The 144,179-nt window shown below is 33.2% G+C and overlaps 1 protein-coding gene, 2 long non-coding RNA genes and 1 pseudogene across 6 annotated transcripts; 1 reads left to right on the plus strand and 3 right to left on the minus strand.

Moving 5' to 3' along the window:
- Window positions 1–25,848: 25,848 nt before the first annotated feature.
- Window positions 25,849–83,149, minus strand: LOC143075566 (beta-1,3-galactosyltransferase brn-like). 4 transcript variants are annotated; one of them, XM_076251036.1, is made up of 2 exons: window positions 83,050–83,149; window positions 25,849–29,153 (listed from the first exon to the last, which is right to left on the minus strand). In XM_076251036.1, the coding sequence occupies exon 2, from the start codon at window positions 29,092–29,094 to the stop codon at window positions 27,796–27,798; it is 1,299 nt and encodes a 432-aa protein (XP_076107151.1). In that variant the 5' UTR covers window positions 29,095–29,153; window positions 83,050–83,149; the 3' UTR covers window positions 25,849–27,795. The 4 variants fall into 4 exon arrangements, with proteins under 4 accessions (XP_076107151.1, XP_076107150.1, XP_076107148.1 ...); XM_076251035.1 differs by lacking the exon at window positions 83,050–83,149 and adding an exon at window positions 45,270–45,291; XM_076251033.1 differs by lacking the exon at window positions 83,050–83,149 and adding an exon at window positions 41,619–41,967.
- Window positions 83,150–98,170: 15,021 nt separating this feature from the next.
- LOC143075567 (uncharacterized) lies at window positions 98,171–103,099 on the minus strand. Its single transcript, XR_012978348.1, has 3 exons — window positions 102,779–103,099; window positions 99,571–99,658; window positions 98,171–98,889 (listed from the first exon to the last, which is right to left on the minus strand). It is a non-coding gene; the product is annotated as an uncharacterized LOC143075567 (long non-coding RNA).
- Window positions 103,100–108,898: 5,799 nt separating this feature from the next.
- Window positions 108,899–114,956, plus strand: LOC143075568 (uncharacterized). Its single transcript, XR_012978349.1, has 3 exons — window positions 108,899–109,124; window positions 111,884–112,082; window positions 114,557–114,956. It is a non-coding gene; the product is annotated as an uncharacterized LOC143075568 (long non-coding RNA).
- Window positions 114,957–131,909: 16,953 nt separating this feature from the next.
- On the minus strand, window positions 131,910–134,897 carry LOC143075569 (G protein-activated inward rectifier potassium channel 3 pseudogene; annotated as a pseudogene).
- Window positions 134,898–144,179: the final 9,282 nt, after the last annotated feature.

Raw genomic sequence — 144,179 nt, forward strand, 5'->3', positions numbered from 1 at the left:
AAGATGTAATGGATATATCTCCCTCTCCTTCCACCATTTTCGTTCTGCAATATCAATCATTTTCTTGTTTACATTGATTTATCTTTGTATTCATATTTTTCGTTTTACTTAAACATGTTAAAGGAGCACAACCTACATGTACATGTACGAGATATATAATAAATCTAAAGTATATTTTTTTTATTTGTTCAATCATTATAATGAAAGTCAAAAAGTGAAATAATAATTCGTTTTAGTAGCCACTGTGGTTCAATCTTGTCAAAATAAGGTAAGAAAAAATGATGATGCATTATTCACTTGCTAGTGAAAATTCCGAATTATTCACTTGCAAGTGAATAATCCGACCTCATTGAATTCGTCTCATGTGAAATTTCATTTTACCCCTTATCTAGGGATGGGTAACGTATGCATAGTGCGTGTTTCATTATTTAAAGGAAAAGAATGTCAACATTGGAAGTAAAACTAACGTAAATCATTTGATTTACTGATTCGATCCACTATAAAAATCATTTTTATACAGGTAAAAACGATATGATTTACATATATTTTAATATATAACATGAAATTAAACCGACCTAGAAAAATCCTACTGCACGATTTCTCTTTCTCTTTCTATTTATTTTATTTTTATATCGCCTTAATGACCATCAGAGGACTTCAGAGGTCAACTCGATAGTTAATTAGATGGCGTCAAGACTGCAATACACACAAAACGAAGCTACATATTATCGAACCAATGTCCTGTAAATTGTTAGTTTTAGACTTTTTTAAATTTGGATAAATTTTTTACATGGTTATAATAAAAAAAAAGAATTCTTGTCAAATCGATGAATTTGGCAGATAGTGTTCCTCTAATGATTTGTTTTTATTTGTGTAACTTTACTCCTATCGAAGCAGATCAAAGTTTGTATGTTGTAGTTGTCCTAATAACATGTTTATATTTACCTGTATTTCTGTATCAACTCTCTATAGCTAGTGGCGGATCCAGAAATCTTCATAAGACTGCCTTAGATATGACACTCTCCAGCCATGCTTCAGTTATTCCCTATATATATAATCAATCAAATATTTCCGACAAGAAGGGGGACCTGACCCCTATCCTCTAAATCCTCTTATGATAACAATTTACTCGCGGATACATAATGTTACTCACAAAATCGATTACTTTTGATCCCGACTTATCTAAGTTCGACTGTTTGATAAACTCAGTAAATTTTTATGATACATTTTAACCAAATTAATGTTCGGTTTGTCTAGCATATTGTCCTTCTGGTATCTTTCGCCCCTCTTTTATTGGGTGACTAATTCTCCTTTAAATGAAGTTGTCTGTTTAGGCCTAAATTAAAATATTGTTTGTTTGCTGTCAGCCGACCGACCCAAAAAAATCGCCGCGACCCAAATAATTTTATTGCCGTTTTTGAAAACATTTTTTTTTTATTCCGAAATTTTGCCGGTTGCGGTTTAGAATCGAGTGCTGATTTCCGGGTTACATCATTCGGCAATCCTCGGTAGAATTCGCTACTCTCCTTCTATCTATTAGATGAGGGTACGGAATCGGCCGAGTTGAGACAAATGGGGTTGCATGCAGTTTTGATTTCCGATAGTACATTGAAATGTTTCGAAGGTATACAGTTTAATATTGATTTACAAATAGAACAACACGACACGGAGGTCGAGGCATGGAAATTGCATTATGTGCCAGTGTGGAGAGGAAAGAAATGGCACTTACTCAAAAACATTTATAAAAAACAAAATAATCAAATCATCAGTAGAACAGACATGGAAGGACGTCATGTGATAGGAACCACAGAAATTAGCGAAGAAGTTGATACCGCCATAGAAACGGGACATTTGACGCTCAAACTTCATTCAAATACAGGAACAGAAACATTTGAAGCCAACCCTGACGATTTTGTAGGGACTGCCTACGAGTTTGACAAAAACTTAAAATATGTTAAATTTATCGTTGATGTAACTGAATCTAGTACATCTTCATCTTGTGTCCAAGAGTCAGATCGTTCTTCAATTGCAGGCTCTAGTGCATTTGACAGGTTGACGAATAGAAGCACCAAGCAGCCACAGAAAAAAATCCAGAGTGTTTGAGATTTACAAGTATTAAAATTTAATATATTTTTTCACAATGGAGTATGTTCCGTTAGGATAAGGGGAGCTGTCCAGCTTCATTGTTTCTATAAACCAGGTTGTAGTCTCCCTAAGTTGAATCACTTTATATACCAATGCTTCCACTTTCTATTGCATTTTATAGTGACAAAGGTGCCAGTAACATACAATGATTTGTTTGGACGAGCCCCGAGTATGTATATTTTTAAAAGGATACATACTTAGGGATCGGTCCAAGAAAACGTTGTATGTTAATACCAGGCCCTGTGCATCTAGTCGCTTAATTCACATTTCCCTTCCCATAGTATGTTGGCAAGAAAGCAATTTTTGGCTATAAACAAATACTTAGTCTAGTTCTCGTGAAGATTGCAAAAAATAAATTGTCTGACACCTTATATATTTTTTAATACACGTATGTATTCTATCAGTCCATTCAATAGCAAGTCTCGTAAAAGAAGACGTGTGTGTTCATGTTTTTCTACAATGTTCATAAAAAGTTATTCAATATTTAATGTGCAATTATACTAACTGGGAACCCCCAGTTTCTCTGGTGCTAAGAGTGACTGGTTAATGATCCATATGCATTCAATACACCAAGCACTCACCATGCAGTTGTATTACTAAGCCAGAAAGCACACTACAGAGGGTGATTAAGGATTAAAAGGTGCATATATAATAGCAGTTAATATATCTAGCAGAACACAATAAAGAAAAAAAGAGCAGGTATACACATATAAAAGAATATATACATATATGTAAGAGGTGAAGGTTATAGCAAGTGACACATAAATGCATGCATATGCAGAGATAAAAGATGTACGAGGCTCCCTACATTCATACTATTATATATCCAAAATATTTTTCCCGAAAAAAAAAAAATAATAATTTACCTACCTACCTAACCACAAAAAAAATTCTGGGTAAGAGAATGGCAAACAAACAATATTTTAATTTAGGCCTTAGGTAACTTGAAAGGGAAAATTGTCAATTGACATATGTTTGACAAAAATAACCAATTATATACAATGTATAATACTCAATTGCAATACAACTTCCAGTCAGTGCAACGATGATAAAATGCTCGCGGGTGCATATGCAACTCACAACATCGATTACCTTTGATCTTGACTTATCCTAGTTTGACTGTATGTTAAATTCTGTAAATTGGTACATTTTTACCAAATGTTTTGGCTAGAAGACTATTGTGTGATTATGGAAATGTTTGCTTATGTCTATTACAAATACATGTAACCACACACCTCATGAATTATTTTTCTTCTTCTTCAAAAAGTGCAATCGTTCACACCAGAGACATATAATAATTAAAAGCTTTCACCTGTTTACAAAAAATGATAAATTAGAGTATACTGCACTTTATTATTAAAAAAAAATATATTTTAATGTGTGCACCGTCATTTAATATCGATGAAATGAACTGCATCAGACAATAACAGTTTACGCAGATTATTACGGAAGCGTATTAGCGCCACACATTATATTTTTTTTATTTTTCTTCCTATGTTTGCGTTATAACGCAAAAGGTTTGCGTTAAACGCAAAGGTTTGCGTTATATCGCAAAGGTTTGCGTTATAACGCAAGGGTTTGCGTTATAACGCAAACATAGGAAGAAAAATAAAAAAAAAAATGTGTGGCGCTAATACGCTTCCGTAGATTATAAATGCTTGAGAATAATTTTAAATTTTAAATGAAATGAATTATCGGTATTTTGATAGATTACAGGTATAACGACGTCACAGTTGTTTATCATCTTAATTGCGTGTTGTAGTGTTATTTTTTATTGCGTGTTGTAGTGTTCTTTTTATTGCATGTTGTAGTGTTATTTTTTATTTATCTACCATGACTGTACATTATGTCATTTTTAACCTTTATTGTATTGTACGAATTAATAGTTCGTGTTCACGACACAGAAACTCATGACCACGGATTGATAAATCGTGGATCTGAATTAGAAAATCGTGGCCACGACTTAATAATCCGGGACCACGACCAAGTAACTCTTGTCACGAATAAGTAACTCGTAGCCACGACTTATATTTTTTTCTAGAGCATAGAATAACCCAAATAAGTTTTCATATTTTTGTTATATCTTTTTGGTGCTGCTCAGTAATTATTCATCCCACCATTGTGGTATTTTGCTCTGATTTTTGGTATTCTTGTTTTTCGTTTTTGCCTATGTACTTTGTCTAAAGAGTGTCCATATGCCATTTTGTTTTTCTTTGTTTACATAGTTGTTTGTTTTATATTGATTAAATTATGGCACAATGTTGACTGCTGTACCCCAATCTGACAATTTTACCTATTATGTCTTGTTGTCTTACCTACACATCGTTGTCAATATAATGGAATTCTATACGACTTTCAACCAAGGGAGAGGTTTTTCTAGCAATTATACCAGGTTTAATCCACCCTTTTCTACAGAATGTAATGCATATATGTACCAAGTCAGGAATACGAAAGTTGTTTTCCATTCGACAGGTGTTGTTGAGCTATTGCTTCTGTCAATTGATAAGGGACTCTCCGTTTTGAATTCTCATTGGAGTTTTTTTCCCCTATTTTTTCAATATGATATTTAATCCAATTGAATTCTGTCAGCAGAACTGTTTTTCGTTTATACATATACAAAAGCCTGTTAGTAGGACCAGCGTTTTTTTTTTTTTTATTCTGTAGTAGCAATTCTGAGTCAAGTTATTAATTCCTGAACATCTTGAAGAGGCTTATTTTTTTTAGGTTATGGAGCTCCTTTTAAAGATATTTGATTTAATTCAAATGACAGGAAATGGCTGACTCCGACTTTTATCTTATATTCGCATTGGTATTATTTAAGTCTAAAATCGAAAGAAGAGAAATATAGGATATGCTTAAATTATCATAAATGACCTTTTATGATCTATTGAAGTCTTCTATGGAAAGAAAAATTGGTGTAATAGGTCAAAATAGTTTATCCTGTATTAAAAGAAAAACAAAGAGTCTGAACATCTGACAATAATTCCTAACCCTGAACTAAGTGCACCCTTAAGGAATAAAATGTACAGACCTTTCCTAAGTCAGGAATCTGATGTTCAGTAGTTGTCGTTTATTGATGTGGTTTGTCAGTGTTTCTCGTTTATTGTTTTTCATATAGATTAGACCTTTAGTTTTCCCGTAATTTTTGAGGCCCTTTAAAGCTTGCTGTTCGGTGTGAGTCAAGGCTCCGTTTTGAAGACCGTACATTGATATATAATAGTTTACTTTTATATATTGTGACTTGGATGGAGAGTTGTCTCATTGGCACTCATACCACATCTTCGTATATGTATCAGGATGCTCTTCGGGTTTACATTCTATATGCAGTCTTGGACAGAAATAATAGGAATTCTATCTAGAATCATTATATTCAAAGGATACATGCGTTTTCTCTTAAAAATCAATCGCATGGTATAATTATACAATTACCGTTTTTTTCAAAAGTTCGTGTCAGATCTACTGGAGATTCATTAATTAGCGTGTTAAACAAATAACGATGTTTTCAACCTTGAGAGTGTCTCTTATGTACGAAAGCCGAGGAGGACCATTCAAATTTCAAAATTCAAAATTCAAAATTCAAAATTCATAATTCAAAACTCAAAATTCTCACATCAAGAACTCCGATTCCCGCGCCGTTTCTTTGTCACGTGGTCTCTGCGCCTCAACTGACCTCGGTAAAGGATGGCTGCTGGTTTAGATGTAAGTATTATTATAATGTTAATAAATGTATACTAATTTATAAATTGAAGTAATGAATAATAATTAGAAAAGGCTTAACAAAATTAGCTAACAATTTTGTTGTAATTACAAAAAAAAAAAAAGGATGAACAGGACTCTTTGAAAAACGGTTTCCACTCAACAACTACTTTGATAAGTTTAAATAAAAAAAGAAAGATTGGTAATAATGGAGCATTTTTGGCAATATATAAATAACCTATACTTTTTTAATATTGAAATATTTTTTTAATTACCTCTAGTTCATTAGCTTTATAACTGTTTATTTGTGTACAGAGAAAATTAATGACGCAAGGCTTATTTCACAAATGGCTAGTTTTATTATCTGCAGTTAAAGTTGAACTGTCAGACTAATTAAGACAAGTAACGATGTCTTGGGGTGTAGGGTAATAAAAATTAGTTATGCCTATTTGTTTTGTCTAGCGAGAAAGTAATTAAACTCTATGATAAAGGTCAGTTGGTCAAGATACTAGATCTGTGGTACTGTCACGACTGTAAGGATTTTTCTTGAATGTTTTAATCAGTAAAGATACTGAAGGACTTGGTTTTTAAAGTTTATATGTTTAAACTATGCAGCTAATTTTGTCAATGCATCTGAAGTAATGTACATTTGTGAATAAACTTGTAAATAGATAACGAATTATTTAGTTTTTGGGAATTACCATAGGATTCATTGTCGTATTGTCGTGCCGTAGTATGGTTATGTCCGTCCATCTGTGTCAGTGTCGTTCCTCCCCTCGATCACGTTACAATATTGAATGTAATTCCTCTATGCATTGGAAAAGTTTTATCTCGGTTTCAATAAGTTATTGCAAGGTCATTTCTCATGAAATCTCCTTTCTGTTACAGCATTTCTTTCCTATAAATTTGTCATACCGGACCTATTTCTTTTTAGATTGTATGTTAAATTGATTCACCTCTCAAGCATGTTTGTTGCCGACGTAATAAAATATGCATACATGCATTTTCAAGCGTATTGAGGTCAACGGTCAACCTGGCGTAGAGTTCAATATTGATTGCATTTAGTTTAAGCTAGGTTCACACTGCCGACCAGATCAACTCGATGAACCCGATTGTCCAAATTTCCACGACCAAGCTCAATCAAATTCTTGATCGGGCCTGTTTACGACTTCTACCCGACCGCCATCCGACTGTACACGACCTTAACTCGACCATTCACGACTCCTTAATGACTCTATCACGACTCCATCCCGACAACAAAATGAATACTTATTCGATAATTCCGATCAATTCACGATCTTTACACGATCTTTACTCGACTATCTAGACCAAATAAACTATTCACGATCTCAGCCTGATCTCGACCAGACCAGATCGACCTGATCGTATATGGATCGTAGGGAAAATTGGGAATTGGTCGGGCGTGCACAATTTTAGTATAAAAACGCGTCCGATTCTTTTATTCCCCGCCGCTTCGGAGTGGGCATTAAGTGTTACCCTTGTCCGTCCGTAGGTACATGCGTACGTCCCAACAATATTAGTTTCCGTTTTCTAATTTTATTTTTCCTCAACCAAATTTTGTGAAACGCCTAATACACAATGCTTATTACCATAAAACACAGTTCATATGCGCATTTGGGTGGCCGTTCTTGAGTAATGACCCTTTATAATGTTATATATGCTAGCTCTGGCATTATCCGAATATTTTGTTATATTCAGTAGAAGGTTCGAGTAAAATCAAACATTTAAAATATCTACATAGAAATAAAGCAATTGGATCTGTGAGCAAGATTATAAGAGCTGCTTGTGTCATATATGTGCATAAGTATGTAATAAGTAGTTTCATAGATTTGATATCCGGTAGTTGAATGGTTAAAGATATTTATTTTCGTTTTGCAGTATGGCAACAACCTGCATGTATTTGCTAAGATATATTGCAAAAAGAGGGCAAATATGTCACATATTTCCCTAAAATTTGACCCTAAGTAGAATTGCAATCCCCTGGAGTGATACTTTTTCTGAAACTGTTTACAACTTTACATATATCTATCAAGTGATAGAGGTGCATTTCTTTCTAACAAAAGTTTGGTAAACGTTGAATGCGTGCCATTTGTTATAGTTTGTTAAACGTTACAGAAGTAGAAACAAATGCATCGTTTAACCAGAGTTTGCTGACCCTGTTTGAACTGCCAGACACGCATGCACATTTTGTTGTTATTTAAACTTATTACGCGGGGAAAAAGCCTCCGTAGAAGATGTTTTAGACATAGAGGACATAATTATGCAAACTTTACAAAAGTATGTTAGAAACAAATGATTAAAACGTGTGCTCGCTAAACAGTTTGTATTGTTAGTGTTAGAAAGACATTCGCTCTAAATAAAAAAAATATCTGTAGATTCGTCTTTTCTCTCCTTTTTGTGTGAAACTACGTCAAAAAGTTCAAATGAAAAACACATTAACTGTAAGGTGACTTACAGTTGTTATTAATAATTTCTGTGTCCTTTTGTGTTCTGTGAGAAGATGTCTAATTGGCAATTGTACCACATATTCTTATTTTATACTACAAACATTTCTGGACAAACGGAAAATACGGACAGACAAAACAGAAAATAACCCATAAAACAAGTAAAATATAATCTTAATGTTCATATAAACCAACTTTGAAAGATAACTTAGTCATTAGCAGTCTAATAATGAATGTTATTGCACAATTACTTTCATATTTGAAAATTGCAGAATTTTCTTCCCTTCCGAAACACCTGAGTTCATCCCAGGTATTGTTAGGTTAGTACGTTTTGCTAAATTTTTAGGTCCCTATGTTATTGGGACTGCTGTTTGTCTTCTCGTCGGTTTTCGTTTTTTGCTATGACTGTGTCGGTTTGTTTCTTACCTTTGAGTTTGATTGTGCTTTTGGTGTCCTTTGCCTCTCTTTTAAAATGTTACCTCTCTTTGCAAGAGTAAAGACACGAACTGTTCATGGAGGAATATTTGTACAGTTAAAAATAATATTGCCAATATACTTTTGCGGAAGCAGAGTTATGAGAGTTTATCAGATATGCACACATTTTTAGAGAATCGTGTAGCAGTCATGTGTTCTCGTGTATGGACGAGTAGAGATCGAAGAGTGGTCGAATGAGGTCGCGAAGGGATCGGGTATTGGTCGAATTGGTCTGGGATAAAATAAATATAGAAGTCGCAGTGATCTGGAAGCGATTGGGCATTAGTCGAGTTAATCTGGAAATGATCGGACATTAGTCGAGCAAAGGTCGAAATGATCGAGTACCGATCGGTATTTTTTTTGTATTTCGACCAAACTCGATCTCTACACGATCCTTTCCCGATCATTTAGACCGCTACTCAACGAATTCTCGATCTCGTCTCGAGTGACTTGCTTCTCGATCCTTACTCGAATGTTTTTGACATGTCAAAAAATCTCGGGTAGAAAGTCAGATCGAACATTCTTGTCGATTGAGTCAGACCAGTCTCCCGATCACGTAATTTGTCTTGATCGGGCTTGGTCGAGTTGATCTGATCGGCAGTGTGAACCTAGCTTTAAGAACAACTTGTTCTTGTGAATCTAATCTAAGAACTAATTTTGAAAAGGTCAAGGTCAAGTGAGCTTTTCTCATCATTTGAATCTGTCGTCGTCGTCTGTTAACTTGTACAAAAAATTTCTCCTCCGAAACTACTCGGCCAATTTAAAACAATCATCATTGGGGTATCTAGTTTAAAAAATTTGTCCGACGACCCCGCCTGCCAACCAACATGGCCGCCATTGCTAAAAATATAACATAGGGGTAAATGCAGTTTTTTGGCTTATATCTTTGAAACTAAAGCATTTAGAGTAAATTTTACAGGGTAAAAATGTTCATAAGGTTTAGATAGATAGAGATAAACTGTAAGCAGCAATAATGTTAAGAAAACTACGATCTACAAATAAGTCAAATGACCAAAATTGTCAATAGACCCCTAATGCCCTAGTCACACCAGTCTGTCAGACCACGAGTGCACCACGCTCACCACGATCTAAAATATATTCAGATCGTGGTGAGGTCGCGGTATGAGCGGCATGAAAATGTGAATTTTTGTTGTTTCCATGATGCTACTATGTTTTCATTACGCTTCTACAACTATCCCGCTACGATTAAACCACGTTCTCACCATTCTTATTCTGCGACCTCACCACGATAATCGCGATCTTACAACGCTCATCAAGTTCTCACTGCGACATACCACGATTTATCTTATTGCAACACGATCTTACCACGCATCTTCTGTGATTATATCACACTCTAAATAGTCTTATGAAGATCATTATACGATCTTATAACGTTCATACCGCGATCTAATTCCGCTCTCACCAATAACGTTAACATCATGTTCCATATTAATACTGTTCCATTCCTTCCAATTGTCATTAATGCATTAGTATGATGTAGTCAGGTCGTAAGAAGAGCGTGATGAGGACGGCATGTGCGTGCTAGAATCGTATTATGATCTTCAACAGCGTGGTGTAAACGTGTTATAGTCGTAGTGGAAGCGTAGTTGGGTTGCAGTGAGAACGTGCTGGTCGTAGTGATCATGAGGTCGTAATAACATCGCTGGGAGATCGTAGCGCAGTCTCTCCGAATCGAATCATGCTTTTACTACTCTCTCGCTACGATAGTACAACGACCTTTGCGATCTTAGCACGACCTTCTTACGCTCTCACTACACTTCTACGATGACCTGATTTCACCACTACACCCTGATTGTTTTGAACATATTCAAAGTTGGCCACGCTACGCTAATCACGATCTTGAAGACCTCACCACGCCGTGATACGACCTTACTGTGATCTACACGATCGCACTACGATCGTCAAAATTTGCATTTTTTTCACAGATCGTAGTGCGATCGTGGTCTAGTGGGACTGCGGTATTATAGTCAATTTTTGGTAATTTGTTTTATTCTTTTACAAAAAGTTTTCCTGTGAAACGACTGAGACAAATTAAACAAATTTTGACCACAATCATCATTAGGGTATCTAGTTTTAAAAATATATCTGATCACTTCACCAACTAACCAACATGGCCACCATGGCTAAAATAATAGTTTGATTTTTTGCTTAACGTCCAGTGGCAAATATTTCATGCATGTTCAGGACAAAAATATAACATAGGGATTTACTGTATAGAAGTACGTGGGGAAATGTTTAACAGACAATTTCAAATGGTCAAAATGTAAACACTTATTTGAATAATGACAAGTGCTTTTCGGTAACTAAATGTAAGATTTTCACCTTCTTTTACATGATTTCCAAAACCACATTAGACACAGGTGAGCGACACATTCACTTCAGAGTCTCTAGTTTTATTCATATTCTGCTTTGTGAAGAATGTATTTTACTGCATTAAAATTCTTAGTTCTCTGGGACCCTTTTGCCATATTCAGGCACCTTTTTCTACAAGAAACAAAACAAACATCCTGCAACTGTCTCTTTTTTGAAAGTTACACTCATGCGTAGGAACTATTTTGTGTTAAATATGTACTACTTTCTGGTATGTGCTTTCTGGCCGGGCCTGAATTAGTGGTGTTACACCTATAACAGAACCAAACTTGCTATATTGACTTGAACATTACTTTATTTCATTCTATGATCTATTTCAAGCAATAAAAAACATATTAAGCTGTAGTCCAAATACTATTTTACTAATTTAAAGCTCAAATTGGACTGGTAGTAACATATGGGTTATTGAAAGAAAACTGCATATGGATATTACCAATGGCCAATATACTTTATTTATTCTCAATATCATTGTTTTATTTATTAATTTCTAGTAGGAAATCTATGTGCTTACCAATAGTCATATTTGTATCAGAGGTTCTTCATCAATAAAAATACATTAGTCCAAACTTAAGACATAAATGAGAAAATTGTGCCCCCTTTTTTCTTGAAATTGGAAAAGGGCTTTTTTTTTGTATAAACCGTAATTCTGTGGTAAAACATAGATTATTAAGAGCAATTTATATATCCCTCAGCTAGATAACTTGCTAAACTGGTTCAAAACTGCATGTACAGTGAGATTTTAGAATTCTTATATGAGTTTATACCATTTGCCTAGATTGTAAAAGGTTACCATAAGAAACACAATAAAACTTGAAAAATCATAGGATTATTTTGACCAAGAGCTATTTTGTACCATATACAAGTCATAAAATACATGTTTTATTGATTTCAATCACAAAAAATGCATAAATAAGAACTTGGAGTCAAGTCACTGTCTTAACTGCATGCATGTTGTATGACCATAAAAGGCTAAAATACTTGAGTATGCCAATTTAAGAGCTTAAATTTCCCATAAACAGGATGGTTCACCAAAAAAAGATGAATAAACACGATTACTAACATCAAATTTGACTTATTTTCATTGGAATAGGTACAGCTTCTAAAAATTGGATTTCTGATGATTCTCTGTAACAGGAAGTACACCACTAATTCATGGTCCCATTGCTTTCTATGTTAAATTCCTCCGTTTCAAGCAGGCACACCTCTTTTGTTTTAAGTTCAAATAAAGTGGCAATCATTGCATTTCAAAGCAACACTTTATGGTGTCTTGTACTGAAAAGATAAACATACCTTTAATTGCATATAGGAAAGAACTGGTTTCCGGAACTTCGGTTGTACCAAAACAGGTACTTCAGATCTGACAAACAGACAAAATGTACCCTCTTTTTAAAATTTGGTGCAGTTTTTTTAATTTTCAAAATAAAAAGTCCAAAAGTGTTCTACAATGATCACCAGTCCTTCAGCTTTCATTTGATACCAAAAATATCTAAATATTGTACATATTTTGAAAGTTACACTCATGCGTAGGAACTATTTTGTGTTAAATATGTACTACTTTCTGGTATGTGCTTTCTGGCCGGGCCTGAATTAGTGGTGTTACACCAAAACGAGCGTGATGAAGACGGTATGGGCGTGCTAGAATCGTACTATAGTCGTAAACAGCGTGGTGTAAACGTGGTAAAGTCGTAGTGGAAGCGTAGTTGGGTTGCGGTGAGAACTTGATGGTTGTAGTGAGGTCGTAATGACGTCGCTGTGAGATCGTAGCGCAGTCTCTCCGATTAGAATCACGCTTTCTCTACGCTCTCGTTACGATGATACAGCGACCTTTGCGATCTTACCACGACCTCAGTGCGCTCTCACTACGCTTCTACACGGCCGACACTCGGCTAACCGAGAGATTGGTCGGTTAATCTATATTGAGTATGCGGCTATATCGGCGGTTGGTCTGTTAATCGGGTTGGCTAAAGTCTGTTAATCAGGTGTTATCGAGAAAATCATTGAAAGTTCAGCATGTTTCATTGTATTACTTTTTAAATATATTGTTATCATAAAAATTATTCATGTCTAACAAAACAATTCAATGTACTGAATGCAGTGGTGTAATTATTATTTTTCTAGCTTCAATGTACGATCTACAAAATGAAAAGGCGGGTTACTCATCAATAACTTTATACACATTTTACACACACATTAAGTACACAAAATGACACGTTGGTTGAATTTACTTGCATGCAAGAATTTGAACATCGAAAAAAGACCGGCATTATGTTTGTTAACCATATTGATATCATTGTGTGAAAAATCTACACGAAAATCTATATTTTTGTAACATAAATCAATCTTTATTTAAAACCTGGTCTGTTAATGGGTCGGATGTATAAATTTAAACCCGGTCTGTTAATTGGTCTGTTAAGAGTAATGAATGGCAATAAAGTATAATTTTATTGCATATTGGTTGTGATCGAATCAAATGGGTAGGCTCAAGACGAGCGACTAAAATATACGGAAACAGCTTATGGGCAATGAAACATAAAATATACGGAAACAACACATGAACAATTTAGACAATGGAAAATGAAAATTGATAAAAATGGTTTCAAAAAGTGTAATATTGTAGTAATATTAATTTCATCCAAGAATGGTCGCATATATCATGTGGATTCTGTTTAATTGTCATGAATGCCACCAATTTGTCATCTACATTGGTAACCAGTATATAAATCAGAGATAAACGTCGTAATGTAACTCAACATCAGTAAGTAAAATATATTGTGATGCTAAAATATAAAGAATAGAGAAAGAATAATGAGTAAGATAAATAAAATTGAAAGAAAAGTGACATAACAATTTAAATAGCACAGAAATAAACAACACCCCGATCTGGACCCTCGTGGTATACACGAGAATCTGGATGGAGACGTAGACTATAGAATAATAGATAAGAACAGTAGAAACTAATGCATTGCTAAAAAAGAGTGAACAAATAATATTTTTTTAAGAATACAGACATGAAACCCCTGAGTTTTGAAACAGTAACGGATTGCGATGTACTCATATTGGTGACAAATGCTAGAAGTTTACATGTGTAGTTCTCCTCTGCACTTATGTAGAAAGGAACTAGAAATGAAATGAAATGAGTTAAAACTTAAGATAACCTTATGTACATGTAGCTGCATTCGCTCCTTTCCATTTACTTCTTTAGAATGATTTGTAAACAAGATATGATTAAGTAATAGAAGAAAAGAATCAATTGGATGATTCTGACGAATTAGAATTTACGTCCAGTGACAAACATTATGTGCATATGAGAACGACAACACGTTATATGTACCCTGTTCTGTATTAGAAAGACACTTTCAGTCGGATTTGAGAACGTGCTACTCTGAACGCACACACAAAAAAAAGCTGATTGAAAACGTTAATAATAAATGCATGCATAATATATTACAGCGGCCAATCCATAGACACATCCTTCCATAAAATCCACAGAAAGTCAAAATAAAAATGCTCTTACTAGAAGGATACTGTTGCACCGTATTCATTGTCATTTTTTTTTTACTCAAGAACATCTCATTCCTAACTTTTTCAATGGGAAAATATAAAGGTAGCAAAACTATCATCGTGGCTAAATAACTCTTAACTGACATAATTTCAATTGTCCAACCCATTAACAGACTTTATTCCCATAATTTTCACTAAAACGTGGTATCATTCACGTTATATTACAATTATGAAATATTTACTAATGTCAATATATTTTTTAGAACCAAAGTACTATTTTGTGTCCTTAAAATGATATCTAAAATTGTTTATTTCTCCTTTCATTAAAAAAATTGCTATGCGTATCAGCATAAATAAAACATACTTGCGCGACGCCTTTTAGTTTTACTGAAAACTGTGCAGACTATGAAATGTTTTTACAGGTGGAAAATGTTCTATGATAGATATCATTTTGTCAGACACTTTTCTTTTTTTGATTTGGTTCTTATAATATGCCAAAATTTTGTATATTAAATAGAGTTTAACATTAAATTGTGCGTTTTACTCTCAACAGACGTATAACCAACCCGATTAACTGTTACAGACCAATCGCCCATATAGCCACATACTCAATATAGATTAACCGACCAATCTCTCGGTTAGCCGAGCGTCGGCCGTGTTCTACTACGACCTATCTTGCCACGACCGCTCCACGATTGTTTTGAACATGTTTAAAGTTGACCACGCTCATCACGATCTTGAAGACCTCACTACGACCGTGATACGACCTTACTACGAGCTACGAGATCGCACTACGATCGTCAAAATTTGCATTTTTTTCACAGATCGTAGTGCGATCGTGGCCCAGTGGGACTGCGGTATTATGGAATGACGGAATGGCAGAATGACGGGATGAAGGACAAGTGTGAAACTATATATATGGCCTCGACCTAAGTCAACGAGACTATAGAAATATTTGCCTACATGTACATGTATTAGATATATATATGTCTTTTCATATTTGAGTGACGTCATTCACGAAGCCGACAAAATCTGATTTACATAGCGAAAATAAAAAGTAATATTTTTATATTTTTCTCTTATTCTTGGAAGAGCAATTTGTTTTGATAAAATAGGAGTTATAGTGTCATAATCTCTTATGCACCCAGTCAACCTTGTGTAAAGAATACCCAGACACAGTAACCCAGCTAACACATAATATTTTCATGATATTATTGACTGGTTATATGTATGTTTGTCAAAAATATTTACCAAAAAATATTTTATAGACATTTTTTTTAAATCAGAAATTATGCATGAATGATATTTAATAATAATATTTCATTCCAATGTTTGATTGCTAATATAAAAACATGTTTTGTAAATATTTTTTTTTATAATAAATAAATAAATATTCTTTGCTGATGTTTTTAAAACGTTAAATAGACAGTTTTCTAAATGAGAACAATTGTATGTCGAGGAGATATTTCTTTGCAATATTCAAACAATATCTGATGGACATTTTTATATTACATTTAATATATATATTTATTAGATGTATAAAAGAAATGTTTACAAAACATTTTTGATTAATATCTATGTAAAGCATAGGTTTGATGTATGATAAAATATCTTTTTGATTTAACATCAATATAATTTTCTTGTCTTAATTAAAAATATAAAAATGGTAATATCTAATGAATATTTCAATAACATCATAACACTATATTTTTTCGATTTTATTTAGAAAATATTAGTTAAAGACTGTTTCATAATCGTTTTAAGATAATATGTTTAATAGATATTTGTAAGATGTATGATAGAAATGTTTTCCAAATGTTTGTTAGTGATATTTGAGTGAAGCACATGTTTGATATGAAAAAAGAAATATTTTATAAACATTTTTACATAATATTTCTAATTGATATTTGTAAGATGTACGACAAATGTTTTTCTAATGTTTGTAAGTGATATTTGTGTGAAGCCCATGTTTGATATGAAAAAGGAAATATTTTCTATATAATTTTTTAATCAGATTAACATGAATGTCTTCTCATTTTTGATAGAAAAGTTTTAACAAATCTAATCTAACTTGGATGAAAATTCCAATCAAGTCAAAAGTAAAATTATCTAGCGAATAACGATTGTGTTTGAAGAGCATTGAGGACTCAATAAAAAATCAAATGATAAAGTCATACCAAATAGGACTACGATGATCTGTGCCTAGAACTAGAAAATTCAAAGTTTTTAAAACAGTGTTTATAAAATAAATATCATTGATATTTCTTGCCAATAAAGAAATATAAGCCAACATTGTGCCAACAACATGCCAACGTGTTAGGTACTTATCTCCCCCCTTTATACCACATAATTGAAAATTTATGTTTTATATTATTCCAACGTTCTAACAAAAAAAAATGTGCTCTTCATTCTCTTTATCTAACATTTTCAAATCTGTGTAGTCATTTAAATGTATTTACCTAAATGATTAAATATTTTTATGCACAAATAAAAAATAGTTAAAACCAGCCCAAAACAACAAATACAATTTGAATATAGTTTCATGTTACTCATTGTAATTGAAATTATGAGATGTTTGACACGAGAAAAATTATTGCTCTCCAATTGATAGTTGTGAAACGTCTGAATTTTAAGAGAGGACTTATAATCTTTTATACTAAAGCATTTCATATTAAATCATAAACTTTTTATTAAAATGGGTACATGGTTGACAGACTGTATATAAAAACATTTGGTAGACATCCATAAAACTTATCCTAGACATAAGAAGAATATTTTTTGTCCAGATGTTTGAAAGATGTTGTCTGGATATTTTCAATTGACACTGAATTATATCAAAATTATGTTAATTCAATATATAATCAAGATATTTAAAAATAATGCTCTTTAAACATTCAGAACAAATATTTCCATAAAATATGCTATGAGTAAAGCAAGACATATCACATCAAAACATGTTTTTGGATGATATTTTGATTACATTTTGCAAGATATTTTAAAAATATCAATAAAATGTTTTTGTACTACCTGGGAAATTATGTCGCCTGTTTATCTAATTCTTAATGATAATATATCATAGTTTTAATTTTTCTATAATGTTAACTTTAGCAAAATTACATTTAAAATCTGAGTCTTCTAGCAATATAAATCAAAGAAAATCACAAAAAACTAATAGTTTTTAAAATATGCATTGTGAAAAAGCCGAAATTATTTTATTATTTTTTTCCATTATTTTCCACTAATTTTATAAATAGTATATCTGACCTCTTTTGTAAGATGGATAAGTTTGTAAACATTTTACAGGAATATATAATGTCATGTGTAAATTATTTGACAATTGCCAGATTCCGTAACACTTTCAGCAGATTATATTTATTCACAGTGATCCATAGTTATGGATTTAGAATTTTATTTTCTCTGTCATCGAATTGGTACACCTTATCACTACTTTTGTATTGTAATATGAATTGTTATTATATCTTGTCTTTTTTTAATTAATCGCCAAAACAGGAACTTTAGCTGATGAATGTAAATTTTCAAATCTTTACTTAAAAATTATAATTGTTTTAAAATGCTTACAGGTTGCTTCCTTGGCGCCATTTTGCATATTCTGTGGTATCATACCGGAAACACGTGTTATGTTTTCGCAATATTTTTTTTTAAGTTATGAATTATGAATTATGAATTTTGAATTTTGAATTCTGAATTTTGAATTTTGAATGATCCTTCTCGGCTTTCGTACTTATGCTCTTTTTAGGAATAGGAATGTCTTTTTAAAAATAAAATTATCAGAAAGTTATTGATTGGAGAAAGATAAACGACGCAAATCTATCAGTGCTAACTATCTGGTAATGTAGAGGTATGATACGGCAAATTTGATTCTGAAACTTCTTTCAGTTGCAAAAGTCCAGACTAAAAGTTGGAGAGGTCAAATGAATTAAAGACTCAAGCGTATAAAATGATAAATAAATCTCTCAGGATATCATTGCAAGAAAGAGTTCCAACATTATTCGTGATATACCTATTGTTTTAATTTGTTAACTGTGATATTTGAGAATCAATCAAAATGTATCATCCAAGATGGGTGTTACTTGCTGCATGGTATTATTCTTACTGTAAGCAAGTATACATTTATTTATGACTGTTATATAATTCAAGCAATTTCACCTTTAAGATACCAATGAACTACTGTCACTTTTACAGCCGATTTCAATGAGAATGTAGATAAAGATATTATATTTGGTAAGCTTGCTTGCTAGCTGAACCCTGAAGTCATTATAACTTGGGTAAACTACCCTCCTATAGGAGTAGACTAGTCCGACAGATAACCAATCTATTTGTCTGTAGGGCTAAGCTACTTCGAAAAGAGTGTATTATACGTTATTAAATTACATAATAATGACTTCACGGTTCAGCTATCAAGAGAGCTAACCAAAGATATAACTTTTATCTACATACTCATTGAAATCGGCTGTAATTTTTTTTAATCGTTGATTTTGCAAGAATGCTCGTTTTAATGCTTGTCTGCATATGCACCGATTACTCATTAACGGATTAATTTACTGCATACACGCGAATATAGTGAGAAATAAGTCGGCAAATATCTTCTAGATGGCCTAGTCAGGTTCCACTTTGATGTTTAAGGGAGCAATATTTAATAAATGTGAGTTAATTTTTCCAAATCTGCAAACGTCGGCCTAACTCAGAAGGCTGTTAATTTTGGGCGTTGAAAACCGTTCCTAAAATGATCACACGTTGCTAAGGGTAGTCGGGGCCTATGAAAGGTAAGTAAAACGCCACGTATCGAATGAAATGAATACCATTGGATAATATAAGAAACTTTACATAAGGTATAATTGTCACACATTATTTTGGTACTAAATTTTATATTTCAAACTGTCTAATTATATTGATTTCTATTATGTACATTTCGTATACAGCATGCATATTTAATTTATTCAATACTAAGAATGATCTCGAAAGTCGCTATGAATTTACATGTCCGAAATATTTGTTTACATCTGTAACATGTAAGATTATAAATTTCTATTTGTCAATAACCTTTTAAACTCTAAGCTAATGTAAATATTTTACAAGTTCGTTATGCAACTTTTATACGGTCATATCAAATACCCACATAATTTAATTCACCGATAGATTGGTCACCTATCGTAACTCTCTTTCATAAACGTAATCAATCTGTTATCTAATTTCTTTTAACGAAATGACCATTACAAACTTTGTTGTTAGTAACACTATTTGGTATTTAAAGAAAGATAAATTAATTATATTAGAGGACTCCGTTTGGATATGCCAACGAGAGCACATGAACTGCGTTCGGATTTTCCATCGCATTCATATACATTGTTTTTGGTTTAAATTAACTAAATTGTAACACTGATACTTTATATTTGGACTTTATTAAATGAATTTGGACTTTACCAATTTGTTTATGTTTACTGATTGAACTGCCGACTTGTGTGTGAATAAAGAGCTAGTACAACCGCATTGTGAATCGTTCCCAAAGACGGAATCCCACTCGAAGCCGTTCTGGCAATATTTATCTAGAAAGATACAAAATCTTTCTTCATAATTTGGTGGAGTATCGAATCGATCTAAGGAACCTCTTGCAAATACAACAAGCGAGTGGCAAAGTAGGTTCGGGCGCCTACTCTTTGCAACAATGGATTTAGTATATCAAACGAAAATATCAAGACATTCACACAAGATACATGAGTCGGCATGCAACTGGATGCCTATTCCTTGGCAACAACACTACCAGGGAATTCACAACCGAATACCTTCGGAATATAGTGTAAACTATATCAATCAAGTTACATTGAACCGTTCAGCTAGAGTAAGGAGACACAATCTCAAATACGATTACACTCCGGAAAAAGACATATTATCTATACGCAAACGACGGAAACGAGAACTTAAATCGAGTTCTACAAAGCGGAGAGACATGCAACGACTTCATCGCTTTAAAGAGAGAAAACATTTTGTGTCAGTTTTACCTTTCAACGAAATTAGTAACAATGAGCTTAGAAACGTTTATCCCTCGAAATTTTACCAGACCTTGGAAATTCAAAGAATCAAACAAGAAAATATCAACCTAAAACAACTAATTCAAGACAAGAAAAAGGATTCAGACATGCAAGACTTGGAAGTAAAACGAATCACTAATGAGCTACAGCAGCATAAAGAAATCGTGAATCAATACAAAGTTTATGCTTCGGACATGGACAAATTTACTTCCAGCTTACAGGAACAAAATCAAAAACTATTTTTATCTTCGGAACATTCTCCATACCTAAACCATCAGATTCAAAATGAACTAGAAACTTTAAAAATTGAACTTAATGATTCAAATCGTATGAAAAACTATTGGGAAGATCAAACACACATAAATTTTAGGGAATGCAATGAAAAGTACGCTGAAATAGATGGATTAGAACAACAAATTAAACAATTGCAGAGTGATAATTTTGAATTGGTCAATACTATAAGGGAAATCGAAAACAACCAAAACCAGATGGTATTACAACAGCAAAGACACACCAATCACAGAACTTTTTACACAAGAAACAGACAATCTCGGCGATATTGAACATTTTTTATTAATTGTTGTTTGACTTTCAATTCAATGCTGTCGTGTTTTTTTAAATTCGGGACGAATTTTCTTAAAAAAGGGAATAGTTGTCACACATTATTTTGGTACTAAATTTTATATTTCAAACTGTCTAATTATATTGATTTCTATTATGTACATTTCGTATACAGCATGCATATTTAATTTATTCAATACTAAGAATGATCTCGAAAGTCGCTATGAATTTACATGTCCGAAATATTTGTTTACATCTGTAACATGTAAGATTATAAATTTCTATTTGTCAATAACCTTTTAAACTCTAAGCTAATGTAAATATTTTACAAGTTCGTTATGCAACTTTTATACGGTCATATCAAATACCCACATAATTTAATTCACCGATAGATTGATCACCTATCGTAACTCTCTTTCATAAACGTAATCAATCTGTTATCTAATTTCTTTTAACGAAATGACCATTACAAACTTTGTTGTTAGTAACGCTATTTGGTATTTAAAGAAAGATAAATTAATTATATTAGAGGACTCCGTTTGGATATGCCAACGAGAGCACATGAACTGCGTTCGGATTTTCCATCGCATTCATATACATTGTTTTTGGTTTAAATTAACTAAATTGTAACACTGATACTTTATATTTGGACTTTATTAAATGAATTTGGACTTTACCAATTTGTTTATGTTTACTGATTGAACTGCCGACTTGTGTGTGAATAAAGAGCTAGTACAACCGCATTGTGAATCGTTCCCAAAGACGGAATCCCACTCGAAGCCGTTCTGGCAATATTTATCTAGAAAGATACAAAATCTTTCTTCATATAATAATACCTAAAAAAAACACTATACATTTCGACAATACACCTAACTAAAGTGCATATACTGCGCCGTCACGTGTGATAGTATAAGGTAAATGTATCTCTTTCAAAGGCGTTTTAAACATACATTCAAACATTTTTTTCTGTTGGGTTTTGTGTTACGTAAGATTTTATTGTGTTATATGTACATACTTAATTTCAATAGATACTATATTTCTTGCAATTGAAACCATTTGATATGGTTTATCATCAGTTTTTTCCATTACTTTGTATGTCATGCATATATATTTGGAGGGTTGAGAAGGAGTCCCTGATTCTCGCTTACCTACCCCAAACTCCTGCTTCCCTTCACTACTTCCAATTCCCTAACCCTTACTGCCAGACAATTAATTTATTTTTGTACAGCAAATCCAAATTTGTTCTCCCTTTCTTCTCCGGTTCCTGTCTCTTTCTGCCGTTTCCCTCTCGCCGACTCCCATGCTCCCTTACCACTGCCCATTCCCTTATAGTTATGTCAGACGAGAACAGAACAAGTTTTGTATTCCGGGACAATAAACATACATGTATCAACAAAAGGTAACCTTGGAACAAAAATCTTTTTCACATTAATTAAGAATTTAATTTGCTTTAACTGTTCTCATGACCTTCATTGGAAATTGCAGAATAAATTATCACCATGAAAATGAATAAGTATATTCAATTTGATAAAAAAAGCAGTGTTCAAAAGGAATCTTTTTACATATATTCCTCAAAGAATTGTATTTGTCATACTTTGTTCTTAAGTGGCGGCCATCTTAAATTTCGGATTGAGATTAAAAGGACAAAATAACAAAGTTATACATACATGTAGCAACGTAAATCTGTTAAAAAAAGAACAATATAAACTGTTCAAACTGTTCACCTTGATCGTTTATATTGTTCTTTTTTAAACAGATTTACGTTGCTATGTAAAATTTTGTTATTTTGTCCTTTTAATCTCAATCCGAAATTTAAGATGGCAGCGACTTAAGAACAAAGTATGACAAATACAATTCTTTGAGGAATAGGTGAACAGTTTGAACAGTCCTTATGATGTAACATTCATAGTTTATGCATTATAGACTATTTACAAGTCCCATTCATTACGTTGTTTTGTTGGCCACTCTCCCTATTAAAATCTGTGTATATGAGGAAAATATAATGCAGATAAACTTGAAGAACAGAAAAGGAGTATGCGACCATGTCTGTTGAAAATTATCACAAAAGTAAAAAAAAAGAAGTGAAAAAGACATTGCACCAAAACATTCTACCAAGTTTAGTTATTCCGTATAAAAATTGTCATATAGAATATCAAAGTTAAAAATTTAACAAGTCGATCACAGACGCCAAGTGATTACAATAGCTCACTTGGTTTCCTACCAACTGAGCTTAAACAAAGGAAAAATTCGACAGAATGAAAATACAAAGCAGATAACGTCATTAACATTTCGCAATAAAGAAAGACCAAAGAAGACAGAGAATACAATAAATATTTAAAAGAACAAAATATCGCCTATCTTTGTGAATGAAACGAGGATTTGATTTCTATTTACAACAGCGACAAAGAATCTGCATGGTGGGAATAGCTATTTAATTTGTTTGACCTACCATCACGACATTAAGCTAAATTAATTTATTCCGGTTATCAAATATTTATACCACTGGGTACATCTAGTCTTAGTTGATGACATTAACTAGAATCAGCATTTATTTCGTTCATCAAATATTTATATCATCGGGTAGCAAGTCCATTGCTTATATTGATTTGTGTAAGTGTTCGTTTTATTTGTTACAATTTATACAGTATTCGGTTTCTATCACTTTGCACAAATATACTGACGAACTTTAAAAACACAACATACATTTTGGTTAGATTTATTTTTACCAAATCATGATGATTGATCCTCACATAACTACTATTCATGATTACCATACCTCTGTCTGTTTAGAAATTCAATACCTACTTTCCTGTGATTATTGAACATATCCCGAATTAATGAAGTCCCACAAATTTCTTAAAGCAAGATCTAAAACCCATGGCCATGAATAATTTTTTTGAAGGTATATTTTCTTGAAACAATTCTTTTAACATGTTTAATCAATACCCGCACTTAAATCAGTTACAATAAAAATTGCATTGCCATATTGCTGAAACTGAGCAAAGAACTTCTTACAGAAGCAGGAACGTGACGTAAACGTGCTGTTGCCAGATATTTCACGTCAGAAATTCGTCTTGCTGTCCTTACAACAGTATCGGCAGACAGGATTTGTACAATGTAGATGTTAACATGCAGTGACAACGTCACTTCAATAAAATTCATTTGCTTAATGCAACGGCAAGACGTGTTTACGGCCGCAACGCCAACCAAGTTGCCAAATGACATGGCAGACAAATTCACGACATTAATGTTTCTCGTATACCAAAATGCCAAATAATCGACTTAACAAAAACATTTGAAGTCCTAAAGTTTAAACCGCATAATTGCCAAAACACATTGTAACCGGTAGGACAATGGCAGATTCAGAAGTCGTAAAAAATAGAAATCAAAGTATGCCTAACGGAATTGGTTGACCTTTCTGACAATCATTTTGGCGTTGGTTACAGGCAGTCAATTATCCCAACTGTGACATATTCATTGAAAAGGGGGAAACCAGGCTTCAGTGCATATCACATGATTTCAACGTGACATTATCCAATCCAACTTCCGAATTGCAAACTTAAAGACAGAAATTGCTTATTTGAAAAGGAAAATAAATAGAATAATCTAGTTTAGTGTTTTCTTAGTCCGTCAGTATATAATTATCGAATTATTTATTCTGGATATATGTAGGTTTTTTTCCAGGTCACAAAAAATTGTTAACGGTGACGATCAAATCAATTGTAACATTAAAAAATAAAAGTTAAAAGACAAGCAATCGTGAAACCAAAATGATAAAAAAAAAAATAGAAACAATTATTTAATTTATATTAATCTTAGAGAAAATGCATTTAATTCAATGGTAGTCGTTTGGTGCTGAATATCGTATTTGTTTTTCGTTCATCATTAGAACATTGCTATTGATAATTGACATTGCCTATGCTGTATGGGCTTTGCCTCATTGTTGAATGCCGTACATTGACCTATAGTTGTTAATTCCTGTGTCATTTGGTCTGTTGTGGACAGTTTTCTCATTGACAATCATAATACATCTTCTTTTTTTATATTTATTAAACTTATAAAAAAAAGTGCATCATTGTTACAGACCCCCTCCCCCCCCCCCCCCCCCAAGATAGATGTATCTGTCTTCGTCTCTCGCATCTGATGAATGCATTGGATTATGGCTACTAGTTTTTGTTAAAAGCAGCCATATGCACATCATGAGAATTTAAACACAGAGGGTCCTGCTTTCGTCAGTTTAAATTACAGTAAATACATGTAGGATATTTGCAAATTACACAAGGACAATAAAATGCTTGTATTGTGCATCACGTGTCTTGTTTTCCCGATGGTGTATTTGGATTTCTTTTCAAAAGGAATACTTAGTGTTTTTCAATTGAATAAAGCGTCCAATGACTGGTTTTGAGGATTCAGAGCAAGTTTCCATGCCTTCGTCTCGGGCAAAAGCTATGACCGATAACGAACGTGCTTTTGCCATAACAACCAATCAAAAGTACATTTTCTTGTCACCATTATGAAAATACAACTATGAAATTCAATGTACATATTACAGAAATGATATCAAAACGTCTTAAACATATAATTTTATTTAATTAAGGCAATTGAGCAAACATAAAACAAATCAAAAAATATAACTAATGGAATAAAAAACCCGTAACATTTAACAAAACAAAATAAAATGTGAGAGATTGTTTTCTATTGTTTGTAAAACTTATATTCTTTAGGAGTCTATGTTGTTTGAATTTTAAATTTATAGCGTCTTCAAAAATTCGAAAAATGACAGATTTCCGGAAATAACATTGTATCAAAAGACGTTTATAAAATATCTGGACTTGTCCAATGCCAATTTTTCGAAAGCAAGTCAGAAAAAGGGTGTGGTGTCGTTCTCACAATATATCGTCTCAGCTATTTCGTTATCACGACTTATAAAAATCGTTGCAATGACTGTATCACTCGTCAAAAGTTATCGAGTTACCAAAACGAATTGCTTAGTAGTGCGGATAACGAGATAGCTAAATCGTAATGAAGGCTTGCTGTGTCGTGATAACATGTTCTCTTAGTCTTTCATTTGTTTTACCTTGACAACGGATTTCCGTATAATTTACCCAATGTCAGGTACATGTATGATACAAAAAAGAGTGAAAACCAATAGAATCAGATTAATAGGCGATGTATTGCAAAATTAATATTTTATCGTTATCTCCATCTTCTAGAATCGTTTCCTGATTATCCCAAGATAGTCATAATACATGATAAATGTTCTAACTTTATAATAAATTAGGAACTTAATCTTTATTTTCAATGACAGCAAAACAAAACACAACCTGAGCATTAAAAATCACTTTAGGATATGTCTTTTCTTAAATGAAAGTCTTAAGATACAATTTCGATGTCCCCTGGGATCTTGCTGTTGTTAATCAAATTTAAATTAATTTATTTTTTTAACTGTTTGAACATCTAGATTAACAAGAAAAAAAACATCAGAAATCTTCAACAGCTGATATTTGAGCAAGTATATTGCATGATGTTTTACAAGGTAACAAAAAACTTCACAATGTAAAATCTGATCCGATATTATGCTAATAACATTTTTTACATGTACATGTATGTAATGAACAACGGCCCATAATGCTTGCATCCATATTTATAATTTACATATAAACGTAATTAATAGTAACAGACAATTAACTAAGATTTTCAACAAATCAATCTTAAAACAATCAATACCAAAACCTATCTGCAGTAACTTTTTAACATGATAAAGTATTTGTAAATATTGCAAGAAATAATATAAAAAACTTTCTACTAACACATGCTAGTCTTCGCCCTTCAACCCTAAAGAGTGGCCTTTTGAGTTTCATTTCCTAGTCATTACATAAAGTATTTTGTGTGATTCCAGTTATACTAATTCGATGTTACAAAATCGTAGAGGTTTAGTTGAGGGCTATTTCAATGCCAATTAGGCCACTATATACATATAGTGTTAAAAATGCATTGGCCAATTTCAAATGTTACCGACCAAAGAATTGAACTGATTATGCAGTTGTTTTAAATACTTGATGGCCAAACTGGCCACTATCGTTTAAATTTTTGAAAAAGTTAGTCCACATTGACCAACGTTCAGTAGACAAGCTTGCCAATGAGCCCTGTTATTTATAGTAATAATTGCTATGGATGCTGTTGAAGTTCTATGCTAATAAAATTATAACCCAGAAGAAATTAAATTCTAAAAGAATACAAATGTATAGTACTTTGTAGGTACATATCCTTATAATGAGAACTGCCCTAACAATGCTTTTTAAAGGTATCTACTAAATCAATTAAATTTCAAAAAAAGAAAGGTGAATAAATGCATATGGATGCCATATATAACATAATCCTTTGATTCTATTGTGTATGTTTACGTGTATTATAAACAACATCAATGAGCATCACAGACGAAAAATGATTTGGCACCTGAACAACTTCGATAATGGCAATGAAGTTCCGTTGCACAAGTTCGTAAATGAAAATCGTTATACTTTAACAATTCTTTGAGGCACTTTGATCTGTTGCACCATCTTTGGTGGTTTAATATTCACTTTAAACTGTCTCATGTAAGTCAATGCCTTTTCCACGTCCTCTTTTTTATCATACCCATGACAAGCGATGTACCTTCTAAGTGATTGTACTTTCACTTTACGATACCCAATATCTCTATTTTGCAACGGTCTTACATCAAGCTTTTTCGCAACAATGCCTAAATAAACGTCGTCTATATGCATTGGTTTGACAAACGGAAATGCTAAATTGAATTTCCGGGCTAACGGAAGTGATACAAAATAAGCGCCACCTGCTAAATATGGCGGCCATCTGTCATAAGGATAGTCTTCCCACGATATGTACCATTTTGATCCGTTTACTCTGTAGGGCACAGATCGCCCGAGAAACGTTCCACTAAACAACATTTTGTTATCCTTTACTTTCTTAATATATGCTTGAAGATTGTCAATGTTTACAAAATAATCATCATCAACAAAGAAAAGATAATCGGATGTATTACAGAACGACACGGCCCATCTATAAGCCATCATCATTTTTACCGTATTATTCCAATAGTTATCTATAAAATTTTCTTGGACTATATCCCCATATAATGTACTTTCCTTTCTAATTGCTAAATTCCCGTTTGATGGGAGTCCTAAAAGAAAGACTAGACGCATATTTTTTTCTAGATATTTTCCCCATGTACTTCGTATCACATTCCTTCTCTCGAAGTTTTTCACCGATGATTTGACTAGAATTACAATTTTAGAAAGTGTCGAATTGTCTTGTTCGAATAGACATGAATTGGTAGGAGTATATAGGAAATGATAATTATGTTCGTTGATTGGTTGAACAGATGATTTGTCACCGGATTCCAATTTTTGGACTAGTTGTTTCAGATTAATATCCAGAGGATATTTAAATTCCCTGTCGTAGGACTTTTTCAAGGCAATACCTCCTGGCATTTTGTTTACTTGTGTTTGTTTTTTATTCTCATTTTCTTTTACCAGCTGTTTTTGTTTCAGTTTTTCATCTTCTAACTTATTTTTTTCCGTTATTGGTTTTAAATTTATTTGCATTTCTTTTTGAATATTCAATATATCCGTAGTCTTTCGGATATGCAAATCAATTGGCTTGACTTCATCACGTGACATCTCTGACAACGAAATATTTTCTTCCATCGCAATATACTGCATAAAATACATATAAATATAGCCGAATGCCATCATATATATGAAAAGGGCAACACCCGCTTTTCTTTTGAGTTTTGAACGTCGACAAATGCTCATTGTACTATTTATACTGCATAATTATTCCCCTATACGCTCACCACTATACCACAATGAATCTGAAAAAAAAATGTGTATACAATAGAATTATGAAATATTATATAATATGAGCTAAAACGTAAATATGTGTAGCTGCATGTTTGTAGTCGATGAAAGTCTTATGGCTATGACATTTTCAGTTATTTGAAATCCCGTACTTCAGAGCTAATTTTACCGACGTACTAAATGCATGAATTACAGAACCGCTTCAAATAACAAGCTCTAGCGTTTTTTAAGCGTATACCTGTTCGCTACACGCACGTAATACATACGTTACAAGCGCGTTGGAAACGGTTAGAGCACGCCCCAAAATCGTTCGATATTTACTTGGGACTTTACCTTGGACGTAGGCGGTGCGTGTTTGTAACATACTCCTGGTGTAGTTTCAGCGCTCCGTTAACGTAAAAAAACGCACCCGTGGCGTATCAAGTACCGTTTGTACTGGTTCCGCTTCGGCAGTAAACAAGTTAATTTGCGACCATCAAATCACCAATAAGTGCATTTGGAGCTTAATACGCGTTTGTACTGTTTCCGCTTTGGCAGTAAACAAGTTAATTTGCGACCATCAAATCACCAATTGGTGCATTTGGAGCTTAATACCGGTATACAATAGTTATCTTCTAAACAAATCACAATTTTTTGGTGTACGCTTTGGAAAAGATAACACAGAAATTAAATCTGAAACGGACTACATTATTTGGTCTCTTGTGGCGTGTTGTCTCATTTGCTGTCATACCACACCTTCTTATTTTTTATATACAGTAACTATTAACAAGAATATCGTGGCAGTGAGAATGGGAATGAATGACCTCGAGTAGAAAAAATATTTTGAAATGCTTGTCAATGGAAATAATTTCTAAATGCAGTGTTGATTGATTTTTTTATGAATGTCATGTTAAGAGTTTGGAGACAGAGAAGATGCACAGACACCGATTTGGAAGAAAAAGTTGACTGTTCAAAAACCAACAAAACATGGTCCAGAAAACCTGACTTCGTACGTGAATTTGGCTTGATAAGAACCAGTTTTAAGACATGCAAAGAGCTAATGTTTTGGTCCTATTTGTCTTTAAAGGTCATACGTATTTTTTGTTCATAGCTAAATATATAGTCTAATAAGATCTGTTATCTGTATTACATGAAGTGTTTTTTTTTTCTTCTTTTTTTTTTTTAATCTTCTATACATTTTAAAGTCAGTAATGTCGTATATAATTCTACGTCGTATAATGTAGATCTATATAATAATTATTTTAAAAACACGAGAGGGGAGATCTTTTATTAGCATTTTAATCAAATAAGCAAAATGTGTACTGTCTAAATCAAATTTACGGACGTCTTATGCCAATGTTTTCCGACTATAATTTTCATTTTATCCCCATGATTAAGTCCCGACTTTGGAATTTAACCGTGAAAGACATTTTCAATATAATTTAGCCCGAAGAAAATCTTATTATGTTAGAAGCCTCTAATCAAATTGCAAGTTTTATTTCTTTTTCTAATACTATTATGCAAAATAAAAAATTTCGCTTCACAAATTTCTAATGTAAACAGTTCTGCAAATCGACTTTTTAAAATATCTTGTGGGATAAAAAGATACTTGGCTTATTTTTATTATTTTTTTCATTTGCGTAATTTTTTTATCTATTGGATGAATGTTTTTTTTTTTTTTTTTTTTTGTGAGACACTAAGGGAGCTACCATTTGGTTTTTATGAAACAGGACGACTAATTATGTAAAAAAAAGTGAAGATAAACTAATAAAAAAGGCAGGACCGAATAGAGTGAAAAATGAAAAGTAAGGACAGAGATTACAAATAAAACAAGAGGCTCGCAAGAGCCTGAATCGCTCACCTTGATTTTTTTTGCATTTATCTTTCGTTTAAGAGTTTAAGTGTCCAATTTCATCGTAGTTTGTTTTTAAAACAAATTGTGTAAAATTGTCCTTGAAGGGCAATAACTCTTTAAGAGGTCAATTGACAATTTTGGTCATATTGAACTTATTTGTAGATCTTACTTTGCTGAACATATTTGCTGTTTACAGATTATCTTTATCATTAATACTATTCAAGATAATAATCAAAAACTGCAAAATTTCTTTAAAATTACCAATTTAGAGGCAGCAACCCAACAATGGGTAATTAGATTCATCTGAAAATTTCAGGGCTGATAGAACTTTACCTTGTGAACACTTTTACCCTTTGTCAGATTTGCTCTAACTGCTTTGGTTTTTGAAATATAAGTGACAAACTGCATTTTACCCCTATGTTATATCTTTAGCCATGGCGGCCATTTTTTTTTTTTTTAAGAAACAGAAAAGAAAACACAAACTTTATTCTAGACACCTTAAAGATCATTCAGCTTAAGTTTGGTTGGAATTGATTCATTGGTTTCAGAAAAAGAAGATTTTTTAAAAGTTCGAAAACATGATCAACAAATTGTGTAAAATTGTCCTTAGAGGACAAAAAAACTTTAAGGGGTCAATTGGCAATTTAGGTCATGTGAACTTAGTTGTAGATCTTAATTTGCCGAACATATTTGCTGTTTACAGCTTATCTTTGTCATTAATACTATTCAAGATAATAACCAAAAGCTACAAAATGTCCTTAAAATTACCAATTTAGTGGCAGCAACCCAACAATGGGTTATTAGATTCATCTGAAAATTTCAGGGCAGATAGAACGTTTTATCATGAACACTTTTGTCCAGTCAGATTTGCTCTAACTGCTTTTTTTTTTTTTTGGACATAAGCCAAACACTGCATTTTACCCCTATGTTCTATTTTTAGCCATGGCGACCAATTTTTTTGACGAAACAGAAAATAAAACACAAACTTTATTCTAGAGACCGTAAAGATCGTTCAGCTTAAGTTTGGTTGGAATTGGTTCAGTGCTTTCAGAAAAGAAATTTTTTTAAAGTAAGAAAACATGATAAACAAATTGTGTAAAATTGTCCTTAAAGAGCAATGACTTTTTAAGGGTTCAATTGACAATTTATGTCAGATGAACTTATTTGTAGATCTTAATTTGCTGAACATTTTTGCTGTTTACAGTTTATATTTATCATTAATACTATTCAAGATAATAACCAAAAAACTGCAAAATTTCCTTAAAATTGCCAATTTAGTGGCAGCAACCATACAATGGGTCATTAGATTCATCTTAAAATTTCAGGGCTGAATGAACGATACATTATGAACACTATTACCCCATGTCAACTTTGCTCTAACTGCTTTGGTTTTTGAGATATAAGCCAAAAACTGCATTTTACCCCTATGTTCTATTTTTAGCCATGGCGGCCAGTTTTTTTGTTGAAACAAAAAATAAAACATAAACTTTGTTCTAGATACCCTAAGGATCATTCAGCTTTAGTTTGGTAAGAATTGGTTCAGTAGTTTCAGAGGAGATGTTTGAAATAGTTTACACCAGACGGAAGACGACGGACGCCAAGTGATGGCTAAAGCTCACAGATCCTTTGGAACGGTGAGCTAAAAATATACAGGACAAAATTTTTCATTCAAGCTGTAGTAAACTGTAAAAATACATGTAAGGCAACAACTCCACTTACTAATTTTACTCCAGTATCATTATTGATTAAAAGGATCTAAAAAAATATTTTTATAACCATATGTAATAAAATAATAGTACGGAGTTTCGGTAATTTTTTTTATGGCTCAACATTACATCTAGTATCCCAATCCATGAATCCATTGAAGATCCAAATCTCGAGCAGGAATTATTTCGAAAAAGGTTTATTGCGATGTTTAAGTAAAATTTGGGTCCTATTCCCAAAGAGGTTAAGTGGGAATCGGATCCACATTTTCCTTCCACACCATTATAAACATTCATTAATTGCTCCTCGGTGTTCTGATTTTTTTCGGATTCTGACTAGAATACACAGTTTGATCCGGATAAAACAAGAGGATTTCGAATATGACATAAGTAGAAAAAGATCAGCGAACATCCAAAAGATTTAAATGAAATATGTTGATCAGAGGAGGACTATTTGTGACTTCATAAATAAAACACAGGAACGTAAATTTTCAACAAAAAGGTTAATTTCCTATCTTGTCGCTGTATTAGCTATCATGATTCGTTGTGATATTGGTCAATAAAATCTTTTTTGAAATATAAGCTAAAAAGGGGGGCCATTTCAAGGCCTTACCGAACTACTCCTTTGGTTTATCATATAGGTTATTCGTGAGGTATAACTGGAGCGGGCCAACCTCTTAGGCAGTCAGTGGGTCCCTTTATTATAGTTTCTGGATCCGCCATCGTTGATTTACAACCGAAACTTTTTTGATAGAGGGAATTGATTAAAACCACGGTCATGTATCACAGTTTCACTTAAACAGTGCTTTAAATGTTTTCAATGACTTTTATATACCGAGGAACAATATTGGTATAACACGTCCGTATATTTATTTTAAAATGAAAACCCGCTTTTCTGATTTTATTAAATATTTAGTAGATCTCTACTCTAGGGTATTTAAAATAATGATTATATTTATTTTTCGTCGTAGATACTATGTATGTAGTACATCACTATATAAAGGTGTTAATGTACTATTTGTTGCTATTTGAGCACCAACAATTCATTTTATTTGTTTGCCTCGAGCTGTTTAATTATCAGTTTCAAATCAATTTTCTGAACAATTTGCAGTTAAATGAATTATTGAACAGTTATTAGAATCACTATCATAAAATATATTTTCTTCAATTATTAAAAAGGCAATAGGTCCATGTCATATATTTATGAATACAAGAAAATAAAGTACACATGGATGCAATCTGAGTAACTAGATAGAAATAGATGTAACCTTATCGTTCACACATACCTTAGCCAAGAGAAGATATAAAAAAGAAGATGTGGTATGATTGCCAATGAGACAACTATCCACAAAAGACCAAAATGACACAGACATTAACAACTATAGGTCACCGTACGGCCTTCACATTGAACAAAGCCCATACCGCATAGTCAGCTATAAAAGGCATCGATAAGACAATGTAAAACAATTCAAACGAGAAAACTAACGGCCTCATTTATGTAAAAAATGAACGAAAAACAAATATGTAACACATAAACAAACGACAACCACTGAATTACAAGCTCCTGACTTGGGACAGGCACATACATAAATAATGTGACGGGGTTAAACATGTTAGCGGGATCCCCACCCCCTCCCCCCCCCCCCCCCGCTAACCTGGGACAGTGGTATAACAGTACAAAATAAGAACGAACTATAAAAATCAGTTGAAAAAGGCTTAACTCATCAGATGGGCAAAAATACAAGTGGACGTGGCCCGGTACTTATACACCCAGACACAAAAAGACACAATGAACAGATCTGAGAGTACTCGCAGTTATCTGACAGCTAGTTCAAAGCCTTATTATGTTAGAAGCCTCAAACCAAATTGCAAGTTTTATTTCTTTTTTTTTAATACTTTTATGCAAAATAAAAAAAATCCGCTTCACAAATTTCTAATGTAAACAGTTCTGCAATTCGACTTTTTAAAATATCTTGTGGGATAAAAAAATACTTGGTTTATTTTTTTTTTTTTTTTTTTTTTTTGCGTAATTTTTTTTATCTATTGGATGAATGTTTTTTTTTTAGTGAGACACTAAGGGAGCTACCATTTGGTTTTTATGAACCAGGACGACAAATTATGTAAAAAAAAAGTGAAGATAAACTAATAAAAAAGGCAGGACCGAATAGAGTGAAAAATGAAAAGTATAAGGACAGAGATTACAAATAAAACAAGAGGCTCGCAAGAGCCTGAATCGCTCACCTTGATCTTTTTGCATTTATCTTTCGTTTAAGAGTTTAAGTGTCCAATTTCATCGTAGTTTGTTTTTTAAACAAATTGTGTAAAATTGTCCTTAAAGGGCATAACTCTTTAAGAGGTCAATTGACAATTTAGGTCATGTGAACTTAGTTGTAGATCTTAATTTGCTGAACATATTTGCTTTTTACAGTTTATCTTTATCATTAATACTATTCAAGATAATAACCAAAAACTGCAAAATTTCCTTAAAATTACCAATTTAGTGGCAGCAACCCAACAATAGGTTATTAGATTCATCTGAAAATTTCAAGGCGGATAGAACGTTTTATTATGAACACTTTTGTCCAGTCAGATTTGCTCTAACTTTTTTTTTTAGGATATAAGCCAAAAACTGCATTTTACCCCTATGTTCTATTTTTAGTCATGACGGCCAATCTTTTTTGACGAAACAGAAAATAAAACACAAACTTCAATTCATTCTAGTGACCGTAAGGATCTTTCAGCTTTAAGTTTGGTTGAAATTGGTTCAGTGCTTTCAGAAAAGAAAATTTTTTAAAGTAAGAAAACATGATAAACAAATTGTGTAAAATTGTCCTTAAAGGGCAATAACTCTTTAAGTGTTCAATTGACAATTTATATCAGATGAACTTATTTGTAGATCTTAATTTGCTGAACATATTTGCTGTTTACAGTTTATATTTATCATTAATACTATTCAAGATAATAACCAAAAACTGCAAAATTTCTTTAAAATTACCAATTTAGTGGCAGCAACCCAACAATGGGTTATTAGATTCATCTGAAAATTTCAAAGCGGATAGAACGTTTTATTATGAACACTTTTGTCCAGTCAGATTTGCTCTAACTTTTTTTTTTAGGATATAAGCCAAAAACTGCATTTTACCCCTATGTTCTATTTTTAGTCATGACGGCCAATCTTTTTTGACGAAACAGAAAATAAAAACACAAACTTCAATTCATTCTAGTGACCGTAAGGATCTTTCAGCTTAAGTTTGGTTGAAATTGGTTCAGTGCTTTCAGAAAAGAAAATTTTTTAAAGTAAGAAAACATGATAAACAAATTGTGTAAAATTGTCCTTAAAGGGCAATAACTCTTTAAGTGTTCAATTGACAATTTATATCAGATGAACTTATTTGTAGATCTTAATTTGCTGAACATATTTGCTGTTTACAGTTTATATTTATCATTAATACTATTCAAGATAATAACCAAAAACTGCAAAATTTCCTTAAAATTACCAATTTAGTGGCAGCAACCCAACAATGGGTTATTAGATTCATCTGAAAATTCCAAAGCGGATAGAACGTTTTATTATGAACACTTTTGTCCAGTCAGATTTGCTCTAACTTTTTTTTTTAGGATATAAGCCAAAAACTGCATTTTACCCCTATGTTCTATTTTTAGTCATGGTGGCCAATCTTTTTTGACGAAACAGAAAATAAAAACACAAACTTCATTCTAGTGACCGTAAGGATCTTTCAGCTTAAGTTTGGTTGGAATTGGTTCAGTGCTTTCAGAAAAGAAATTTTTTTAAAGTAAGAAAACATGATAAACAAATTGTGTAAAATTGTCCTTAAAGGGCAATAACTCTTTAAGTGTTCAATTGACAATTTATGTCAGATGAACTTATTTGTAGATCTTAATTTGCTGAACATATTTGCTGTTTACAGTTTATATTTATCATTAATACTATTCAAAATAATAACCAAAAACTGCAAAATTTCCTTAAAATAACCAATTTAGTGGCAGCAACCATACAATGGGTCATTAGAATAGATTCATCTAAAAATTGCAGGGCTGATTGAACGAAACATTATGAACACTTTAGCCCCATGTCAGATTTGCTCTAACTGCTTTGGTTTTTGAGATATATGCCAAAAACTGCATTTTACCCCCTATGTTCTATTTTTAGCGATGGCTGCCCTGTTTTTTGACGAAACAGAAAATAAAACATAAACTTTGATCTAGAGACCCTAAGGATCATTCAGCTTTAGTTTGGTAAGAATTGGTTCAGTAGTTTCAGAGGAGAAGATGTTTGAAATAGTTTACACCAGACGGACGACGACGGACGCCAAGTGATGGCTAAAGCTCACAGTTCATTTGGAACGGTGAGCTAAAAATATACAGGACAAAATTGTTCATTCAAGCTGTAGTAAACTGTAAAAATACATGTAAGGCAACAACTCCACTTACTAATTTTACTCCAGTATCATTTAAAGTAGAAAAAGATCAGCGAACATCCAAAAGATTTAAATGAAATATGTTGATCAGAGGAGGACTATTTGTGACGTCATAAATAAAAACACAGGAACGTAAATTTTCAACAAAAAGGTTAATTTCCTATCTTGTCGCTGTATTAGCTATGATTCGTTGTGATATTGGTCAATAAAATCTTTTTTGAAATATAAGCTAAAAAGGGGGGCCATTTCAAGGCCTTACGGAACTACTCCTTTGGTTTATCATATAGTTTATTCGTGAGGTATAACTGGAGCAGGCCAACCTCTTAGGCAGTCAGTGGGTCCCTTTATTGTAGTTTCTGGATCCGCCATCGTTGATTTACAACCGAAACTTTTTTGATAGAGGGAATTGATTAAAACCACGGTCATGTATCACAGTTTCACTTAAACAGTGCTTTAAATGTTTTCAATGACTTTTATATACCGAGGAACAATATTGGTATAACACGTCCGTATATTTATTTTAAAATGAAAACCCGCTTTTCTGATTTTATTAAATATTTAGTAGATCTCTACTCTAGGGTATTTAACATAATGATTATATTTATTTTTCGTCGTAGATACTATGTATGTAGTACATCACTAAAGGTGTTAATGTACTATTTGTTGCTATTTGAGCACCAACAATTCATTTTATTTGTTTGCCTCGAGCTGTTTAATTATAAGTTTCATTTCAATTTTCTGAACAATTTGCAGTTAAAGTTATTGAACAGTTATTAGAATTACTATCATAAAATATATTTTCTTCAATTATTAAAAAGGCAATAGGTCCATGTCATATATTTATGAATACAAGAAAATAAAGTACACATGGATGCAATCTGAGTAACTGGATAGAAATAGATGTAACCTTATCGTTCACACAGCCAGAGAAAATCATGACCTTGTGCAATGCTAACTTGAAGGGATAACAACGTACAACTTCTGAATTTTCGTCTTGAAAAAATTTTTAAAAATCAACCATAATTCTTATTTTCGTTGAACATTGTAATTTGTAAGTGCGAAACCCTGTCTTTTCAATCTAAAGCATAAAATAATGTGACAAGTTTGTAGTATTTGGGAGAGCTGCACGTTGGACAGATTTCTTGCTCATTTTGATTCATTTACTATAAAATGACCTTAATGAAGATTCAATAGATATAAGAAGATTAGGTACGAGTGCCAATGAGAAAACTCTCAATCCAATTAATAATTTGCAAAAGTAACCTATTAAGTCGGTGTAAAGTTTACAATTTAACAAACGATCCAACAAGGATATAAACCAGAGGCGGATCCAGAATTTTTTGTAAGGGCTGACTGACCTAAGTCCAGTCAAGCTTCAGTGATTCCCTATATAAGCAACCAATGTTTTTCCACCAAAGGAGGGCCCGGCCCCCAGCCCCCCTGGATCCGCCTATGTAAACGATGTTACAATATAGAGTCAGGTGCTGACGATTGGAGTATCTTTCCAAAAGTGAATATTTATTAATTATTTGTGACAGTTATGGACAATTATATAAAACAGAATAAAAAAGAAATACATGTAACTATGGATTAAAAAAATAGTGTCAATTGTTCAGATAATCTGCTAAAAACTGTCTTTGACAAGACAAGAAAAGACAAGCCAAATACTTTATTAAAGTCTTACCACTTGTAATATATAAAATATACAACAGTTACTTATTAAAACACAAGTTAACAACAAGAGCCACTCTATGAAGAGTTATGAGGGACTATAAAACCTTATATAGTCTTGCGAAGTTACGGATATCATTATGTCATGGTTTTATCATGAGTACTTTTCATAAGTATGTTAAAAAATATCCAAAGCATATGTTTTTGTTTAGACAATGAAAAATAATGCCCCCCCCCTTTTTTTTAAATAAAATATTGTGACAGTCAATACTTACGATTTTCCTAGTTTAATGAAATAAAACTTTCATTTTAAAAAGTTGTACGTTTATTATTCTATAAAAAATATCATATGCACTTATATATTCCTATTCATGTTAGGTCCATGAAAATACCCCACTCCATTTCAATGAAATACGATTTTGCCAGTCTCCTTGATACAGATCCGTCTCATAAAACTCCTGAACACTTTTAGTTATATATGATCATTGAAGAATAATATTAAGCCATACAAAAACAAACACAGAGCAATGTACGAGCCTCACATAATGGACGTTATGATGACATATATATATACGTATACAATGTCATAAGTTACAGTAGTTAGTTCATTGAGAAAAATATTTATCTTCTTTAAATGTAATAAATTTTATACAAAACTACATTTAAAAAGAGATTATTAAAAAGCACTAAACATTTATCCACTTAAAAGCCTTCCTGGACATTCGTATTACTTCAGTGATTTTCAATTGTTTATTCAGGACAAATCGCCTGGTTGGTAAATATTTACTTTTGATTTTACCAATACGTCAAAGTAGTGAATTTCAGTATCAATTAAAAAGACAGATCTCGAATATTTCGTAGTAAACAAACACCCGCCCTTTTCATAATATTCCAATTTTCAAATATTACTGAAATCGATTTAAATATTAAGTAAATGTTGAAATAACACACACAATATTGATCTCGCGAGAATTCTGTAATAACGGAAAAAATCACCAGGGTGTTGTAGAGTTGAATTGGGTAGAATCATTCAGATCGATGTTACTTCTATTTTGATAAACTACAATATAATATTTTAAGCTTAATCAGCAGGATATCCGTGTTATAAAAATTTAAATTATTGAGTTTATAATCTGTTGGCATACGTACAATTAACTTTTAAAACTTTAAAGTTTTATGAAATCCTGTTATTTTATTTATTTTACAAAATAAGCTTATATCATCTTGAGGATGTATTGATCAATCGTTGTTTTCTATTCGTCCAGCGGCAAATATTTCCTTCACACGCGGGACAAGAACAAATTAAAAATTAGAAAAAAATGTGTTAGATGTGAAAGCTAGGAAGACCGTGATGCACTACGGTTAAGGATTATGTACCCTTGTGTTGATTCAATGCTAAACATATGGAAATTTTATAGAAAATCCAATGCCTTAATCCTTGTACTCTCATATTTGGCAATTTGATGACTGATAGATATAGGATTATTACATGCAGTGTTAGCATTGATATCCTTAAAACAAGTATATTATTATACTTATTGGTTAAAACAAATAAAAATATGGAACAAATCAGGTACACCTTGTAGGGTGCGTTCGACTTTAGTGACTCAGCACGAGGTATTTTGGAATTTACAGGTTGGTTAGAACTTTTTGTAAAAAATAAACACAGCACATCATAGAAAAGCAAGCGAGTAATCTATGTATCAAATTTTATAACAAAAATCTCTGTAATAAAGGCTGTGGATTTTCTATAAAAATCTTGGTTTATTTGCCACAACGTACTCTTTTTCTATTAAATGCAATGAAACAGTTATTTATAATGCTTTGCATCAAGTTTCCCCTCGGTATTTGTACAAAATGGCCTATCTCTCTTATTTATTATATCTGTAGTTTTGATACAATTGAAGTTTGAAAATTTCGTACAAAAATGGCTACAGAAGGGGTCATAAACCTTAATAGGAATGCTATTGAGGATTTGAATGTTGTTGGAAAGGGACAGACAATTTTCTCAAAGCAGATCACATGAACGGAACCTCAGAGCGTAATTGCAATGAGCCTTACACGTGTGCATAGACCATGGCATCACGCTTCAAAAAATTGACTGCGAGAAATTGGTTGACCTTAATAATAATGTTTTTATAATAAAAAAAAAATGAAACAATGTGCTCTGATTGCCAATGAGAAAACTATCCAATATAAAAGTTTAAACGAAGTGGATTTATGCAATTATATGCCATCGTAAAGGTTACAGACTTCAATAATGAGAAAACTCATACCATATAGTATATATATCGGCTGTAAATGGCCTTTACGTAAAAAAAAACATGAAACAATTAAAACGAGAAAACCAACGGCCTAATTTATAACAAAACAAATAATGGAAAAAAAATTATAGCAGACATGAACCAACTGCCACCACTATACTATATGCTCCAGCTGACTTAGGACCTAAATAAAGTCGCAGAGTTCAGTAAAATTATGTTTGTGACCGCAAATGTAATGGTAATGCCCGAAATGTAATGCACTGCAGCATATACAGTTAATATCATCAATAAAATGAAAAAAATATTGTGATAATCTGTGTAACAAAAAAATACGAAGATGTTCAAAATAATAAAGATTTGTCAAATTCGATATCTATGAAAAATTTGAAGTCAAGTCAGTTTTTAATTGAAGAGCATGACAACATTAAACCTTCAAGTTGATTAACATTTGCATGTAAATGATTTATATTTGTATATTCGCATCTGAGGTAATTTGACAATGATTATTTGTATTCAAAATAATTCAACCAAATCTAGGTAAAAAATGTATCAAATTGTTTTTACATACCTTATAAGATTGAATACATTTTCTTGATTCACGTGCATCACTGAAATTCGGTAGGCCTGTTCACAAATCAAAACAGCTGACACGTGTAAATAAAAACATCAATTATAATGCTGCCTGAGTGTCACCTTTCGTACGATGTATAGTTATCATCTGTTTTATCAAAAGTCACAGTTTGAATTTTTTTACAATTTAAATATTTTAAATTAATCTCCTATGCTTCGAAGTGCTTCATTGTTACACAGTACATCTTCCATTTAAAAACCGTGAAATGATGTCTTCATGTTTTACTAAATTGATTTTATGACCATTTCTTGTGATCAATTGTAATCTACTATGAAATTGACTCATGGAAGTAATTTGTATCCTTAAATAATTAATGAGATTTAAGTGAACAACATAAAAGCGGAATATTTAATTTGTTTATACATGTATATGTATATATCAAATTATACATGTCTTTCAATTAACCAAACAATGTTAAAAATTATGTAACCACTGTGTCAGGACCTGCTCCGAGCCTCAAGACACGAATATAATTGGTTAATTATACCTAATAATGTTATTATTACAATTTAGTTTAATCAAAATCCGTTTTAAATATAATGTAAATTCAGATTCAGTAAGTTATAATTAAGGTATCTGGTGATTCATCATTATCAATTATACATTTTGTACTAGCATGCTGTATACATGTAATAACTATTTGATCGTATGCACTTGACTAACGGGTAACCGAAGGTTAGGGCGAAGGTTAGGGACTCGTTTAGGCTTTTGATTAAAAATAATACCAAATGTGGTTTGATTGTTTAGCATGATGATGACCTCAACCGGAATTACATTGCCGTCAAATTATGTTATTGTCTAAATAGATGAACACACTCAAGTACACAAGCAATATGACTCAAGATAATTTCCGATTATTGAAACATTAGGTAAAAATGTATATGGTTTGTATCTTTATTCTCATAAACCAAAATCCGTGATACAGTGATATTATAAACATAAATAGTATAACATATAGTCAGAATTTATACAAAGGTATGATCTACAACTAGAAAAAAATCCAGCTATTCTTGTAATGTAAAAACACATTATGCCGGTATGTATAAAATATGATATAAAAGTTATTAAACAATTTTCCACTAGTGAGTCCAGCTGTTTATTAATCAGTCTGGTAAATTTGCACAAATGATTCAGCATACTGATGTTTCTAGTATTCATTAAATCGTGAAATTTAAATATGATTGGTCTATGTAGATAATAAGGTTTCATTTTTTTCTCTTTCATAACTAAATTTCAAACATTTATGAATTGAAAGCCTCTTTTTTGTAACTACATTGGCGTGTAAAAGCGTTGACCGAAGTACATTTTTTCTAAAAATGTGCGCACGGTCAACGCTTTTACACCCCTTTGAAGTTGCAAAAAGAAAATTTCAATACTTATAATTACATTTTTAGCTAGGATCATGAAAACACGAATTTTATCATTTTTTTATTTAATTTACTTACATGTGCACTTTATTGTGGGACCTCGTGAATGCGATTGCTTAAAAAATAACACGTGATGTGTAGTTAGCCAATCAGAATAACGTATTATAGTGAAACATACATGTTGGCATAACACGGGTTATGTTCTTCTCATATATATATGTTATGATGGTATGATACTAAACCCCTAACGGGAAGGATTGTGCCTGATGTTCATATGATGAAATCATAATCTTTCAGTCAGTTTAATTGAAGTCTGGAGCTGGCATGTCAGTTAACTGCTAGTAGTCTGTTAATTGTTATTTATGTATTATTGTCATTTTGTTTATTTTCTTTGGTTACATCTTCTGACATCAGACTCGGACTTCTCTTGAACTGAATTTTAATGTGCGTATTGTTATGCGTTTACTTTTCTACATTGGTTAGAGGTATAGGGGGAGGGTTGAGATCTCACAAACATGTTTAACCCCGCCGCATTTTTGCGCCTGTCCCAAGTCAGGAGCCTCTGGCCTTTGTTAGTCTTGTATTATTTTAATTTTAGTTTCTTGTGTACAATTTGGAAATTAGTATGGCGTTCATTATCACTGGACTAGTATATATTTGTTCAGGGGCCAGCTGAAGGACGCCTCCGGGTGCGGGAATTTCTCGCTACATTGAGACCTGTTGGTGACCCTCTGCTGTTGTTTTTTATTTGGTCGGGTTGTTGTCTCTTTGACACATTCCCCATTTCCATTCTCAATTTTATCTAATGTAATTATTTAAAAATATAGTGGAATTCATTCCCAATATCTCCTGAATTACATAGTTTACAATGACGATTTTCTCTAGGTACATTTTCCCAACTTCCATTTGGCCATTCCAGTTAATATCTGCTAAAGGGGGATGGATGGTCCTTTCTGAGGGGCGTAAAATTTATACATCTTGGGGGTGAAATTTTGGGTTTTTTCATCTGACACGTACACTTATACGCAAAAATTTCTGAGGGTCTTGCAGCAGTAAATTATAAAAATTAATCACATCTTAGGGGTTACAAAAAATACCTATTTCAGATCTTAGGGGTGCTTTGGAATGTAGACAGTTTCGTATCATGCATTATCTGGTATTGTATTTAAAATTCTGATGGGTACAATCATTGCAGTAAAACATTCTGATAGGTCATTTTTTCCCATGAAAGCCCATCCACCCAATATGAACAGAAACTCTACATCTGATAGGTCTTAATTTATAGATCTGATAGGTAGTTTTTCATGATGTTTTTTTCTGATATGTATGAAAAAAATCTCCCCATGATGGCATCCATCCCCACCTGTCAGAAATTAACTGGAATGGCCCATTGATGTATTGTGCCATTCGTAGCAATTCGATCCACTGTGAACGAAAGTTCGACCATACATGAAATAGATATAAAACAACCTTCTCTTTATCTACATTTTTAGTTAACAACTAAATTTATAGGCTGCCCCTCTGAAGATATAAACAGTTGTCGATAGTGAAAGCTCAATGACATGATCGGAGACTGGTCCTGAATATGAATATCGATAGATGCGGCACCGTATCTCTAGGGTCCTAATACTATTTTTTTTACTATCTGTGGACCGTGTTATGATATTTTTTTACTATCTGAGGACCAGCTAGTAATTTCGTGTGATAAAATGGATAGGTGCTTGAGGACAGGACATGTGTTGAGTCCCAATGCCAAGGTCTTTCCCTTTTTTGCATAAATCCCAAATTTGCCAATGTATATATCAGTTATTTTAAAGTAATTACCATTTAATATGCCATATTTTACACTGAATATGCCTGTTTATCGTCAACGGTATACCACTCAACAATAATTTTAGTAGCCCTTTGAGATATAAAAAATTAATAAGTGAATCTAGACGTCATCTGGACTTTCGTCATAGGCGGAGCTGGAGGGCCCGGCACCCCCCCCCCCCCCCCTTTCGTGGGAAAAATTTGGTTGATTATATAGGGAATCATTGAAGCATGACTGGAGCGGGCCCCCCTTAGGTCAGTCAGAGGGCCCCCCTTAGGAAAAGTTCTGGATCCGCCACTGTTCGTTGCGTGTAATTTTAATGCAGTTTGAAAATAAGTCATTTAAATCGCAATAGTCAGAAATTAATTTAAGAAAGGTGAATGTGGTTTATAGATCAAAAAGACTTACTTGGAGTTGTTAGCAGACGAAATATAAAAATGCCGGAACTTCAATGCAATAAATAATTTAGGAAACATAATACGGTTTTAAGTCGGTTCACTTTCCGGAAATATTTACACGACTTTGTTTAGTCGCTGACAGCACCATCCCTCTAGATTGTGAGCACTTATATATTTGATTGCGAAAAGGTATGAATTGCACAAGTCAAAATCACAAATAGTGTGTTGACCTGCCCCACAAAGGCCTGATCTGCTTATCAATTTGGAAAAAACTTTCACTACACAACCAAACAAGTCGTGCAAATGGGAATAATTTTGGAATTGGTTGTTCGCAAGAGGCCACGAAGCACTAAACCTTCCACCCAGCCAGGATTGTAAGGCAGAGGGAAAAGGATCAAAGCTGAAAAATATTTTTGTAAGCAAGTAGATTAAATAAAACTACTTTATTTTTAGAATGTGATACATTTTAGCAACAATATTATTAACTGAGCCTTTCCCTAAAAGGTCCTCAAACAATAATTCTAAAATAAATTATATATGATATTAATGTACAAATCTGTACTATAATATAATTATGATCATGAATGTTTTGTTTATTATAATTTAGTTAAATGTTTCAATGATTTTCGTGCTTATAAATACATTAATATATTATTTAGTACCCAGTTTACATTATTTCCATTTTCCAGTTAATAGTAGTTTGTATTTTCAAAAGTTTTCCCGCCAATGTTGAAGTGCGGCCGATTCTTTATACCTGTCAACGAGTCGATTCGCGTGTTCATGATGTTTACATATACCATACTGAATAAATAGACACGAATTTGTATACGTCCCTGCATAATGCCATTGTAAATCACTTACAATTCTTAAAGTGTAATGCAAATATAACTTATTAAACTGTTGTTGAGGAAGTGTTTTCTGATAATGTTGTATGATTTACTTTATTTTTGGATACCTATTTAAAATTAAATTCTATCCTAGACTAATATTTTACAGCAGTCTCAGATTCTATCTTTTACATCTTTGAAATAACAACATTGCAATCGTATAAAAAATTCAGTAATAGATTCAATTAAGAGATTTTACCCGGAGTTCTAATTACTGAGATATCGACTCGAATTAAATTAACTTCCGGAATAATAATTGTCGTACACGTATACATGGTATATATATAGTCAGAAACGTATGTAAACATTATGTATGATATGTCTCTATTTGAGATGAAAATAATTTGAGCCTGCAAAAATAGATTTGAAAAAAAATTAGAAAAAATCTACTGAAAGGGCGAATTCCTCGGGATTTGGATCCCTCTGGCGGATTTCGGATAGTTTAGATACCTGGTGTTTTTATCCGTTATAAACACCAGGCTCAAGCGAGCAGCCACTCGCTAGCAGCCAATACGCTAGCAGCCAGTTTTAGGATATGTCTATGAACCCAAAAGTTGCATAAGATTCAAACGTACTCAAAATGTTATTGATATATAACCAATATATCATCAGTTTTGAATATATAATAAAGCAGTCGGAGAACTATTCGATGATTTAAAAAAGTATCAAGTCCTGTTCATCAATTTAAGACAATAGTAATCGATGTCAATATACCAAACAGCGTGCTCCCGGCTTTTAATTTTAACAGCCAATAGTTTTGAGTGAACATAGAATCGTAAATATGTAATAAAATTATTGAAATGCTTACAAAATTGCTTGTAACAGGGAATTGACATTGAAATCATAAATTATAGATTTTGTGATATTGTGTCAAATAGCTTTCCATTTTCTCTCCTGAAAAGTTATTATTGTTCTGCATGACAAGAAAAGAAAGATGCACTCGTGCATTAATCTTTTTAAAATGAGTAAACTCTGTTTTAACAAAACATTCTATTTCTGAAGCAGTGGATATCGCTTTCTTTTGATTAGACGAAAGGTTTATATTTTGTACACAAAGTATGGTGGGCAAGGAAATATTTATTTTCTATATTAAAAAAAAAATCAACAAAATCCATGTTATACACAGACGTGAAAGCCTGGTCAACCTAGTATGAGTAAAAGTATTACCGTAGACCCCCAACTTCCCATTGCGCCTAGTGGCGAAAAAAGTATTGCCGTAGAACATTTTTTATTAACATTTCCGTAAGGGTAGGATAGGGTGTCCGACCCCAACTTTGGATCAAATTTAAAAAAACAACTAAGCCGAACCACACCCTGGATTTTTTCTCAAGTAGACCTTGGGTATTCACATTCCCATTGCACCTAGTGGCGAAAAAAGTATTGCCGCAACACATTTTTTATTAACATTTCCGTAAGGGGTGGGGTAGGGTATCCGACCCCAACTTTGGACCAAATTAAAAAAAAAAACTAAGCCGAACCACACCCTGGATATATTCTCAAGTAGACCTTTGGTTTTCAGCTTCCCATTGCACCTAGTGGCGAAAAAGGTATTGCCGTAGAACATTTTTTATTAACATTTCCGTAAGGGTGGGGTAGGGTGTCCGACCACAACTTTGGACCAAATTGAAAAAAAACTAAGCCGAACCACACCCTGGAATTTTTCTCGAGTAAACCTTGGGTATTCACATTCCCATTGCACCTAGTGGCGAAAAAAATATTGCCGTAGAACATTTTTTTTAACATTTCCGTAAGGGTGGGGTAGGGTGTCCGACCCCAAATTCGGACCATATTTAAAACAAAACTAAGCCGAACCACACCATGCATTTTTTCTCAAGTAGATCTTGGGTATTCAACTTCCCATTCCACCTAGTGGCGAAAAAAGTATCGCCGTAGAACATTTTTTATTAACATTTCCGTAAGGGTGGGGTAGGGTGTCCGACCCCAACTTTGGACCAAATTTTATAACAAACTTAGCGGAACCACACCCTTGATTTTTTCTCAAGTAGATCTTGGGTATTCAGCTTCTCATTGAACGTAGTGGCGAAAAAAGTATTGCCGTAGAACATTTTTTATTAACATTTCCGTAAGGGTGGGGTAGGGTGTCCGACCCCAACTTTGGGCCAAATTTAAAAGAAAACTAGGCCGAACCACACCCTGGAATTTTTCTCAAGTAGACCTTGGGTAGTCAGCTTACCATTGCACCTAGTGACGAAAAAAGTATTGCAGTAGAACTTTTTTTATTAACATTTCCGTAAGGGTAGGGTAGGTTGACCGACCCCAACTTTGGACCAAATTTAAAACAAAACTAAGCCGAACCACAACCTGGATTTTTCTCAAGTAGACCTTAGCTATTCAGCTTGACATTGCACCTACTGGCGAAAAAAGTATTGCCGTAGAACATTTTTTATTAACATTGTCGTAAGGGTGGGGTAGGGTGTCCGACCCCAACTTTGGACCAAATTTACAAAAAAAAAAACTAAGCCGAACGACACCCTGGATTTTTTCTCAAGTAGACCTTAGCTATTCAGCTTGACATTGCACCTAGTGGCGAAAAAAGTTTTGCCGTAGAACATTTTTTATTAACATTTCCGTAAGGGTGGGGTAGGGTGTCCAACCGAAACTTTGGACCTGATTAAAAAAAAAGTAAGCCGAACGACACCCTAATTTTTTCTCAAGTAGACCTTAGCTATTCAGCTTGACATTAGACCTAGTGGCGAAAAAAGTATTGCCGTAGAACATCTTTTAATAACATTTCTGTAAGGGTTTGTTGGGGTGTCCAACCCCAATTTTGGACCTGATTATAAGAAAAGTAAGCCGAACAACACTCTGGACTTTTTTTTCAAGTAGACCTTAGCTATTCAGCTTGACCTTGCACCTAGAGGCGAAAAAAGTATTGCCATAGAACATTATTTGTTAACATTTCCGTAAGGGTGGGGTAGAATGTCCAAACCCAACTTTGGACTTGATTAAAAAAAAAGTAAGCCGAACGACATCCTGGATTTTTTCTGAAGTAGACCTTAGTTATTCAGCTTGACATTGCACCTAGTGGCGAAAAAAAGTATTGCCGTAGAACCTTTTTTATTAACATTTCCGTAAGGGTGGGGTAGGGTGTCAGACCCCAACTTTGGACCAAATTAAAAAAAAAACTAAGCCGAACCACATCCTGGATTTTTTCTGAAGTAGACCTTAGTTATTCAGCTTGACATTGCACCTAGTGGCGAAAAAAAGTATTGCCGTAGAACATTTTTTATCAACATTTCCGTAAGGGTGGGGTAGGGTGTCCGACCCCAACTTTGGACCAAATTTAAAAAAAAACTAAGCCGAACAACACCCTGGATTTTTTGTCAAGTAGACCTTGGGTATTCAGCGTCCCATTGCACCTAGTGCCGAAAAAGGTATTGCCGTAGACATTTTTTTATTAACATTTCTGTAAGGGTAGGGTAGGGTGTCAGACCCCAACTTTGGACCAAATTTAAAAAAAAAACTAAGCCGAACCACACCCTGGATTTTTTCTCAAGTATACCTTAGCTATTCAGCTTGACATTGCACCTAGTGGCGAAAAAAGTATTGCCGTAGAACATTGTTTGTTAACATTTCCGTAAGGGTGGGGTAGGATGTCCAACCCCAACTTTGGACTTGATTAAAAAAAAGTAAGCCGAACGACATCCTAGATTTTTTCTGAAGTAGACCTTAGCTATTCAGCTTGACATTGCACCTAGTGGCGAAAAAGGTATTGCCGTAGAACATTTTTTATCAACATTTCCATAAGGGTGGGCTAGGGTGTCCGACCCAAACTTTGGACCAAATTTAAAAAAAAACTAAGCCGAATAACACCCTGGATTTTTTGTCAAGTAGACCTTGGGTATTCAGCTTGACATTGCACCTAGTGGCGAAAAAAGTATGCCGTAGAACATTATTTATTAACATTTCCGTAAGGGTGGGGTAGGATGTCCAACCCCAACTTTGGACTTGATTAAAAAAAAGTAAGCCAAACGACACCCTGGATTTTTTCTCAAGTAGACATTAGGTATTCAGCTTGACATTGCACCTAGTGGCGAAAAAGTATTGCCGTAGAATATTTTTTATTAACATTTCCGTAAGGGTGGGGTAGGGTGTCGAACCCCAACTTTGGACCAAATTTATAAAAAAAAAACTTAGTCGAACAACAACCGGGATTTTTTCTCAATTAGACCTTAGCTATTCAGTTTGACTTTGCACCTAGTGGCGAAAAAAGTATTGGCGTAGAACATTATTTATTAACATTTCCGTAAGGGTGGGGTAGGATGTCCAACCCCAACTTTGGACTTGATTAAAAAAAAGTAAGCCAAACGACACCCTGGATTTTTTCTCAAGTAGACATTAGGTATTCAGCTTGACATTGCACCTAGTGGCGAAAAAGTATTGCCGTAGAATATTTTTTATTAACATTTCCGTAAGGGTGGGGTAGGGTGTCGAACCCCAACTTTGGACCAAATTTATAAAAAAAAAAAACTTAGCCGAACAACAACCGGGATTTTTTCTCAATTAGACCTTAGCTATTCAGTTTGACTTTGCACCTAGTGGCGAAAAAAAGTATTGCCGTAGAACATTTTTTATTAGCATTTCTGTAAGGGTGGGGTGGGGTGTCCGACCCCAACTTTGGACCAAATTTAAAAAAAAAAAACTAAGCTGAACCACACCCCGGATTTTTTCTCAAGTAGACCTTAGTTATTCAGCTTGACATTGCACCTAGTGGCGAAAAAAGTATTGCCGTAGAACATTGTGTGTTAACATTTCCGTAAGGGTGGGGTAGGATGTCCAACCCCAACTTTGGACTTGATTAAAAAAAAAAGTAAGCCGAACGAAACCCTGGATTTTTTCTCAAGTAGACCTTAGCTATTCAGCTTGACATTGCACCTATTGGCGAAAAAGTTTTGCCGTAGAACATTTTTTATTAACATTTCCGTAAGGGTGGGGTAGGGTGTCCAACCGAAACTTTAGACCTGATTAAAAAAAAAGTAAGCCGAACGACACCCTAGTTTTTTCTCAAGTAGACCTTAGTTATTCAGCTTGACATTAGACCTAGTGGCGAAAAAAGTATTGCCGTAGAACATCTTTTAATAACATTTCTGTAAGGGTTTGTTGGGGTGTCCAACCCCAATTTTGGACCTGATTATAAGAAAAGTAAGCCGAACAACACTCTGGACTTTTTTTCAAGTAGACCTTAGCTATTCAGCTTGACCTTGCACCTAGAGGCGAAAAAAGTATTGCCATAGAACATTATTTATTAACATTTCCGTAAGGGTGGGGTAGGATGTCCAACCCCAACTTTGGACTTGATTAAAAAAAAAGTAAGCCGAACGACATCCTTGATTTTTTCTGAAGTAGACCTTAGTTATTCAGCTTGACATTGCACCTAGCGGCGAAAAAAGTATTGGCGTAGAACATTTTTTATTAACATTTCCATAAGGATGGGGTAGAGTGTCTAACCCCAACTTTGGACCTGATTATAAGAAAAGTAAGCCGAACCACACCCTGGATATTTTCTCTAGTAGACCTTAGCTATTCAGCTTGACATTGCACCTAGTGCATAGAACATTATTTATTAACATTTCCGTAAGGGTGGGGTAGGATGTCCAACCCCAACTTTGGACTTGATTTAAAAAAAAAGTAAGCCGAACGACATCCTGGATTTTTCTGAAGTAGACCTTAGTTATTCAGTTTGACATTGCACCTAGTGGCGAAAAAAAGAATTGCCGTAGAACCTTTTTTATTAACATTTCCGTAAGGGTGGGGTAGGGTGTCCGACCCCAACTTTGGACCTGATTGAAAAAAAGTAAGCCGAACAACACCCGGGATTTTTTCTCAAGTAGACCTTAGCTATTCAGCTTGACATTGCACCTAGTGGCGAAAAAGGTATTGCCGTAGAACATTTTTTATCAACATTTCCGTAAGGGTGGGGTAGGGTGTCCGACCTCAACTTTAGACCAAATTTTAAAAAAAACTAAGCCGAACAACACCCTGGATTTTTTGTCAAGTAGACCTTGGGTATTCAGCTTCCCATTGCATCTAGTGCCGAAAAAAGTATTGCCGTAGAAATTTTTTTATTAACATTTTTGTAAGGGTAGGGTAGGGTGTCCAACCGAAACTTTGGACCTGATTAAAAAAAAAGTAAGCCGAACGACACCCTAGTTTTTTCTCAAGTAGACCTTGGCTATTCAGCTTGACATTAGACCTAGTGGCGAAAAAAGTATTGCCGTAGAACATCTTTTAATAACATTTCTGTAAGGGTTTGTTGGGGTGTCCAACCCAAATTTTGGACCTGATTATAAGAAAAGTAAGCCGAACAACACTCTGGACTTTTTTTCAAGTAGACCTTAGCTATTCAGCTTGACCTTGCACCTAGAGGCGAAAAAAGTATTGCCATAGAACATTATTTATTAACATTTCCGTAAGGGTGGGGTAGGATGTCCAACCCCAACTTTGGACTTGATTAAAAAAAAAGTAAGCCGAACGACATCCTTGATTTTTTCTGAAGTAGAACTTAGTTATTCAGCTTGACATTGCACCTAGCGGCGAAAAAAGTATTGGCGTAGAACATTTTTTATTAACATTTCCATAAGGATGGGGTAGAGTGTCTAACCCCAACTTTGGACCTGATTATAAGAAAAGTAAGCCGAACCACACCCTGGATATTTTCTCTAGTAGACCTTAGCTATTCAGCTTGACATTGCACCTAGTGCATAGAACATTATTTATTAACATTTCCGTAAGGGTGGGGTAGGATGTCCAACCCCAACTTTGGACTTGATTTAAAAAAAAAAGTAAGCCGAACGACATCCTGGATTTTTCTGAAGTAGACCTTAGTTATTCAGTTTGACATTGCACCTAGTGGCGAAAAAAAGAATTGCCGTAGAACCTTTTTTATTAACATTTCCGTAAGGGTGGGGTAGGGTGTCCGACCCCAACTTTGGACCTGATTGAAAAAAAGTAAGCCGAACAACACCCGGGATTTTTTCTCAAGTAGACCTTGGGTATTCAGCTTCCCATTGCATCTAGTGCCGAAAAAAGTATTGCCGTAGAAATTTTTTTATTAACATTTTTGTAAGGGTAGGGTAGGGTGTCAGACCCCAACTTTGGACCAAATGTAAAAAAAAAACTAAGCCGAACCACACCCTGGATTTTTTCTCAAGTAGACCTTAGTTATTCAGCTTGACATTGCACCTAGTGGCGAAAAAAGTATTGCCGTAGAATATTTTTTATTAACATTTCCGTAAGGGTGGGGTAGGGTGTCTAACCCCAACTTTGGACCTGATTATAAGAAAAGTAAGCCGAACCACACCTTGGATTTTTTCTCCAGTATACCTTAGCTATTCAGCTTAACATTGCACCTAGTGGCGAAAAAAATATTCCGTAGAACATTTTTTTTAACGTTTCCGTAAGGGTGGGGTAGGGTGTCCGACCTCTACTTTGGACCAAATTTTCTAAAAAATCTAAGCCGCACAACACCCTGGATTTTTTCTCAAGTAGACCTTAGCTATTCAGCTTGACATTGCACCTAGTGGCGAAAAAAGTATTGCCGTAGACAATTTTTATTTACATTTCCGTAAGGGTGGGGTAGGGTGTCCAACCCCAACTGTGGACCTGATTTAAAAAAAAACAGTAAACCGAACAACACCCTGGATTCTTTTTTTGTCAAGTAGACCTTAGCTTCCTAGTTTTTCTTTTCAACTATTAGTAGAACGGATAAAAGTATTATCGTTTATAAACGATTTTTTTTTACGTTTTACTCTGACGTAAGGTCCGGGTATGGTGTTCGACCCAATTTTTTGACTTACAAAAACAGACTGGTGTAGTCTTTTTATACGACCGCAAAAATTTTAATTTTTCGTCGTATATTGCTATCACGTTGGCGTCGTCGTCTGCGTCGTCGTCGTCGTCCGAATACTTTTAGTTTTCGCACTCTAACTTTAGTAAAAGTGACTAGAAATCTATGAAATTTTAACACAAGGTTTATGACCACAAAAGGAAGGTTGGGATTGATTTTGGGAGTTTTGATCCCAATATTTTAGGAATTAGGGGCCAAAAAGAGCCCAAATAAGCATTTTCTTGGTTTTCGCACAATAACTTAAGTTTAAGTAAATAGAAATTTATGAAATTTTGAAACAAGGTTTATGACCACAAAAGGAAGGTTGGGGTTGATTTTGGGAGTTTTGGTTCTAACAGTTTAGGAATTAGGGGCCAAAAAAGGGTCCAAATAAGCATTATTCTTGGTTTTCGCACAATAACTTTAGTTTAAGTTAATAGAAATCATTAAAATTTAAACACAAGGTTTATGACCATAAAAGGAAGGTTGGTATTGATTTTGGGAGTTGAGGTCTGAACAGTTTAGGAATTAGGGGCCAAAAAGGGGCCCAAGTAAGCATTATTCTTGGTTTTCGCACCATAACTTTAGTTTAAGTAAATAGAAATCTATGAAATTTAAACACAAGGTTTAGGACCACTAAAGGAAGGTTGGGTTTGATTTTGGGAGTTTTGGTCCCAACAGTTTAGGAATAAGGGGCCCAAAGGGTCCAAAATTGAACTTCGTTTGATTTCATCAAAAATTGAATAATTGGGGTCCTTTGATATGCCGAATCTAACTGTGTATGTAGATTCTTAATTTTTGGTCCCGTTTTCAAATTGGTCTACATTAAGGTCCAAAGGGTCCAAAATTAAACTTAGTTTGATTTTGACAAAAATTGAATCCTTGGGGTTCTTTGATATGCTGAATCTAAAAATGTACTTAGATTTTTTATTATTGGCCCAGTTTTCAAGTTGGTCCAAATCGGGTCCAAATTAAACTTTGTTTGATCAAAAATTGAATAATTGGGGTTCTTTGATATGCCAAATCTTACTGTGTATGTAGATTCTTAATTTTTAGTCCCGTTTTCAAATTGGTCTACATTAAGGTCCAAAGGGTCCAAAATTAAACTTAGTTTGATTTTGACAAAAATTGAATCTTTGGGGTTCTTTGATATGCTGAATCTAAACATGTACTTAGATTTTTGATTATGGGCCCAGTTTTCAAGTTGGTTCAAATCAGAATCCAAAATTATTATATTAAGTATTGTGCAATAGCAAGAAATTTTCAATTGCACAGTATTCAGCAATAGCAAGAAATCTTCAATTGCACAGTATTGTGCAATAGCAAGAAATTTTCAATTGCACAGTATTGCGCAATAGCAAGAAATCTTCAATTGCACAGTATTGTGCAATAGCAAATATTTTCAATTGCACAGTATTGCGCAATAGCAAGAAACATCTAATTGCACAATATTGTGCAATAGCAAGAAATTTTCAATTGATTGGAGTTATCTTTTTTTGTCCAGAATAGTAGTTGAATCAACTTAAATCATTGTTTTATACAATATACAATGTATATTCACTTTTACTACCAACTGATAAATTAAAACAATCTTTACCATTCAGTGATAACAAGCACCTTTTGTTACATTTTAATGTTTTGTGATGTATTTAAATGAGTAGTTATTGTTGCAAACTCCATTAGAAATTTGAATTGAGATCAGTTTTGGAAAAAGGGAAAGGGGGATGTGAAAAAAAAATGGGGAGGGGGGTTAAATTTTTCTCATTTCAGATTTCATAAATAAAAAGAAAATTTCTTCAAACATTTTTTTGAGAGGATTATTATTCAACAGCATAGTGAATTGCTCAAAGGAAAAAAAAGTATTTTAAGTTCATTAGACCACATTCATTATGTGTCAGAAACCTATGCTGTGTCAACTATTTAATCACAATCCAAATTTAGAGCTGAATCCAGCTTAAATGTTGTGTCCATACTTGCCCCAACCGTTCAGGGTTCAACCTCTGCGGTCGTATAAAGCTGCGCCCTGCGGAGCATCTGGTTTTACTCTAGTAAACCTTAGCTACCAAGTTTTCTTCTTTCGCAATTAGACATAAAATCCTTTACCTCTGTTTTCAACTGGTAAGTAATAAAGGACTTAGATGTGTTAGCCTCTATTTTGTTATCTTCGGTTTTGGAAAGCCGTCAACTCCTGTGCGATCAGGTAAAACAGTTACTGAAGAATCAGAATATAAACTTGCTTTTTCTTCAAGTCATTAATAACAATAGTTAATGATGATCTGTTCTTACACAAAAAGGCATTTCTTATGTCGCACATCCTCGACATATACCGATCAGTTTTACCAATAACATGTCGTCTAAACATACCAATTTGCCAAACGTTAGAAAAAAATAATTAGTTATTATGGCAGCTCAATTACAATTCTGACACAGCGGGGACAATGGATGTCAAAAAGAGTGTTTAGCTCTGACCTTACTATAGGGGAAGCCATATCTGCTGCAGGAAAGTTAGAGCCTATTTTAAACTTCAAGAATTACATCAAGATGTGTCTGCAGATTAAAGATACATTAAATGAGGACCAATTCCTTCACTCTGCCGCTACCGGTTTAAGGCGTGATATCAAAAACCTCACTATTTACTTTGATGACTATCATAGTGCCAATGAAGCCTTGCTAAGGTCATTTGTTGGTTGATTGATGAAAAATCAAACACAGTCGCTTCTGAACCGTATGTTGTCCCTAAAGATAAATTTCGTAAATGTATGGCTATTACAGAATCTATCGTTTCTGTACCAAAATCAGCATTCATCCCATTCCATTTTGCCTGACCGTGCAGTTATATCATGAGAATGGGTCACGAACATTTATAGAAACTTTGTATTGGCATGACTTTTGTGCTTCCTATGCAGAGGGAAGACGATATCTGACAACCTTTGCCATGCATGAGGTTGACCTATTTAAGACGGTACTTATATTCATGACGGCATTGTTTCAAAACATCAAAGGGGTGCTTGATACAAGAAGGTGCCGACAATATAGACCTCAACACGAAGACAATTGATTGTAGGGACACGTTTCATTCAATGGCACGAGCCGTCTTTCAGGTTTGTAAGTCCACAATTGTTTCGGATTTGCGTCAGATTAAGGTAAAAAGAGGTCCAGTCAGAACGTTTCAGTTGACTGACAGTGCATGATTATCTTTGACGGTTGTTCTACCTTTTATTAAACCAAAGATAAGAGGAGTTCCTGTTCGTGTTCCGAATACTTTCAACAGCATTTCGAAATGTGCTGAAAAAATCGGAAACACATCTGAGATTCATTGCGTTTTTTTTGCGCTCTAAGTCAAGAGATATTAGTAACATTCCTGTTCAGTAAGAAAAGTTTGACCACCAAGTTATTCCATTTTAGACCGGATATATTAACACTCTTTCTGAACTCAGACCTAAATTTTCTGTGGACCGGTGTCTTATGCTCCGAAAGTACACGCAAAACAAGTAATATGCCAACAATTTATACGACTATGAAACGATGTTAACGTTTCAGATATGACAAAGTCAATCAGCTATTCGATTCAAACATTCGACTGACAGCTGTAGTTGGAATAGGCAATGTGAGAAACATTTAAATCGCACATTCTTTGTTTATGTGGCTTTCATACTCTTTCGTGCATCATTGCGTCTATTGGGAAACTTTAGGGGGAAGGCGGTCTGTAGGATTAATTAGTTGACTCTTCTGTTTATGCAGCAGGGCCCGTTGATCATATGATGTGTGGGAAACAGTTCAACCGTGTTGTAATAGCAATGAATGTTGTGTATGGGGGATTGGTTGCTTTGTGTTTTTCCGCATTCTTTAACTGGTGCAGAGACAATGATTTAATGGCTTCGTTTCGTGATAAATTATTGTCATTACTGTCTGAGGTAGTCTGAAACGTTCAAAATGTTTCAAACGTGACCGGACAATTGCAAATCTGTAAACGAAGCTCTGGTTGTCGTTATTCTGAAGTCGTGACGACTTCAGACAGTGGGGATGTCAATCAAGTATTGGGATATGGTCTACGCTTTACACGCGAGAAGACGTTACTTAGTCGAAAAACTTGTGTCTAATCTATTCGTCTTTTTTGAACAATAAAGTATATTTAAATTAGTCATCACCAACATTCAAGTATTGGGATATGTGTTTACGCGCTGTAGAAATCATGATTCAGAACGTCAGGGCGGAACGACAGAGTTCGGGGATATGCATTTTACCTCGATTGCTTCAATAATACCATACATGTTTGTTGCAAACAGAGTAAGTTCGAGATGGTTACCTGTATATATTTTAGATATGCTTAACTTAATATCAACCGATATTTTCATCTGGACAGTTTGCCATTCGCCAGAAGCCAGTCAAATTTAATGGGGCATGGAGCGGCATGGTGACAGTAATTAAAGATTTAAAAGGCCATGGTGGTATAGCTGGGATTTCAAGACAAAAGTCTGCATTCATTCGCTGGTCCCTCATCCGTCACGTGCTCGCAGAGTTAAGTGAAATAATATTAATGAGATCCTGATCTGAATGTTTTTGCTCCCGAAGAACCCTCTCCATCATGCGAACACTGGCCCAACAGCATAATGGCGAGACAAAGAGCTGGCAAACTTGTTATAGAACATGTTTAGCACCGAATTACAAATCCTTTTGTTTTTAAACCTCATCCTAAAGCACTCATTAACATCTCAACTGGCATGCATGCGCCTAAGGAAATTGAATCATTACTGTCAAAAGCATTTGATGATGATATGAAAATGGTAAAATCGTTTGTCAATGGTGCGTTGGCAGCAGAAGGTAACAACAGTTACTTCTATGGTCAAATACCTAGATCGAAAATTAAAACCTTTGAAGACTTAACGAAAAAGTCTAAAATCAACTGTAGGTCAGGAAAAGTTCTTAGTGTACCTAGAAGTCAAGAATTAGTAGTCAGTCGTGTTCTAGTTCTTTCGGGGTGTCGTGAAGACATAACAAGGTTCTATCCCTCCTAATCGGACTTGCTCCTACATGTACCTCTCTTTTCAACGAAGACGTCACTATACGACAAACATGTGAGTCTGATCTTTGCCATCAAATAGAATCAGAAGCTGCAACAAAGCATCAGTTGGCACCATACGATCGATCTTCTACCGTACTTATCAGGGACGGAATGGCCTTAGTCCAGTCATTGTATGTTAAGACATTGAGAAAATTCGGTGACTTGCTCTGCGTGTCATTCAAAGTCAGGAATCATGCCTTACCAATGCTGCTACAGTCTTTGATATATACGACATCAAACATTCAATAGAATATGCAGAAAGAGACCGACGAACTGGAGTAAATTCTTGCCAAAAGTTTTTTTCAGTTAAAAGATCCATAACAGACTGGAAGGAATTCTTGAACGTCAACACAAATAAACAAGCCCTACAAATCAAGAAGGGTCAAATTATTATAAAGTCTCCAGGTACAGATATTATATTTCTTAGTGTGCATTTCTTTTCATCTATGGAAAACACCCAGGAACTGTTGTTTCAAATAGAAACAATTACCAGCAATAAAGATGGTCGTAGATTCCTTCCTGTACATGAATCGTGCTGAACCCTGTCATGGGTAAGTTTTACCTGCTGTTCATGCTTTGACCGGTTGTGATCCCACTTCACATTGTAAGGAATCGTGAGAAAAAAATGTTTACAAATTTTAATGGACAATATTCGAGACTTTGTAGATTTTGACCATCTTTCAAGCGGTCGCATTGATAAATCTGTTGATGTCAGCCGGACATGTGTTGCAAGGCTCTATGACCAGAAAACAGAAAGCTAAATTTGACCACAGTGATTTAATTAAATTCCGTGTAAAGAAAGCTAAACAAAATTTGCTAGTTTAGCCGAACTGCCCCATGCAAATCAACTATCCTTCAAAATGACCTGTGAGCTTCACTTCAGACCACTATTTGGACTTCTTCAAATATTGCACAGTCACCAAAGCAGTCTCCTTTAGACTCCGGTTAGGAAGACACAAATGGATTAATTCTAATATGTTTAAAGAGAAAAATGTCATCTGATTACCTACAAGATTTACTTTGTACCTGCAATTATAAATCTGTGTGCTCAAAAAACTGTTTGCTTTGAACAAAATCTGTCACGGATCGTACGTTGTCCGTGTGAAGGAAGTTAAGCGTGCTGTTATGCTAAGCGTATTGAATCCGGTCCGATGACGGAGAGATTGACCCTTACTTACGATTCTTGTAAACACGTTCCGACAGTACTTTTTACATGTAGTTTATCCCTTTTTTTTTTTTTTATTAAAACCAAATTTTTTGAATGTAGCTTTGGAAAGACAAGTTATATATGGTTTAATCTATCATTATTATCTTCCATTTTCCTAAACAATAGTCTACACATTATCAGGATAATCAAAATAAGACAATGGTCATGCATTTAATTATTTTGTTTTACTCTAAACCAAACACTTAATAAATGCAAGTCACCTGGTCACACCTATGATGTTTCTTAAACTTCGTTCGCCTCGGTTAACCATGATTTTTGTTTAACTTATCTGTCCGACTTTGTAAATACACAATATTTATTCTATAGCCAGATACTTATTTTCCAAAAATAAGAAACCTAAAAAATTATAAACAATGTTTCAGCGATGGAATTGTTTTTTCTACTTTACTATATATAAAAATATTAATTTTCGCGAAACCGATTAGAAAATACAAATTTTACCACGAGTAAGGAATGTTTTACAAATAATGTGAAAACACAGAACCTCGATCTAATTTATCTTTTGCTAAAGGTGTTCATCATTTTCTGTTTTGTATCTACTAACAAGATTACAATTTTCTATAATTCCTATTTAAGTGTTCACCAAACTGCTTTAAAAATAGACATAAACCCCGCCGCATTTTTGCGCCTGTCCCAAGTCAGGAGCCTCTGGCCTTTGTTAGTCTTGTATTATTTTAATTTTAGTTTCTTGTGTACAATTTGGAAATTAGTATGGCGTTCATTATCACTGGACTAGTATATATTTGTTTAGGGGCCAGCTGAAGGACGCCTCCGGGTGCGGGAATATCTCGCTACATTGAAGACCTGTTGGTGACCCTCTGCTGTTGTTTTTTATTTGGTCGGGTTGTTGTCTCTTTGACACATTCCCCATTTCCATTCTCAATTTTATTCCCAATTCGACGATTGGTGGAACTACTGAGGTGATCCATAAAATTCACAAACCTAAATAAACATGCCCCGATTAATTGAACTAGTGTGGCGTCGATGTAAAGCAACACAAGCTTGTATGTAAAGCACACGCTTCCCAAGAATAAGGAGAGTTGTACAAATAATGTGAATACACAGACCCCCGATCCAATTTATCTTTTGCTAAATTTTATCAAGTGTTCATCATTTTCTGTTTTGTATCTACTAACAGAATTCTATTTTTTTTTATAATTTCGATTTCCATATGTCAAAACCTGCTGTTAAAATAGATGTATATCATATGTATGCCAAAACTAAACATTCCCCAATTGGTTGAAAAACTGTAGCCTCGATGATGTAAAGCAACGCAAAAATTTCCGCTAATTTCAAAGAAAGAAAAAATATAGCAATACTCAGGTGTATTTCAGTGTAGAAAATAGTTCTGTTATATGCTGTAGTAAGATAAGCAATATGAGGGTCGATGAATGTGAAAAGGTCAAGGCAGCTTCTGCATATGCTATGTCATAAATGCGGAAAATTTAGAAGGTTCAAGATAAATGCCATTTTGTAATATTAGCAGCCCTTTATAGACGAAGTCAAATTTGTCGTTTTGACATCCTTTGAAGCATATGCTTGCGATTTAATCGAATTTATAGATAACGAATATATATTAGAAAATTTGGCGTTTTTATCTCATGGTTGAATTAATAATATGTTCAGGCTTGATCACTGGCTTCAATTTCACAAAAAGTGGAAAACATTGTGAGGATTGCTTAGTCTTGGGTTTTCTATGCAGTGTCTTGAGTAATATTATTTGTCTTTTGTCTTTTTCTCTTTTTTTTATCCACTTTTTTAATGGCATTGCCAGTTTATTTTCGATCTATGAGTGTGAATGTGCGTTTGGTACCTTTCGCCCGTCTTTTGGCAGAGAAAAAAAAAACAATTCAAGACTTTGTAAACAATCAGAAAAAAAAGCTGCTGGTGCCAATGATTGACTGCAAACCAGACACCAAACCCTATCGAAACAAACATCGTCCTTTTTCCAATTATTCCATTAATTAATGTGACGACAGGGTCTTCACTATATATTAGTTTGTTATTCAACATGTACAATTTAGGAAAAAGAGGGATGATGTGGCTGCGAATCATCTGCATAAACTGAAAGAAGATTTTTAAAAAATAATACTTATGTCCAGGGAGATGTCGAAAGAGACTCAAGAAGCGTGTGAGCAAGCAATAATGTAACGGAGATGTTGAAATCAGCTAGGAGATGACAAAGTGAGAGATAACTGTCAACATACCGGGGATTACATAGGCACAACTCACAATTGTCATAACAATCACAATACATATATGTCTATCAGTTTTTAAATCACCAGTGTCAGTGTGTGTCAGTTCCAATGGAAGAGTCTTGATTAAAATACCACACTACATTTCCTATGGTTCATACGGTAATTTATTCCTAAACTTGACCTATCTGACTTGTGTGGTTTTTTTTATTCTTTCTTCCACTTTTCGATTCCTACATCATAACTTAAGTTTTGGGAAGTAAAATATTAAATATACTTTTCCCACTTATTTAACTTATACGCTATTTCATTGAGGTGTCTTGTAGTTGTATGCTCATATATCCACACACACACACACACACACACACATATATATATTAAAGAACATCAGTTGTTCGACCTGTTAGTCAAATGCGTTTTGTTTAAATATACTTTTTCACTTTTTTGGTCTTTTGGAAAGTGTTGTTTGTGCTGTTTTTAGACCCTTCTACAACGAAATTTGTTTTACGTGCACACGTATAACAATTGCGGTTTTTATCCAGCGCAATCATAGGTTTGAACGTAGTTTTCAATTTAGACTCGTTTATATTTTTTCGTTTGGGCTTGTATCATATTTTCCCTCCGGTTTATATGATCCGTTCATCCTATATTGACTCTTAAAATTCAAGAGTTTATCTAAAAATGAGGGTACTTTTTATATGGCCTTCCAAATACCGTTTCGATCCCTAACATCACTGAAGAGACATTTATTGTCGAAATCCGGATCTGGTGTACTAAAAAATTATTGACACCGTATGTTTGTGGCATAACATCGTGGCCACAAGTTAATTTTTTTTCTGTTTAGTATTGAATTTATATTAAGATCCATTTTGTTACATCTTGTGATCAATTTTATTTGGCAATCGCCAATGGCAGTCAGCAGGGTTAAAGAACATCAGTTGTTCGACCTGTTAGTCAAATGCGTTTTGTTTAAATATACTTTTTCACTTTTTTGGTCTTTTGGAAAATGTTGTTTGTGCTGTTTTTAGACCCTTCTACAACGAAATTTGTTTTACATGCACACGTATAAAAATTGCGGTTTTTATCCAACGCAATCATAGGTTTGAACGTAGTTTTCAATTTAGACTCGTTATATATATATATATATATATATATATATATATATATATATATATATATATATATATATATATATATATATTCATATCTATAAAGTTTGTGAAAAATTTGCACTGCCATACAATCCAGGTGATTCTTACTCAAATAACACAGCAGTTCCTTGAAGAAGTAAATAGTAATACATGCATGTTGAAGGTTCCATCTATTCGCAGTGTACGTAGTTATCAAAGGTACCGGGATTATAATTTAATACTTCAGACTCGCGTTTCGTCTACATAAGACTCATCAGCGGGGCTCAGATCAAAATAATTATAAAGCCAAAGAAGTTAGTTGAAGAGCATTGAGAACCCAAAATTCCAAAATGTTGTACCAAATACGACTAAGGTAATCTATTCTTGGGACCTTGAGCTCAGTTTCAAGGTCATAAACCAAGGACCTACAATCAAAAGACTCTAGGCCTCTACTTTATATTGTTATTAAGTTATATTTCCATACGACTAATATTAGATATAAAAGGGGGCGGAAACTTGCATCAAATGTCTAAGTACCCTTACATCTAAAATTTATGTGTTACGAGATGTCGCAACTAACAATTGTGTGAAAATATCTTGTCAATATCTTACATGATTTCTGATAATAAGAGATAACAAGCAGAAATCTAAATTTGAACATGACCTTCACCTTTGACCTAGACATCATTTTCATTTTTTTGGACCAAGAACCTCAAATCTAAAGACCCTAGGCCTCTATCACTTATGGTTTTCCAGTTAAAATTACATTTCAAAATATCAAATACAAAAGGGGAAATAATTCTCATATGTCTCATATTCCAAATATCTAAGCAACATCTTGCAAACAAAAAATCAGTAAAGAAAAAAAATTTGGCGGAAGAAAAAAAAAAATAAGAAGAAAACCAATAGGTCTTTCCATAGAAAAGTGGAAAGACCTAATTAATAAACAGCTGCGTCATGAGCACATGATACGCCCGTCGTCTTGTGTGAAAGTTTTATGCTGCTAATCATAAATAGTTCCTGAGAAAGTTTTAAGCAATAACCATATATTGTTTTTGAGATACGGAGGGACATATGAAACCCCCCTCTTTTTTTCTTCAAAAACCAAAAAGTATACAGACCTTTAGAATATAACAAAGAAGTGTGTAAAGTTTTAATCAATAATCATAAATAGTTTTTGAGATACGGCGCGACATGTAAAAAAACCTTCCCCCTTTTTTTACAAAATACTAAATAACTGAAAAATAAAATTTTGAATCATCACCAAAAAGTATATAGATGTTTAGATTAATATAACAAAGAAGTGTATCAAGTTTTAAGCAATAATCATACATCGTTGTTGAGATACGGCGCGACATGTAAAAACTCCTCCCCCTTTTTTACAAAATTCTCAATAACTCAAAAATGAAATTTTGAATCATCACCAAAAAGTATACAGATCTTTAGATTAATATAACTAAGAATTGTGTAAAGTTTTAAGCAATAATCAAAAATCGGTTTTCATATACGGTGCGACATGTGAAAAAAACACCCCCCTGTTTTAGTTACAAAGTGCCGTACCTCAAAAAGTTTTAATCTTATTTTCACCAAAAAGTATATAGATCATTTGACCATCATAAGAAACAACTATAATAAGTTTCATGAAATTTGGATAAGTCGTTCTTAAGTAACGGTGCGACATGTTTACGCCGGACAGACGGACAGACGTATAGACGGACAGACGGACGGACACCGGACATTTGTATAACATAATACGTCCCGTCAAAATTTTGACGGGCGTATAAAAACCATTTTACAAAATGCCTCATGCGATTTTATTTTGAAAACACCTTAACTTGAAGTTCAAAACGACAAAGGAGATGTTTTGTTAAAAATTTTCACAATTTGAAAATTGGTTTTTTTAATATTAATAATTCAAACAAACTTTTCTATTTCATTGACGAGATCTCTAACAGATATGTCGTATGCTCTTTTGCAAATCATCGTGTTAAATGATATGATATTCCCAGAAGCACTACGACTCATTTATTCATGAAACATTTGGTTTTTATAATAACCCACATTTTTTAATAAAGTAATGTTAGCTTGCAATTTGTTAATACAGAGACTTTTTGAATAATTCTAAATCAATATATTCCTGTATGTCTAGATAATTTGTTTCCGTTCAAGGAATTATTACATATACATCAAAATGTTTTCCATGGTGTACTAACTACATTTTGGTCGAAATATAAAACGTGCCGTCATGATATATTATTTACAAACTACATACATGTCGTCATTACTTGGTCCTCATCATTGATTTCAACATCAATTAATTAATAATTTATCAGTTAAATTAAATATTCCAGTTTTAATTATCTTTAAAATACATCATGTACATGGTATATATAATATATGATGAAATATATGATGAAAATTATCATTAAGTGATAATGCAAATATATTATTTATAAACTATTTCATCAACTGTAACAACTTCAAACGACCTAACATACATCTCGTCATTACTTGGTCCTTATAATTGATTTCAACATTTTATTAGTTAAATTAAATATTCCAATAAAGTATTATCTTTAAAATACATGGTATAATATATGCTAAAAAAATCATTCAGTGCAAACTATAGGTGTAATATAAAGAGCTAGTGTGTAAAAAAGTATAAAAGACTACATATACCATTAAGTATTATAGATATAATAAATTCGCCTATAATCAAACGTAACTTTTTGGATTATTACAGTATAAACATAAAAATAAAAATAATTAAATTGAGACAGGCATCTTTAATCTTTTTTACATTTTTTTTTCAAATCAACTTGGATTTTCATCAAACTATGCAGCTATCTTAGATATATATTAAGCTTAATGAATCCCCGGTCATTATGTAGTTTGGTGTATTGCTGTCAAATTTAAGAATTAAATTAATTGGAATTTCGGACAAATAAAAGCAACAGTAGTATACCGCTGTTCAAAACTCATAAATCAATGGATAAAAAACAAAATCGGGGTAACAAACTAAAACTTAGGGAAACGCTTTAAATATAAGAGGAGAACAAAGACACAACATTAAAATGTAACACACACAGAAGCGGACTAAGCATGAGACAAAATCCTATGAAAATAACAAATATAACATCAAAATCAAATACATGAATTTGGGATAGATAAGTACCATGACACGTCTTATAGTAATGTGAATTCACACTAAAAAAAAAGAGTAAAACAAACGACACAACGGAAACATAACGTTAAAATGTAACACACACAGAAACGAACTATAATATAACAATGGTCATATTCCTGACTTGGTACAGGACATTTTGTCAAAATAGAGATAGTACAATTTTATTTTGATTTTGTCAAAATAGAGATAGTACAATTTTTTTTTTTTTTTTTGGTCAAAATAGAGATAGTACAATTTAAATTTTTAAATAACTTTTTCAAATCAACTTGGATTTATGCAGCTGTCTTAGATACATATGAAACTTACTTCATATCCGGTCATTATGTAGTTTGGTATATCGCTGTCAAATTTAAGAATTAAATTAATCTAGGTAAAAAAAGCTAGGATTTGCAATTTCGGACAAAATAGAGATAGTACACTTTAATTTTTTTAATAGTTTTTTCAAATCAACTTGGATTTTCATCAAACTAAGCAGCTATCTTAGATATATACTAAGCTTACTGAATCCCCGGTCATTATTTAGTTTGGTGTATTACTATCAAATTTAAGATTTAAATTAATCTACGTAAAAAAGCTAAGATTTGCAAATATGGACAAAATTCAGATAGTACACTATAAATTTTTTAATAATTTTTTCAAATCAACTTCATCAAACTATACAGCTAATTTATTGATATATTAATCTTATTGAATCACAGGTTGTTATAAGTTTGATTTATTGCTATCAAATTTAAGAATAAAATTAATCTAGGTAAAAAGAACTAGAATTTGTAGTTTGGACTATATTCAGATAGTAAATTTTTTTTAATAACTTTTTTAAATCAACTTGGATTTTCATCAAACTATACAGCTTAGTAACCTTAGTGATGCATTAATTTGACTGAATCCCAGGTTGTTATTTAGTGTAGTGTATTGCCGTCAAATTTAAGGATTCAATTAATCTAGGTAAAACAGCTACGATATTAGAAATATATCTTTCCTTATAATTTGGGAAAAAGTATGTTTAAAATCAAAAACCAATTGTTCAGAGAACAATTGAAGGTCTTTTCACTAGTAAAGATCTATTTTGATATTAAAATATAAAAAAATCAGTTTAAAATGTTAGTTTCTATGGCTTTATGATGTATTAATATGAATTTGAAGCAAAGGTCAAAATATAGAAAAACCTATGACCTTGACCTCAATTTCAAGGTCACAAACCAAGGACCTTAAATCAAAACACCCTAGGTCTTTGATATGTTTGGTTAATGAGTAATATCACTTTACGCATAATTCTAAATAAAGGATGGGTGAAAATTCCCATTAATTGTCTACGTACACATTCAACCAAAATATACAAGTAACGACATGTCGCAACGTACAATTTAGTAAAATTAATTTGTCGATATGTTATACAGTGTTTGAAAATAAGCCAAAATAAGCCAAAATCTAAAATATGACCTTGACCTTTGACCTTGACCTGATTTTCATTTTTTTAGACCAAGGATGTCAAATCAAAAGACCCTTGGTCTTTATCACTTATGGTTTACCAGTTAGAAATGCAAATCACTTATATCAAATACATAAGGGGAAATAATTCTCATATGGAGTCTCCGGATAGCTTGGTTAAAATTAAAATCCTAATCCTGAAGATGAAGCGAGCAATTTAGTAAAATAAATTTGTCGTCATCTTTTACGGTTGTGCAGGAGTAGTGGCCACAAGAAAAACAGTGTTTGGGGAGATAACTCTTACAAGGTAAAGTATTTTGTTACGCAGTTGTCAATATTTAAAGCGTATAAACTATACGATATCATATTCCAAATATTTAAGCGACATCTTTTGAAACAACAAAACTACGCAAAAAAAAAAATTTAGGCGGAAGAAGAAAAATGATAATAATCAGAACAAAATCAAAAGGTCTTTCTATGGAAAGGTGGAAAGACCTAATTACTCCACCGTCGTATTTCCGAACACACAGAAAGTGAGAGCAATTGTCTTAAAATAGTCTTTTGGTTATATGCTATAGTTATTCTAAATAGTGTAATATTGTAACATTGAATTGTGTTGCCTGTTTTGTAAACTTTTGTAATTTAATTTGTTAACATAATATGTTGTTCATTGAATCTCTTGATAGAGGAAATAAAGAAATGAATGAATGAATAAATGAATGAATGAAAGAAATAGAAGACAGGCGTGTACAATGTGAATCATCTGGATGATTGTCAACTTAAGGCCCGATTGATCAAAAGAGAGTTGAAGTAAACACCAATATTAAATTTAATGCGCGATTACCAAGCCAGTACGTAAGTTGTTACTTTAGTGGAACCGTTTTTGAGGATATTAGACTGCGGTAAATCTCTGATTTCAAGATACGAAATAGACACACTTTGCGAAGACTACATGTATGAGACTGACACAAGGAATAGTCACCCGACGTTATAGGCCAGATGATAAATATTAATGAACCAAATAATGTATATACATTCAACATAAATTTTTCAAGCTATTTCAGCAGATGTGGTACATAACTAGGTACTGTATATATGTGAACTTAAAGAGGTATCTGACTCAGAAGTTGAAACTTATGAATATACACAAAGCTATCATATAAAACCATGGCCTGAAACCTGACATGAACACAAATCAAACTCCAAGCCAAATCTAAAGTAATAACAAGTATAACTTGAAAACAAGCAATTAGCCTTAATTTCCCGAAACAGAATATATTTAACGATGTTATGGCTGAAATCCACCGGACATGAAACAAGTTGGGATTTGAGAAACCAATCCTCATAGATTTTGCGATATTGGTCTAGTCGAAAGAAAGCATGGATAACTGACTTTATAAGAGACTAACCCCAATAAGAACCGTGAGATACGATCTGCTACATACGCAACACTGAAAGTCCTGTTTTCTATAATCAAATTACACTCACTTACAAATGCATTTAGAAAAAATGTATATCAATTATACGAAATGTACAAATACCCGACTGACCATATCATACACTCCAAGTCAAGACTAGTGTAAACAAGAACTCGTATCTGTTTCACGATCGAGAATGCTGGAATACCAATGTTTTCAGGTGTCGGTCTAAGACGTTATGCCATGAAAACATTTAGGTATGCAATCAGGAGAGTTAAAGGTACAACAAATTGTGATCACGAATGAAATTGCTTACAGCGACTTCAAACAATATCTGAACTCAGCCTATGATTCAATGAAAACGATTCTGAGCTAATGATCCCATCTACATAGTACAACACAAAACAAGAAATCTTTTTCAGCAGACGAAAATAGGCAGGCATTATCGATTGGACAGAAACACTACAAAGTTGTAGACACAATACAGAGATTCAACTCGTAGATTGTAGATCATGATGATGAACTTATTAATATCATGTATGAGGAGGATTTTTAAAGATTAATTTCTTACTTATGACCTTCCACATGTGTTGCAAACTGATCAGGAAAGGTTTCCAGGCGACCAATAGCACTAAATAAAAAGAGAGGTGAAAGATTCAAAAGGTAGTGCTTGTTAGTCGCGCATTTATTTTGTTTGGTACTTTTTCTGCTTTAATTCCTTCCATTTTTAAACTGGAAATCAGCCAAATGATTCACAGTTTTCTCATACTTTCGAGTGTCAACAAGTAATCTGTGTTCCACTCACTCCAATGGTTGTTATGATGGCAATGTATGTCGTACCGGCCTGTTTATAGCAGTCACCTGCATTAATTTGGGTATCTTGTTTTATAAGATTCATTTGTGCACTGCGCCATGAGTCCCCGGTATATTGACAATTATGTCTTACTGTGTCATCGCCTATTGTTTCAATAGATCCGTTAAATCGTTTTCTATTGTAACATTTTTTATACTCTCCGACATCTTCTTGAACATTGAATAATTTTTTTTCTGGTATATTTTCAAGTTATTACAAATATCTTGTTCATATCGTCCCTTTCGTTCTGCAGTGTACATGTTGTAGAGCAAATTGGTTCTATAAATTACACCCTGTCGTCATAGGACTAAATGCTATAGAAAATTTCGGACGATGTGTGCTTCTGGTAGGGTTTGCATTTATCCATTCGGGACCAGCGATTTATGATTTCTTTAGCTTGGATCTTATTCTGTTCCTTGGTTTGTTTTTGAATTGGATTTGTTTTCAATACAATCCATGACAATGTTTACGACTTCATGTCATCAGTAAAGCACTCCATAAATTGTTTTATCTTGTTTTAAATCTTTGTAGGCTTTTTGATCTAGCATCGTAACATGGCAGTTATCTTGTTTTCTGTTCTCTTTTTTCGGGGATAGTGTCTGCTTTCTTTGGGTGTGATTAGAAGAGTAGCGATAGAAACCAAAACAATAGTTTCACGTCAATCCTTCCATCTCAATCTCCAATAAGGTCTCTTTCCATTCTCTTTTGTTAGTGTCAGATATCCTGAGTAGTTTGATCTTTTCTTTCCTAAACCATAAACCCTGGTTGATATGTTTGAATTGTTTTCTCAAACTTGTCATTGTTTTTTTAGATTTACTGTGAAATCAATCTCTTCAAACGTACAACCCTTCTACCCATCGACGGTACTGGTCATCACTTTAATGTTCTACCCATTCTTAATGAATTGACACCAAAACCCCCGGATAAAACATTGCACGTCCTGATTCTTCACATCAGTGATGACTTTCTTGTCTGCCAGCCACTTAGGTAAGACCAAATATTGAGATGCAACAACAATTGAACTATTATTGTCGATATCAAGTTTTATTATAATCTCATCAGTCATCGTTTTTATTTCTCTCCGAATTTATTGTAATTTTTTAAAGTTGATCGTCAATGAAAGTAACAGGAGTGTGGAAATGCTATGCCCGACTCGCCCGACTCGTACATTTGAACAACCGTACAAGTAATTATTTTTGTCTTGGTTGCCCGTGGACAAGTAAAACAATATACAAGACAAAGTTTCAAATCCAACAAAAACATAAAATTAATTTCATAATATATAAAGATGTTTAATTTATGTAAAATAAACCAATGTTCAGCAAGTGAAAACATCAATGTTCATGACGATAAATATTACATGATACCGGAAATAAATCGATTACCAAAATAAATAAAAATAAGTATGCGAACCAGAGTCGCGTAACATTGCATTGGCTTTGTCCATTGACCCGGGAGGCGGGATGGTCGATTAAGTTTCATCCATCATTTACTGGAAGTGTCATTTCTTTAAATTTTATATCGAGATTCAGATTGACAAATACTTAATAAAAAGCTGGGCAAGCAATGCAAAAAGAATCATGAGTCGAGTAGAAAACCTTAAATGCAAACGGAGGACACAGAGTATTTAAAAAAAAACGGAAGCGAGAATTTCAGACATCGTGGATATCAGATTGCCCCTGGATATCTATAGATGGAAATTCGGAAAGTAAAAGTTTTTGTCTTATTTATAGATGAAAGGTGAACATAATATATATGTTTTCAAACTGGTAAATAGAAGGGACGCTTTAATTGCACATCAAGACAATAATAAATAATCAAGAAAAAACAAGTGTGTCAGTTGAGAGAAACACCACAAAATCAATAGTTAATCTATTATTTAGTTTACATTTCTTCAATCACTGTCCTCAAATTTAGTATAATTATTATGTACCTACTGGCTACAATTTTTATTCCAAAACTGCCGCAAAATTGTCCTTTACATGTCATTTCATTGGTTGTTTGCTGTTAGGTTTCTGTCCCAATGATGTTAACCCATTTCCTACTTTTCTTAATTTTTGACACATATAAACAAATGGATTTCATGTGTTTGTGATGCACAATAGTGCTAAGTAAGAATCATATATTAGCTAACAAGAAATACTTCAATATTTATTGGGATCATCAGGGCAAGTAAAAAATTTTCCGGACAAGTTAAATTTTTAGTTTTACTTGCCCAGGGACAAGTGCTCACAACAAATATTTCCACACCCCTGCAGTAATATTTTGTTCTTCCTTCTTATCACCAACCATCTGTTGTCAAACATACAATTTAAAATCATATATACCTTTGCCAATTTTTCGTTGTACCTCCATTTATAATTTCCTGGGTTTTTTTTTAAACAGGTGGTATTCTGAAATGTCTCTTATCCATCTAGACTTTGGGATTGATGGTCCTTGTGTTAAATTATCTATCAAAGTTCCGTAAATGTCTATACATTTCGCAAGTGTTACGTCAGTTTTAGGTTAAATTGGTTCAGTTGCATGAGCTTTCGCTATATCTTTATTTTTTAGGCAGTTGATTCATAGGAAAAGCTTTCAACGTTTTTTTGTTTGTTTCAACAGCAAACACCATTGTATTTGTTATGATTTTGTCGATCCTCCCTCTTAATTATTTTTATTTTTTAATTTTCTTTACAGTTTTTAAACCAAAACTGATACTATTTACTGATCAAAATGCAGGTTCTAATGTAAACCGTTACTTTTGACACAAGATTCCACTAATATAGTTTTTTTTTTGTAGTAAAATGTAAGCTGATACTTTATTGAATTCATTTTTTTTGTCTATTTCTAATAATTAATATTTTACTATTTCAAAATTTTCTATTCACTTCTGTAATTTCTGTGATACGACATTTCCTACGAGTCCTTTGTATTCAGATCATGTGTATATATACAATCTTCCTTACTTTAAACTTTTCATGTTGATGTCATTTCTTTATCTATTTTTTTTTTATTTAATCATTATCCTATCAGGTCAATTGTTCTTTCGTACTGGACTATTGTTTGTAATGGTTTATGGTCAGGGTTACGGGTTTATATTCTAAAAACCGGTGCTTTGTTTTTGTGCGGTCGAACTGTCAAGTCTACACTACAGGCTTAATGTGTTCTTGACCAAAAGACATGGGGAAAATCTAAGATAAATCTCATTACAGATCCAATATCGAGGTATAAATAAAAAGCAGACCTCCTTCCTATGGCCTAAATTTAAATCTAAAATATCCCAAATGACAGGACGGGTAATCGGACTACGTGCATATGAAAGGTAAGCTATAACGTTTTATCGACAAAAAGATCCAGGTGGGAAAAAACAGAAGATCTACATCTCATATGATACAAATCGGGGCCTGAGGTTACCAACCCCTTACCATCACTTATTTTAAAAGTTTCCTTGTACAACATTTTGATCCTTATATAATGTAAATTAAACACACTGACATCGGGTCTCCTGAACCAAACAATGCAGGTGGAAGGACTACGTAAGTTATACACTATACGTTAAATATTAGGATTTGATATAGCTGAATCCGTATCAATTCTTTTTAAATCCATCCGTCAATGCTTTTGTTTCCCCTTTTAAAAAATCAAACCTATGTCGGTTTTTTTACTCAAAATGCAGAGTTTATGACTACTCTTCAAAAGGTCTACACCACATTTTCAATATTGGTATCTGACATTACTTCTCTCTGTGTTTAAATGATTTATAATTGATATGGTCCTCATTACAAATCAACTGTTATAACAGTTACTTTAAATTTTTTCGAAAGACGTCATAAACAGAAAGAGAAAAACATGACCTTGTGCAATGCCAAGATACAGGTATCGACAGAGTGTATTACTAAATCCATGAAAGTGTATATGTATACAACAATTATATTTAGTTAGCTTTTATTTACTGATAACAAATATAAACAAAATCTATCTTAATACCATTAAAAACACTATTCAATGATCGAAACACAGTGTTCAATTGAAAACCTTTAAGAATTAGAATCAATAAGTTTACCAGGATCATTTCTAAATTTCTGGGCTCAGTAGACACCATTACCATAAAAATGAAAATGTGTTATCTCGTCTGAAATAAGTTTTCTACAGGTAAATCCAAACTCCAAAAGTAAATTAATATCTATGGAAGAATTTAGTAAATACTTAATAATTTACCAGTAATACATAGATTACATACGTTAAATTGTAAAACGTCACAACATACACGGGCATAGCGAACAAGTTGTCACATATACATACTTTAAGATGGTGCCAGAAGAACCTCACCATCTAACAAGGGAAAATAAACAATACCGAACGAATAATTGTCACTTTTGTCGTATTTTTTAGTGTGGAATTTCCCGTGTACAACCGAAATGTATTAATCTAGGAAAGGAAAAATAGTATCGTTTAACCTGGTTTGATTTATTTTCATTTTGGTCGTATATTAAGATAATTCTTCATTAAACACTAAACGAAAAAATATCATCAACATCACGGTAAGTTATTAAAAAGAAATTGAGAGAAAAAAGTTGGGGTAGGACACTCTACCCCACCCTTACGAAAATGTTAATAAAAAATGTTCTACGGCAACACTTTTTTTCGCCACTAGGTGCAATGGGAAGCTAAATACCCAAGGCCTACTCCAGAAAAATTCCAGGGTGTGGTTCGGCTTAGTTTTTTTTTAAAATTGGTCCAAAGTTGGGGTCGGACACCCTACCCCACCCTTACGGAAATGTTAATAAAAAATGTTCTAAGGCAATACTTTTTTCGCCACTAGGTGCAATGGGAAGCTGAATACCCAAGGTCTACTTGAGAAAAATCCAGGGTGTGGTTCGGCTTAGTTTTTTTTAAATTTGGTCCAAAGTTGGGATCGGACACCCTAGCCCACCCTTACGGAAATGTTAATAAAAAATGTTCTACGGCAATACTTTTTTCGCCACTAGGTGCAATGGGAAGCTGAATACCCAAGGTCTACTTGAGAAACAATCCAGGGTGTGGTTCGGTTTAGATTTTTTTTTTAAATTTGGTCCAAAGTTGGGGTCGGACACTCTACCCCACCCTTACTGAAATGTTAATAAAAAATGTTCTACGGCAATACTTTTTTCGGCACTAGGTGCAATGGGAAGCTGAATACCCAAAGTCTACTTGAGGAAAAATCCAGGGTGTGGTTCGGCTTAGTTTTTTTTTTAAATTTGGTCCAAAGTTGGGGTCGGACACCCTACCCCACCCTTACGGAAATGTTAATAAAAAACGTTCTACGGCAATACTTTTTTCGCCACTAGGTGCATTGGGAAGCTGAATACCCAAGGTCTACTTGAGAAAAAATTCAGGATGTAGTTCGGCTTAGTTTTTTTAAAATTTGGTCCAAAGATGGGGTCGGACACCCTAGCCCACCCTTACGGAAATGTTAATAAAAAATGTTCTACGGCAAAACTTTTTTCGCCACTAGGTGCAATGGGAAGCTGAATACCCAAGGTCTACTTGAGAAACAATGCAGGGTGTGGTTCGGCTTAGTTTTTTTTAAAATTTGGTCCAAAGTTGGGGTCGGACACCCTACCACACCCTTACTGAAATGTTTATAAAAAATGTTCTACGGATATACTTTTTTCGCCACTAGGTGCAATGGGAAGCTGAATACCCAAGGTCTACTAGAGGAAAAATCCAGGGTGTGGTTCGGCTTAGGTTTTTTTTTAAATTTGGTTCAAAGTTGGGGTCGGACACCCTACCCCATCCTTACTGAAATGTTAATAAAAAATGTTCTACGGCAATACTATTTTCGCCACTAGGTGCAATGGGAAGCTGAATACCCAAGGTCTACTTGAGAAAAAATCCAGGGTGTGGTTCCGCTTAGTTTTTTTAAATTTGGTCCAAAGTTGGGGTCGGACACCCTACCCCACCCTTACTGAAATGTTAATAAAAAATGTTCTACGAGCAATACTTTTTTCGCCATTAGGTGCAATGGGAAGCTGAATACCCAAGGTCTACTTGAGAAAAAATCCAGGGTGTGGTTCGGCTTAGTTATTTTTTAAATTTGTTCCAAAGTGGGGTCGGACACCCTACCCCACCCTTACGGAAATAATAATAAAATATGTTCTACGGCAAAACTTTTTTCGCCACTAGGTGCAATGGGAAGCTGAATACCCAAGGTCTACTTGAGAAAAAATCCAGGGTGTGGCTCGGCTTATTTTTTTTAAAAATGTGGTCCAAAGTTGGGGTCTAGAATTCTAAGTTGGGACCGGTATAGCATATAGTTTTGTTTTTGAATAGAGAATAAATAATTTCCTTGCCCACCATACTTTGTGTACAAAAAATAAAGCTTTCGGCTAATCAAAAGTAAGCGGTAAACTCTGCTATAGAAAAAGAAATTTCGTTGAAACAGATTTGTCTGAGTAAATAAATATTAAAGCACGAGCGCAACTTTCTATTCTTGTAATGCAGAAGAATTGTAACTTTATAGGAACTATTTGACAGGATGACGAGAATATGGAAAGCTATTTAGCACAATAACACAAAAAAAAAATCTGATGACAGAGTCTGACAAGCAATTGTACAAGCATTTCAATAATTTTATAACTATTTTCAATTATATATACACTCAAAGCTGTTGACTATTTAAAGTAAAAGCGTGCAGCATCCTGTTTGGTATATATTGACAGCGATTATTATTGTCTTTAAATTATTGAACAGGACTAGAATTTTCTTTTAAATTCATTGAATAGTGACTTCGATTGCTTAATATAATTGTGTATTAAAAACTGATCATATAGTGTTTATATATTAATAAAAACATTTTGAGTACGTTTGATTCTTATGCAACTTTTGGGTTCATAGACATATTCGAAAAGTGGCTGCTAGCGTAGTGGCTGCTGGCGAGTGGCTGCTAGCTTGAGCCTAGTGTTATGAACTGGGTGCATATGCATACCAATTAAATTTTAAAGATACCCCGGCCCGAATACCTGAAAATCCCATGACTTAGTCTAGTCACATATTAGGACAATTATAAATGCATTATTTTATAATACATGTACATAAACTATAGGTTTACAGCCGACATGTGTCATTGTAATGATACCAAAACCAAAGTACTTCCGAATAACGTATTGGATAATTATTATAGTTGTAACTTGTTACTCTCGGGTTGATATCAAAACCAAACTACGTGCGAATGGGATACTGAGCAATAACTGTTAGTCTCCAGGTCCGAAGTTGTTGACTTGATCTTACAGTAAAATGTTTTATGACTAAATACTTTTATTTTTTTTTTTTTAAGTGCGAGCGACATGAACTAGATAAAGAGAGAAAGTTATGAAAGTTTAAAAGTGTCCTGCTGGCTGTTAAATACGTATTTCAAAATAAATGTATACACATCAAAGACAGTTATCGAGTATTTATTGTTTTATAATATTGACAAAATATTTTCCTCAGAATCAACTTCTTTATACCACTTAAAACTTTAATGCATATATAAACTTAAATTTCTATTAGCTGAGTAAACTATTTCTTACGTCATGATATTAGAAAATGTAAGAAAAACATTTGGTTAAGAGAGAATATCAATTTTACAGCATAATATTCCATAATACGGTCCGCCTTTATTTTGTACAATTTAAAGTACTTCATTGTTTTCATTCGCGTAAAACCATTGTCATAAGAAAAATAAAATAAAAAATCTATATAGCTTTCCTATATGCGAATTCGTGTATCTATAATGGGACAAAGGTGAACAATGGTGCGTTGCGGAGTTCTTGTTTCTGATTATCTGAAATAAACTGTCAGAATGTACTTTAGAAAATAAGACAATTTTAATAAAAGAACGGGGAAAATTGAATTGATTTTTCGTAATTTCCGGATTTTACCGCAATTACAAAAATCTTTTTCTTCATGGCAGTTGATTTTCTAGTCAATAAATTTATAACACTGGTGATTGTTCTACGCCACATCAGCACAAAAAGGTTATTACTTGGCAAGTCTGGTAAATTATATATAAATATACTAAATAAATAAATGATTTGGAAAATACGTTGAAGGTATAAAAAGTCATGAGATTTTTTTCAGTAAAAAAAACAATGTGAATTATTTTTTTTCATCCTACTATGAACTTTTGAAGTCGTCTCTTATTTAAGTCAGTATTGTTCTTACTAGAAGTTTAGAAAAAAAATCAAATTATGTATGACATGTCGTTCAATTGACAACTTGCATATATTTTTGATTGAACATTTATTTTCAATCTCGACTGAATTTTATTTGATTTGCTTGTAATAATGTTTAAAACAGTTGAAATAATGTCAGATTTTCTAGAAATACATGTGCAGTAAATGTAACTTATCGTTCAACTTCTGTCCAAATAGAATGTTAAGACATATAAAAGAGAAAATGATAAACAATTGATGTTTGTAAGTTGAACTAAAACTGATAAGCTATAAAATAGATTTGTAGACATTCCTTGTGAAGGGGACGCATAATTATGGCTTTATTTGCCCCAAAAAAAGAAATCAAAATTGTGTGTTGGTTGATGTCAATGCTGGTGGAGTTTAAACCTTTGGTATCACCAATAGTCAGAATATTTTGTTTTGCGTACGTCCACACAAATGGTTTTCGTTCTCCTAACTTTAGTTTGCCTCAACATAATGTTAAAAAAACTTATTACCACAAAACACTGTGTGACACATCACGAACGATGTTGTTTGGCATCACTATTACTGCATGTTCATGAGTTATTAGAGATGTTAAAATATGCGGTATGAGTGGCAATGAGACAAATCTCCATCTAAGCCAGAAGTGACTACTATACAATCATGTAGTTTTAATCTAAGTACGACTCTAAACACGGAGCCTTAAAAAGGAAAATTGTCCAATCTGCCGTTTCCGTTCTCTAACTTTAGTTGCCTCAACCAAATGGTATGAAACGTATACACACAGGGCCAACATTAAAAAATATCTTTGTTTCCCCTCACCCGACTGAGGTTGTTAGGGTATGGGTAGGTAGGTGGGCAAATTATTTTATTTTATTCCTTGATATGGTTTTCTATATTGAATTTTTATAAAAAAAATTTATAAAATTCAACAGGTAAGGCTCAAGTCAAGAAAAGTGGGGTATTCCCTGTATTCTAATTCAATGTACACCCCAGTTTTCTGGTGTTAAAAAAAAACAGTATACAGGGACCTCCTTATTTTCCTATTCATTTAATGTAATGAAATCTACAAATGCGCACATTCTACTTGTGATAACAATGTTTAATAATAGCAAGTGTTTTTTTAGTTAATAAATCAAGCTTATTTCAAGTCTAATTTGCTGCATAACTCACAACAAAACAATTCCTTTGTTCACCAATTCATACCTTGATCATCAATTATGAGATGACAAAAAGATACATGTATGTTAATCACTTGGGAATTAAAATTCAATGAATAAAAATTTTCAATAGAAGTGAACATAATTTAGTTATGTTCAGTTCATCTGGATCAATTGATTCCTAAACAAAGATTTGTATGTTTTTTCGAGTTCTAGAAGAAACAAGGCTTCACTTTATATTCATGTTTTGTATTTCCTAAAATACTTTTAATAAGTATTTACGAATTCTACTGATGCAGTTATAACATTAAAACGTGCCCTTTTGTAATTTTCATGCCATAAATTGAAAAAGGAAATCCCATTTAAACTGGTTTTTTTTACACCAGAAAACAGGGACGTTCCCTGAAAGCAGGGAATACATGTATCCCACATTTCCTGACTTGTGCCCAACCTGTTCAAAGACAAAGTAGATAGATTTTAAAGTCATAAAAAACCTCAAATTAAAAAAAAAATAATGCATATGTTTTTTATAACTCAATGGATAGTTTTTATTATAAAACTTATGTACATATACTTTTTTCTGAAGAAAATTCTTTAATTTGTTCATATCAATATCATGAAGAAGTTTACTTTATTCTAATTGCTAGCTTCAGGTTTTTTTTTTTATTTTTAAAAAACATCACCCTTGCACACAAACAAATCGTGCATGTGGCAAAGCATTTTGTTTGTTTCCTTGATTCCGAATCATGTAGGCGCTTCCTTGCAAAAATGCCTTGATTTAAAACGCTCGTTGACTACAGCATCGGTAAGGTATCACCAAAAACCAACGCTCGTTGACTACAGCATCGGAAAGATAACACCAATAACCAACATAGCAAAAAAAAAAAATAGTGGACAAGAATGGCCAATAAAATTTTTCGGGTCGCGGTGATTTTACCGGGTCGGTCGTGTGAGGGGAAACAAACAATATTTTATTTTTGGCCCAGCTTATAATCACAAAAATGTCTTAAATACGTAAATCCTGCATCTATATGTGGAAGTTGACTCAGTGGCTCCTAGACACATTATTCATTTATTCAAATGATTGTTTTTTTCCTCTCAATTATAAAAGAACTAATTTGCAAACTTTTTTCGGGATCTTAATGCTTTTGGTAACAGACAGTGATTATCAAGTTACATGTGACCAGTATAACAAAGTTCCGGTATATCAATAGATTGAACTCTGTGTCTAAATGTATTTTTAAGGTTCTTTGCATTGAGTTCAGTTTATTGTTATGCATATACCTTCTGTATGGAGTTTTAACATATAAAAATAGACCATCCATATCTGCATGTGCATGAAATGAACATTAGGTAAAATTATTGAATCAATGTATATTATCTATATCACAACTGTCAGCACGTTGTACTCCTGAAGCAATGAATGATTTACATTAATTGTTCACAAAGATTAATGGATAAACATTCTTAAAAATTGAGAATGGAAATGGGGAATGTGTCAAAGAGATAATAACCTGACAAAATAGCAGAAAACAGGCGAAGGCCACCAATGAGTCTGGCCACAGACCACAATTAATTCCTCTATCAGTTCTTTATAGCCTTTTGCATCATTAAAAAAATTGCACCATGCACTTTTGTCAAATTTTTTGTGTGTGTAATATATAGTCCTAGTCCAAATATATATCCAAAATTCAGAAAGATTGAACCAATCACTTTTACAAATTTAGCCAATACATATCCATACCCCTATTGACAAGTCAAGAGATGTTCCGAAAACTGTAAATATTACCTTTTTGCACTTGGTCTAATCACTCATTCCAAAATCAAAATCAGTTAAAATAGAACATCCAAAAATTTATTTCACCTCTCTTCTTTCATTTCCACCAAAAAAATCTAAGAAATGAGTGAGGAAGGGAAAGAAGAAAAATTAAGGAAACATACACTCTAATTAAAAGGAACTATATTCGTCTTTAACACAGGCGAGCAAATCCCGCACCGGGAGGCTGGATTCAGCTGACCCTCTAAACCGAATGTGTACTACTCCAGAACATAAATGAACTAAAATTAAAAACAAACAAGTCTAATAAAGGCCAGAGGCTTCTGACGGCTTATTCTCATTTCACCTTAGCTGTCAAAATAATTATATAAAATTAATCCCAGTTTACCTTACTTCAAATTTACAGGTACATAAGAATTAACTAAGGCGAAATGGGAGCTTCTGTAAACATTGTAATTAAGTTATGTTTTGTTTGCATTGCAATTATTTGATATTTGTTATTTTGACTTGGGACAGGCGCAAAAATGCTGGGGGATTTCACATGTTTATCTTCTCTTTGGTCGGGTTGTTGTCTCTTTGACACAAAAAGTAGAAACATCAAGGAATTAAAAGAAATTTTTGTGTGAATCTATGTTGAAATGCTTTTTTCCGAAAATACATTATTTAATTAATCTAAAACGAATAAATATTAACCACTACTGGTATATACAAAAAGAAGATGTACATGTGGTATGATTGCCAGTGAGACAACCCTCTACAAGAGACTAAATGACGCAGAAACTAACAACTATAGGACACCATACGGCCTTCAACAATGAGCAAAGCCCATACCACATAGTCAGCTATAAAAGGCCCTGAAATGACAAATGTAAAACAACTCAAACAGGAAAATTAGTCTTATTTATGTACCATAAAAAAAAATATATGTACTAGTAATACACCAACAAACGACAACAACCACTGAATTACAGGTCACCTCACTTGGGACAGGCACATACATAAAGAATGTGGCGGGGTTAAACATGTTAACGGGATCCCCATCCCCCTAACCTGTGACAGTGGTGTAACAGTACAACATAAAAACGAACTATACAAATCAGTTATAAAAGGCTTTACCCATCAGTTGAATACAAATAGAAATACATCTAACAAAATTACACAGTGGCCGTGGCCGGATACTTGTACTTTTACAAAATCCCTAGCTCTATTTTCAGTGATTTTGTGAAATCCCTAACAATTTTAGGGATTTTACAAAACCACTGAAACTGTTAGTGATTTTACAAAATCACTGATTAGCCCAGTGATTTTACAAAATCCCTGATTTTACAAATTCCCTGTAACATATATACTAACAACGAATGGTATAAGGACATATTTGAGAGTACTCGCAGTTACTGACAGCAAGTTCAAAGCCACTAATAACTAATAAAAAAAACATGCATCTAAGACTAAATTCTTACCAAGATTTCAAATTCTGTATATGTTGATTGAGACCCACTGGAAAGAAATGCGCCACTATTATTCTGTGTAACAGATTGTCATTGTAGCGTCAATAATATTGATTTCTCTTGCATGTGATGTTTTACTTCATTTGAATTTTAAAAGTAAGAAAAATTGATTTCTTGTTCCAAAATACCGTGTGTTGCACTTATAATCATTTTACCTGTTTTTAAAACATGCTAAATGTTTATAATTACATGACTGTGTAAGTATACATTTCAACATTAGATGAATTGCATTTATTTTAAACGTGTCAGAAAACATGCACATATACGAATAAGCTGACAAATAATTCAAGTGAAACAGGGATGGGGTATACAATTTTAAGTACTGTACTGTAACAGAAAAGTTAGAGTAAATGCAGTTATTTATGTAAGGCTATGGTATTGATAAACATGCATGGGTTACACGAGTTAACACTCCGGGTCCACTTCGATTTTTATTAACTCGGGTTACTAGGGTAAAATTGTTAACGTTACTGCGCAAGCGCACTAGACGGTTAAATCGAGCAATAACTTAGGCAGCAACCATTTGATTTTCTGGGGGGGGCTATGGTTTTTTTTTCTGGACAAATTTTTTTTTTCGCCTGCGGCGAAAAACAATATATTATTTTCGCGACAAGTCGAAAACAATTTTTTTCTTTCAATTTTAGCATTACATATAGTGGCAGCTGAGGGTGAAACAAACAATTTTTTTTTCTTAGAATCAAAAACAAATTATTTTTTTCTCCAAAAACTGGAAACAAACTTTTTTTTCCAAAAAAAACCATAGCCCCCCCCCAGAAAATCAAATGGTTGCTGCCTTACAAGTCGAGTACTCTTTAAACCCTTAAAAAAAATTATAAAAAAAATTTACACGATTATCTTAAATATTCATTTTTTAAAAGTTTTATATCTTATTTAACTATAAGAGTAATGATATGATTTGTTTGTGTTAATAAATTAAATGTACATTTTCATAGTACTTTCCAAAAGTAAGTATTAAAATTATCTCTGTACAAAGAAAGCAACAAAATAACAGTTCACGATATTCCCAGCGTCGGAAAAATGGACATTGCTATAGTATATGCCTTTTTGCCGGTTTTAATTAACTAAAATTTAAAAGTAAATACTAATATAATAATCAGAGCTGGCACAAAAGCTCGTTTTCTACTTTGCTAGTGCCTGCGTTTGTAAATGGTACTGCCGAAAAATATTAAAATTCCATCCTTAAAATATGCTGATGCAAGCAAAATAGCCAATGCTATCAACATATGCTACTTGCCAAAGGTACTTTGACCACAGACGACAAACTATCATATTTTCTAGTTTTCCAGCAACGTCAGAATATCCACTGCTTTATCAAATCGTGTTAAATCGATGAACACATTTTCATTTTGTATTGTATCAATAATTGAACTGATTTTTATACGACCGCAAAAATTAAATTTTTTGGTCGTATATTGGTATCACGTTGTCGTCGTCGTCTTAAGTTCATTATCGTGATTTAACCACATTCTTTCTGTGTCAGAAACCTATGCTGTGTCAACTATTTAATCACAATCCAAATTCAGAGCTGTATCCAGCTTGAATGTTGTGTCCATACTTGACCATCTGCATCTGTTCAGGGTTCGACCTCTGCAGTCGTATAAAGCTGCGCCCTGTGGAGCATCTGGTTCATATTTTGGTTTTACAAACTTTTTATGTTTACCATTTGTTACCCAAGGTAAAGCTAGGTTCACACTGCCGATCAGACCAACTCGATCAATCTCGATCAAGACATATTAAGCGATCGGGAGACAAGTCTGATTCAATCGACAAGAATGATCGGGGTGCTATACCTAAAGCTAGGTTCACACTAGTCCTATAATATAAGACTCTGCAGGTTCATATCATTTACATTCAACGTTTTTTATCAGATATTTTTTTTTACTATCAATGTTGAACCGCAGAGTCTTATTAAAACCATCCATTTTCTCGTAGTGGATTCCCAACGAATTTTTGTGGGAACTTTGAACGACAATTTGACAATGTTTACGATAGTTTTAAGTTTACTTGTGTCATTATCCTTACAATTGAACATCTCAAATAATAAATAAAATGTCTTACCTTATCATATGATGGATTTATATCCTTTTTTGAACCACTTTTCAAACTGTCCCCCCCCCTTTATCTCAAATTGTCAAGCGGGTCAAGTACGAGAAGTTCTGCAGGTCTTTCCGAATATTAATCAGTTGTATATATTTCAGAATATTCCTTGGAAAACGAATTTTGTTTTGAGTTTAAGATGATAATGAATAAAATAATCCTCATCAATAGAAAAGGAAGCTTACCATGGAATGTTTCTTAACCCTTAATAGGCAACCATTTAGTATTCATGAAAAGGTAAAGGATGATTGTATAAATGAATATTATGTCCCAATAATAACAGGAATTACACGGTGATAATTTCTCCAAAGAGTTATTGAAAAAACAATAATAATAAAGTTCTGTGTCATGAAAATAACGGTCAAAGCTGGAAATGGTGACAATTATTACATACATGAATAAGCTAGTTAGCTTTCTCGATTTACTTGCTTTACAGATTTTTTTCATGTTGGGGCTTTGCCATTACAGCGGGTTTTTTTTTTTCATGATGGCCATATATAACGGAGGTTTTTTTTCTCTCGCGGAAGGCCATGTGGTATAACTGCATTAAGTGTTTAAAAGACTGTACTTGTCAAGAAAGGAGCAATTTTAGTTTTGAAGAGTTTCTACAAACACCGAGAAATTAAAATTGCATTATTTCTTGAACTTTCTTCTCTTGCTATTATTCTTTGTAACAACTCGATTTTTGCAATACAAATATTACCTCGCCAGCTATTATTATTTCTATTGATACGTACAAGAAAACGTTGGGTGAATGAGAATTGACACGCTCACCCCTGTTGTATGAACTCGTATTTTGAAAAATATGCATCTACTCATCCGCTCTCACAACTAGAAACTAATTTCTGCTGATGCTTTACAACTTATACAAGAGAACTTTTGGTGAATGAGAATTGGCTCGCTCACTGTTTTATAAACTCGTATTTTGAAGAGCATCGCCTCGCCCGCTCTCACAACTCGCAATTGATTTATGACCATTCTTAACAGCTTGGACAAGATAACTGGCTTGCTCACTGATGCAGTTATAACATTAAAACGTGCCCTTTTGTAATTTTCATGCCATAAATTGAAAAAGGAAATCCCATTTAAACTGTTTTTTTTACACCAGAAAACAGGGACGTTCCCTGAAAGCAGGGAATATATTTATCCCACATTTCCTGACTTGTGCCCAACCTGTTCAAAGACAAAGTAGATAGATTTTAAAGTCATAAAAAACCTCAAATTAAAAAAAAAATAATGCATATGTTTTTTATAACTCAATGGATAGTTTTTATTATAAAACTTATGTACATATACTTTTTTCTGAAGAAAATTCTTTAATTTGTTCATATCAATATCATGAAGAAGTTTACTTTATTCTAATTGCTAGCTTCAGGTTTTTTTTTATTTTTAAAAAACATCACCCTTGCACACAAACAAATCGTGCATGTGGCAAAGCATTTTGTTTGTTTCCTTGATTCCGAATCATGTAGGCGCTTCCTTGCAAAAATGCCTTGATTTAAAACGCTCGTTGACTACAGCATCGGAAAGGTATCACCAAAAACCAACGCTCGTTGACTACAGCATCGGAAAGATAACACCAATAACCAACATAGCAAAAAAAAAAATAGTGGACAAGAATGGCCAATAAAATTTTTCGGGTCGCGTTGATTTAACGGGTCGGTCGTGTGAGGGGAAACAAACAATATTTTATTTTTGGCCCAGCTTATAATCACAAAAATGTCTTAAATACGTAAATCCTGCATCTATATGTGGAAGTTGACTCAGTGGCTCCTAGACACATTATTCATTTATTCAAATGATTGTTTTTTTCCTCTCAATTATAAAAGAACTAATTTGCAAACTTTTTTCGGGATCTTAATGCTTTTGGTAACAGACAGTGATTATCAAGTTACATGTGACCAGTATAACAAAGTTCCGGTATATCAATAGATTGAACTCTGTGTCTAAATGTATTTTTAAGGTTCTTTGCATTGAGTTCAGTTTATTGTTATGCATATACCTTCTGTATGGAGTTTTAACATATAAAAATAGACCATCCATGTCTGCATGTGCATGAAATGAACATTAGGTAAAATTATTGAATCAATGTATATTATCTATATCACAACTGTCAGCACGTTGTACTCCTGAAGCAATGAATGATTTACATTAATTGTTCACAAAGATTAATGGATAAACATTCTTAAAAATTGAGAATGGAAATGGGGAATGTGTCAAAGAGATAATAACCTGACAAAATAGCAGAAAACAGGCGAAGGCCACCAATGAGTCTGGCCACAGACCACAATTAATTCCTCTATCAGTTCTTTATAGCCTTTTGCATCATTAAAAAAATTGCACCATGCACTTTTGTCAAATTTTTTGTGTGTGTAATATATAGTCCTAGTCCAAATATATATCCAAAATTCAGAAAGATTGAACCAATCACTTTTACAAATTTAGCCAATACATATCCTAGCCCTATTGACAAGTCAAGAGATGTTCCGAAAACTGTAAATATTACCTTTTTGCACTTGGTCTAATCACTCATTCCAAAATCAAAATCAGTTAAAATACAACATCCAAAAATTTATTTCACCGCTCTTCTTTCATTTCCACCAAAAAAATCTAAGAAATGAGTGAGGAAGGGAAAGAAGAAAAATTAAGGAAACATACACTCTAATTAAAAGGAACTATATTCATCTTTAACACAGGCGAGCAAATCCCGCACCGGGAGGCTGGATTCAGCTGACCCTCTAAACCGAATGTGTACTACTCCAGAACATAAATGAACTAAAATTAAAAACAAACAAGTCTAATAAAGGCCAGAGGCTTCTGACGGCTTATTCTCATTTCGCCTTAGCTGTCAAAATAATTATATAAAATTAATCCCAGTTTGCCTTACTTCAAATTTACAGGTACATAAGAATTAACTAAGGCGAAATGGGAGCTTCTGTAAACATTGTAATTAAGTTATGTTTTGTTTGCATTGCAATTATTTGATATTTGTTATTTTGACTTGGGACAGGCGCAAAAATGCTGGGGGATTTCACATGTTTATCTTCTCTTTGGTCGGGTTGTTGTCTCTTTGACACAAAAAGTAGAAACATCAAGAAATTAAAAGAAATTTTTGTGTGAATCTATGTTGAAATGCTTTTTTCCGAAAATACATTATTTAATTAATCTAAAACGAATAAATATTAACCACTACTGATATATACAAAAAGAAGATGTACATGTGGTATGATTGCCAGTGAGACAACCCTCTACAAGAGACTAAATGACGCAGAAACTAACAACTATAGGACACCATACGGCCTTCAACAATGAGCAAAGCCCATACCACATAGTCAGCTATAAAAGGCCCTGAAATGACAAATGTAAAACAACTCAAACAGGAAAATTAGTCTTATTTATGTACCATAAAAAAAAAATATATGTAATACACCAACAAACGACAACAACCACTGAATTACAGGTCACCTGACTTGGGACAGGCACATACATAAAGAATGTGGCGGGGTTAAACATGTTAACGGGATCCCCATCCCCCTAACCTGTGACAGTGGTGTAACAGTACAACATAAAAACGAACTATACAAATCAGTTATAAAAGGCTTTACCCATCAGTTGAATACAAATAGAAATACATCTAACAAAATTACACAGTGGCCGTGGCCGGATACTTGTATATACTAACAACGAAAGGTATAAGGACATATTTGAGGGTACTCGCAGTTACTGACAGCGAGTTCAAAGCCACTAATAACTAATAAAAAAACATGCATCTAAGACTAAATTCTTACCAAGATTTCAAATTCTGTATATGTTGATTGAGACCCACTGGAAAGAAATGCGCCACTATTATTCTGTGTAACAGATTGTCATTGTAGCGTCAATAATATTGATTTCTATTGCATGTGATGTTTTATTTACTTCATTTGAATTTTAAAAGTAAGAAAAATTGATTTCTTGTTCCAAAATACCGTGTGTTGCACTTATAATCATTTTACCTGTTTTTAAAACATGCTAAATGTTTATAATTACATGACTGTGTAAGTATACATTCCAACATTAGATGAATTGCATTTATTTTAAACGTGTCAGAAAACATGCACATATACGAATAAGCTGACAATAATTCAAGTGAAACAGGGATGGGGTATACAAAGTACTGTACTGTAACTTACATCCCAGCTCCTTTGTTCTAACAGGGGTGATCTGATATTTTTTTTTATGATCTCCCCCTAGTTTGAGTTTCTTTGTTATGCATGCTTTCCTTTGTTCTGTAACATTTTGGCGGGAATGTCAAATCCACTATAAAACTTATAATTAATTTTACGGAAAAGACTATCTTTCAAAATTCACGTAGAAAAAATCCAGTAGATATGCTGGGATTCGAACTCAAGACCTTTAGCATATCAAGCCACGACACATACCACTACATCAGGACGACTTGATACGAAATAATAGTAATTTGACATACTTATAGGAAGCAAGATATTTTTATTAGTGGGGCGAGTTGTTAAACCTTTATTCAGTGGGGTTTTAACCTTTTACGTTAATTTGTGAGTTTTCAGACTGATTGTTCAATTTGATTTTACACTTTTTCAAAGTGGGGCAAGTCGGTAAACAAGATTGGGACGATATTTTTATAAAGTGGCGATATAGCGTGGGCCGATTGGCAAGTGGGGCGAGTTGACATTGTTTGATATCTACTCATCGTGTTTGGGGGTCAAAAAGGGTATACATCATATAGTAATATATAAAGTATATTGTTATGGTTGTGTGGCGTTCTAAACTAGATTTTATGAATTGTAAATGGTTTTTCGTCTAATCTAAAACAGCTGGGATGTAAAATAGTTATCCCAGTCGGACTTGGTGTGTCAGTGTTAGATCACCCTCTGGCCTCCGGCCATCGGGGTGATCTTACACTGACACACCGCGTCCTCATGGGATAACTATTAAAGAAAAGTTAGAGTAAATGCAGTTATTTATGTAAGGCTATGGTATTGATAAACATGCATGGGTTACACGAGTTAACCCTCCGGGTCCACTTCGATATTTATCAACTCGGGTTACTAGGGTAAAATTGTTAACGTTACTGCGCAAGCGCACTAGACGGTTTAATCGAGCAATAACTTACAAGTCGAGTACTCTTTAAACCCTTAAAAAAATTATAAAAAAAATTTACACGATTATCTTTAATAAATATTCATTTTTTAAAAGTTTTATATCTTATTTAACTATAAGAGTAATGATATGATTTGTTTGTGTTAATCAATTAAATGTACATTTTCATAGTACTTTCCAAAGTAAATATTAAAATTATCTCTGTACAAAGAAAGCAGAAAAATAACAGTTCACGCTATTTCCAGCGTCGGAAAAATGGACATTGCTATAGTATATGCCTTTTTGCCGGATTTAATTAACTAAAATTTAAAAGTAAATACTAATATAATAATCAGAGCTGGCACAAAAGCTCATTTTCTACTTTGCTGGTGCCTGCGTTTGTAAATGGTACTGCCGAAAAATATTAAAATTCCATCCTTAAAATATGCTGATGCAAGCAAAATAGCCAATGTTATCAACATATGCTACTTGCCAAAGGTACTTTGACCACAGACGATAAACCATCATATTTTCTAGTTTTCCAGCAACGGCAGAATATCCACTGCTTTATCAAATCGTACTAAATCGATGAACACATTTTCATTTTGTATTGTATCAATAATTGAGCTGATTTTTATACGACCGCAAAAATTAAATTTTTTGGTCGTATATTGGTATCACGTTGTCGTCGTCGTCGTCGTCGTCTTGAAGTTCATTATCATGATTTAACCACATTCTTTCTGTGTCAGAAACCTATGCTGTGTCAACTATTTAATCACAATACAAATTCAGAGCTGTATCCAGTTTGAATGTTGTGTCCATACTTGCCCATCTGTTCAGGGTTCGACCTCTGCAGTCGTATAAAGCTGCGCCCTGTGGAGCATCTGGTTCATATTTTGGTTTTACAAGCTTTTTATGTTTACCATTTGTTACCCAAGGTAAAGCTAGGTTCACACTGCCGATCAGACCAACTCGATCAATCTGTATCAAGACATATTAAGCGATCGGGAGACAAGTCTGATTCAATCGACAAGAATGATCGGGGTGCTATACCTAAAGCTTGGTTCACACTGCCGATCAGATCATCTCGATCAAGCCCGATCAAGACAAATTACGTGATCGGGAGACTGGTCTGACTCAATCGACAAGGATGTTCGGGATAGTCTACCTTGCTCGTCATCGTTTCTGACTTTCTAGCCGAGAGTTTTTGACATGTCAAAAACATTCGAGTAAGGATCGAGAAGCAAGTCACTCGAGAAGAGATCGAGTAGCGGTCGAATTGATCGGGAAAGGATCGTGTACATATCGAGTTTGGTCGGAATGCAAAATAATTACCAATCAGTACTCAATCATTTCGACCGTTGCTCGACTAATGTCCGATCATTTCCAGATAAACTCGACCAATGCCCGGTCGCTTCCAGATCACTGTGACTTGTATATTTATATTATCCCAGACCAACTCGACCAATACCCGATCCCTTCGCGACCACATTCGACCATGCACTCTTCGAGCTCTACTCGGCCATACACGACGAATACATGACTATACACGATTCTTTAAAAGTGTGTGCAGATCTGATTAACTCTCATAACTATGCTTCCGCAAAAATATATTAGCAACATTATTTTTAACTGTACAAAAATTCCTCCATGTACAGCACGTGTCTGTACTTTTGCAAGGAAAGGTACAGACCTTCTAAAATTCCAACTGACCATTATTCCGTGCGTTCATCGTTTATCGTGCGTGTTGCGTGCGTGCATCGTGCGTGTATCGTGCGTGTACCAATCGTGCGTTCATCATTCATCGTTCCGTGTATTTTCCGTGTAACGTGCGTGTATCGTGTATTCTTAATCGTGTATCGTGCGTGTATCGTGCGCTCATCAATCATTCATTCTTAACCGTGTATCGTGCGTGTATCGTGCGTTCATCAATCATTCATTCTTATAACCGTGTATCGTGCGTTCGTCAATCGTGTATAATTGTGTAGATCAGATAACGTGCATTTGTGAAACGTTCATCTCTAATTGTGTAACGTTCATACATTGCGGTTTTTATATGATAGTCGGATATAGAGCTCTCCAAAGCTTATATTTTTTCTCACGGTTAAAGTATATGTATGTAAATAATTTAAATAAAATGTACAGTCATACTTACTTTCTTGTAGACACTTAATTAACTTCATCGTACATAACGTTCATACAGATTCATGACTTTTTGTGTAAATATTTTATCATCTGTAAATATTTTGTGGTTATTCGGTGAATCTTGGCTGGGACTGACACATTTTTATATAACGATACATGTTGTATGTACAAACAATAAAATGATATTGACATTTCTACGACAGAAGAGCTAAAATTGGAATTTCTATTCAACTGAGCGAAAATGGACTTAAAAATATACTGTTGGCCAACTGTTATTTGTTAAAAAAATATTCTGTCAATTAAAAACAAATGTGTTTTTGCAAAATTTAAATGTGGGGTAGCTCCACTAAAAAAATAGAAACTGGAAAGTATGAAACAAAAGTAGTCCACGAGATGACATGTCTTGTAGCTCTACTATTGAAGATGAACTTCATGTCATTCTTAAATGCCCATTATATGTAGTTTGAAGACAAATATTATACAATTTAATGAACATTTTAACCCGTGGCTATAATTATCAGATAGCGAAAGTTTTATATTTTTATTTAATAATGGCAATGTTGCTGCTATAGTCGCCAAAAACACCAACAATATTTTATTGAAAAGAAACTATACAAATCCTTGGTTGTAAATCCTAGGTAGATTATAATTCTTCGCTTGTTTGGCAAATTCCTATGCTACTAAGATATTTTCAAATATTTAAGTTTTGATAAATACCATTATAAATATCATTTTTGTCTTAGTTTCTGATGGTCACATGCACGTTATGTTATTTCATTGAAAAAATACAATATACAAGATTGTCGGGTAAATGTGGATTGCGGATTAAAATGTTAAATGTCAAATATGAATTAACAAATTAAACTGAGGCGAATTAACACGAATATGTATATTCTCTTCAACAGTGTTTGAATTCTCTTTTCTGAATTTCATTTAAGCTAAAATGTTTTGTGGAAAATTGACTAAAAATAAACATTATATGTATTTGAAGGCATTATTTTAATTAAACAAATATAAGATCACGCAAATACATCATGTATTATTTTCAATTGAGGAACTTTTAAAACTTGAAATTGGATTTACAAGTTTAAGATATAATCTTGTTTTTTTTTTGGTTTTTTTTTTTTATAAATTAATTAAATATATGGTATTATCATAACAAGTCTGTACTTGAATGGAATAAACATGGAACACTTTCACGGATTCATTTTTTATTGTGTTCATGGTTGCCTATCAATGACACCGTTTTTAATGTATGTCTAAAAGATTATTATCCGAAAAATAATTTACAATAGTACGTTGTTAATGTTGACGGGCGTATAAAAAAGCGTAGTGCGCCCGTATGTCAAAAGAAATCTGATTTGTATGTTTTTGTCGAGTCTTCGACTTCAGTCGAAAAAGCGAGACTAAGCGATACTACATTCCGTCGGCGTCTTTGAAATTTTAATGACCGTTTCTTAAACTATCCTGGATTTCTATAAAACTTGGACAGAAGCTTGTTAATAATCATAAGATAGTATCAGGAAGTTTTAAAACATTTATTAGATTCATAAACTGTCCTGGGTTTTTACCAAACTTGGACAGAAGCTTTTTTCAATCAAAAGATAGTATCAACAGGAATATTTTATTGATTTATTTCCTCATTGTTGTTGAGCATGCGATTAACAGAAAGAATAGGCGAGACACTGGGTTCCGCGGAACCTTTACGAATTTTTTTTAACAAATTGTCTGTTTAACATATTGTATGAGATAATTTATGAAATAATTACTGTGGTGTGTTCATTACTCACTGTTGAAGGCCGTGGGGTGACTTATGGTGAAAACTTCTGTGTCATTTTATTTCTTGCGATGAGTTGTTGCATCCCAAATCATACCACATCTTTTTCTTGTTATCAAAACTTCAACATGTATTTTCAAAAACTTTAAGAACGATATTGTACGAATATGTATTGAAACCTCGTAACCAGCTTGAACATGTTCATGTGTTTACAAGTATCATTTGCAAATCTATAAAACACGTATTCAAAATGGCGATTAACTGGAAACAACAAAGTATACCACAATTTGTGAAAACGCTCCACGAAGAAGTCAAGATGACGACGGACGACGACAAAGTGATACCAATATACGAACGCAAAGTTTGTATGCGGTCTTTTAAAAACCGACATTAGATCTATTACTCTGTTGACAAATTTATCATTTTTTTTTTTTCAAGAATTATTCATTTATAAGTATCCAACTTTACCGATCTTGTCGATTAAACGTTAAGACATCAGATAGGAGGATTCCCGTGTAATCAGTTATGTAATTTGACACGTGTAAGACGGTTCATTGATTGTCGGTATATCAAAGAAAAACAGGTGCGTGTCTTGATAATGTTGAATATCTTGTTTATTTATTATTACTTTTCTATAAAATTTGAAATTTATAAATTAAATATCGATATATACCATATAATATGAAAAGAAATTACATGTAACAGAATCCCATCTAGTCCTTAGTGGCATGTTATAAGTTCTTAGTGCACTAAGGACTCCTTTAGACGCACCCGTGTTTTTTTTTACCATGGGGTGTTTTTTGTTCTGTTACTGAGGAGATTTTTTGTCCTTTATGAATCCATATGACAAAGACTCCAATAAGGATAAATTTTGTTTCATAGAAAAATCGGTAGTTTTTATCCAATTTTTGTTCATTTTTATCGGATATAATAAAATACAAACAATTTATTATTAATTGAAGTTTCGTATGCATCTATCGAGACCAAGCAATTTTTGACTAGTATAAAGGGTTGCCTTTGTTTTATAGCTCAAAACGGTATTATTCGTTTTGCGTTACATTGAGTTGAATAATGAAATAATAGCTCAGCACACTTCGGCGCAGACCAGCAGACTTTGGCGCAATGGAGTGCGATGTTTTATAAAACGCGGGATATCTTAATTAAAGTCTACATATGTGCAATTATTAAGACCAGTATATTTGTTTCAATGTCAGTATATAAAGCATTTACTATAGTGTTATTGCCTATGGATGTTATAGTTCAAGTTGCTACGTTCTTATTGAGAGATCGTCCTATTTGATGTTTTGCAAGTGGAAATTATTCTTGCTTCTACATGTATCGTTACTTAATTTGTTCCTCTAATGAGATCCTCATTTACCATTATATAATCATAAGAATAGTTTGTGGACCCGTATGTATTAAGGGAATGATACTCAATCGTACGTATAAAAACAAATCTTTCGTGTATTTCCCGTTTCACAGTCCTACATGTATATTGAATTTTACTCACAACTCAGTAAGTTGATACCAGCGCGGGGTACATGTATGCTTAAATTAAACCTCTTATTCTTCGATTGCTGTCTGATTGACGAATACCCGTCATTTTATATATTTAGATTTTTTTTAATTTGTTTTTGAGGGATGCACCCATTTGCACCTTTTCATTTAAGATATATTTCCGTGACGTAACCTCGAAAGATTAGTCACACCACTAAAAACAATAAGGGAAATGAAACTTCTTCTCGCATGTTGCACTTTGGGTAATAGTTCTCTTCGACAAAATACTGCCTTGAACTCAATTTTGGTATAAATATAAAGAAGCCACAATTTGGTTCTGAAATGTATATTTTTGTAAACACCAAAAGCTAGGTAGCATATCCCTTAATTGATACAGGCTCTTAAATTCGACAATGTTAAGAGACAGTGCTAGGGCTGTTAGCAAGTCAAGGTCACTAAACTCTCATTATCCGTTTAGAGATTTTCTGAAAATACAATGGCTTTTGCCTTATTCGAAACTAAAACATTAGCAAATATAACTGGTGGCCTTCGGCTGTCAATTGTTCTTTTCGGGTTGTTGTCTCTTTGACACATTCCCGATTTTCATTCTTAGTTTTAAAATAACTAAAAATACTATTTACAATTGTCAGTTCAAAATACATTTAAGAAGTCAGTGCGATGATACATGTTATATTCTACTGAATTTACTATATCCGTTATTATTACGTAATATATATATTATATAAGGCCTGTGTCCAGGTGGAAATAACGGGCCGTAATAACAATATGTGATTTGTATGTCAGGTGAAAGTGACAACGGGTGGTAATACTAAAATGTTTATCGTCTTCCATTATACATGAGGGTGTGAATGGGGGTTTATAGAAGGAAACTTTAGACAAAAAAATAAAGAATACAAAAAATAACTAGACAAATAGAAAAGAAAATGATGAGGTACTAGAATATATGGAATAAAGATTGTTCGGCAAAAGGTAAAACGAATTATAAAACAAATTGCCTAAAAATATAGAACACAGAAATACTGAATCCCCATTCAGACCCTCATGATCTAACATTTAAAGCTTTAGGACATTCATGGGCATACGATACAGTTTTAGACCACCGACAGAGATTTTTTTTACAAAATCAATTTGTACATGTGTATATGTGCTTAAAATTATATCTTCATGTGCTAAATTTAAAAGACAACTGGGTTTGAATTATTCGACATTTACTTAATATTTCGGTTTCTTGGACATTTCTGTCCTTTGAGCAGACACCCTTAACATTTTATGTTTCAAAATATAAAGATATGCAGATTTCGGTAAAGAGATAAGGAATATCTTCGTTACAAAATTGGGTTCTTACTACATTTGTGTAACAATTCTTTGTTAATAATTGATTTTTGTTAAAAGAAATTGATTTAAGGAAAAACGGTATTTTTGTTGAATATTTATCTAGTTAAAAAAAGTCGTAATTTCTTCATAATAGTTGGAACAAAAATCTCCATACGGTATCAAGCCAAATTTCTAAAAAGAAGGGACATATGCTCTTAAGCGAATGGTTAAATCTCGAAAAAATGTTAAAATGCTAAAAGTTTTTAGAAGAAAGAGTTTAATGTCTACTATTTTAGATTAATTCTGCGAATTGTTTTTGTCTGCAAAAACATAAAACAGAGAGATAAAGAGAATCACAACTAATTGAATAAAATGGAGGATTGAAATGAAGAATGTGTCAAAGAGACAACAATCCAACCAAAAACACTGGACACTTTAAATTTGCAAAACACTCATTTGCAAATCCGCCGCCGCCTCAAACAAGAGCTACAATATCATGTATATAACCAAAATGTGCGGAATTACATGGGATTCAATAATTTCATTGGTTTTATACTGTTACTTTCATATTTATTTTGCAATTTGAATTATAAAAACATGGGATTTTCAATATCCCATGGGACAGGGCAAAATCCCATGGGATTTACCATTATCCCATGGGATTTTGGTTAAATCCCATGGGATTTTTTTTGGTCCCATGGGATTATTGTAGTCCCATGGGATATTTGTTGTCCCATGGGACAAAAAAAATCCCATGGGACTATAATTATCCCATGGGATTTTTAATATCCCATGGGACAAAATAAAATCCTATGGGATTAAAATTATAAATATATATATATATATAAATATAAAGTTATGTGTATGTTACAATGAATGCTGTTTGGTAGTAAAATGTTTTAAATGTATACGAGTTTTTTTTATAGTTTTTATATATACATATATATAATTTTTTTTAAATTTTGTCACAAACATGTTTTTTATTTGTTTATATGACAATAAAGATTATTCTTATTTTGGAATGTATATTAATAATATTTTACAGTCAAAGAATAAAGTCCTTTCACTGAAACAAAATGATGAAATTTCTAAATAAATGAAAAAATATTGTTTTGAAATCTTTGTCTTGTTTATTCTATTATGAAAAATAGAACTGAAAAAATATTTCATATTCTGACTGAATAGTTCACTCTTTTCATGAGGTAAGATTTTCTTTGTTATAGGTTCATTGCAATACTTGTATAGGCAAACGATTTGAATTATAATATATAACTTTGTGGTGTACATAATAGTATGCTTATATTTGCAAATTTATAATATAAACACTTTTTGTTAAAGTTTTTGCTTTCTTTATTCACAACTTGCTATGTACAATTATTCAGTCCACTATATAAGAGTGAATTCAATAAATAATTTCATTCACTAGAATATTCCTGCAATTCTTAGACAAAACATTTTTTCAATCTGTTCTTCAAAGATCTTCCTCTGTACATCTTTATTGAATCGAGAGATTCAAATGAGAAGACAAAGCAAGTTTATTTGGACAACAACATTCTAATATCTTGTTCATTCGTTCCATCTTTCAATTGATAATTACATTGTTGTATATATATGATCAAGTTCTTGTGCATCAATGATCGTGATGATATGACTCCTTTTTGTTTATAGTCATCATGTTGAAATTTCCTCTTTCAAATAAATGTAGGAAAAAACATGTTCCATTTCAAATTAATAAAAAAGTCGCACTATGGAGAAAAATATCAGCTTTAAGTTTTCCGTTCAGTATTGATCTGTGAATGATGACCATGAAAATCCAGATTTCTGACCTACAAATACACAAACTCAAAAATTATCAGTGAAGAGATCAATTTTTTTGCACCAAAGGGAGATAATTTGGAGCTTTTTCAATGATATATGCATTTTAAAAGTCATCTGGGGCCAAACCGAATTGATTGTTTTGAATGATTTGGTGTACCATATGATAAAGATATAAATAAATTGAGTTATGAAAAAAAATATTAAAACATTTTTCTGAAATTGTTATACCCTAGAGCCTCCTTAAATGTCATTTGATCTCTATTGGAGAAATGTCTCATTGGAAATCAGACTGCTAAGTGTTTCTTATTTTTATATCAACCAGCCATATTATACCTGTCTAATATCAGGAGCTTGTACATAGTTCAGTGGTTGATGTTGGTTCATACCCGTCATTTTTATTTTTCATAATTTTTTGTTTTTATAAATTAGTCTGGTATATTTGACGTTTGAATTGATGCTCTGTTTCAAATTTGGTTAGTGTTGACTTTTATAGATTACTATAACATGTATAGGGTATGGGTTTTCTCATTACTTACAGGTCATCAATGGCCTCTAATAAGTAATTACAATGCTTACATCCACTAAATTGAACTCTGATGGATAGTTTTCTCTTTAATCATACCACATCTTATTTTAATAAATATTTAATTATTATTCAAGGACAAAATTTTTTATAACAGCGGACTTACCATTTAGGCTTTGTTGACCTCTGTAAATTTTATTTTGTTGATAATTTCTTCTGTTTATAGTTTCCCCTTTATCTTTCATGTTCTTGCCCTACACATAAAAGGGTAAACATCATTTAATGACAAAAATAACTACTACATGTATTACATAATTAGTAGGCAACTGAAAATTTTGTCTTATTTGTATATAACATCAACTTACTCATCATTCTTGCTGTTCAATATCATGAATATTATCATTATTCTATGAATATGAGGTCACAGTAAAATTAACCTTGGCAGGCAGACATCTTTTTTTATTTGATACCTTGTAGTCATTCCATACAACAAGTAGACCTATGCTTAAAAAATCTAAGGCCAAAATTAAAAATATGTTTGTTTCCCCTCCCCCCACACGGGTCAAAAATAAGCGCCCGGGTCAAAAAATTATTTTCCACAAAAAAATCGAAATTATTTTTTTCCTGAAAATAATTTGTTTCCATTTTTGGAAAGTGCTTGAAAGCAGAAGGCTTAATAATCTAAATAAATACACTCAAATTGAGCACAAACAACTGATAAGTGGCCTGGACTGGACAAGTCAAACCATTCATGTGACCATGCTATGACAATCACATCCAGTTAAAAAAAACTAGAGGCTCTCAAGAGCCTATGTCGCTCACCTGTTAATGTGTTTACTGATGTCGGCCATCTTCGTTGGTAGGCGGGGTCATTAGACACTTTTTTTTTTAAATAGATACCCTAGTATTATGATTGTGGCCAAGTTTGGTTAAATTTGGCCAAGTAGTTTTAGAAATGATTTTTATACAAGTTACAAAAATGACGAAAAGTTGTTCAATATTGACTATAAAGGGCAATAACTCCTTAAGGGGTCCTCTAACAATTTTGATCATGCTGACTTATTTGTAGATCTTACTTTGCTGAACATTATTGCTGTCTACAGTTTATCTCTATCTATAATAGTATTCAAGATAATAACCAAAAACTGCAAAATTACCTTAAAATCACCAATTTTAGGGCAGCAACCCAACAACAGGTTGTCCAATTCAACTGAAAATTTGTGAGGGGATATATCTTATTCTGATGGACATTTAAATCTTGAAAGATTTGCCCTAAATGTCTTAGTTTCAAAGATATAAAGCAAAACCTGCATTTTACCACTATGTTCTAATTTTAGCCATGTCGGCCATTTTGTTTGGTAGGCTGGGTCAGCGGACACATTTTTTAAACTACAAACCACAATGATAATTGTGGCCAAGTTTGGTTAAATTTGGCAAAGTAGTTTCAGAGAAGAAGATTTTTAAAAAAGTTACAAAAAATGATGAAAAATTGTTAAAAATTTACTATAAAGGGCAATAACTCCTTAAGGGGTCGACTGACAATTTCGGTCATGTTGACTTATTTGTAGGTCTTACTTTGCTGAACATTATTGCTTTTACAGTTTATCTCTATCTATAATAGTATTCAAGATAATAACCAAAAACTGCAAAATTTCCTTAAAATAACCATTTCACAGGCAGCAACCCATCAACAGGTTGTCCGATTCGTCTGAAAATTTCAGGGCAGATAGATCTTGACCTGATCAACAATTTTACCCCCATGTCAGATTTGCTCTAAATGCTTTGGTTTTTGAGTTATAAGCCAAAAACTGCATTTTACCCCTATGTTCTATTTTTAGCCATGGCGGCCATCTTGGTTGGTTTGACAGGTCACGCCACACATTTTTTATAAACTAGATACCCCAAGGATGATTGTGGCCAAGTTTGGTAGAATTTGGCCAAGTAGTTTCAGCGGAGAAGATTTTTGTAAAAGTTTACGGACGACGGACGCAGGACGACAGACGACGAACGCCAAGTGATGAGAAAAGCTCACTTGACCTTTCAGGTCAGGTGAGCTAAAAAAAACCTGCCTTCCTGGTCTACAAAGGGTAGACCCGGGGGAGGGGAAACAGACATTCTTTTAAATGTGGCCTGATAAAATGACAAAACCAAGAAAACTTATCATTGACCAAAGAACAATAAAATGCGGTCATGGTTTATATATGAATCTGCCATTCAGACATGCACACCTTACAATTGTTTCATATCTACCAAATATAATCTACCTGTAACTTTAAACATATGATAAACTGACAAAACAATGCAGTGTTTCATTGACCAATGAACCATGCATGAAAATGAGGTCAAGTTCATATAAAATATGACAGACAGCTAAGTGCATCTTACAATTATTTCATTCACTAAATAAAGGGGCCTTATTGCTTACAGTATCCGGAAAATAGACCAAACCACAAAAACTAAATATTTTCAAAGTTCCTTATACCCTGCCAATTTGTTATGGTTGTGCCTGTTCCAAGTCAGGATCCGATAATTCAGTGATTGTCGTTTGTTTATGTGTAACATATCTGTTTTTCAATTTTTTTGTACATAAATTAAAGCACAATACATTTGTACATGAAACACAAAGCTCATCACTGAGATAGTAGTGTCAGATAGAGGGAGGCGCGGTCAACCAAACTCCCTATTCAATCTGAATGCAGGACAGAAAGTCACAGTCAAAAAGTCACACACTGTCACAGGACAAAAAGTCACAATTTAGTTTTGAGATTATTTTTCTTTGAACAAGAAAACACTCTTTTTGTATTTTTCTTGAAGTTTTATACATGAACATGATGTAGCAACTTTTAAATTAAAATTTATTAAAAACAAATAAATCAGTGCATTAGGTTTGCGCACATTACCATTACATTTGCACACAAAAATCATTACGTTTGTGTGCAGCTTTTGATTACATTTGCACGCATTTTTTAACATGTAAATATAAAAAAAAAGATATAGTATGATTGCCTTTTACAGCTGACTATGCGGTATGGGCTTTACCTCGGGCTTTGCTCATTGTTGAAGGCTGTTTGGTGACCTATGGTTGTTAATGTCTGTGTCATTTTGGTCTCTTGTGGACAGTTGTCTCATTGGCAATCATACCACATCTTCTTTTTTATATTACATGTATTATGAACAATTTCCTAAAATTAAAAATGAATATATGTAATAAAAAGAAGATATTTCAAAATCTTTTTTCATTTATATTCAATCAATTGTCAACAAATTGTTTGTGACTTTTCAACTTTGTTACTTTATGCCTGAGTTTGACATGTGTTTGACTTTTTGTCCTGTGACTTTTTGTCGGAATGTCCTGTGACTTTCTGTTCGTTTACCTTCCATCTAAATCAGTGAACTGAATAATTGTTTTTTGCAGAAGTCCGGGGAGTGTTAAAAAATCACATGTGCAAGTTGAGAGTCAACACTTACACAGGGACTACACAATACTTTTTCAGAATGTCAGCAAAAAAGAATCACTGGTGACAGGGGAGTGTAACCGATGAATTGATCCTGAAACAGATAAGATTTTCCCGGTACGTCTAAACACCGCTCAGGAGGACCTCCTGGGTGCACACATGCAGGACATACAAAGTGCACTCATGGCAGACCCTATATAGTCGCCGTCGTATCTGCACACATGATGGATGTATATATTCGTTATAGATCTTCATACACTTCTCATTTTAGAGTTAAATTTGCAAGCAACCTCTTAAGATTTTAAAATAATAATGCTACTAAAAATATATTATTTCCCCCAATTTTCGCAATTTTTTCGCCATATAAAATATTTAGGCGACTGTGCTTTTAGTGAATATAAACGATTACGAGGCCTCACGAATAAATATAAATATGAAATATACTGGAACATCGATTAGCATAGATCGAGCAGCAGAGTAAACTTTCACATAAATCTCGAAGTTATTTACGCCGGATAATATAGACTGTGCTCCTGAATAAAGTTGTCAAATACATTAATTTGTGTTTTTTACTTCTACAAGAAATTTGATTCAAATGCTAATTACGCACCATTTGCTGAGCAGAGAATCATTCTAAGCCAGGAACCGTCTATACTAACTGATAACAGTAAGAATAGAACTTGAAGTCTCTGTAAAAAGGCAGTCAATCCTAACAGAACTGTATTAACTTAATGATACATGTACCTCACCAAGCACCCTTGCCTTGCATACTGAGATGGCAAACTGGTGTGTGTCAGTATTTTAATATAAAACTGCGTAGGTTCATATCGTTTGATTCAACGTTTGTTTGGTTATTTTTTAAGGATCGTTGTAAAATTATATCTAAATCTTTGTTAAAATACGATTTTAAATTGTTCAATTCTTTCTATTTCATAATTTTGTCAAAGTCTACTTTTTAAAGTTTTAAATTTTACAGAAAAAATGAATATTCCATTTTGATTTGAAGAAAATCTTTTTGAACTGTCATGACATGGTGTTGCAAAGCTGATTACAGGTAACTATAACATACAGTAATTTTCCATTTCGACAGTGCGTGTATTCTCGGGTGTGTATAACGTATAGTTTTCTAGAGAACATCCTGTCTACGTGTAATACAGATTGATGACATTATACAACATTTCTTTGGTTAAATGTGATAAGGTATCTGTGTCCATTCCCTATTTCAACACCACTAATTTTTCGAAGAAAAAAAATCAAAAATTTTTTTATATGAAATTAAGAAGAAAAGTAGCAAATATAAACTTCAGTAATTGCGCATTGCGTAAACATAATTCCAATATTGCATGAACAAATCCGTGAGAAAACGTATATATACATGTATGAATAAAGATGTGTTTTAAAAGACCTATTGGCATTATTTCACACTAGGACCTAAGATAACTAGAACTAAGCAATGGTTGATCCAGAAATGTTCATAAGTGGGGACTCATTGACTGCCTTAGAGTGTTCACGTCCAGTCATGCTTCCGTGATTCCCTATATTATCTACCATTTGTTTCCAAAGATTTAGGAGGGGGCTGGTACACACATATATATATAAATATACCTTTGCGGCGGAGCCAGCCATTTGAAAAGGAGGGGGGTCTCAACCCAGGACAAAAGGGGGAGGGGGTGGTTCCAACCATATGTCCCCATTCAAATGCATTGATCGTTCAAAAAAGGGGAGGTTCCAACCCCCGAAACCCTCCCCCTGGATCCGCCACTGATACCTAGTATGCATATAATTAAGAACAGCTTTGAATATATGCATATAAAATAATGGTACGTTTAAAAACCGTTCAGGATCTCCTGGTTGCACACAGGACATTAAGTAACTTAGGACATATATATATAATAGTAAGAGTTCAGGGTATACATTCGATAACTAACATATTTTATAATTTTGTTATTTTTGTTTTGATAAAATCAGAGACATATAATACATGTATTGAGACATATATATATGTGTGTCTCTGAAAAAATCAAACCATCTTTAAAGAAGTTATTTCAGTTTGAATCGACTGTCTTTTGCATTAGAATTCCAAAACGTTAATGTTATTTACAAATGCCAAAACCTGCAAGAAAAGAAACATTTATATTCGGTGATTTTTACACTAAACGTTTTCGTAATTTGTTTTAAAAAATATTAAAAAGTACATGTACATCGTTTTTTCAAGATTTGTATAGTAACTGGTTTAATTAAGTCCCCTTGATGAAATTTAAATTGCGAGACGCTAATTAATAAACTATGATCTATCTATCGGCATGCGTCGTTATTTGGGATACGTCACGGATGACCGATGATCATATTCAATACGATATACCAATCATCATTTGAATTTGGTCAATTGATCTTTAATAATTAGGACTAATTGGTGATGGCAGAGAATAAGTCGCTGGTGATTGTTAAAAACACATAGAAGTAAACTTTGCAAAAAAAAAAGGTTTCCTCGGAAAAAATTATGAAAATATATGAATATGCTAAATATTTTTTTTCCGAAATAATAATTAAAGACGTTTAGAAATAACAAATTTTCACAGTTGGGAAATTTTCAATTCAAGTTATTTCATTTTGAAAACGTTGAGAAATATAGATCTTATTATAGACAGACAGACAGACAGAATATTTTATTATAGTGTCACATACCAATACAGAACAATATCATACATCATAATATTAGTATAAAAATACAAATAAAAATTTAAATTTATAAATAATATAAATTATATGTTAAATGTGGGCCGCTTGGAGATCAACTTGTGAAACCCTGCATAATTAGGGTTTGTCTACTTTCGTCTTTTTCAATTGCCAAACATTCTATAATCAAGGATTTGTACAAGGCCTTGTTATAATGAATATTATCGCCAGTATCACCATAATTAAATAAAGAACAGATACAATATTCGCCTAAAGAGTTTGCCATCTAACAATTCAAAATGAAATGTTGAGTCGAAACTGAGGTACCAAATCTATAAAAAGAATCACTATTTTAGTCGAAATTAAACTGTATATATTCTTTTTTTCAAAACTCCTGAAATAATTTAACATTATCTATAGAGAGCTTACATATGCAAATCTGTTTAGAAGTATGTGAGCGTAAATAAAATTTGTTTATTACCCCCCCCCCTTTTTCCTTCTATAACATTTAATTGTAAACGATTTTCGTTCTTAATTTGTGTTTGCTCATTAACTGGGGTTCATGCTGTCAAAAAACAAAAATGTCTCCTTGTGTAAAAGTTATTGATAAAAAAAAAAAATTGAAGCTTCCAGAAGAATAACGGTACGTCTAAACACCGCTTGAAGGACCTCCTGATTGCACTCATGACATACGAAGTGCACCTAGGACCCTTTATAGTCATCGCACACAGGATGGATGCATATATTCTTTATACGCTTCTTATTTTAGAGTTAAATTTGAAATCGAACTTAGATAGATATGTTACATTTGTAATTCTTAGAAAATAATAAGGGCACGTGTCACTGATTACACAACTACTGAGCCATGAATTATCCAATCAACAAAATTAATTGGATTATCTTTATTGTTGTTTTATACATTGTGTTGTTAGTACAGTGTGACCATGCGGGAAGTAATATTGTGACGTCTAGAATGAATATCACGATGTTTTAAGATTTTCGTCTTTTATTAAGATTTCGTTCCATAAATTTTTAAGATTTATTCTTAATTTTATTATCATGTCCTGGACTAGTAATTAATTCTTTGCACGAGTTTGAAAAGGGAAATAAATGTTCATACTTTAAAAGAATTTATATTAATTAAAGTTTTGTATATGGAATCCGTTCTAAACGGTAAAAGCCGTACTTTTCAAACAATCAAACTCATATACATGTAGTTAGATGTTATTTCTCATTTTTATCGAACTTGTCCAGGAATTTTATTTTTGAGTTATACGAATATTTTAAGAAATCCGTTTTTATTAAGTTTTTTTTCTCTAATTAAAGTCGTTTTGTCCAGTTTCACAAGCCTGAAACGAATTTCAATGCGAAAATAAATTCTGAAAATGAACTTGTCTCCGTTTTCGTCTCCGTTTTTTAAAAATTATGATATTTTGGGTATAATTATTTCTAAAAAAATATGTAAGTTAGATTGTAGTAGCGAGAAATTATAAAAAAGAAGATGTGGTATGATTGCTAATGAGACAACTATCCACAAAAGACCAAAATGACACAAACATTAACAAAGAAAGACTATTTCGAAGACAGTTTATTGACACGAAATCCGTTCAAACCACGACTAAGTCTTCGTGCACAGATTTCCGTTAAGGTTAAACTGAATATTGTACATAATTGTCTTCTCTTGTATAATGGTTTGTTGAGAATAAAGATATACAAATGTAATAAAATTTGATATTCAGTCAACATTGTGTTTGTTTAAAAACTTGATTTAGATAGAGAGAGAGAAAAGAATCACACTGAAAAACAAAAATCGAACTTGTTACAGAATAAAAACTATAAAATAATGTTCTTTATTCGTGAACTGCAAAACACAACAAATTAATTTACCCGTCATCATGAAAAATAAACTGAAAAAGCACATCGAATGAGATATATATTTTATTTTTTCTATATGCAAATTCATGTTAAAGGTAAAACTGAACTAAACAATACAATTCCTAAAAAACAATAAAGATAATCCAATCAATTTTGTTGATTGGATAATTCATGGCTCAGTAGTTGTGTAATCAGTGACACGTGCCCTCATTATTTTATAAGAATTAACATATCTATCTAAGTTCGATTCAGGCGCGGAATCAGAGGGGGGAGGGGGTTCCGGGGGGGGGGGGTTGGAACCCCCCCTTTTTTTGGCCGATCAATGCATTTGAATGGGGACATGTAGTTGAACCCCCCCTTTTTTTGCCCTGGGTTAGGATCCCCCCCCCCTTTTAAAATGGCTGGATCCGCCCCTGCGATTTCAACTTCTACCAAAATTTAACTCTAAAATAAGAAGCGTATAACGAATATAAACATCCATCATGTGTGCAGATATGATTACGGTAATGGGTCCTGAGTGCACTCAGGAGGTCCTGAGCGGTTGTTTAGACGTACCCGAAGAATAAATCATTTCCTGAACCTAAAATACATTTATCTGTAATTAAAGAAAATTCGCCTAAAACATTCTCTCATATAAAAATTCGCCTAAAACATTCTCTCATATATTTAAACAATTAATTGTAAAATAATTAATTCAACGTCGGACTTTCTGTCTGTTTCTTATACTTTTCTTGTTCAGTTTAGTTTATACCAGAGACACATATATGTCTCTGGTTTATACCCATAATAGATGAACGGAAATAAGTACTTTTTTTAGGAAAATTTACAACTAGATGAACGGAATTAAGTACTTTTTAGGAAAATTTACAACTCAAATTTTCAAAAACAAAATTCTACACTTTTTACCTGGATGTTTTTCTCTGTCTCGAAGCCGCAACCTTTGACCCCGTATCAAACGTAGCGACCAACACCTCACATGACGTATTCTCGATGTTGAGGTATTGACACTATACAATCACATTTATCAATATACAGCAAGTAAGTAATTTGGTGTTGAATGCCAGTAGATCAGAATTTGTTAATTGAACTTTACCTGTTTAAGGGGCACTAGCTGCCAAATTCATGTTCTTCATCGATTTTAATAAAATTCACATTAAACGTGTATATAGTGTTGAATTGTTTATTAAAATGTTGCGCACAATCTTGGCTGATATGCATAAAACCATTATATTTCATGACACTACTGCATGAAAAAGAAATTTACTTATCGTATAATACCAGAACCAGAGACATATATATTGTATCTAATATCTCTGCCAGAACTAAAAAATAAACTACAGTAAGTCCACATACACATAAGAGGGTATGTGAATTAACAGAATAGAGAACAAAGGACAAAGAAAAAAAAAGGAATAAAGAATAGTGAAAGAAAGAGAATAATGGAAAAAAGTGTAAGCTATTAAAAATATAACTAAAAAAAGAAGACAGAAAAAAAGACACCCCTCCGAGACGAGCCTTACATGCACTGTTATTACCCAAGGTTAATTTTACGGCGGCTCATTTTATTTTGGCTTAGAAATAAACATAATTGACAAGTTTCCTTCCCCTGCGTTCTCGATCCCACATGTAAATAGCACGGTGATTTTCAAAAAGACATTGATACATCATTACAACACACACTTGCCGTCAGTATTTGAATATATTGATTAAGAAGGTATAGAAGATTAATGCACGCACACTATTATCCACCACTGGCCTAAATAGTTAGTCCGCAAACAACGAGGGTAATAAAAACCCAGCACTTTGAACACAGCCACCGGCATGGTGTGAATCTGAAAGCTTCCCACTATCCATTTCTACCCATAGAAAACTTTTGCCTTTCATTTATCAAAAATGAAATATGTTGATATTAATGGTATATAAGAATTATTGGGGAATTCAAACCATTCCTATTGTAAGTGATAAAACTAAATTTATATCAGGGTGATTGAAATGAGGAAAAAAAGGGGGGATCAGGAGTTCAGGGCCCCCTGTTTGGGAAAAGAATTGGTTGATTATATATGGAATCACTGAGTCATGGCAGGAGCAGGCCCCTCTTAGGCAGTCGGTGGGCCCCACTTATGAAAAATTCTGGATCCACCACTGTGGTCAGGGTGGTCTTCAGTTGTATTATCTTTTTAAAAAAAAATTACACCTGTATAGTGTATATTCTTTAGTGTAAATCAAGGGAAAATACTGTGAACTATCTGTGCATTGGGGCTTATTAAAAGGTATTTCGGGGGGGAAGAAAGAAGGGAGGGTGAGTCCATGGGAGGTAATCCCCACCCCTTTCAATTTGAGAATATGCTATTATCTTGTAAACGGTCCAGATCCCCATCCCTAAACCATATATATTCTTGAATGGGACGATAAAACAAATCAAATGAAATTAAAAGGAGGTCTTTGGGGGTTTCACCACTCTGTTCAATTTGAGAATGTGCTATTATCTTGTGAACAATCCAGATCCCCACCCCTAAACCATATATATTCTTGTCGGGGACAATAAAATTAATAATGAAATAAAATAAAAGTGAAGTCCCACCCCCTCTAGTTTGAAAACTTGTAAACGGTCAAGATCCCCACCCCTAAACCATATTTATATATTCTTGTATAGAACAATAAAACAAATAAAAGGAAATATAGGGAGAGTCCATGGGGTTCATCCCCACCCCCACATGTTTGAGAAACTTTTAAATGGTTGAGATCCCCTGTCATCCAGTGGTTAGGTGAAAAAATTTCAGGATCCCTGATCCCCACCGTCAAACCATATATATTCTTGTATGAGACAATAAAACAAATCAAATGAATATAGGATCATCCCCTTTGTCTTGGGTTGGGAACCCCCCTTTTTAAAATGGCTGGATCCGCCCCGGCATACCATCTAGCTAGCTATAAAGGCTTTCAAAATATGAAATCAAACAAGGAAATTAACAGTGTAGGCAACTGTTTTGAATTTAAAAAAAAGTCTTTTACATATATAACAATGTTAAATTTTTTGTGCATTTATTTTTGCTTATCGTATTTTCAATAATGGACAAAATTGCATGATTGAATATTGTAATTTAAGAAAAATCAGCATACATGATATAAAATGGGAAGTGGAAACTGGGAATTTGACAAAGAGACAACAACCCAATCAAAGAGCAGACAACGGCCGAAGGTCACCTATGGGTCTTCAATGCAGTGAGAAAAATTCGGCACTGGTCTTCAGCTCATAAATATGTATCAGAAATGAAAACGAGATACAGCTTTCAGTTGTATTAATAAAAACCTCACAATAAGTTCTGAATATCAGAATATACAGTATTGCAAGATTCTCTCAAAATGTACATGTTCCAGACCATATGAGTATTTGGACCGTACGCGTACGGTCCGGACCGTATACGTATACTCGTACGGTCGGACCGTATGAGTATACGCGTACGGTCCAGTACGAGCTGACCATACAGGTTATTTGATCATATGGGTTAAATTGAAACAAGCATTTATTATAATCTTTATTTTTAGTTTTACAAATTGTTATTGATAATTTATTACAATTAGATAGATAAAATGAACAAACGAACAATTGAAATTAAGTATTTGTTTAATTTAATATCTGAATCCCATTTTGGTACTCTCGCCCAAGGTGACACAATTCAAGTAACGTACTATTTTTTACATTTTCATGTATACAGTTCATGCATGTTCCTTTGCATTTGCATTTTTTGGTAAATTTGCTAAATATTCTAAAACAATTGACCTCCAACATTATGTTTACTTCCGATATCTTCAATTTCAGTGATCATAATTCAATTAATGTATTACTGATCGACATGCTTAATACAAGAGACTAACAGATTTAATTAGCGTGAATTTGAAAAAAGTTAAAATATAAAGTTTTTGTTTCAATTACAATTGAACTTTTTTAGATTAATTTGATAGTTAAGTTATGTTGATCTGCTTTATGCATTTGTAACTAATAAACTTGACCAACTTTTTAATATTAGTCAGACCGTACGCGTACGGTCCGACCGTATGAGTATTTTGAAAAAGTACGCATACGGTCCAGACCGTACGCGTACGGTCCAAATACTCATACGGTCTGGAACATACACATAGAGCTGAAAAACTGTCAGTGACTGTAAAATTAATCATGCTAACATTAAAGTCCATGGAGTCCATCTTAATATGCATACTCTCGTACAAAGGAATATAAGTATGCAATAGACATCAAGTTTTCAAAAATAAGAGTATCTATGCCATTAATTTACGACAAGATCTTAATCAAGTAATAATTTCGGTTTGTTTAAATATTTCGGAGGTTAGTATGACCTCCTCTTTGGTGATGATGTTTTCGTTTTAAAGTTGGGAAAATTGTTTGTACATGTACCAACAAAAATAAAAACACAAAGTCAATCTAGAATTATGTTTTTATCATTTTTTTATGTTTAGGTTGTCAGCAAGATGAAAAGGACAAGTATGCAGTTCAAAATTCAAAATGTGGATAAGTTGAGGTTCTAGGTCTTACCTTTGCAGATTTTCATATTTTGCATGAATGAAATCAAAGGTTATATGATGGACAGCAGAGAAAGAAAAAAACAACTTTTCAATTATCCTGCTCCTGGATAAATGTAAAACATCTTGTTTTTCGGTAAGTTTTATGCTCTGTTTTGATAGTGTTAGTGCATTCATCTTTCCAGTCTTTCCTCTAAATTGTAAGTTTTTGGTGAGTGTTCACCATGAATTTCAGTAAGTAACTTGTGGATTTACATGTATATACTCAAAATTTAGTACTAATATTAATGGGATTTTAGCATGACATCCTGCCAAATGCTTGTTAATCATGTTTATGTTCCAGAACAAACAAGTATTTGGACTGTACGCTTGCCCAATTTTAAGAAGTTGGTCAAGTTTATTACAAACAAATGTACAGTACAGATCAACATAACTGAAAGCTTTAATAGATTAATACAAAAAGTTTAATTGCAGTTAAAATAAAAACACAGGTTTGGTCGAGCTGGTACCAGACAGTACAAATATACTTAAATGGTCTGACTGTACACATATGGTGGGACTGTAAGTTCTGGACCGTAAAAGTAACATCCGAATACTGATATGGTCTGGAACATTTATACATGTCTTAAAATTAATATCAAACACATTGGTGTTTGATAGAACTATAATGTTTTGGGATATCAAAATCAAAAATATGCCATTTTTACTTTTAATAAAGAAGAAGATTATTGATGTATGTTTAAATGTATATTAAAATGAGACAGCAAGCCAACAACACAAAAAATAAGGATAAAACATACATATTTTTTTTGTATCAATGTTATAATTTCCAATATGTTCAAGATATTTTTTCATTGAAATAAAACACAAATTGAAATCTGTCTGAACTTCAAAAGCTTAAAGAAATGTTGTTTCTGTTGTCTGCATTTTGTATAATATATTGCAAATTCTTGTGAATAATGGAATGTTATTATAGTTGTCTAAAGTTTAAAATTGATCTTTATACTGTAAATTCATAAATTATTGCGTGCATTTATTATTGCGATTCTGTCATTGTCGAGCCTGCAACTTTTGTTGCAGAAAGCTCGACATAGGGATAGCGATCCGGCGGCGGCGGCGGCTACGGCGGTTACGGCGGCGGTGTTAGCTAACTTCTTAAAAGCTTTATATTTTAGAAGTTAGAAGACCTGTATGCTTCATACTTTGTATATAGATGCCTCATGTTACGAACTTTCCGTCAGTCACATGTCCAATGTCCTTGACCTCATTTTCATGGTTCAGTGACTACTTGAAAAAAAAGTTCAGATTTTTTGTAATGTTAATTTCTCTCTTATTATAAATAATTGGATAACTATATTTGGTATGTGCGTACCTTGCAAGGTCCTCATGCCCGTCAGACAGTTTTCACTTGACCTCGACCTCATTTCATGGATCAGTGAACAAGGTTAAGTTTTGGTGGTCAAGTTCATATCTCAGATACTATAAGCAATAGGGCTAGTATATTCTGTGTATGGAAGGACTGTAAGGTGTACATGTCCAAATGGCAGGTGTCATTTGACCTTGACCTCATTTTCATGGTTCAGTGGTTACAGTTAAGTTTTTGTGTTTTGGTCTGTTTTTCTTATACTTTATGCAATAGGTCTTCTATATTTGGTGTATTGAATGATTGTAAGGTGTACATGTCTAATTGACAGGTGTCATCTGACCTTCACCTCATTTTCATGGTTCAGTGGTCAAAGTTAAGTTTTTGAGTTTTGGTCTATTTTTCAAATACTTTATGCATTAGGTCAACTATATTTGGTGTATGGAAATATTTTATGATCTATATGTCTGTTACGCAGGTTTTATATGACCTTGACCTCATTTTCACGGTCCATTGCTAAGTGTTAAGTGTTTGTGTTTTGGTCTGTTTTTCTTAATTTATAAGCAATAACTCAACTATATTTGTTGTATTGAAGAATTGTTAGCTGTACATGTCTGCCTGGCATGGGCATCTGACCTTGACCTCATTTTCATGGTTCATTGATCAATGTTTTGTTTTCTTGGTTAATGTTGAGTTTATGTGACAGTTGTAATAAAGCTTTATATTTAGGTCTATCAACATAATATCAATGATTAGTAAAGAAGGCGAGACATTTCAGCGTGTGCACTCTTGTTTTAGACTTAAATGCGATTTTAAATTTTACGATTTTGAGAAAAATCCTGTTTAATCCATATAAAATATTTCATAATGCGAGTTTAAATTATTGCGTTTACAACTCCGTTGCATTTTTCGCAATAAAAAAAAACTCGCATTAATTCCGAAATTTACAGTATATATATATATTATGTATATAACTTGGGAAAATACCCAAATGTTATAAAGAAGAATAAATTAATTGATTGTTATATGGTATTAGAATAGGAAGATGTGGTATATTGCTAATTTGACAACCCTCCATCAGAGACCAAAGGATGTAGGCCGTTAGCAACTGATGACACTGGACAACCTTTAACAATCAGTAAAATCCATATCGCATAGCTATTTTTATTGAAAAGCATATTATTGCTACATGTATGAAAACAATTTTGTATAATCCATTACTTTAGATTTTATTGGTTCTTTTTCAGAAGGATTGAAATTCACCACCTAGAATAAATGGAGAAAACATAGAAACAAGACCAGAATAAATTCAAAGACAAAAGTTGGATCAGTTATTATTTTCATCACTCAGTCAATGATTTGAACAATGTTGAAGTTCTTTTAAATTCAAAAAAATATTGAAACCACAATAATGTCAAAGTTCTGTGCTGAATGTCCAAAAAGTGGACTATACCATCAAACAATGCTGGATGATAAGAAACTATTAATGTTTTGTGTTGAGGGATATTGTGAAAAAAATAGATTTACTTAAATAGCTACTAGTATGTTAAGCCTAACAATAGAGTTTTTATTGATTTCAAATGGCAAATAATTGTGTTTCAAGAAAGTATTCTATAATTCATGAATAAACATATATTGATACTTACATTATCTGCTTTGTTGTTTAAAAGTTTAGTTTTGAACAGTTAAAGAACAATATGCTAAATTAACATTTCCCAAGAAAAAAAGATATTCAATTAAAAAGATTCATCTTATAATAATTTACTACCAAATAGAAAACATTGTAACATACACATTACTGTTTATTTATATCTATATATTTACAATTAGAATCCCATAGGATTTTAATTTGTCCCATGGGATATTAAAAATCCCATGGGATAATAAAAATCCCATGGGATTTTTTTTGTCCCATGGGACAACAAATATCCCATGGGACTACAATAATCCCATGGGACAAAAAAAAATCCCATGGGATTTAACCAAAATCCCATGGGATAATGGTAAATCCCATGGGATTTTGCCCTGTCCCATGGGATATTGAAAATCCCATGTTTTTATAATTCAAATTGCAAAATAAATATGAAAGTAACTGTAGAAAACCAATGAAATTATTGAATCCCATGTAAATCTGCACATTTTGGTTATATACATGATATTGTAGCTCTTGTTTGAGGCGGCGGCGGATTTGCAAATGAGTGTTTTGCAAATTAAAAGTGTCCAGTGTTCAAAGAGCAGAAAATGGTGCGTCTAAACACAGCTAAGGACTCCCAAGTGCACTAATATGTTATAATATGCTACTAAGGACTAAAAGAGTGATGTGCAATGTAAACAAAATTCTTATCTAGATCGAGATTGATATTTAATGCATACATTCAAATTTAATCAATAAAAGATCACTGATAATAATTGAACAATGCCTGTGCCGGTTTTCGTTAATTTTTCCGAAAATCACTGAACTATAAGACACGTGTCAAATTACATAACTGATAACACTATTACCTTAAAAAATGAACAAAATAATTATTTAGACAGGAAAATTACCCAGACATTTAGATATATTTACCATAACTATATGTTTTTAATTTTTTTTTTAAATCATTTAATATGCATCGGTTTATGATTTAATGAAAAAATATAGAAAATTGTTAAGCTGTTTTTAAGTGGGAGCTTAAATTTTGGACACCGATCGCGAGAAGACAAAAAAAAGACAAAAAAGACAAAGACGAGAAGACAAAAAAAAGACTGCCATAAACAACAGATATCGAACAGCAAACAATTATACACCAATTCATTGATATGTATGAAAGACAACGACGGACACAAAATGATTGCACTGAATAATTTCAACTACCATTGAGATAGATTTTTCAAATCTCCTTATCAAATTAGGAGAAGAAGACAAAAAAAAGACTGCCATAAACAACAGATATCGAACAGCAAACAATTATACACCAATTCATTGATATGTATGAAAGACAACGACGGACACAAAATGATTGCACTGAATAATTTCAACTACCATTGAGATAGATTTTTCAAATCTCCTTATCAAATTAGACATGCATTTAAAAAAAAACCTTGGGATATCTATTACCGTTTGGTTTCAAATTGGAATTAAAAATTGCATTTTCCCAAAGAGTTTTAGGTAAAACCCCGTGAATCTCACCTCCTAGAAATTTGAAGTGTCAAGATGTTTGAAAATATGTATGAATTTTCTTACATACTTGAAATTGTATAAGGAATATAAACACATTCAGTATGTTTACTGTACAAACAAACAACAGACACCAATTGTGTCTTATATTGTTTAAGTCATTTTTACTGAGAGCAAAATTTGATAAATTGATTATTCAGTGGTTGTTTAAACGTCCAGTGGCAAAAATTTCATGCATATTCAGGACGAAAAGTCGTTTCAGAAGTATATAATGAAGTATTTGGTATTACAAATGTTTAAATTTTCTAATTATTTAGTAAATGTCATTTTCTTAGGTAGTTCTAATTAATTTGTACGAATCAAATTTTTCTGACAAAATAATATCTTTTGCTCTCAATTAACACATACGATTCTGATAACAATGGATAATATAAGGAACTTTGTAACTTACATTAAAAAAAGAAATTATGATTGTTTAATCAGGTGTTATGTCAGTTCGCTCGTGTCAGTCGGATCACTGATTTTCGGCAATATCAAGGAAAAACCGACACGTTCTAAAGATTGTTCAACTACTCATTTATTGGTGAAATTATAACCTAATATGTCCTTTTGATAAGTATATATGTACAGAACTACAAAAATTTGCAGTGAATGTTAACATAAAAGAATCAAATAATGTCTGCTATGCTTGTAGTGAATACGAAAACAGCTTACAATGTTTTTTTTAGATATATACATATATAATCGTTTATAAAATGTATCCGTCAAAGTGAAAAAATATATAACATGAAAATAAAAATACATAGATCATTCATTTATTGCAATCAATTATATCAACATGTTAGTTGAAATAATTTCTAGAACCAGTCACTCTCTGTAGATATAATGCGTCGGACATTGCATGCATAAAATTAAAATTTAGATTTTTAACTGTATGAAATAAAATTAGTAAGGGTTTCGCGGAACACAATGTCTCGCCTTCGTTTGCCGTAAACTTGAACTCTCAGGGTGAGGCTGAACAAAATCAAGACACTATATTTTGATTGTTATGAGCTTCTGTCCAAGTTCACAAATATTTCCGGTGCCTATAAAATAGCCGACTTTAATTACGTTATTTGAATCTGAGTTGGCAAAATAGCATATTATCTATTATGCTGGTATCGGCAAAACAGCTACAAGTATTGCCTTTAATGAAAATGCATATCAATTTTAAATACTATTCTAAATAAAATAGCTTTGAGAATCGTGTAAAAAGCGTTCGTTGTTCAGTCGTCAATGAATCATTCAACGTGTGTGTATCGTGCGTGCGTGTATCGTGCGTGTATCGTGTATTTATCATTCATCGTGCATCGTGCGTGTATCGTGCGTTCATCATTCATCATTTATTTTGCGTTAATCCTCCGTGTAACGCTCATCGTGCGTGTATCGTGTATCGTGCGTGTACCGTGCGTGTATCGTGCATTCACCGTGCGTGTATCGTGCGTGCGTGTATCGTGCGTGTGGTCAGTTTGAATTTTAGAAGGTCTGTAACATCTTAAAAGAGAGACAAACGACACCAAAGGAACAATCAAACTCAGAGGTCGAAAACAAACCGACACAGTCATAGCGAAAACGGTAACCGACGAGAAGACAAACAGAAGTCCACATAACATAGAAAACTAAAAACTTAGCACACGTAACCCAACAAAACCTGGGATGATCTCAGCTGTTCCGGAAGGGAAGAAAAATTTGGCATCGGCGGATGTTTTTGTCTGTCCGTTTGTCCAGAAATGTTTTGTAGCATAAAAAAATAAGATGTGATACAATTGCCAATGAGACAGCTCTTCACAGAACACCAAATGACACAAAAATTATCAATAACAACTATAGGTCACCTTACAGTCAATTTTTTTTCATTCGAACTTTTTGACGTAATTTCACACAAAAATGAGACGAAAGACAAATAATTTTTATATGGTGCGAATTCTTTCTAACAGTAACGATACAAACTGTTCAGCGAGCACAAGTTTTGATCATTTGTTTCTAAAAAAAAAATGTTTGCATAAACTTTGACAAACTATACACTCGCTGCAAATGCGTCTACAGTTTGTCGTTCGTCGTTTGTTCGTTCAAACGATGCATTTCTTTCTAACTTTAACATTAAATCAATTATCTAAACGTGTTCTTGCTTGTCATAACTCAAAACATTGTCTAAAATTACTCAAAATTTCAATCCCCTCTAACCAAACGATGCATTTGTTTCTACTTCTGTTACGTTTAACAAACTATAACAAGCGGCACACAATGTTTACCAAACTTTGGTTTGAAAGAAAATCAAATGCACTCTTGATCTCTTGGTAGATATATGTAAAGTTGTAAACTGTTTTAGAAAAGGTATCACTCCAGGGGATTGAAATTCTACTTTGGGTCAAATTTTGGGTAAAAGTGTGACATATTTGCCCTCTTTTTGCAATATGTTTTTGGCAAATACATACAGGTTGCTGCCATACAGCAAAAAGAAAATAAATATCGTTAACCATTCAACTACTTGATATCAAATCTATGAAAAAATACTGATTACATACCTATTGCACATATATTTGACAAACAGTACGCTTTTGTTCGTAAGAAAGCAAGGAAATGGGGACGATAAAGTTTATGTATATTGAAAACTAACATAGGTACTAATCCAGACTGAGTGACAAATCTCATTTCGTGGTGTCATTTCCAAAAAAGAGCAATAAAACATATCAGTGTCCACTATGAGGAAGTTTTTATAAACATTGGGTTCCTCTTTATTGAGTTAGTGCAAGTCTCTCAAACTGCCCACACAGTCAGCCTCTGCCTCACCTAGATTTTTCGGTGCCTGTTGATGTGTACACCATCTTCTTCGTCTTCTTTGCCCTCTACAAGCTCCGTAACAGCTATTAACCTGTTTCTCTTAGCTCTTACCACCTTGCCCACAAATCCAACTGCTTTATTTCTATGTAGATATTTTAATGTATGATTTTACTCGGACCTTCTACTGAATATAACCAAATAAACGGAGAATGTGTCCCTGTGACACCAATAATGCCCTAGCTAGCATATATAACATTATAAAGGGTCATGTTGGGACGTACGTGCGTACGGACCGTGACAAGGATAACACTTAATGCCCACTCCGAAGCGACAGGGAATAAAAAAAAAATCGATCGTTTTTATACTAAAAATGTGCATACCCGACCGATTCCCGATTATCTCTACGACCCATATACGATCAGGTCAATATGGTTTGGTCGAGATCAGGCTGAGTTCGTGAATATTTGATTTGGTCTAGCTAGTCGGGTAAAGATCGTGTAAAGATCGTGAATTGATCGGAATTATCGAATAAGTATTCATTTTGTTGGCGGGATGGAGTCGTGATGGAGTCATTAAGCAGTCGTGAATGGTCGAGTTAAGGTCGTGTACAGTCGGATGGGGGTCGGGTAGAAGTCGTAAATAGGACCGATCAAGAATTTGGTTGAGCTTGGTCGTGGAAATTTGGACAATCGGGATCATCGAGTTGATCTGATCGGCAGTGTGAACCTAGCTTTAAAACTGCCCTAGGGGTCGTAGGGAAAGTCGGGCATTGGTCAGAAATGTACAATTTCAGTATAAAACGTCTGAATTTTTTATGTCACCCGCTTTTAGTATTTCTCAGAATGTTTAAGAAAAATTATACATTTAAAGTATCTATATGGGAATAAAGCAGTTGGATTATTTGACAAGGTGGTTAGAGCTCAGATAGACAGGTTAATAGCTGTGACTGAGCTTGAAGAGAGCATAGAAGACAAACAAAAAGGGGTAGAAAGCAAAGGGTGCCGATAATCTAGATGATGCAGTGGCTGATACGGCGACCACTGTGTGGGCAGTATAAATTGTAATCACAAAAATACTGAACTCCAAGCAAACTGGAAAGTCAATAATCAAATGGCAAAATCAAAAGTATGAGAGATTTGCAGGAGCTCAACAAAGAAGATCCCTATAGTTATAAAAACTTCCTGATAGTAAAGTAGGACGCTGATTTATTATGGGAGTTTTACTGCTCTTTTTTGCTTTCTTACAAATTAAGCCTACTGGTTATGTCATATATGTGCACGCATGTATGTATGTAATCAGTAATTTCCATAGATCTGATGCCCAGCAGCTGAATGGTTCAATATATTTCTTTTTGGTGTATCAATGGCAACAACCTGCTAATTGTTTTTACTAATAATATTGCAAAAATGGGGTAAAGATTTCACATATTTTCCATAAAATTGGCCAAAAATAGAATTTCAATCTGCTGGAGGATACCTTTTCTGAAACTGTTTACATATGAGCCAGTCAATGCGAAAAGGTACAAAAACGAAAATTTTACGAAATTTTAAAAAGTGTGCATAATTATTGGTAGTAGACTTGTGATTTATAAAACACATTTACTTTTCCTCATATCCTTAAGCTGTGAGCTACACGCACCTGCAAGTGTTGAGACCCCCCCCCCCCTCCCTCGCCTTTTAGTTTTATCATGATTTTTAATGAATTATTTCCTATATTTCAATCATTTTCATAGTACTGTTTAAATGGCTTGATTTGCCAATTGATAATGTTAACCGCGGTAGCAGTGGGGATAAGGCTCTCGCTTACGATGCTGATATCAATGCAATCAGACCAGGCAACGGTTCGAATCCCGTGCAACGACGGTTGATTTATATAATATTAAATAACTTAACTTAAATTTCAATTTCTAGAACACAAGAGGTCATAGTTTTTGTATTTTCCCTCATGTTTTAATGTTGTCTTTCTTTCCTTAAACCGGTAAAACTGAAGAAAATTATTGACTTTTGTCTCTTTAGTGTCGTAAAATTTCAAGTTTCTGGTCGGTATAGCTTTAGTCCGGGGAACAAATGATTTTACACTTGCTCAAATACCAAAAATTCAGATATTTCTACGTCTTTTGCTGTTTTAATTGACAAATTCGGGATAGAATTGACAATCTTATGAATGTTTACATTAATGTAATTTTTTTCGGATAAAATCGTTTTTCAAAAATATTATAACAAACTTTGATAGCTTGTCCTGTAAAGTTTACCAAAAGGACTTTTTGTACCTTTTCGCATGGACTGGCTCAATTATCATTTTCAAAATCACAAAAAATCAAAAAAATCGAAATAGCCAAAAAGCAATGAAATATCGAAATACTTATAATACTTCATATCCAACGTTATAATCTAATGCAAATTTTGAAATACAATTATCCCTAGCAACTAAAATTCTTCCCTTAGCAACCATATACCAATCAGCAAAAAGTCCATATTCCCAATATTTTAGCAACGATTTGAAGTTTCAAATGGATTCAGCATCTATCAAAACATCTAGTTTGCAAAAAACACATCTAAAATATGTTGATTTTTCTAAAAGTTATGGCAAAATCACTAATTTCCTATACATAGGCTTTGCTTGGTACTTTCGCCGATATCATCTATAATATCATTTTCAAAATCACAAAAAATCAAAAAAATCGAAATAGCCAAAAAGCAATGAAATATCGAAATACTTATAATACTTCATATCCAACGTTATAATCTAATGCAAATTTTGAAATACAATTATCCCTAGCAACTAAAATTCTTCCCTTAGCAACCATATACCAATCAGCAAAAAGTCCATATTCCCAATATTTTAGCAACGATTTGAAGTTTCAAATGGATTCAGCATCTATCAAAACATCTAGTTTGCAAAAAACACATCTAAAATATGTTGATTTTTCTAAAAGTTATGGCAAAATCACTAATTTCCTATACATAGGCTTTGCTTGGTACTTTCGCCGATATCATCTATAATCTTTCACGAATTCAAATAAATATCACGTGTCTTTCGTCTCATTTTTTTTTATAAAATTGCGTCAAAAATCGTATGAAAAAAGTGTTTGTAAACATTCGACCGTACGGTGACATATAGCTGTTAATTTCTGTGTCATTTGATCTCATGTGGAGAGTTGTCTCATTTGCAATTATACCACATCTTCTAATTTTTATACTAAAAAAAATTCTGGACATACGGAAAATACGGACAGTCAAACAAAAATAGCCTATAATATGGATGTTCTTAAAAACTAACCTTGAAAGATAAATTAGTCATCAGCTGTCTAGTAGTGAGTTTTAATGCACAATTACTTTCGTATTTGAAAAAATCTCTTGGGCCAAAATGCAGGATCTACTTTCCTTCCGGAACACATGAGATCATCCCAGGTTTTAGTGGGTTTCGTGTTGCTAAGTTTTTAGTTTTCTATGTTGTGATTTGTAGACTGCTGTTCGTCTTCTCGTCGGCTATCGTTTTTCGCTATGGCTGTGTCGGTTTGTTTTTGACCTTATGAGTTTGATTGTTCCTTTAGTATCTTTTGTCTCTCTTTTAAAATTTAAAACCTCCTTGCAAAAGAACAGACGCGTACTGTACATGAAGGAATTTGTGTATAGTTAAAAAATAAATAGAGACAAGATAGTTTTGCAGAAGCAAAGTTACGGGAGTTAATCAGAGCTGCAAACATATTTAGAGAATCGTGTATGGCCGAGTAGAGATCGAAGAGTGGTCGAATGTGGTCGCGTAGAGATCGGGTATTGGTCGAGTTGGTCTGGGATGAAAAAAATATAGAAGTCACAGTGATTATGAAGCGATCGGGCATTGGTCCAGTTGATCTGGACCACATATCGAACAGGTTGGCGTTTATCGGGAAATGATCGGAAATAAGTCGAGTAAAGATCGAAATGATAGTGCACTGATCGGTAAACTATTTGTATTTCGACCACACTCGATATCTACACGATACTTTTTCGATCAATTCGATCACTACTCGACAAATTCGCGATCTCTTCTCGAGTGACTGGCTTCTCGATCCTTACTCTCAAAAGCTCTCGGGTAGAAAGACAGATCGATGACGACCATCCCGAACATTCTTGTTGATTGAGTCAGACCAGTCTCCCGATCGCCTAATTTGTCTTAATCGGGATTGATCGAGTTGGTCCGATCGGCAGTGTGAACCTAGCTTTATAGTCGTCATCGATCTGACTTTCTACCGAGATTTGGTCGAGTAGCGGTCGAACTGATCGGAAAAGGATCGTGAAGAGATCGAATTTGGTCGAATTTCAAAGACAAATATTTTACCGATCAGTACTCGATTATCTCGACCTTTGTTCGACTAATTACCGATCATTTCCCGATCAACGCCAACCTGTTTGATATGTGGTCTAGATTAACTCGACCAATGCCCAATCGCTTCATGATCACTGCGACTTTTTTTTTTTTTTTATTCCAGATCAACTCGAACAATACCCAATCTCTACGCGACTACATTCGACCACTCTTCGATCTCTACTCGGCCATACACGAGTACACATGACTGCTACACGATTCTCTAAAAGTGTGTGCAGATCTGATTAAGTCTCATAACTTTGCGCTCGCAAAAAAATATTTTTAACTGTACACAAATACCTCCATGTATAATACGCGTCTGTACTTAATGTTTGCCAGAAGGTGTAAAATTTTAAAAGAGAGACAAAAGATACCAAAGGAACAATCAAACTCAAAGGTCGAAAACAAACCGACACAGCCATAGCAAAAAAAAACGAAAACCGACGAGAAGACAAACAGACGTCCACATAACACAACATAGAAAACTAAAATCGAAACAAAACAAAACAGGAGATGATCTCAGCTGTTGCGGAAGGGAAGTATATCCTGCATTTTGTCCCCAGAGGATTTTTCAAAGTCAGTTTTTAAGAACATCAAGATTATATTTTACCTGTTTTACGGGCTATTTTCTGTTTGACTGTCCGTATTTTCCGTATGTCTAGAAATTCTTGTAGTATAAAACAAGAACGTGTCCCCAGTTCACAGATGCCCACTCGCACTATCATTTTATGTGTTCAGTGGACCATGAAATTGGGGTCAAAACTCTAATTTGGCCTTAAAATTATAAAGATCATATCATATGGAACATGTGTACTAAGTTTCAACTTCATCAAAAACTACCTCGACCAAAAACCTTAACCTGAAGCGGGACAAACAAACGGACGGACGGACGGACGGACGGACGAACGAACGAACAAACCAATGAGACAACTCTCCACAGGACACAAAATGACACAGAAATTAACAACTATATGTCACCGTACGGTCGAATGTTTACAAAGTAAAACACTACTTTGTCACACGCTTTTTGACGCAGTTTTACACAAAAATAAGACAAGTGATTTTTATTTGAATTCCTGATAGATATATGTAAACAGTTGCAAACAAGGTATCACTCGAGGGGATTGAAAATTTATTTTTGGCCAAATTATGGGAAAATATGTGACATCTTTACCCCCTTTTTCAGCGGCCATAAGATTTTGGCAAAAACCAGCAGGTTGTTGCCATGGATACACCAAAAAGAAATATCTTTAACCATTCAACTACTGAATATAAGATGTATTGAAATTACTGATTACATACATATGCACATACATGACACAAACAGTATGATTTATTTGTAAGAAAGCAAGGAAAACGGATGGTTCAATTTATGTATACTGCTATCTAACATTACTATTAGTACTTATCAAGGGACAAACATTTTGTGCTGTTATATTCAAGAAAAGGACAATAAAACTCCCATGATATATCAGCTTCCAAATTTACGTTTAGAAAGTTTTTGACCATTGAGGTCCTCTTTGTTGAGCTCCTGCAAGTCTCTCAGACTTTTGTTTTTGCCATTAGATTAGGGACTTTCTGTTTTGAATTTTCCTCGGAGTTCAGTATTTTTGTGATTTTACTTTATACTGCCCACACAGTGGTCGCCGTGTCAGCCACTGCATCACCTAGATTTCTCGAGCCCTTTGCTGTTAACGACTTCTTGTTCGTCTTCTACGCGCTCTTCAAGCTCCGTCAAAGTTACTAACATGTGTCTAGAGGCCTTATGCGCGGAGAGAATTAAGGTTAAGGTAAGGTCTACGAGCTGTAACAACCTTGCCCACTAATCCAACTGCTTTATTTCCATATAGATGTTTTCAATGTATAATCTTACTCAGACCTTCTGTGACCTACTGAATTTAATCAAATAAACGGAAAATATGTCCATGGGACACAGATAATGGCCTAGCTTGCATAAATTAAGAGTCATTACCAAAATACGGTAAAAGTAACGCCACCCAAATTCGCATTTAATCTGTGTTTTATGGTAGTATGCATTGTGTAAACGTTAAATACAATTTCGGTGAGGCAAAATAAAATAAGGGGAACGGAAACTAATAGTTAGGACGTATGTACGTATTGACGGACGGACAAGGGTAACACTGAATTCCACTTCCGATGCAGCGGGTCAAATAAAAAATTCAGAGGTCTTCATACTGAAATTGTACATACCCGACAAATTCCCAACTATCCCTACGAACCCTTTACGATTTCTTACATATATTGAAAGTGTGCATGTGGTCAGGGTTTTGATTTTTATTAATATTTGCTCTTTTAGGAGATAGTTGAACTTTGTAATTTAAAGACGAAAGGTGCGTGAGACGCGCAAAATTTTAAGCATGGTGCCTAATGAGTTTTTGTTTTTGTTTTTTACAATGCAGTCTTTTTGGAAATCAATACAAATACAAAACATGGTAAACTGATGGCCATTAGAGTTAAAAAAAAAAAATGGGTCTGGTTTATTTGATGAACTATTTAGATTGGACCTGGTAACTTTTCCAACTCTTCGCCCCAGTCCAGTTTTTTTCAGTAATATTCCTTATTATATTATTGGTTTTTTTAATTTCAATTTTCGTTTGTAGTATGTATTACATGCATTCCTACTATGTTTTTTTCGTCATTATCTAATGTTCTTTGTGTTTATATTTATATAGGGAGAGAAAGTCACTGTAATGTTGTTATAATAACTTGTGTCCAATCCCTTTTGCTACTTTTGCAAATAAAATAAGTATAAACTAAACTAATTTGAGGCCGGAAACTATCTGAAAAAAATGAAATCAATTCTATAAGATCCATTAAGCAACGGACATCAACTTTGTATGTTTATATATACACGATAATACTTATAAAAGTTAGGTAAAAAGAACTTAACGGGTAGGCATTTTAATTTACAAATATGTATTACTAAAAAATTACTAAAAAATTTAAGGTTATACAAATGTATGAACAAAGAAAGACCACTCCATATTAATAAACATTTTGATTATGTTTTGATTTGCTACTGATGATATACATGTATATAATTTTCAATTTCTCTTTTTCTTCGTGCATTGTATTACATGTATGTTTCACAAGAGTCTGTATATTTCAGTTTAATGACAACAATCCCAAGATAATTAAAGTCCAATTCGGTAACTCACATTCGGTGAAAGAAAAATATCCACCAGAGACCAAATTGGAGGACGTAACCAAACAGTTTTTTTTTTATCTGATTGCCGTCATTACTTGTGTATATATATATATGGCAAAAATACCTCAATCGCATTTTACAATGGCCGATCGCCCACAAGACTAGAAAGAATGGTCCAATTGGGAAATTAACCCGCGAAAAAATTACCACTCACGTGATACTACAGTGAATAATACCATCATGTGCCCATAGAAAGAACCGTTAGTACATAATTTTCCGCGTTTCGAAGTAAAAAAAAAGTTATTATTTTCGTCTGTTTCGCTCAGGTTTAAGCCTTCGGTCAAGGTAGTTTTTGATGTATTAATCACAAATTAAAATGAAACTTAGTACACATGTTCCCTATGATAATTATGATCTTTCTAAATTTAATACCAAAATTCGAGTTTTGACTCCAATTGCACGGTCTACTGAACATAGAAAATGAAAGTGTGAGTAGGACATCCGTGTACTATGGATATAGGAAGATGTGGCATGAGTGCCAATGAGACAACTCTCCATCCAAGTCACAATTATAAAAGTAAACCATTATAAGTCAAGGTATGGTCTTCAACACAGAGCCTAGGCTCACACCAAACAGCAAACTATAAAGGGCCCCGGAAATTACTAGTGTAAAACCATTCAAACGGGAAAACCAACGGTCTATTCTATATAAAAAACGAGAAACGAGAACCACATAAACAGACGACAACCACTGAACATCAGATTCCATATAGGACAGGTGAGACAATTGCAGCACACTTTTGTTTCATCTTGTTTCTTTTAGACTAACGCACTCAGGAGAAGCACACATACAAAATGTAACTCTTGAAATTCACTTGATATCTAATCAAAGAATAGGTTTGTAATAACAAGAGCAACTAGGCGGGTGCCACATGTGGCGCAGGATCTGCTTACCCTTCTGGGGCACCTTAGATCGTCCCCAGATTTTGGTGGGGTTCGTGTTGCTTAGTCTTTAGTTTTCTATGTCATGTCTTGTGTACTATTGTTTGTCTGTTTAACTTTCTTTTTTAGCCATGGCGTTGTCAGTTTATTTTCGATCTATGAGTTCGAATGTCCTTCTGGTATCTTTCGTTCTTCTTTTTTTGGTTATGTTTAAAAAAAATTGCTATGGTGGCGAGCTTTTGAACAAGTTTCAATGTAGTTGCCAGTGAAGAACATTGGACGACAAATGACAAATACGGACGATAAGACATGGCATTAGCTAAAATTGCCCGAATAGTTCAGGTGATGGAAAATGCGAACTTGAACTTAAGTCATTAACTATAACAATGTAGCACCTCCTTTTATGTTGGAAAAGGGTAGGTTTTGTAGATACGAGAGAAAATTGCAACATGCCCAAATATGCCTTTAGTTAATAATTGGCCTCTAATCTTGAGTTCAGTGTATGTTTACTTGTATTAATATGTCTTTTTGATTGAGTTACAGACGATTACATTGAGTGTGTAGGAAAAAATAGTATCTTTGGTTAGGTTGCTTGCTAGCTGAACCATGAAGTCATTATTTGGTTAACTACCCTCCTTTAAGAGTAGACTAGTCTGACAAATAACCAATCTATCTTTCTGTAGGACTAGACTACATTTTTTGTACTTCGAAAGGAGGGTAGTATACTTTACAGTATAATGACTTCACTGTTCAGCTATATAGCAAGCAAGCTACCAAAGATATTACCTTGCCTACACACTCAATGCAATCGACTGTAAATTGTTTAAAACCGTTGCAATTGTTTGCACCTGTCATAAGGAATCTGATGTACAGTAGTTTGTTGATGTGGTTCATAAGAGTTTTCCGTTTTTATATATATATATATATATATATATATATATATATATATATATATTAGACTGTTAATTGTTAATTTGATATTATACTTAATATACATGAAATATTTGCCACTGGATGTTAATCAAACAATCAATCAATTATTCCAATGGGCATCTTGGTTCAAAACTGTATACATTCCTTAACTTCCAATAACATGTATAAGTATTATGTATACAACATGAAGCCCCGCCTATATTTTGATAGCAGACGGCAATCTCTCATTTTCAGTGGCAGTTTTCCCGACTTAATTTTGACTGACAATGCAGAATGAGATCGTACGTAAGAAAGCTGTTACCCTAATGCTAGAAAGTTTAAGGTCAGATTTTTTTGCTTGCTGTGTTTGTATAAATGTTTGCTCGAGCATTGTTATTAAACTTGACATCTGCAATCAATGGAAAGGCGGGGTTGTATATGTTGTGTACAAGTTATCATTTTGTACAAATTATAATTTGAACAAAAATATCGTACAAATTATAATTTGTATTTTAACTGTAATTTGTACAAATAGTGCTTGTACAAATTACAATTCTTCAACTTTCGTACCGCCAAGCAGCTATAAAGCTTTAAAAAATAGTGATCAGGTTTTTCTTTCATGTTAATGCAAAGGGGGTTCAGCACTTATAAATATAAAGTAAAAGCACAAAAAGCACAAAATGTTGTGAAATTCGAGATACCATAGTTAACTCATGAGTATGCTCAAACAAATACAGAACTATTTTTTTATATTGTAATTAAGGTTAATTGTGTGGTCATTGAATAAAAGTTCTATAGAGTTCTCAAAGATTTTTAAAGCAAAATGCATGCAATAAAATAAGCTGAAGCTCCGCCTCTGTTGATAGCAAATGACAATCTAAATTACAATGCTTGAGCAAACAATTTCATACAAACAAAGCAACCAAGTCAACAAAACATTTAACTTGCTAGCATACTAGGAATAACAGCTTTAATTGTTAAATTTTAATGTGTTCTTATCCTTAGCATACACTCGGTGTTTTTGTAAGTTGTATTTCTATTTGTATCCATCTGATGAGTTTATATAAAAAAAAGAAGATGTGGTATGATTGCCAATGAGACAACTCTCCACAAAAGACCAAATTGACCCACAAAAAAAAATGTAACAATTATTGGTCACCGTACGGCCTTCAACAATGAGCAAAGCCCATATCGCATAGTCAGCTATAAACGGCCCCGAAATGACAATGTAAAACAATTCAAAAGAGAAAACTAACGGCCTTATTTATGTACAAAAAAATGAACGAAAAACAAAAAAAGTAACACATAAACAAACGACAACCACTGAATTACAGGCTTCTGACTTGGGACAGGCACATACATACATAATGTGGCTGGGTTGAACATGTTAGCGGGATCCCAACCCTTCCCGTAACCTTGGACAGTGCAACTTAAGAACGAACTATAAAAATCAGTTGAAAAAGGCTCATCAGATGGACAAAAATACAAGTGGACGTTACCGGGTACTTGTACATCCCGACAACAAAAAGACACTAGGTACAGACCTGAGAGTACTCGCAGCTAAATGACAGCTAGTTTAAAGCCCCTTACAACTAATAAAAAAGTGATGTAATTCGTAATGTTGTACTGGTACTTCACTGTTCCAGGTTAAGGAGATGGTTGGGGTCCCACTTATATGTTTATCCCCGTCACATTATGTATGTATGTGGCTGTCCGAAGTCAGGAGCCTGCAATTTAGTGGTTGTTGTTTGTTGTTGTGTTACATATTTGTTTTTCGTTCATTTTCTTTTTGTAATTAATAATGCCGTTAGTTTCCTTGTTTGAATTGTTTTACACTTTTTTCATTTCGGGGCCTTTTAGAGCTGACTATGCTGACTATTGAAGGCCAAACGGTGACCAATAGTTGTTAATTTCTGTTTCGTTTGGTTTCTTGTGAAGAGTTGACTCCTTGGCAATCATACCACATCTTCTTGTATCCATGAAATATACGTAAAGCAAACAATCAAGAAATTTATCCAAAGAAGCGGGTTTTTCAAACTCAAAAAATTAGAAAAAGAATAAAATGAAATGGTTGATGTAAACACTAAATGTCAAACCATATAAGTTTCTTGTATTGACAGCAAGACAAAAAGAGAAGGGTTGTGGAATGAAAACATTACGTCCAATGAAAAACAGACAACGCCATAGCCAAAATTATAAACGACGAATAAAGAAAACAGTAACTAAATCTTACTCCAAAGATTAAATAGAAGACAACAGTAACTAAATCTTACTCCGAAGACTAAAGATTGAACAACGCGAACCAAACCAAAAATCGTCATGGGTTCGAGGTCGGGTTCTCCGGAAGGTTGTAGTTCGATCTTTTATAAATTATAAAAAGGTTAATACATGTCCTTTTTATATCGTTCTGGGCATCATTCCGACCCAACACCCTATAATCAGCCCGATACGTTAGCCTGTTGTTCCATGATTGTCGTTTGTTGATGTGGTTCATAAGTGTTTTTATTTTCTCTTTTTTTATGTAGATTAGACTTGGTTTTTCCGTTTGAATGGTTTTACACTAGTAATTTTATGGGCCCTTAATAGCTTGCTGTTAGGTATGAACCAAGGCTCCGTGTTGAAGACCGTACTATGACCTATAATGCTAAACTTTTACAAATTGTTACTTGGGTGGAGAGTTGTTACATTGGCACTATACCACATCTTCTTATACATGTATCTATAGACCGTTTTTTCCCTGTTTAAAATGTTTTACACTAGTCATTGTGGGGTTCTTTATACATATAGCTGGCTGTTCGATGTGTGCAAATGCTCCGTGTTGAAGGTCGTTTACTTTTACTCATAATTGTTAATTTCATACATAGTTACTTGGATGGAGAGTGGTCTCATTGTTATTCATACCCTATCTTCTTATTCATATGTATTTCAATCTTTGTATCATGATATTCTACCGATATACGAATCCTGGTATCCCCATATACACCCGATCACCTGATACCGCATATAGTTTTATGAGTTATCCAATGGATCATGTATTTACATCTCTGCTAGTCAAGGGTTATGATCCAGCCCCTCCTCTAGTGACTCTTGGCTAGCGAAGATGTTGTATTTAAGGCTAGTTTACGTCCGCTCGTTACACATACGCAAACCGGCTATCAAATTAATGCCAAGTACTAGTATATGAGAAAATAACATTTTTGAAACTTATAGATATATGTATAGGATTTTGGTATAAAATAACACATGAAGACAATTACGTCACATATAAGTTTTATTTGTAGACGAATATATACTTGTAGAAGCTTGATATTTACAGCATTTATAAAGGGACTGGACTTAATGATAAGCTGGATATATACAGCATTTATACAGGGACTTGGAATGATAAGCTGGATATATACAGCATTTGTATAGGGACTTGGAATGTTATAAGCTGGACATATATACAGCATTTTTACAGGGACTTGGAATATTATGCATAAGACACGAGACTATTTCTCAGTCAATAAATATCAAAATTTTACGAGACATGGCCTCCCGTCAGAAAGTTACTTTTGTACAGCATCTTCTTTGTAGACAGAATTCTGAAATAAAAAAAATACATAATTAATAATTACATTGAAATAAACTGCATTTATTGCAAATTGATTGGCTTGGGGGAAAAAACACTGATAAGAATGTAATAAGTGCGCAATATTTATGTATTTAAACGTTAAATTATAACAAATTCAACCGTCTAGATCGAAAATAAATCAGAGATCTATTCTAAAAAATCTCGCTTACAAAATATACATATATATAATAGTGCATAAATGTGTTCAGATTTTTTTAAAACAATTTTGAGAAGGAAACTTTAAAGGTTTTATGGTAATTTGTATACTGTTTTGACATGCATTCTAAAAGCCTTCTTATGATTTGGATTTTTTTTAAATTAATATTAATTTCCAATTTACAGCAATTTTTGAAGAGACTGGTTTATTTTTCAGCTTTTTCATAGGGATCTCCACATTGAGTAAAATATACCCCAACCAATATACCCATTCTGATTGGTTAAAAAGTTGGACAATGCTGACAAAGGGAAACAACTTTTTTGTAAAAATAAATAATTTAGATCAAAAGATAAATATTTGATTGTTAATGAGTTTTTTTTATATATAGTATAAGCTAGATGTCAATAGAATTGTGAATATATAGATATAGAAATTAAAGAAGACAGATATGTACAATAGTAAGAAGTAAGTTACAGAAGACAGCATATATTATAATAAAAATTATGAGAGGTAAACAGGTCCGATAACTGGTACATTCACGTCCATCGTTGATGAGAAATGCATTCAATATTGTGTCGTTTTCTACAATTCCTTCATTTCTACAATTGCAGAAACGGACACAATAATAAACACAATCAAAATGATACTTTATGAAGGAATATAGACAAGAGAGTATGCACTAAATTCCAAATGTTATTTTGTTAGAGGGTTATATAGAGATAAACTGGAATCCGCTTGTATTACGCTACACTCAAACAAACAAAGTATAGTAGTCAGCCTAGAACCAGCTTAATATAGAGAGAGCATATTTAAGAATTTCTAAATGTTATTATGTTAGAGAGACAAGCTATATAACTTGCATTTAGAATTTCTAAATGTTATTATGTTAGAGAGACAAGCTATATAACATGCATTTTTTAGTTCGGTTAGACTGTACCTAACAAGAAGTTAAATCAGTATTACAGAGCCAGTGTCAAATGTAAAATTTAAAGGTATTTACATATAAATATATGTAATTAAATAATTTAAAGCCACAGTTAGTAAATAAAAGGACAAAACCTATCCTGGTCAATATGAATAGTATAGGCATTACAATCAAAGTAAGTATTTACCTTCTTTTAATTTATATGGCGAAGTTTTCAGGCATCTTTTCAAGGCGAATATCATAATGGCTGACTGCTTTTCTGGTCAAATTCTCTGCTTTTTCTTGTCCAAATATTCCTGTTCCACGATATATAACTGCAGATTCTTTCCCGCTGCATTTAGGAGTCGGACTGGGGTCAACTTGGTTGAAAAGAGCAAAATCTGCCCGCCACTGGCCAGTTTCAAGATCGAAGTCCATAAGATTAGAAAAACGACAGCCCCATTGTATATCTTTGGAAGAATAAGACGTTCTAGCTTGACAAATTTCACCAGTGGACTCAATTGTGCCTTCTAATACAATAATGATTTCGAATGTGTTCGCTAACATTTCTTCAAACTGCATGTCATACAAAGGACTGTCTTCATTAATTCTATGACTTATAACCATCGGCCACATGAGAAACATTCGGTCATCCATTCCGTTTACTTCAAATTCCATTTGTTTCTGGTATAACGGATAAACGAATCCTTCATCGGAAATCTTTTCACCTACATAAATACCATAGACGGAAGCGTCAATCAAATGGCTTTTTCTAATGTCACCTACTCTTATTTGTAAACAAAGTTCGCCATCTTCTACACATATACACATAGTATCACTGAACATAAGAGTGTATCGTCTGTATTTTGGACGTGCAACCTTCACCAATATGAACCCTACCAGTAATGTCTCAAGCAAAAAGCCTATTGTGATCTGGATAAATACCAGAGGGATGCTTCCGCCACATTTTGTATCCGGATAAAATGTTCCATATCCGATTGTAGTTTGTGTTTCAATTGAAAAAAGTAGTGCATCGGCAAAGCTTTTCATCCTAATAACACATGGTGACCATGCCGGATTATCAAGATTATCGAAATCACCATGGGAATAACTCAGTAAATACCAGAAAATTGCAAACATTAAATACACAAAGAAAAATGTCAGGCAAAATATAAGTGCAGCCCATCGCCATTTTATATCAATAAGAGTTTGATACAAGTCACGGAAATAACCTTTTCGCTTACTTCCTTTTATACCTCTATATCCAACACGGTATTGTCCAGTTTTCTTGACCAGTGACGGTCTTCCAAGCTGATAGCCGTTTCTCATTTTGGTTGAAGAATCTTTACTTTCTCCCGGAAATTCCACGGTTTTTACGGAAGGTCGTCTTTTCATAGTAACACCAGTCTTAGGGTCGAAGTCGTAAGTTGTTTCAGTTGTTTCATCGCCATTTTTTGGAAGTTGTTTTTTGTCGGAAGCCATGTTTGTAGATATATTATGAATTATATTTTGTGTCCTTTTACATAGTACTCTTCGAACTGAATGATCTTATGGTATACACGAATATCAGAAAATGTTTTTTATGCCCCAAAAATAACTCTGACGTAAATTTATGAGAAAAGAAGCATTTTGATTCGTTAGCTGGAAAACAATGCTAATTTATGAAAATCGATCTGGGCTGTCAGCAATACTTGTTTAACATCTAATTGTTCACAAAACATTATTTCATTGATGTTCAAAATGATTGATTGATGATCGCTGGATAAAAATGTAACATTAAACGCATTAATGATCTTAATGTGCCTCTATGATATGCTCGTTACCTCCAGGCAAAAAACAAGTGAAGAAGAATTACTGATATGTGTTTTATTCTCACATTTGTACATCACGAATTGACAAATATTTCAAATTCATGATAATTATAAAACATTAAACGTACATGCTGAAATTGACTCTATTTATTTTTATCTCCATTCTATATTTAGTTTGGCTATTATATATATATTATTATAATAAATATGATATATATGCAACTGTACATCGAAATGACAACTATTTTTTTGTTGTTGATATTCATGAAAGTTATAAAACGAAAAACGTACATGTTATAAATGGATTCCATTTTTCTCTTTCAAATATATCTTTAGTTTGTCTATCATATGTACAATTATAAATAAATATAATATGCAAAAAAGTTTTACTACTTTCATTATTTATTCACAATGATCAATCAAAATTGTAACAAGTGTATAACATAATTCAATAATTTATTTGTGTTTATTATTCTTTGTTAAAATTATAGACTTGTATTACTTTTAATGGAAAATACAGTGTTGGCAATAAAAACCATTGATAAAACAAAGAGTAATTAAATCCTTCAAATATATAATAATATATGTATAATTAAGACATTACAAGTCTTATCACAAAAGTGCACATATAAATTTCTATAAAACAACATATTACTAATTCGTTCGTAAAAATAATGTGTTTCTAATTCGTCTAAATAACAGGCAAACAATGCTAGATCTGTAAATTTACGGAAACAATTTTTTCCTTTCCCTAGCCAGTATTCGAACTCATGCTACTGAGATACCGTGACACCAAATCGCCTTGCACAATGCCCGATGCACTCGACCACCATCAGATATATCATGTTTCACAAAAGAATTATCTGTACTTCGCAATTATAACTGGAACAAATTGAATAAGATACTATAGGTGCCATGATTTCTTGCCAAGCATGAACACAGAACATTAAATACACACTTGTTACATGTTTGCTTCATATTAACTGAAAGCATGAAACACAATTTGCTCATTATATGTATAGATGGGTAAAGAGCAGACATCCCTGTCATACCACAAGTAGTTTTGCTTTTGTATAACAATGTTGTTAATTTGTTTTGCATATTAGTATTTTACAAATTTTACAAATAATTTTAGAACTTTTATCATATAAGTCGGTGAAAGTTACTCTTTATAATCTGGTGCATATCAAGCGGTATTTTGGATTTATCATCGAATAAGAAACGTTAAAACTGAAACACTTGAAAACCAATAATTTATAACATAATACACACTATATGACCAAAAGTTGACCAAAAAAGAATAACCAAATTCATCTTAGGTCGCTTTGCTAGATGGATTCCTTTATAATCTTTAAAGAGGTAGTTGAAATAATTTTACACCAGAACCATTTTTAAAACACCTTTCAGTGTTGTTTTAAATTTATAATGTATAACAGTCCAATGTGTGTACTTTAAGATTATAACAACAGTATGGTGTATATCTTAACAGATCATTTATAACATAATACACACTATATGACCAAAAGTTGACCAAAAAAGAATAACCAAATTCATCTTAGGTCGCTTTGCTAGATGGATTCCTTTATAATCTTTAAAGAGGTAGTTGAAATAATTTTACACCAGAACCATTTTTAAAACACCTTTCAGTGTTGTTTTAAATTTATAATGTATAACAGTCCAATGTGTGTACTTTAAGATTATAACAACAGTATGGTGTATATCTTAACAGATCATCAAAATTTTAAATGCTTAAGGAAAGCAAAACTCCGCAAATTCGAAAGATTTTGGCAGATCTTTATAAGGTCATTGGGTCATTGCTATATATATATATATATAAAAAAAAAAAAAAAAAAAAGAAAAAAAACTATCTTGGAAGTAGAGATTTGTGTTTTCTTTCGGAATTATATTCTTTATTTTTCAATGCAAAATTTGACGAGAACAAAATTTTCAATTTTATGGTAAAAAATATCTTCAACAGCCGCATGCAGTGCTGAATAAAATTTAGATTTAGTGTTTATATGTAAAAATATTCAAATTCCAATAATCAATTCTAAGAAAAATACCGTGACAAAAAATATTCACAAATGTCTTTAATTTGAACCTTTCATTAGTTTGTACATATTATACCTAGATACCACCATTCTGTTTCTGTTTTGTGTCAATGTAATTTGGAAAATTGAAGCTGTATAACCGTAATTTGGTTTATCCAAATAAATTTTAAAGTACATGTACGAAAAAGAAAACGGATATACGTGGGAGAGTCTGGCCTACAGTTGTATAGACTCGACTTCATTTGAACTTTGGTGGATAGTTCTTATTGGCAACCATACCATATCTCTTTATTGTTCTATTGTTTCTATAGATGGTGAAAATGCATGTTTCAGGCTAATTTTTACAAGTGTATTCAAAAATCTTCAAATACAATTTTGAGTTTTGAATTTTAGGTGTTATACAGTCAGGTCCTAATGTTGAATTTTTGAAGGGGTGACGTTAATTGCGTGAAATATACACTGCCGAGCAGAGCAATTTGTTAGATGATTTTATACAAAAACTTTATATGATATAAATCAAGACATTTTTATTTGCGATCAAAAAGGGACCAGCCTCCTGGATCAACCAATAACAATAAAATGAAAAGGGTTGAAAGGCTTTGTCGTTATATTGGTCATTAAAATATAAAATGCATAAATTATTTCTATAATTGATATACATGAAAAGAGGAACGTTATGACCACCACATCATTATGAGTAATTCCTTTCCTTTGATGAAAACCAAATGTATTTTTATGATTGACAGTGGTCAAGGGTATCATCGATTAATAAGAACATAAATGTCAAAAACGACGTTGGACGTTTCGCACCTTTATTGTTGCAGACATAACTCGGCCTAAAATCTGACATCTAATAACGACAATAATAATTCCTACAAATTAGCTTCTTTCACATTCTGAAACATAAAAAATATTGGAATGCAGTTATATTACTAGTCACTGGACACGTGCTCGGAGTATTTGTCAAATATATTTTAAGACTTGTTCGAACCCGGTAAAGATGGAATATAATAATAATAAAAAAAAAACATGCATGTAATATATACCAATGTAAAATGTTTTAAGGCTGTCCAAGTAAATATCAGGCAAATACTATGATCGATATGGGTGGCACAACATATTTTTTCCCACTGAATTTTTGGTTCCAATGTAATGTTTATATCATACAAAGGATATATAATTATGTCAAATATATTTTTGAATCAACAGTGGATGGCTCAGAAAATGATTTTAAAGTTCACTAACAATGCAATAAAATTTTGTACAAAATGAAGAGTTATCTCCCCTTTTCAATGAATTTTCAGTGCTTTTTATGTATTTTTTTTCTCTTTATTTGTTGCAGTTAATATAAAAACACAATTTAACTTTGAGAAAGAATGAATTTGTGATATGATGTAGATAAAAAAAAATTTGAAAACAAAATATGTCATGTGCAATCCACTGCCTGGTTTTTCCATGGACACCCTCTTCAATTAACAAAAAATAAAGCAAACACTTTTGAAGAAAACAAATATACAAAAGCAAAACGTTAAACCTCTTATCTCACCATTTCAATATTTTTTATTTGTGTAAAACATATAAAGGACACTTAAAGTTTACTAAGTTATACATTTTTGAAAATACATTATGTATATAGATGACTTTGTATAGATTACAAGCAGGCGCGGATCCAGCCATTTTAAAAAAGGGAGAGTCCAACTATATGCTCCCATTCAAATGCATTGATCGACCAAAAAAAGGGGGTTCCAACCCCCAGACCCCCCTGGATCCGCCACTGACAAGGCAATACATTTGCTGATTTCTATATCTTTTAAATATTCCAACTAAAAATACAGAATACGTAATTAAGAGTTTTAGTTTAACCCCGTTCCACTTTCGTAGGAGCAGACTGAAAAGTGGACTAGTGGAAAATTTATGAAAGTGACACGCAATACGGCTTTTTTAATATATATATTTTAATAGTCTAGACATCAGTTAGTCAGTGTCCACATTATCATTTTCAATAATTTTGTGTAAGAACAAAGTTGGGAGGGGGCGACCGCCACCTTGCCATTCGGTTCATACGCTCCTGCGTTTAGGGAGGTTTTTTTTTTCTTAATTTTGGTTTCCGACAATGTTGTTTTGTACTAGGTTAAACAAAGGTTTGCTTTTATATCTTGTGCTTTAGGATACGTGTAATGTTCATCGTTGAAGGTCGTACTATGGCCTTTATTAACTTCCACCTTCGTCATTAAGTTAAGCTAAGTTATATAACCAACTTCTAGACGGTCCCGTTATTTTTTCATTTGTATATTTACATACTACAATTGGCGTACAGGATAAATCATTTTAGGAATAATTTGACAGTGATAGCATGTAAATTGTTGATTTTTCTCCCTTTTCCAAGTTTCAAGTTTGGCTGATTGTTGAAGACTTGTATTATGAATGGTCATTTGATTTCGTGCATTGAAGCCAATATAAAATATTTACTCCGTGAAACATTTTAATTCGTGGTTTACCTTAACTCTTGTAATCCACGAATCTTGGTATCACAAGAATATAATACATTTATGGTACATGAATTGAAATTGTATGGATTTCTGATTAAATATAATTAGCCTGTTGTGTTATGGGTCTACCATTTGAATTTCTGGGGAGGAATTTAAAATTTGAATATCACGGCCTTGTCAGACCTAAGAATCGATAACTGTGCACATGAAAGTATGTAAATGAATTTTCTGCAACCACAATGCAGGGTATCATTGTGTACAATTTGTTTTAATTTCAATCCTCATTTGAGGATTGAAATCTCCAGGAATATCAAATGATCGTCAAGTAAGCTAAAAGTTTGAGAAGTAAAAATGTAATCCTTGCCAGATGAAGACAACACAAAAGAATATACAATGAAATAAAAAGTTCTTGACATAATTTACGACTATAGATGACTTCGTGTTGTTAGTTAAAAAAAAACTCTGTATAAAATGAATTAGTGGTTCATACATTAAGATTGATTGTACATGTAAGTTAATCTATCAAATAGAAACCAAATTGTTTACTATACAATTGTAGGAACACACAAAAGTTATTTTACATTTTAATTTAAACAATTGCGTGTTGTTAAATTTTAAAAAAATACAATTCATCACAGGATTTTTTTAGAACTCTGAACATATGATTAAATTAATGCAAAAACTTTTCATTTTTAAGGTTAGAGAAACAGTTGTAGTGTTCCTAATCTTATATATATGATATAATAATACATGGATGGTAAGCAAAAATGCAGAATTTTACTGAAATTTTGTGAAAATCAATTCATATAAACTGTCATCGTTTTTAGTATTATGATGTCTTAGAAAAAAGGAATTAATTTGTATTTCCGTTGTCAGATATTCATTTTAGAATTTCATTACATTAATATATTTATAATATAAGTCTGACGACAAAACAATTTGTGCAGCGCACCTACTCTATGACAGACTATGTAAATGGTATTGCGGACAATGCAATAAAAAGTGTTCATTGGCTTCAATCAGTCTTCATTTACAGAAAGGACTTAGTAGCTTTTGTTATGTGGGTATTCATTTAAACCACTACTTTCAGTTCTGATTTTAGGATGTAAAATTTTCGAGAGTCTATAATTCTTCCACAATGAAAATATTTCGAAACTACCTGACTGTGTTTTCTTAAAAGAAACAATCTTGAAATATATATATAAAGATGAATGAAGATTGACTAGGAATCTAGTCCAAAGACGGCCAGTAGATGACAGAAAACTATTGTGATACTAGATCTCTCGGGCAGGAATAGCAACAAGTTTCCCAACCGTTTTTTTCCGAAGGTTTTGAAGACTAGTTACCATGATATTTTCAATTGAAACTCAAAGCAAGTCTATTTCAATGTTGTGTTCGGTTTTAAAAACTAAGAACTTTTTACCAACTTTGAATTTTATTTGAATTTGCATCGGACACAAAGAGTTAAACTAATAATACTGGCATACCAAACATAGCCGTTGGTAACATCTTAACAAGAATATATATACTTTAGATGATTATAACGATACGAATCATAAATGTCTTAATAATTATCAATGTCTTATGTTTGATTGATGTCAATAATAAAATATTGGTTAAATGTGGAAATATATGCATAAGTCTACATGTATACTGTTGTGAATATCGTTTCTGATCCCACCGTATACATACAAGGTCACTGATATATAATATTCTTTTTTTTAATAAATTAACATACTATTTAGTTGGAAAATAGCCTTGAACTTACATAATTTGTGATCTTAGGACATATATACCTAGTTTTTTTTTCAAAACTATACTTTTGGTTGTTGCTTTGCATTGTTAAAACAAGATTATTTGCGATTTCTTTTCTTCTTAAACATGCCAAATGTACAAACTTCGCGTCATATGATGGTTGATTGTCTTAGTATATATAAATTAGGGCAAGTGTGATAATTCAGTGTTCATCCTGACGCGTGTTGTATGCAAGTGAATGTATATAAAGGTGTATTTTTTGTCCTTTGATTTTCTTCAGGTTTGCTTTCCATTTGTTTTTATTGCTTGTGTAAGTGTTTCGGTCCCTATAAATAACACAACGTATTTTCTACGATCTTGTTTGCATGATATTTAGTATATTCAACTTCCTATATCTGACATGCTATTATATAAACTATTATAAGTTAATGTTTTCAGCCTCCATTTCATAAATTTAAAAAGATAAGAAGTCAGGGCGTATCCAGGAATTCTCAGAAGGGGGAGTGGGGTCTAAAACAAACTTTTTTTCTTTTTTTTTATTGATATAAAGATCGTTATAAGGTCATTACATTATGAATGGTAACACATGATTTACAAAATTGATTATAAAATAATTTTTCTATGACTGCCTCTGTGGTTTTGTGGTAACGATTATCATCGAATAAATAAATAATAAAAAAAAAAATCAATTATAATAGTACTGTAATTTTTTTAAATTCATGGATTTTTTTTCAAAATGTGTGATCATCGAAAGTATTGTGTTTCTACATCTTTTGGTTTCGAAAAGACCTTGTAAATGTGTTCTTGTGAGGGTTCTGCGTCAAGAAATAAAAATGAAGTTGACAAGGTTTAAAAAAGATATTCAGTCAAAATATTGTCAAAATATGAGGCTTATTAATGAAAATGAAGAAAAATGTTGATAATAATTATGTAGATTTCTAACCATTCTTGTATGAAAGCATCACAGCCAAAAAGTAAAACTAAAATAAATTGTCTTCCAACTACAAATTAATAATTAAAAAAATAATCGGAAATTTTAACAAAAAAATAGCGTCATGGTTTGAAGAATTGTTTTTTTTAAGCGTTTTTTAATCTAACATATTACTTGCAATCAATTATTTTTTTAATTTTTCATTTTGACCAAGTGATTTAAATAGTTCTAAAATGAGGATATTAAATAGCCATAACAGGAAGGCACTTTGTTTAACTTATCGAGATATGAGTGAATATCGACAGTCCTTCTTTAATAGTTATCAAAAGGTACCACAAACTTCCAAGAAAAGACTGGAGATCGTAAACTGGACAATCAACAGAAGGTTTCACAAGAAATCAGAGAGCTTAAGATCTTTTTCCAGAAGTTTTCGCCTTATTTGTGACAATCTAACCAAAGAAACATAACTGGAACTTTAATGACTGTCCTATTAAGCTAGAGTTTGTGTGCACTTTTTACTGCTGGGACGGTACCACAGTTGCATAGCAAGCAATACCCGAAAGTACTATCCTCCCAGAAGCCATTGCTTTGGTATTGGCCTACATAAAAATAACATGTGTCCGTAATTTTTTCTGGTCATAAATGTAAGTAATTTGGTACAGCTTAAGTTTTAAATTCCTCCTGCAAAGCTTAAGCATCAACTAACTTGGCTTACGCCTTTATGATTTAGTGGTCTCTACAACTTCTCATATTAGAATGAATGTAACTGTTAAAGAATATCTGATTCACACATGATGACCGATATGCTCTGATTGTCGTAACTACATTCCTGTCATCTTTCCTCGAATGTGACATACCGATTTAGATGTATCACTTACTTTTTATACTTTCGTGTATTAGGATCAGAATCTGCTTATCCTTCATGAACAACTGGTATCACTCCAAGTGTATTAATTAGATTCATATTGCTCAGTCCCTAGAGTTCAATGTTGTGTTTTGTATGTTTGACAATTAGCCGTTTTTCTGGTTTTTTTTACCATGGGATTTTCAGTTTGTTTCTATCTACAAATGGAAGTTGGTAACGACCTTGACTGGCTATACAGCCCTTGCACGGTTTCTATCTAATGAGTTTGAATATCGATCCCTTTGGTATCTTTTGACTCCATTTTACATACTTTTGTGTGATAAGAGATTTGACAGAGGTTATTGCAGAGAGAAAAAAGCACTTTCATTGCATATTGCAGTAGAATGATTTCCTGAAATGTAGAAGGTATTGGGCTTTATATAGATTACGGTCAAATAAAACAAAAATTATTTCGAATTCGTTATGCATATGACACTATCCAAATACCCGTATCTTTCTTTGAACTGTGTATTTTTTAAACAACATGTATAACACTTAACCTGGCTTGTTGGTTGTTATTCTCGTAACGTTATAGCTCATCTTCACGTTTTTAAAAGCCTTGAAGAGCGACATCACTAATTGGTTGACCGTTGCGGAATATCTGTGTCACAGATAATAGATATAAGAGCATGTATGAGACAACTCTCCATCCAAGTCACAATTTGTAAAAGTAAACCATAATAGGTCAATGTACGATATTCAACACGGAGCCTTGGCTCACACCGAACAGCAAGCTCTAATGGACCCCAAAATGACTAGTTCAAAACCATTTAAACAGGAAAACCAACGCTATAATAATTACAAAAACAAAAAACGAGAAACGAAAAAAAACACTTATGAACCACACTAACAAACGACAATAACTGAACGTAAGGTTTCTGACTTTAATAAGACAATTACAGATATGT

This window comes from Mytilus galloprovincialis, chromosome 5, assembly GCF_965363235.1.
Source record: "Mytilus galloprovincialis chromosome 5, xbMytGall1.hap1.1, whole genome shotgun sequence".
NCBI classification, from domain to species: domain Eukaryota; kingdom Metazoa; phylum Mollusca; class Bivalvia; order Mytilida; family Mytilidae; genus Mytilus; species Mytilus galloprovincialis.

Excerpts from the sequence above, each read along its gene's own strand:
- LOC143075566 (XM_076251036.1), bottom strand. The coding sequence starts at position 29,094 with ATGAGCATTTGTCGACGTTCAAAACTCAAAAGAAAAGCGGGTGTTGCC.